General features: G+C 39.5%; 1 protein-coding gene, 1 long non-coding RNA gene and 1 pseudogene across 6 annotated transcripts; 1 reads left to right on the top strand and 2 right to left on the bottom strand.

The window, feature by feature from the left end:
* The first annotated feature begins 4,834 nt into the window (after positions 1–4,834).
* Positions 4,835–113,122, top strand: LOC129619908 (uncharacterized). 5 transcript variants are annotated; one of them, XR_008698282.1, is made up of 4 exons: positions 4,835–5,236; positions 5,332–5,877; positions 25,279–25,435; positions 26,341–33,847. It is a non-coding gene; the product is annotated as an uncharacterized LOC129619908 (long non-coding RNA). The 5 variants fall into 5 exon arrangements; XR_008698285.1 differs by lacking the exons at positions 25,279–25,435; positions 26,341–33,847 and adding an exon at positions 111,732–113,122 and having other exon boundaries at positions 4,840–5,236; XR_008698284.1 differs by lacking the exon at positions 25,279–25,435 and having other exon boundaries at positions 4,840–5,236.
* On the bottom strand, positions 6,938–9,787 carry LOC129619906 (AP-2 complex subunit beta-like; annotated as a pseudogene).
* LOC129619907 (small nuclear ribonucleoprotein G-like) lies at positions 65,429–65,772 on the bottom strand. The gene has a single exon (XM_055535400.1). It carries the CDS (start codon positions 65,734–65,736, stop codon positions 65,506–65,508), a length of 231 nt encoding a protein of 76 aa, XP_055391375.1. The 5' UTR covers positions 65,737–65,772; the 3' UTR covers positions 65,429–65,505.
* Positions 113,123–118,083: the final 4,961 nt, after the last annotated feature.

The following is a 118,083-nucleotide window of genomic DNA, read 5'->3' as shown; positions in this document are numbered from 1 at the left end:
CAGACCGCGCGCAGCTGCTTCCAGCTGCGGAGAGGTGGGGAGGAGAGGGAGGTTCTGGAACCCAGAGCATGGTCTAAAACAGGTAGGGAGCCCACCCCGTCTCCATTTCTAAAGGGAGTGTCAGGATCAAGAAGCGGGCCGGAGTCCCAGAGGACCGGCTCACACTTGCCACTTAAAGTTGGCTTCATCCAATCAGAGCATCTTTATTGAGCGCCTGCTGTGTGCTTGGCGCCCGTCTGGGAGCTTGGGAGGCTGTAGCGAATACAGTATTAAAACATCTCTGCTCTCGCGGAGCTTGTGTTGTTATCAGTCACTCTGATAGTCACACAAGTTCCTGTGAACATTTCTGGATGTTTTCAGCTAAAGTGTGAAGGAACAGAAATCCGAGATTGTTTTTATTTCTACAAATGTTTGCTGATGTCCCAAGGGATTAAAGAGCAGGAAGGAGGGAGGGGAGGAGGAAAGAAGAAATTTACAATGTCTCCAAGGAGTTAGTCCCTTTTTAGGAACTTTGGCTTAACCAGTTTAAATCTCCAAAAAAGAGCCAAACAAAAACACCAAACCACCACCACCAACAAAAACAAAAACCAACAACAAAGCAAACAAAACCAAACCACAAAAAGAACCCCTATTAACTCAACTCAGGAAAACTGCTTGAGCTTCATGTTTTCTCTTTGATCAAATCTACTGACCTCAGTTGCTACTTAGAAAAGAAGCTGGCTTTTATAAAGCTGAGGCTGGACCATTTCTTGCCCAAGAGAGCCTCATGGGGTTCTGAAGACAGGCAGCCCCAAATCCATTCCAGTGTTGTCATTTACTATTAGGCATATATCCTTGGGCAGGTTCCTTAATGTCTCTAATCCTCAACTGCTCCTTCTGTAAAATGAGGGTTCTGTCAATAATAGTTCCCTCCGCTGGATGCTGGAAGGCTTCATGGGGATGACATGTGCAAAAGCATTTAAACCAGACCTGGCTTGTAGTAAGTACTCCATAAGTGATATGATGGGAATTACAGCACCTTTTACAATCTTTCCTCCTTCTGTAATCTGAGTGGTCAGAATGATGTGATGAAATGTCATGTGTCTACACATTAAATTAGAAAAATCAGAAAAACTTGAAAGATTAAAGAAACTCAGAAATTCAACAGATCAGACTTTTAAAAAACACGTGTGGTGTCACTGATTATATTCCAGTTCTATTATTTTAGAACTGGAAGTGACCTTAGAGTTAGTGCTGTATGCAAAAAAAAAAAAAAAAAAAAGTTTTGCCTTTAAATGAGTACATGCCCTAAAATCTCTCACAGAAAACCAAAGGAATGAAAATGAGAAAAAGAATTTAAAGAGAACTTTAAGAGAATTTAAAGTGGGAGACATAATGGCCAAGATTTTAGAAGGATGTGAGGATTGTTAGTAAGTATGATAAACAAGATTTCATCACAACATCTTTGAGAAGAAAGAAAAGAAACCAACCACCTGATCTATCTCTTAGGTTGGTTCTTACCTGTTATCAAAATGTCTATGGCAATACCCTTGTTGACAAGCATATTCTATTTCTCTGATAATATAAAAATGTAGTCCACTATGAGTTTGTAAACCTTACATTTTCTCCAAGTTAAATTCTTGAAGTTTATTTCTCTGTTCAACTTTTCTATTCCTGACAAGATTTTGAGTCTTTTCCATGTAAACTCAAGGGTAGCTTGTCTTATAGTTCTTTCCTGGAAGCATCTCTCTTAAAAAAACAGGGGCCTCTGCAATAATATTTGCCACTCCAATTCTTTGTTTCCAGTGATTGATAATGATGATGACAATCAAATTCTCTGATTGTGTACTCTAAATGAGGGATGAAGAAATCTTTTTGTTGTTGCCATATTGTAAAAGTGAAGAAACCATAGCCCAATATGTTGCATTGTGTTTTACTTGGCATTGGTAGCTAAAAGGGCTGTGTGAGAGACCACTATTCAGGAAAACATCACCATATGATATTTAATCACACCTTTGTTTATGTTTGACAGTTCGGTAGATGTTGATGGTGGATATGTGACCTTATCTAACATTATGGTGGCACTTTTATATGTACTTTGAAAAGTGTCATTACATATATTATTTATTTTTGTAACAATGCTGGAAGGTGCACAGAATAAGTGTTACCCATTTTGCTAATAAAGTGAGCTTAAAGTTAAATAGACAATAAGCAGTGAAGTAGAATAGAATCCCATGGGGTTGTTACCCCAAACTGTGAGTTCTTTTGATGGTATTACTTCCTTTAAAGAGCAGGAGGGGAGCTGGGATTCAGAGTTAAAACCTGGCCCCTGGATATTACTGCCTTTTTTTTCTAAGCTGGAAACTGAACTGGTGTTTAGTGTAGGAGCTGCTGCTGACCTGATTTTGTGCCACTGTTTTTTGTCCCAGAAGGACACAGACTTCTGACTATGCTTATCATCTGGTTCAGAAATTTTTGGTGTGGTCTATTGATTCTGGTCTTGTAAAAATAATAAAAGAAATGAATAAGATGATAGACCGTACATGTTGATGCAAATGAGGTTCAATTTACTCCACACGTGTATGCATGGATTGCAAGGGCACACATGGGATCCTGGGGTCTCTTCCTCCACATTAAGGGACTATTCATAGACCTAGTGTGGTTTTCTTCTGAGGACCCTGGCCTGGGCTGGGATGTCTCTTCTCTCCTAGATCCACCTGCTGTTAACTTGGTCTTTGACTTTACACTTATTTGAGCACAGCTTCTGAGAAGTGAGTCGTAATCATCCACTTCTATAGAAGGATCTGCCTCCCGCCAAAGCCTTGACAGTGTTCTGGATGGTGCTATCGAGGAGTGCTGTCTCCCAGCTGAACGTATTGTGTTCGTGTTCACTCTTGGGGTTGAGTTCCTAGTGAGTTGTGACAGTAGGAGGGATTTTAAAGTCCCATTAGATGGAAGAATTCTTTCCTGTTAGGAATCTAACAGATGCCCATTTAGACTGTGAGATTCAAAAACATTTCTCAGATGGCTGCGTCTCAGGATGTTGCTGTTTTTGTTCCCACTAACAGGAACATTGCACAAACACCAATGAGATATCGCAGTGTTTCTGAAAGTGTGTTCTGTAGAACTCTACTGCCGTGAGATGATCTATAAACAAAGGATTCTATGATTACGAGAGGTTGGTTGGTTGGTTTCAGATCTTTTACTTCTCTTTAGAACCACTTCCTTGCAATGATGTCATCATGGACAGAGCATATTTTATCACCTCTTGATTTGGGGCTTGGTTGTGTGAACTTGCTTTGTCCCGTTGAATGTAGATTAGAGAGATACTGTGATGATCCTCAGACTGGGACTTAAGAGATACTTTATCACTATGTCATTTGAACCTCTGCTATTGCCTGAGGAGAAGGCTGCTGGGCTGAGGAGAGCAAGAGGAGTATGGAATACCAGCTCCATAGATCTGCAACTTGAATCAGAGCTGTTTCAGTCAAACTGCTGGTCTGTGAGCACAAACAATGGTTGTTTTAAGCCACTGAGTTTAGAAAGGCTCATCCAGAATTATTGTGGAAATAGATAACTGTTATATTGGTCAAAAGAGTTTGAGGCACATTGTATGTTATGTAATTCCCTCACTCCTTCTTTCAGAGTCATAATCCACAGTGATAGATTAAAGGCTCTGAGAAGGACTGCATTAACTCATGTCTTCCCAAACTCATTTTATTTTTGTATAAATAAATAAAATGGCTTCCCAGGGGGTGCAGTGGTAAAAAATTCACCTGCCAGTGCAGAAGACACAAAGGATGCGGGTTTGGTGCCTGGATTGGGACGATCCCATGGAGGAGGGCATGGCAACCCTCTCCAGGATTCTTGCCTGGGAAATTCCACAGACAGAGCAGCTTGTTGGGCTACAGTCATGGGGTTGCAAAGAGTTGGACATGACTGAGCACAAAGGAGAGTCCTAATTAATATCCTATACAACAGTTGTCCCCAACCTTTTTGGCACCAAGGGCTGGTTTTGTGGAAAACAAGTTTTCCATGGACCAGGGCAGGGGGATGGTTTCGGGATGATTCAAGTGCATTACATTTATTGTGTACTTTATTTCTGTCATAATTACATCAGCTCCACCTCAGATCATCAGGCATTAGATCCTGGAGGTTGGGGATCCCTGCTATAGTACGTACACTTTGGAATTCTTTTGTTATTCAGGGCAGTTTGTATAAATCCTAGACTTGCTATAAACCTGAAATGAACTCTTAGAACAGTTGACAATGACTTTTAAGCCCTACCAACCAATTGGACTCTTTCAAACTTTGCTTACTTATTTATTTTTATGTATTATTTTTGTGTGTGTGTAAATGAGAGTTGACTGACAAAGACAAAGCCAAGCTTCCCCTCCTCACCCCCCTCCCCCAGAACAGATCCTAACAACAAAAGAATGATAAGTATTTTTAGGGCAACACTTAGCCCCCTCCTCCTTCTCTCCAGTCCCAAGGTTCGCAACGCAGACACACGAAAAAGCTCGGGCGAGGACAGACACTCAGCGAATCTCTACCAGCAAGAGTTCTGGGTTGGGTGTGTGCGTTTCCCGTGCCCTTTGTGAAACACCGGCTGACATTACAGAGACAGGCTGCGGTGGCGAATAGAGGACTTCAGGGCAACTTTTACTCATCCCCCAGTTCGGCCAAGCTCGAAATGGGCCCCCAGGGACACTGCGGTGCAGGCAACAGGCTCTGTCTCTTCAGGAGAGAGGTCCTTTTGGTGGAGCAGAATCCCTCCCCAGCTGCTCAGAGGCAAACCGGGAGGGAGCCTCTCCAAAGAGCGAAGGGCTGGCAGACCAGCTCTGTCAGGTCAGCTGAATACTCCAGCTGTTGCCCATGACTGCCGGGGAGGCTGAGAGACGCTGGGTTTCAGAGGCGGAGGGACACGTCTTGGTACCACACTGTCTGCTTACCCTGCCACAAGCTCTGCTGCCTGGAACTGCGGTTTGCTTTGAGGCGAGAACACTGCGTTTGGAATGGGGACCTTCTTCGCTGCTTGTATCCCACTGACTCCACGAGCAATCTCCCAGCCATGGAGCTTCACCCACCTGCTTTTCTACCCTGCCTGTCACTAACCTACCCACCTCCCACCCACCATCCTGTGCCACTTCGTGTTCTCCACGTGCCTGAGGGGTTCCTGTCCTGCATCCCAGGAATTCTTCTCGTGGAGTCGCAAGGCTTAAGAGACTGCTTTGGGGGACCTGCTCCCCTTAGCTTTGTAAGTGGTATGAGGCAGGGTTATTTCACTTGCAACACGGTTGCGGGGTAGTTTCTGCTGTTTTCTAAGATTCCTCCTCTTGGACTCACTTTCAGGTCCGAGTCTTGCATGAGGCCTTGGACCCGGCCGCCTATGATGAGAGCAGGGGCATCTGAGAAGCAATCTCGGTCATGGACCCTGAATCCCCGGTGCCGGGCAGCAGCAGTAACCACAGGTGAAACTGCGAACACTGCTGAACAGACTGGTGTTCCAGGCACGAAGCGCTCTTCGACAGACCACACCCAATGTGCCTAGCGGGGGAAGGGGTTCTCACATTTCCTGATCTTTTGAGAGATGAAAAGGATGGCTTGGCCCTCTGAAGTGATCTCAACTGCCATGGAGCCTAAGCAACACAAGTATCTAGCGGATCAGAGAGCTGAAGAATGACTGTGTGGCCCCGGAAGCTCACTTCATCCCCGCATCCACCCTGCTGCACTCCAGCACTGAGGCTCCGGGAACAAATTTGCTACTCCTTCATTCTGGCATCAGGGTTTACCTTCAAGTCCCTGGACAGAGGCTCTGATGCCACCGGATGCCAGTGAATGGAGTGCCAGAGTCTGCGTGGAGTGTGAGGAGAGCCATAAGGAAGCAGGACCGGAAAGGTAAGAGAAAGGCATTGAGAAAAGAAAGTCAATGAGAGGGTCCTGCGGTGAGAACAACGTTGACTGGGATTTGGAGACCCAGCCCCCCACCTCTGCTACCGAATAGTCAACAGTCCTCAGGCAGTAACATCCTGTTTGTCTTTTATCTTTTTCTTTTTTAGAAAAATAAGGTAGGATGAGTTATTATGTGAAGTACGTCGGTTTCAACTCTAACACCAAGATTTTAGATGTGAATTGGACCTGAGATTAAACTAAATCCAGAGTGGGAGATGTAGGGAGGGCGTTTTGATTCCTGTTTCCCGTCTCTACTGAAATTCTTTCATCAGTGTTACTCACGGATTCGATCTGTGGAAAGGAATGTGGTTAAGTACTCATTCCTCGCAGCCTCCGGACTGTCAAGGCCCATTCCCTACACCCTCCAGCACCATTCAAGGAAGACCACTATTCCTAGCTGCAGAGCATCAAAGGAGATGAGAATACGGGGCAGGAGGGATCACAGGAAAAGGAGTTTAGAGAGGAAAAAAGTGATCAGGAACAAGGCTGCTACAGGCTGGCAAGAAACTGCATCTCTTCCCTCCAGACTGTGCGGTTGCTTTAACACTTCTCTCAATTACACACTATTCCCTCAATTTCTCACATGTACAAAAATATAAAACAATAAAGTGCAGTTTCATTTCAGTGACACTTTTCCTTGCTTTAGTATTTTTTTTTTGTCTTTTTCTGCTTTTGAAATGAACTCTTGATTACAGAATATCAAAGTACACTCAAAACTGCCAGCCACTGTAAGCACAGCATGGAGAAGCCCACAAGTAAGGACAGATAGCGGCAGGTGGCACGAGGTGGGAAATGATTGAAGCAGTGCTTACAGACGTTCACAGGAAGCTAAAACTATCCAACAGGCAGTGCTCTAACGTTAGCACAGGTTAAACTAGTCACTACCTTGGCGGGTGGCCTCAGTGTGTTCAGGTTCAGATTCTACATGGCAATAACAATTTATTCCAGTTAAGAGTTCTTGGCCTGCACCAATCATAGGGTAGCCGGAGGGCACCAGACCAGTCTATTAGTTTTTCAAAATGCTGTTGTAGACCTGATAGGTGTACTAGGAGACCTCGGGAGGTCTCCACTTCAGCAACACTGTGTAATTGGGTTTTCCTGGCTGGATACGTAGCTCGGCCAAAATCCAAATGCCATTAGTGAGCTTCAGGGATTGGTACAACATGTCCTGCCCTTCTACATTCCTCTTGGCAATAGTATAAACGTTGTTTCGCAACTTGCTGGGAACAGTGTCAATATTTAAATGACATTCCTTAATCTGAACCTGAAGTTTATTTTCAATGGAAATATCCTTCCATGTTGCAAGGAAGACCTGGAGCTCCATTTTGCCATCTTGTGCAAAAAGCACGTTGAGTGGGATGAGGCAGCTGAAGTAGATGACATCAGTATTGTTTTTCACAGCCACCTGCCGGTTGTTCAAAGGCTCCATCTTCATGACTGGGCCCAAGGTGTTGAGAGGCAGGGAGACATCAATGCTCTGGTTTGGTGTCAGTGGTGTATGGATGGCCAGAGGAATGCTGGGGATGACACCAAAGCTATTCTCGTTAAACTGAATTGCAGAGTCTGTCATGTGCTGCAGAGCTTTGTTGGTGAAGTTCATTTCCTTATAGATGTGTCCTTGGGGGTGAGTAAATGTTCCTGAAATCTCCAGGCCTTTAGCCTTTACCGCAGGCAGCCACACAGCCTTAGAAGCCACATATCCACCAAGTGCCATGCCTATCCCTGTGGAAAGTTCAAATAGGTCATTCAGACCACTGCTGACCACAGCAGGAATAGAGAAAGGAGCACAGGTTGCAGGCACTGATGATGGGATGAAGGACTGTCCCACCAGACTATCTAGTCCTCCCCCCAAGAGATCCACTGCTCCCATCTGCATAGAAGATACCTGCGGCACATTGACTGGGGGACCAAGGTCAAGGTTTAAAAGATCCCCCCGAGGGTCACCCTGGGAGGGGATAACCTGAGGCTGTCCCAGGTTGGTGGCAGTGGTGCCAACAGGGCTGTCACCTGCATCAGTGCTCCCGTGATGCATTGCCGTGTTTGAGATGGATTCCATGACTTCCTTCCACAAAAGCATTGGGTGGCTTATGGTACACTGAGGCCAAAGAACCAATGTGGCAGATTAGCTCATCCAATAGAGTTGGCTCAATAAGATCTGTCTCCTCAGAAATCAATGACTTTTCAGACAAGACTACTTCTTTAGCTGTGACAGGATCAGTTGAGAGAAGGCTCCAATAAATATAGCCCTGGTCTCGAAGGTCAGGATTATCAGAATCCTGTGTTGCCAAATTTAAGACCTGCTTACCAGCTCCTGTGTTTCTGATGGTTTTTTGAGAAACAGCTTCACTATGGCAGTGAGCAGACTGAGCTGCACTTGGGTGCTTTCATCATGAAAACCCTCCAGGAAGCTCTCTAGTAACTCATCTGCATTGTCAATTCTTTCAGCATATTCTCCCACAATCCAAATCATAGCTTCTCAAGCGTCTGGCTCATCCAGTGACTCTAAGTTCTCACACAGGGTGGCAGTGATACTTTCATATTTGTTGGGGTATTTGCAGAAGATGTCCCTGATGACGAGAGTCACCTCTTGGACCACATAATCTACTTTGGTTTGGATGAGATCAAGCAACGTGCTCACACAGTGCTCTGCAGATTGCTCCACCTTGAGGGGCACACCACCCAATGGCTCGCACAGTTTTGCACACAAAATCAACATCCACCTCTGTGGCATATTTTATCAGTTCAGCCAGAACCTGAGCAATGTTGGCTTGGGATGCCAAACGAATCACGATGTCCAATTTCTCTAGTTTCACATAGATGGGATCATTGTACTTCACAAAGAAAACTTTTATTTCCTGCTTCAAGATTTCAGGCCTTTTCTGGACAATTAGGTTGATGTTCCTCAGGCGTATTGCACCTCTGGCTCCCCAGACAGCCAAGTGACAAGTGGAGGGGCCAACTTCTTCAGCAGCGTATTGTAGTAGTCAGAGTCCTTGGGTAGAAACTCTAGAAATTTCATTAGGACTTTTACTGCTCAAGCACCACTGCTGAGTTGGCATGAGATAAACATGGAGTTACCCACTCACAGATGTTCTGAGCCTCCCAGTCATCTTTAGGATTGTAATTAAATAGGCAGTCCAGGGTGAAAATCTGGCCCCATTCAGTGCACTCATTCAGGGCTGTCAGTAGCTTATTAATGTTCTGTGGATATAGATCGAGTAAGTTGATGTTGGGGTGAGATTCACTGATTTCAGATAATGCTGCTACAGCATTTGCTACCATCATTGGATTTGAATCTGCTATGTGATCCCACAGAGAATCCAGAAATTCCTGATCTTCCATCATCTGGGCATTGATGTCATGGAGTTTTGCCACACAGACTGCTGCTGTCTTCTGGATGTAGGGATCATCATCCTTTAAGCACTTGCGGAGGGGCTCACAGAGATATTCTGTAATCTTGTCCACCCGGATGCACTGCATGGTTCTGACGGCCAAGGCTTGAGTCAGAGGATTGGGATCTTCACAGTCCTTCACAAAGCTGTTGACAGCCATGATGGCCATGTCTGGCTGACTCTTGGCATAGTTCATCACGTAGAGATACACAAGCTTCTTCAGTTCCAGGTTGTCTGTCTGCATATAGTTCACTACATCTGGAAAGAGAGCGCTAACATCTTTCCCCACAGTCATAGCAGCAATCACTTTCTTCACAGCCCCCTTCCTCTTTTCTTTCTTTTCATTGTTGAGTTCAGCCTTTAATTCAAAGATTTCTCCCTTTTTATTGGTTGTGAAGTACTTGGAGTCAGTCATGGTTTTGGATCTTTGATGTGTACCGTAGGCAAGGGCGGGGGTGGCAGCAGCGGCCAGAGAGCACAGCCCGAGCGGTGTTATAATGGTTTCCTGCACGTCACGACTCCTCCAGGTCTAAGCCCCTAAACTTTGCTTATTAATCCGTCCCCATTTGCCTTCTCATGGCTGCCGAATTTCACCTCAGTGACTTGTATTATATGGCTCCCAATTTCTAAATGATTAAAAATTATTCTCCACTGCTGATGCCAGCCCTATTTCAGAATGATTTTACAATCAGTATAAGAACATTTATTTTAAAATAAATGACCAATGAATTAAATTGATCAATTTTAATTACTTTCATGGGTTTCTCCCCCCAAACATCAGATATCTAATATTTGGTATTAAAATTACTATTAAGTTCATTCAGAAACCATGTTGGTGCCAAAACCAAAAATGAACAACCAGAAATACTCATTACTTTCTCCTCAGTTTTGAGAAAGGTGGATGGAACACACAGTAGAGCTGTTCCCCAAGCTTCGTCACAATGCCGAGCACCAAAGAAGACACAGTGGTTCCAGGAAACAACTCCCTTTATTTTGGGTGACTATGAGTTGTTGATATCTTTTATATTCTTTAAGGGGCCTTGGCATATACATTCATTTCAAACACTCACAGGTGCTTGTGTCAAAAACTAACCATTAGCAATGAGGTCAGTGTAACAATTTATATTTTTTTCCCCCAAGTTTTTGAAGAATAATCATAGATTATCATGTATGCTGTCTTAGCAACAGTGAATCATTATGCTCTAGAATGTCTTAACATGAAAAATCAGTTGATTTTCCTTTCCTTAGGTGAACTTCCTTACATTATATTTGCACATAGCTGGTTAGTCTATGATAAGTTTTTTATTTTTTTATTTTTTAAATTTACAATATTTTATTGGTTTTGCCATATATCAAATTGAATCCGCCACAGGTATACATGTGTTACCCATCCTGAAGCCTCCTCCCTCCTCCCTCTGCATACCATCCCTCTGGGTCGTCCCAGTGCATCAGCCCCAAGCATCCAGTATCCTGCTTCGAACCTGGACTGGTGACTCGTTTCATATATGATATTATACATGTTTCAATGCCATTCTCCCAAATCATCCCACCCTCTCTCTCTCCCACAGGGTCCAAAAGACTGTTCTATACATCAGTGTCTCTTTTGCTGTCTCATATACAGGGTTATTGTTACCATCTTTCTAAATTCCATATATATGCGTTAGTATACTGTATTGGTGTTTGTCTTTCTGGCTTACTTCACTCTGTATAATAGGCTCCAGTTTCATCCACCTCATTAGAACTGATTCAAATGTATTCTTTTTAATGGCTGAGTAATACTCCATTGTGTATATGTACCACCGCTTTCTTATCCATTCATCTGCTGATGGACATCTAGGTTGCTTCCATGTCCTGGCTATTATAAACAGTGGGGTACACGTGTCTTTTTCAATTCTGGTTTCCTTAGTGTGAATGCCCAGCATACACACTGGGTCATAAGGCAGTTCTATTTCCAGTTTTTTAAGGAATCTCCACACTGCTCTCCATAGTGGCTGTACTAGTTTCCATTCCCACCAACAGTGTAAGAGGGTTCCCTTTTCTCCACACCCTCTCCAGCATTTATTGCTTGTAGACTTTTGGTTTGCAGCCATTCTGACTGGCGTGAAGTGGTACCTCATTGAGGTTTTGATTTGCATTTCTCTGATAATGAGTGATGTTGAGCATCTTTTCATGTGTTTGTTAGCCATCTGTATGTCTTCTTTGGAGAAATGTCTATTTAGTTCTTTGGCCCATTTTTTGATTGGATCATTTATTTTTCTGGAATTGAGCTGTAGGAGTTGCTTGTATATTTTTGAGATTAGTTGTTTGTCAGTTGCTTCATTTGCTATTATTTTCTCCCATTCTGAAGGCTGTCTTTTCACCTTGCTTATAGTTTCCTTTGTTGTGCAGAAGCTCTTAAGTTTAATTAGGTCCCATTTGTTTATTTTTGCTTTTATTTCCAATATTATGGGAGGTGGGTCATAGAGGATCCTGCTGTGATGTATGTCGGAGAGTGTTTTGCCTATGTTCTCCTCTAGGAGTTTTATAGTTTCTGGTCTTACGTTTAGCTCTTTAATCCATTTTGAGTTTATTTTTGTGTATGGTGTTAGAAAGTGTTCTAGTTTCATTCTTTTACAAGTGGTTGACCAGATTTCCCAGCACCACTTGTTAAAGAGATTGTCGTTAATCCATTGTATATTCTTGCCTCCTTTGTCAAAGATAAGGTGTCCATATGTGCATGGATTTATCTCTGGGCTTTCTATTTTGTTCCATTGGTCTATATTTCTGTCTTTGTGCCAGTACCATACTGTCTTGATGACTGTGGCTTTGTAGTAGAGCCTGAAGTCAGGCAGGTTGATTCCTCCAGTTCCATTTTTCTTTCTCAAGATTGCTTTGGCTATTCGAGGTTTTTTGTATTTCCATAATAAATTTTTAGCTGTTAAAGTGTTAGTAAAGCTTTTTTTCAGTGGCATTTAAATGGTATTTTTAGGAGCATGTTTAAAGACATCCATTTATATTTGACAAAGTGCTCAGAGACTTGAAGAAAGTAATGAGGGTAGAAAGACAGGTGACAAACTTGACAGTATTGGCAATATTCTGCTCAATAATCTCTCAATCATGTTTTGAGTGCAGTTGCCAAGCCTTGACAAATACTTTTGAAGATAGCATATGGTAAAATTGTAACTTTTCACCTTGAAGAAGTTATAGTTTTGTGCTTAAAGAGGGTTGTAATGAGCTAATTAATTTTCTTTTCTTGGGAAACCAGTCAAACTAGCTAAACAACTAACCTGAAAATTAACCAAGCAGTCAGTCAACCAACCAAAAAGTGAACCCACCTGCTACACACCAGTAATTATTCCAGGCATTGGGGGAACAAAGATGGACAAGATGTCATCCTGTCAATGAGGTGAGATATTTGCAATATTGTGGAGAAAATAAATAAATAATTGCAATATAGCATGAAATGGAGGTACGATAAATGTATTTCCAGATAGAAATAAAACATGTAAGTTCAGTATTCTTGAAGGAAGTCTACTTCAGTGGATATGTTCCTTTGAAGGACCAGGATTTTGACAGGTTAGTAAGGCAGAGAACACTCAGCCTAACTTTCATTCTTTGAAAAACCAAAAGGTGCTTTTGTTTGGATTTTAAGAATGACAACCACAATGACTCACTGTGGACCACCACCTTTAATTTTCAGAATGAGAACTACATACTGTGTACTAACCAGTTATCCTGAGCATAATTGTACATAATAATCCATGTATAAGTTAGAAGAAGATAGATGTTAATATCCAACTCTATCCTCAAGAACTTGTGAAAAACTTTGATGTAGCAAATTTAAGTAAATTGACTGGTTTAATCCAGTTGATATTTCTCCTGTTGCCTCAGGTTCAGTAACCCTCTGATATGTCTTCAGTGCCTCTGAGATAGAAATGCTAGGACCTTGTTTTCAGTTTCAGCTAACTCACTTGCTGAAGTTTTACTGAATTCAGTGTTTGTAGGGATAAAAGCCTTCTAAAATGCTCTGAGAAGTACATGGTGCTTACAACTCAGGTGACTATATATCTTAGTTTGCCTGGGACAGTTTCATTGATGACTTTGTCTCAGTGTGATTATTAATAGTGTCTAATGCCAGCTTTGTGAGCCCCTGGGGCAGCCACCCATGTGTCCTACTTATTCTTTGGGGAAGGAATGGGAGTGTTTTGGTTGATTCCCTTTGTCTTCAAAATTAGGTATAAACTGGAAATAAAGCAGACATGTGGGTACCATGATACTTCCTATGGGGCACCATTACTACCTTCCTTGGGAGCAGTAGCTCAGAATTCTAAGGTTTTATCATTTATCATTTCATTTCCCCCTCAAATGAGCTTCATGAACACACACACACACACACACACTCTTTGAGAGCACAGAAGAAAGCATGGCAAACCTTGAGGGAGGACTCTGATTAGACTTGGCAGTGGTGGTTAGTGGATTTGGAGGGTGAGTGGAGAAGAGGGTAGGGAAAAACTATCTCATGTATGCAAGGCAATCATTTGGGTGTGTCTTCTTAACACAAGTCATAACGTAAATGTTACTGCTATGAATCATAAATGTGCAAACTTACAGCTAGTCAAATAAAAATATACTAGCAGACATGCGCTCAATGGTAGTTAGCAGTCTGCATACCCAAAAGAATTCTTTGCAAAGGGATCCAGGCCCAGTAAGTCCATCAGCAGCAGGAACAACTCTCTCCCTCCAGACTTTGGGAGACAACTGGAGCTATCATTTTGCATGTACTCCACTGAGTAGAACCTCCCCAATCTCAGGTTTTTCATGAATCTGTTCTTAGGAAAAACAGAATTCTCAATTTCATTGCAGTAAGCTATAATGAGTTCATTTTAAAGAGAATTTATGAAATATTTAAAGATCACATTTTTATATTTCCAACTTATTATTTTAGTAATTTATAAATGCCCTTCAATTTGGAATGTTTTTGTTGTTCAGTTGCTAAGTCGTGTCCTACTCATTGCGACCCCATGATACAGATACTCAAAAAGTGGTTTAATTTATTCCACTTTTAGTAAAGAGTCACTTGAAAGCCAAAGGAGAGACTGAAGAAAACTCACTGGTTTACCATCTTCTCAATCCTGGAAGATTTCATCTCTTCTTATTTCAAAGGTACACTGTATCCTTGTGTACTGAGCAAAAATAACTTTACTGTACAGTAAAAATGTCATAAGGCACTTGACAATTTCCAGATTACAAAACATGTTTATGGAAGAATTGATATTAAAGTTTAGAGGAGCATCTAAAACCAGTCTTAATAAATATAATCTTCAAAAAAAATTACAGGAGCAGCGTGATAAGGAAGGCAGTTCTAAACGTGAATCTAGGTATGAATTGGAATCAAGTCTAAGGATGTTTTTTTACAAGTTGTGTGCTTTGTGGAAAGTCATTTAATGTTTCTGAGTCTCAACCTCATTGTGGATAAAATGGGGACAATAAAACTTGCCCTGCCCACTCTACAAGGTAAACAAATATGATTAAATATAAGAAAGTGTTTTATCAAGTGGAAATACTTCACTTCTTTCAGTCTATTTCGAGGCATTATACTCCTGGTAGAAATAAAATACATCTACTTTCAAGGCTGAGCTTCTTAGTCTGTCTCTCTTTCCTTTAACAACTTCATTCCCTCTTTGCAGACTAAAGCCAAATAAGTTCAGGTCAACAAGAATTTATCAAGAATCTGTTGGAATATAGCAATGAAGGTGAGGTGGCCAGGGCTTCTAGTCAATGGACACTTCAAAAATGCTGGTCTTTGTCAATTCTACACCACTGGTTCTTGCTCTTACCAGTGGCTGGAGTTGTTGGACACAGATAAGTAAGACATTGCTCCTGCCATAAAGAGCTCACAACCCAGTGAAGGGGACAGACACACACCTAGACTAGTTTGAATATATTGCAGTAAAGAGACAGTCACGGAGGAAAATGGAGGCTCTGAGCTAAGTCTGACTCTCATTAGGTAAGTTTAAACAGATACTTTAAGTGCGAAGGATATCACATGTGTCAGAAAGCCTCTGTAACCATCATTATGGCAGATTTTGCAGGATTTACAGTTGGGACAGAAATTACAACTCCTTGTTTGTAGTGTAAAAATAACAAGAGCAAGTTTTGTTGTAGGACAGATTTGTGCCTAAAATGCGTGATGTCAATTACTTGTTATATTTCTGGGTTTCATTTTCTTTACCTATGATCCACGGGTAATAATATCTACTTCAGACCACTGGAATGTAATCTCTATGAGGGAAGGAATTTGAGCCTCTTTTGTTCATTACTGAATCTCCATCACTCAGAAAATGGTAAGCCCTTACCTGGCCCATAGTGAAGGCTCAATAAATAATTTTTGAAGTTGTTGAATAAATGAAGGAAGCTATTTGGCTTCCAGTGTTTACTTTTTAGCTAGTTTTATTTGAAAAGACACAATAAAGTCAAGATGTTGGAGAGGACCAGTGCTTTACTGTATGCTTTTCAATTCTAATTTCACCTGTCTTCCAAACGGGTATTTCAAAGGTACACAATATCCTTATGTGTGGAGTAAAAATAGCTTCATTGTATAGGAAAAAGGAGAAAGTTATGTGAGCAGACTATGCTCCTAATGTTTCACCCATGTATATCCGTGCCATCTGCCATGTTTCAATGTCCATAGTGAGAAGTTTGCAAGGATTTGAGCACTTAGGTCTGTGTATGAAGATGGTATTATCCAATATTCTTTTTCTGCTTTTCAGTGTTTTGGAGTTTCTTTTTTCATGGGTATACCATTATTCTGAAAACTACTTTTTCCATTTTAAATTGTCCAAGAGAAAAATGTGAATGTGCTTGAAAAGATCACCTATCAGGCTGCCCCTTTTATATAATTTCTCACTTGATGGATTGATGCATTGCACATTTCACTGGGAAGCTGTCACACAAATTTTATCTTAGAGAGTTGATGGACCTCCCCAGATAGAAGGTTATGTCTTGGAAAGGCAAATGCCTCGCTGACACTTGAGTCTAGAACCAGAGGCAGTTCTCAGCACTGGCCACTTGGTGGCAGCGGCAACTAAGTGCCAACTGAAGAAGTCAGGGTACACAGAAATGTGGGATCCCTAAATCTCTATGCGTCCAAACTTTAGGACCTGCAAGAGGTCAATCCCAAGGGTTAGAAGAAACTTTGCTAATTGAAAAAGAGGCTATAGTAAAATTTTAAACTTCTAACTCTAGTTTATGACATTGATATAGACCTATAGTTAGATGACACCCGGAAAGGTCAATAATGAATATTTCCACAGTGCCCTTCAATAAGCTTTACCTTCATTCCACATTGGTCACACGCTTTCTGGGCCTTATCCCAGAACTTGTTATCACCCTGAAGTCTGCACTTCTGAAATCTGAAACATGCTATTTTTCACTTTTCATTGTTAGTGCAAAGGCTGTATTCTCTCCAAGACCACAGACTCTTGAGTTCTTCTCTTTACTCCTTGATTCAGCCCAGGCTCCAGGGTCCATCCTGCAACCCCTTCCTACAGTAACCTCTTTGTCCTTCTTTGATCCCCTTGTGAGAATGCAGACCCACTCCCGCCCCTCGCCCCCAATCCCTCTCCTCTTCTATATTCTCTAGCATCCCATGGCAAAGGCGGCCAGAGGACTAAGTTCTCACCAGTGAATGTGAGTGAAGGGATGTCTGCAGATGTCACCTTTTTAAAAAGAAAATTCTTGCTCTAGACTTCCTCTCCTCCCTTTCCGATGAGTTAGAATACTGATGATCCAGGTAACTGACTTAGACTGCATAGATGAGGACAGGATGGGGGGAACCTATGCCCAAGCTAAACTCATGGGCCAGAGCCTCCTGGACCTGTGATTATGAGGTATGTCACACTAAAGGTTGACATTTGCCACCTACCTCTAGAAGAAGTAAGTCATAAGCTGCTGCCATTGCTGACCTTGAACACATCCTGAAAGGAATTCAGAGTGAGATCAGGAGTGAGGCATTCTGTGTTCTGGGAAAAACTGGCAGAACAGGCCTTCAGACTGTTAGATATTTTCAGGGGAAGATTTTATGAGTCCAATTTTTGCATCTCCTCCTATCTAGAAAAGCACAAAAATCTTTCATGTGATGTTTGCTCTTGGTGACTAGCAGCAACCTTCATGAGACTAGCAATTATCTTCTGAAAGAACGTGTTCTTGATTGCGTGTACTCCCCCTTCACCCCAATCTCATATTTACTGACCTTCCTCCCCTACCTCTTTGGTGCAGTTTCTCAGAGCTATCTGAAATGCTGCCTTCCGGGCTATAGTTCTCATTTTGCCCCCAATAAAACTTGGCTCACAACTCTCACATTGTGCATTTTTTTCAGTAGACAGCTGCAAAAGAAATAAATTCGTATTTTATGTGAGCCATTGTATGTTCGGGTCTTTTTGTCATAGCTGCTTAATCTTTACCTTGAACAATACAGGACCCACTTGAAGGAACCCCATGCTGAGATCAATCAAACTCTACTTTCCCCATTATTAGAGTCTGAGCACTTCCCTGGGATGAGCAGCCTACCCTGACTGTCTTCACTACGTACGAACACAGGCTTTCCCCAGCAAATGGGCCCTCCCACTGCCCAGTGGTCTTTTTTCAATTATTAGCTGACTCATATTCTCCCTGGTTGGAGAAGGCAATGGCACCCCACTCCAGTACTCTTGCCTGGAAAATCCCATGGACAGAGGAGCCTGGTAGGCTGCAGTCCATGGGGTCGCTAAGATTCGGACACAACTGAAGTGACTTAGCAGCAGTAGCAGCAGCATATTTGCCCTGGTAGCTTTTTCAATTCTTTCAATTCTTTCCTGCAAGCATCTCCTAGTTCACAGAGAAAATAGAAAAGATCAGGAATTGACTCTTTTGACTTCTTGCAGCCATGCTGACATTTGAACCTCTTGTCCTAATGGCATTGCTTCCCTTCTGTTCTCTGAGCCTCATTCTTCCACATACCCTGGGCCTCATGCCCTTCTGCCTCAATGGAGGCTTGAATCCATCAGTTTTCCTTTGTCTTCTTGGCAGCATCAAATGCTCCTTCTCTGTTTATTCTTTCTAATTGAAATTTATGTGTGCTTATTTTCCATTTCCTATTTTAAAACAGCAATTCAAACCTTTGCTTTGATCACATCAAGCTAATACCTATCTTCTTTCTTTCATAGTAATGCTCCTTAAAAGTCTTGTCTACACTATATATATATATTTTTCTATATTTATAAATATATTGATAGTTTGGAGAATGTTACTTAGAAACCAAAATCTGGGAGCTGGGTGCAGGCATTCTTTTGAATAATTGCAACTCAATACATGCTTTCACAGCTGATGTTTTTGTTACTACATGGACAAATAGATTGATTATAGGTTTACAGTTGATTTTGCATCCCCCCCACCACACACATATTTTTTTGTGTGTGAATGTTCAGTCATATCTAACTCTTTGTGACCTCATGGACTATAGCCTACCAAGCTCCAATGTCCATGGGATTTCCCAGAAAAGAATACTGGAGTGGTTTGCCATTTCCTTTTCTAGGGGATCTTCCTGCATCAGGGATCGAACTTGCATCTCCTCTGTCTCCTGTATTGGCAGGCAGATTCTTTACTGCTGAGCCATCGGGTTAACCCACATATTTTTAAAGAATAGACAGATTGGGGAAAGGGACACAATCTTCCTTACAGAGGACCAAATATTGTATGTAAATAACAGGATGCCTCCCTAGGAATTGGAGCTTTATTTTTTCCTCCTTGAGTATAGACTGGACTTAGTGACTTGCTTCCAAAGAATAAAATGTAAAAACAAACAAACAAAATAACTTTATAGTAGAGAAATCTAGCTAACACTACCTTAAGAAAGTGGTCAGAATTAACCTAATTAGTGGTGTCATGCTGATGTCATGTGCCCTCTGCTACTGTGTGATGGGAGAGGCACTTCACATCTGTGACATTCTTCCCTAGAACCCATAATCCCAGGGCTCTCATAAGAAAAACATCAAGCAAATGAAAATTGAGGGATATTTTATAAACTATCTTACCAGGACTTCAAGACTGTCAAGGTCATTAAAAACAAAGACAGACTGAGAAACTCATAGACTAGAGGTGGCTGGGAGACATGACAACTAAATGTAATGTAGTAATCTAATGTAATTCTCGTAACACCCTGGAGCAGAAAAAGGACATTAGGGAAAATGAATGAAATCTCAATAAATGATAGCATTTAGTAATTGTTATGATTAAATGCTTATGTCTCCCCCCTCTGATTCATATGTTGAAATACTAATCCCAATGTGATGGTATTTGTGGTGGGGGCTTTGGGAGGTGATTAGGTCAGGAGGATGGAGCCCTCATGAATGGGATTAGTGCCCTTATTAGAGGAGATCAGATAGCTAGCTAGCTTTCTTTCCACCACATGAGGGTATAAGACGTCAGCCCTCTGCAACCCAGAAGAGGGTTCTCACCAGAATGCAACCATGCTGGTCCCTGATCTCTGATTTCAGCTTTCAGAAATATGAGACATAGTGTTTGATGTTAAAGTCCCCAGTCAATGGTCATTTGTTATAGCAGCCTGAATGAAGATAGTAATGCAGTTACTAATATACCACAGTTATGTGAGATGTTAACAGTAGGGCAAACAAGGTAAAGAGTATACAGAAACTCTGTGGACTACCCTTGCGATTTCTGGTAAATCTAAAATTACTCTAAAAGAGACAGTTTATTTTAAAAATCCTGTAACATGGAAGACACTGAAATTCATTCCTACAAAACCAAAGAGAAATTGAAGACACTATGAAGAACTCAAATAGTATGTGCAGGTATATATTTCTGAAATTTATAGTTGAGGTTTTAAATATCTTGACTTGTGGAAAGAGTATTTTCCTGGAGCTCCTATTTTTTGGATAGATTTTAGATATATTGGATAAATTTATATTGTCAACTGTAACTGCAGATATTGAGAAAACTTAGGTTTCACAGTATTTAGATATTTGGCAAATGTTCAAAAGAATAATAGATGGAAGCTACTTTACATGTTTTTCTTTTTCCTTAAAAAATCATTTGTCAAAGAGCTGTACTCTGAATGGGAGCAAGAAACAGTGCTTGTGACAATATTTACATATTTCAAATACAAAGCATTGGAATTGAGAATATTTGCTATAATTGACTCTGTGTCTATTGGGTACCTCAGCATTTGTGGGGGTGTCGCAGGTGGTGCTACTGCTAAAACCCACCTGCCAATGCAGGAGACATAAGAGATGTGGGTTCGATCACTGGGTTGGGCAGATGCCCTGCAGGAGGGCATGCAACCCACTCCAGTATTCTTGCCTGGAGAATCCCATGGACAGAGGAGCCTGGTGGGCTGTAGTCTATAGGGTCGCAAAGCATTGGAGACAACTGAGAGACTGAGCACACACACATGGTAGTCCTATTTTTAATTTCTTGAGGAACACTCCCTCCCTCCTCCTTGGGTTCCTATCTCCACAAATTTTTATTTATAAGATTTTATTTTATTTTTTAATTTTTGGCTTCAAGAGATTGAAATACCAGACCACCTGACCTATCCTGAGAAATCTGAATGCAGGTCAAGAAGCAATAGTTAGAACTGGACAAGGAACAACAAACTGGTTCCAAATCAGGAAAGGAGTATGTCAAGGATGTATATTGTTACCCTGTTTATTTAACTTGTATGCAGAGTACATCATGTGAAATGCTGGGCTGGATCATGCACAAGCTGCAATCAAGAGTGCCGGGAGAGATATCAATAACCTCAGATATGCATATGACACCGCCCTTATGGCAGAAAGCGAAGAAGAACTAAAGAGTTTTCTGATGAAAATGAGAGGAGAGTGAAAAAGTTGGCTTAAAACTCAACATTCATAAAACTAGGATCATGGCATCTGGTCTCATCACTTCATAGCAAATAGATGCGGAAACAATGGAAACAGTGACAGACTATTTTTTTGGGCTTCAAAATCACTGCAGATGGTGACTGCAGCCATGAAATTAAAAGATGCTTGCTCCTTGGAAGAAAAGCTATGACCAACCTAGACAGCATATTAAAAAACAGAGACATTGCTTTGCCAACAAAGGTCTGTCTAGTCAAGACTAAGGTTTTTCCAATAGTCATGTATGGATGTGACAGTTGGACTATAAAGAAAGCTGAGCATCAAAAATTGATGCTTTTGAACTGTGGTGTTGGAGAAGACTCTTGAGAGTCCCTTTGACTGCAAGGAGATCCAACCAGTCCATCCTAAAGGAAATCAGTCCTGAATATTCATTGGAAGGACTGATGTTCAAGCTGAAACTCCAATACTTTGGCCACCTGATGCAAAGAACTGACTCCTTGGAAAAGACCCTGATGCTGGAAAGATTGAAGGTGGGTGGAGAAGGGGATGACAAAGGATGAGATGGTTGAATGGCATCACCGACTTGATGGACATCAGTTTGAGTAAGCACCAAGAGTCAGTGATGGACAGGGAAGCCTGGTGTGCTGCAGTTCTTGGGGTCACAAAGAGTTGGACATGACTGAGTAACTGAGCTGAACTGAATTTTTGGCTGCACCTCATGGCATGCGGAGAAGGCAATGGCACCCCACTCCAGTACTCTTGCCTGGAAAATCCCATGGACGGGGGAGCCTGGTGGGCTGCCATCTATAGGGTTGCACAGAGTCGGATACGACTGAAGCGACTTAGCAGCAGCAGCATGGCATGCAGGATCCTAGTTCACTGACCAGGGATCAAAGCTGTGTGCCCTGCACTGGGAGCAGGGAATTTTAACCACTGGACTGCCAGGGAAGTTTTTTGAAGTTTTGAAAGGTTCTTTTTTGAAGTTTTTTTTTTTTTTTTGAAGTTTTTAAACCTACAATAAAGTTGAAAGAACAATATAATAAATACTCATATTTCTTTCACCAAAAAATGGATAATAATTCCCTAGTGGAAAATGTAGTCTCAGTTTCCCAACTGTCCCCCAAACAATTTATTGTGTAGCCTTTTAAAAATTCCTGCATCTAATGAAACTTCACGCACAGCTTGTGTCTGTGTTGCTTTTACATCTTTTAATCTAGAACAGTCCATTGGCCTCTTTAGTTCATTTTTTACATTATTGACTTTTTTGAAGAGTCTGTAGAACAGAATGTTCTACATTCTAGAATTGTCTACTCTTCAGTTTTTAAAATGTTATAAAGTGAATTAAGAACATGTGGCCTAGGTCCCTTTTATTTGACCAGGATGTTTTAGAGAACAGGACTTTTAGGCATAAATGCCAGTCATGATGTGGAAAGGTTTCATTCAACATACACAACAGAGGCGCTCCTTTCCATACAGTAAAGGAAAAAAACAACAACAGATATTTTAATGAAGAAGTAATCATTCAGAATCTGTTGATAACTTCTTTTCAAAAAAATGTTAGGTAAAATTCCCACTAAGTAATTTTTGAAGCACAGGAACTAGATTTGAAAAGAAATATTTCATACACTTAAAGTACATCATTCTTACTTTATGTTTTCAACAAACATTACTCTTGTGCACATTTGGAATAACATGACCTGTTGCACATGCTAATTAGGATTTATGCTAATTAATAGCCCAATGTGGTGATAAAGAGGTTTTTTAAATTTTAGTCAATCTTCCTACACAATATCATTTGTTTTGGTCACTCTTGGCAGATAATTAATTGCAGGTTTTTTTGGGGGGGGGCAGAGAATAAAGCAGGCATAGGCATCAATCCAAATCAATTCTACTTTCATTTAAACAGACTGACTTATATTGAATCAGTGAATAGCATTTGTCTGGTTTTATTGCACTAGGTGCCGAGCCAAGATAAAGAGCACATAGCTGGTATGGTTCCTGCTTTGGGAGATATTATTTTCTAATGGTATAAATAAGGGAAACACATTGATATATGGTTTTCCACTTTCCATTGGTTTTTGCTATATATATGTGTGTGTACATATGTATATATACACAGAGGCATTACCTTTTGGGAATATAAAATTTTGTTTTAAATGCTTCATATCCATGGCCTTAAATCAAATGTCTTTTAACATCTTGTGCAGAAGATGTTAGGTACTGAAGAAATGCCTTTTGCCCAAATGAGCTGAAATTTCTTTCGCGCATATAACTGTTTTCAAACTGCTGTAACACATGGTCTGGGTGCATTTCATCTGCATTGAAATTTAGAGGGAGCTCTTGACAGATGACAGTGTGGGGCCCTGCAGGGTGAGAAGAGAAGTCCTGCCAGCCTGGAGGAGAATAACATGACCTTAGAGCTGACCTTGAAAGACAGCAGGAGTGTGTGGCTCCCTGGCACCTCCCTTCGGGGCAGACGAATCCCTGGACCTACTCGGGAGAGAACAATAGCTCCATTAGCATTCAGAGCCATCCGCCTCCAAGTGCTGCCTCCTCCAGTGTCCTCTGCAGATGGGAAACCTGGGGATCTTTAGAGGGATTTTATGATAATTAGGATGCCACTTAGATGCTCATCCTTCTCTACAGCATCATCACAAAGTAACTACCTCACCCCTTATGCTGTTGTTAGAGAGTGAAGAAAATTAAAATTACCCAATTTCTTTGTTTACTTGGAAGTCTCATCCAGTTGCATACATTTACATAGTTAGATAAAATGTATCCCTTCTGGCACCAAGTAGTGTTGGATCAGTCTCTTCATCTAAGCAGAGAGGGAATAAAAATATCCACAGTGTTCATTTCCCAGAGTTGCAGAATGAATGGGTATGAAAGTGCTACAACATGTATCATGGCTGTTCTTGACCCAGGGGTCACACTCCTGCGTCTCCTGTATCAGCAGGTGGATTCTTTACCACTAGCGCCACCTGCCACATCTCAGGCCAACTCCCTCTCCTCTCTTAACTCCACAGTGATGTCAAAAGTATTCTGTCTAGTTCTGCTCTCTTCTCTCTTCCTCCATGTAGTGGATAAGGTGGTTGTCTTGACCAATCCCAGTCACCTCTCTCTACTGTGACAGCTATGTGGTTTGTGTGGGACTGGCCCTACCCCCACCCCCAGTGCAAGTCCTGATGATTTAAAGCCTACCAGGAAAATGCAAGACGTGTTATGACAATGATTGGTTTGGACAACCCAGGACTCATCCAGTCAGCCCCCACACCTAATCTGGCCAAGGGACTGGTTCAAGATGGTCCAGTAAGCTTAAAGCTCAGGGCATTTGTCCTAAGGTTGGTAGGAGCCATCCTGCTATCTCCCCCTGTAGGAAGGAGGTAACATGGGGGTGTGTGGACTGGCAGTCATCCTAACCAGTCAGCCTAGGATGAAGCCGCCACACTGGAAGGCAGAGCTGTCAGAATCTCAGAGAAATGGAGTAACATACTCCATCAAACTCTGCCTAAAGCCCTTTCTTCCCCTGAACTTTTCAGTAAAGTTAACGAATCAATTCTCTTCAGGTCTTTTTTGGGTCTCTTACAAAGATTCCTGATGGCTGCATTCCACAGAGGCAGAATGATCCCTTCAAACTTGAATCAGACTGTATTATGGCCTACTGTGCTTGTCCAGTCCCTCAGTCTTTTCTTTTTCATTAGGTTCTACCCTGGTTTGGCTGGTTGCAAAGAATGAAATTTAAAAGATGCCCCTGGAGGTTTTTCAAGGCCCAGACCCAAGTCTCATCCTGCCTCCTATCTTCCTTGGGCTGGAAATGTCCTCTTTATTCCAGCTACTGGCTGGACTATGGACCCAAGCTGCCAATCACTGGACCATCATGAGCCATGTGGCTGCCACCAGCTTGTCCTGAGCACAGCTACAGCCTTGGGGGGTCTCAGTACAGCTGCTGCCGTGTCACTTTGCTCAACCCACTAGATAGATGGGCTCCCCTTGGACTCTGTCGTCTGCCTAGAAAAAGTCAGAATGTGCTGCCCATTTAGCCCACACACCCAGTGTACATGAAAGCTTCTTAAGCTCCCCCTCCTTCCATCCTGTTGTAGAGGCACTGATCCCACGTCCACTCAGGGGAGTTCTCGGCCATTCTCCTCTGGGAAGTGTTGTCGTCAAAGAGGACAGCAGGGTAAAGAACCAGGCAGCAGAAGAAAGTTGATTACGGAGAAAAGGAACACCGGTTATGAACAGAGGCAAATCCAAGAGGTAGGACAGTTACATTTCTGTTAACCACGGACATCAAAGAAAGACAAGTAACCCAAGTCCTCAGCTGTACTCCCCTTCCAGCCGCAGGCCTGCCTTTGTTTTTGTCGTCACTCACACATGGATGTGAGAGGGACCAGAGATTAATGGGAGCAGATGTGGTGGAGAAGCCCTCAGCTCAGAATGTCTTGTCTGTTCTACCACAGAGGATTTAGAATGTAACATGTAAGGGAGAAACTGGCGAGAAGGGGGCTTATAACTGTCAGATGAAATGTCATTTAGAGAAAGGAGTGACACTGTGAAAAAGAAGGGGAATATACAATTTCAAACACTCAGGTCTTTCCTTGGATCATGGAACTTAAGAAATGTCTTTAAGTCTGGATCTTCCTTTTAAATATTCCTACAATTTATTTTGATTTCTGAAATAACTGAAGTCCTCTACAAACAAGACTTCAGTACCACAAGTTAGATTGAACAAAGACTTGGTAACAAGCGAGTTAAAAGCACTGTGATCTTAAATCCCCTGACTCTCCTTGTGACTCTTACATGAGTGGGAAAGAGTATCGCCCCTTGTAGTGGGCTGGGACTCTCATCTCCCACTTCCTGGGCTACCTGGGCCCAGGGCTGTGTTTCTCTGATCCTAAGTTCACACATCTGTGAAACAAACAGATGGCTGGAAACACTTTCAACCATCTCTATGGTCCTAACTTTATTTGGGGCTCTATTTGGGAGTGAGTTCAGAAACAGGGTGGTAGTATCAATACTTACATTCTACCAAAAAGGCCAGATGCATATGGACATTTTGTCTGAAACTTGGTTTTTTTTGGAGTACATGCTAAGCCACTATTCATGTTTTAAAAGTCAGATGATTCCATAGAGTGCTGCTGATTGTATTTCTTTGATTGTAGGGTTTGATGATGGTTTGGTTACAATGCCTTCTCTTCAGTAAGGAATCTCCCAGACCTATGAACTTCTAATTTATGAGTTTCTACAGATATGAGGAAATTTGCTACCAGAGCAGAAGTGTGTCAGTTCTGCCCAACAGGTGGGGTGAGTGGATGCTTATAAAAACATTTTTAACAAAAAGGCTTAGGAATGAATTTTGAGACTTTAATCTGTTTATAAATATCTGGTTCCAGTTCAATCTTGCCTCAGACTTATGTTATACAGATATATTTAAATTGGACCTACGTGCTATAAAATGACATGGTGATGTCTAAGGGCTTCTCACTGGGATTCTTCTTACGATGATAATATCATTTTAACATTTTAATTAGTTTCTAGGAAGAGTAGACTCTCACCTTACTTCAATGTGGGTGGAAAAGTTAATAATATATTATTGAAAAGATGATTACAAATATCCTGGAACTTATTTTAACAACAGAAGAATATTCAACCAGGAGAATTTGTGAAATATTCACCCTTTTAATGAGGATTCTGAAATTTGGAAGAAATTTTAAAAATCTACAGTTGCTTTCCAGTCAAGCAAAGAGCTCCTATGGCTCTCCTACTAAGAACTGGGAATATCCTCATGGACCCCAAAAGGTCTTCCTCATCTCTTTACGTATTATTCTCTTAGGAGGCATGCTTGAGTAAAGAGTAGAAACCCTAGATGGAATTCAGCCCTGTGTAAAAAATCAAGAAATGGTCACATTGTTTTATATGATGGCAAAGAAATGCTTTGGTTGGAAATTTCCCATTGATGATGTCCTAACTCAGGTCTAGGGGACAATGGATAATGATTTCTCTGGGAAAACATAGGACAAGCAAGGAAGGAGGAAGAACAGGAGAGATCCAGGGTGAGGGAATCAGGGAGATGAATGAAGAAGGAAAAAGAAGGTTCTACTGGGATGCAGGGTGGGGCTCTCTTTTACTGAGATGAAATAAGTCAAACTGGGAAGAGAGTGTCCTCAAAAGAGCATCACTGTTCTAGATAACCTGAGTTGATTCTATTCAGTGTTTCTTGTGCATGCTCAGTTGCTTCAGTCGTGTCTGATGCTTTGCAACCCTGTGGACTGTAGCCCATCAGGCTTTTCTGTCCACGGGATTCTGTAGGCAAGAATACTGGAGTGGGTTGCCATGCCCTCCTCCTCCAGGGGATCCAACCTGGAACTTCATTGTCTCCTGCATTGCAGGTGGATTCTTCAGTGCTAAGCCACCAGGGAAGCCTAAGTGAAACCTATTTATATCTGAAACATGCAAGTTTACTCTAAAATGCCATATACTTAGGAAAGGCATCCTGGTAGTGTCAGGGACTGGACTGACTAAGAAAGAGATGCCATGGGAATAGGGAAGCTAAGGGACTGGACAGAAGTCAGAGGACAACTCCAGCAGAAGGATAGAACCCAGAGGAGGAGAAAGAAGCTTCAGATGTCAACTATGGAGATCACAGGGGTGTCCCCATGGCCACCAGCCACTCTGCTGGTCTTACTGCCTGCCTGCAGTCTGGTAGGGCTTTGCTGAAATTATAGGCCCCCCCTAGTCCTCTCTAGGTGGTATGGGAAGCTTTACCAATATAACCCTTAAAAGTCAGATCTGTGGTTTTAACTCTAATAACATAAATTAATTATTTATGGTAGAGATTATTAATATCAATCAGTGTCAACAAGTTATTTTTACTAATGACTTTTTGAGATCTGAAACATTTAATTTAAAGCATTTAACATAAAATCATTTAAGCAGAGCTAGATGTGTATGAAAATTAGCATATAAAGCCTTTGAGTAGAGTTGAGTACCTTTGAAAACACTTCATGTGTGCTAAGAGCATAAAATTTTGTATTCACAGAATAGTGCTTTTTTCACACACAGAATAGTGTGACACTGAAACTGAGTCACAGTTTCAGAGAAGCACCTGGTAGAAAGCTCCATACTGATAAACTTACCTGTTCATGTATTTTTTAGAAACTATCTTGAATTTAAACATCACCCTAATAGAAATTATGTTCTCAAGGTTACCCACTCCCTTTCCTTAAATTTTAAGACTGTATTTTCTATTATCCAAAAAAGCAAGCACATTACATATATTACACATTTTTACATATTGTTATTTCTGATAAATTTTTGTATATTGTCTAATCCTGCATACCTGTGTATGCAACCAGGGGAGAGGGCAGACGTGCCCAAAGGCCAGCTCCCCACAGCTGACAATCAGTGGAAAAGAGCTCTTATTTTATTTATTTATATTAATATTTTTATTGGAGTATAGTTGATTTATAATGTCTTGTTGTTCTTGTTCAGTCGCTGAGTCATGTCCGACTCTGTGATCCCATAGACTGCAGCACACCAGTCTTCCCTGTCCTTCACTATTGCCTGGAGTTTTAGTTTCAGGTAAAGGAGAGTTTCAGGGGTGTATAAGTGGGAGGATGGGGCTACATGCAGGAACAGCAGAGTTTGCTCTGAAATTGATCATGCAATGGTCTGATCACTCATCTTGATTGTTCTCAATACAGTTAATCTTCAGTTCCAGGGGTGGTTTGTTCCCATTTCTTTGAGGCCTTTTCTCAGAATTGTGGTACCTTATGTCATGGCTACGTTCTGGTCATCGTGTAGTTAACTTCTTCCACCTGGTGAAGGTTTCAGTATCCTCAAAACAGTTCAAAGGAGGTGGCTCAGGACATTATCGAGTGCCTTTGAGGAGAAACTGCAGGTCCTTTACTTAGCTTAATGACTAAATGATTATCGTTGGTCCTTTTGACTGCTTTCCTTTGCTTCTGCGTTTTCTCTCTTCTCTGATTAAATTTATTCTTTGGGCTACAGTTTTTCTACAGACAAAAGGCAGATGGGGTACATGGAGGGGAAGGACTATAGGGCCCTCCTCTGTTTCAGAATGATAGCTGGCACCGCTTCTTACTAATTATCTTACTATTGGCTTCATATTGGTTTACTGTTGGGAGAAAAAATGGATTTTCAATTAATAAAAGTTAATAAATCTTTATGTTGAAAATTCAAGATTTAGTATAGTCACTGAATATAAAATGTACTTTTTAAATACATACTTTAAAATATATATTTAGAATAGTCTTTCTTCTCCATATTTGTATTACCCCTAGCTGGATACTGTTAATCACACACAGTCTGCTGGCTGTTCTGAGTTTGCCCCTCCACATCCACTCACTTTCTCTTTAGAAGGAAAGGAATGACAGTGTATTGAAAAGCAGAGACATCACTTTGGTGACAAAGGTCTGCATATCAAAGCTATGGTTTTTCCAGTAGTCATGTATGGATGTGAGAGCTGGACCATAAAGAAGGCTGAGTGCTGAAAAATTGACGTTTTTGAACTGTGATGCTGGGGAAGACTCTTGAGAGTCCCCTGGACAGCAAGGATATCAAACCAGTCAATCCTAAACGAAATCAACTGTGAATATTCATTGGAAGGACTGGTGCTGGAGCTGAAGCTCCAATACTTTGGCTACCTGATATGAAGAGCCAACTCATTGGAAAAGACCCTGATGCTGGGAAAGATGAAGGGCAGGAGGAGAAGGGGGTGAGAGAGGATGAGATGGTTGGATGGCATCATTGACTCAATGGACATGAGTTTGAGCAAACTCTGGGGGAGATGATGAAGGACAGGGAAGCCTGGCATGCTGCAGTTCATGGGATCTCAAAGAGTCAGATATGACTGAGCGACTGACCACTCACCACTCTTCACCTTTTTCTTTGCTACAGGAGGCTCTAGGGCTGCATCTGTGGACACCCTTGTCCTCTTGCTTCCAATTAGATGCAGACAATTGGGTGACGGGAGGCCAGGAGGAAAGACTGGTGTATGTATTCCTCTAGGTCCCTCTCTACAAATTGACTTCTTGTTTCCAATGGGTTCTGGAAACCACTCTTTCTCCATTGCCCTTGCAGGTCTGGGAGTGGTGCGGGCTCACTGAATGGCACCATCTCTTTTTGGCTTCCTTAGTCCCTGCTTACAAATTTCTAGATATTCCTTCTATCAAATTCTATAAGATTAGGTGTGCTGTCTCTGTCCTGATGGACTCTAACATATGTGTTTCATGACCTGATTTAGGGATTTGTTTTCAAATTCCATCGATGTCTAAAACTCATTTTCTCTGGCTTTCATTATGTAAAACATTTTTCTATGTTTTTTTAGCTCTAGTTTATTGAGGTTTTTTTTAAACTTCTAAGGAAGGGCAGTAAAGACTAAAACTTAGTTTATATGATAAATTATAATAAATTACCAGTAAATATCTTAATATTATATATATGATTTGGCTTCAGAATTTCAAATAACTGCAGCTATTGACTTCAGCCAATATCAGGCTGAGTACTGAGAGTCTCAGCATTAACACCATAGCTCGTAGCCAATGGCTTGCCCAGTTTCAACAGAAGTAGTTTAGTGCCACTGCCTTCCTTCCCAAACTCAAGGTGCCATCGCCACCATACTTACAGCAAGAAAGAAGCCAATTTACAGTTTACTGTTTCTTGTAAGTATGTGTATGAAGAAACTAACTACTGGGTTGGCCAAAAAGTTGGTTTGGGCTTTTCCATAATATCTTACAGAAAAACCCAAATGAACTTTTTGGCCACCTCCAATAAATGAGGTGATAACCATCTTTTAAGTTTATTCCAGTGATGTTTTAGTTTCCTTAAAGGCTCATCCCTTAATTCAGTTCTGGCACAGTATCCTTCCTCTAGTTCAAAACAATTTGGGTTCACATTGGAAAGAAGGCAAAATTTGAGACTTTGTCTTTGGAAAGAGTTCAGGAAAACAGTAAAAAATGAATGATGGTAGCAAGTGGAGAAATGTCTTAATTATAAAATAGTCATAAGGTTTGCATTGGAGTTTTCTCATGTCACAGGAGGGAGACATTAGAATTTTGTTGGCTTTATTTTACCTTGAATATATTTGGCTATTGAACGAGATTAACAAGTTGAGAATTCTGGCACTGATTCTGCAGTGACCTTGATGTCTGATAAACATAAACGTGTTTTTCTGCTAGTTCGGGCATGGTGAACTCATTGGTAGATTTGATCTAGTAACTGTGGTGAGGTAAATGTGGCATGTTGTTAAGGTAGCTTCAATTAAAATTAAATATAAAATTTCATAGTTAAAAAATTGTCAGCCATCTTGTGAGAGATCTGGTTAATATTCAGACCTACTGAATATGCTGGGCTGGATGAAGCACAAGCTGGAATCAAGATTGCCGGGAGAAATATCAATAAGCTCAGATATGCAGATGACACCACCCTTATGGCAGAAAGTGAAGAATGAAAAAGCCTCTTGATGAAAGTGAAAGAGGAGAGTGAAAAAGTTGACTTAAAGCTCAACATTCAGAAAACGAAGATCATGGCATCTGGTCCCATCACTTCATGGCAAATAGATGAGGAAACAATGGGAACAGTGACAGACTTTATTTCTGGGGGCTCCAAAATCACTGCAGATGGTGACTGCAGACATGAAATTAAAAGATGCTTGCTCATTGGAAGAAAAGCTATGACTAACCTAGATAGCATATTAAAAAACAGAGACATTACTTTGCCAACAAAGATCTGTCTAGTCAAAGCTATGGTTTTTCTAGTCATCATGTGTGGATGTGAAAATTGGACTATAAAGAAAGCTGAGTGTCAAAGAATTGATGCTTTTGAACTGTGATGTTGGAGAAGACTCTTAAGAATACCTTGGACTGCAAGGAGATCCAACCAGTCCATCCTAAAGGAAATCAGTCCTGAATATTCATTGGAAGGACTGATGTTGAAGCTGAAACTCCAATACTTTGGCCACCTGATGCAAAGAACTGATTCACTGGAAAAGACCCTGATTCTGGGAAAGATTGAGGTGGGAGGAGAAGGGGATGACAGAGGATGAGATGGATGGATGGCATCACCGACTCAATGGACACAAGTTTGAGTAAACTCTGGGAGTTGGTGATGGATAGAGAGGCCTGGTGTGCTGCAGTCCATGGGGTCGTAAAGAGATGGACACAACTGATTGACTGAACTGAAATGAACTGAACTGAATAGATATTATTAAAAGTTATGTTGTTGCTGTTTAGTTTCTCAGTCATGTCTGACTGTTTTGTAACCCCATGGACTGTAACACTATCAGAGTCCTCTTTCTGTGGGATTTCCCAGGCAAGAATACTTGAGTGGGTTTCCATTTTCTTCTCTAGGAGATCTTCTTGAATCAGGGATTGAACTTGTGTCTTCTGCATTGCCAGCACATACTTTACTACTGAGCCACCAGGGAAGCCTTATTGAAAATTAATGTTGTTTAAAATACGAGACTAACAACTTCACACCCATTAGAATGGCTATGAAACACAAATCATAAAATGACAAGAGTTGTTAAGGATGTCAAGGAATGTTTTGAATTGTGGTGGATATATAAAATGGTTCAGCCACTGTGGAAAATGTTATGGTTATTCCTCAAAGAATAAACATAGAATAACCACATGATCCAGCAATTCTACTTCTGAGTTTATACCTGAAAGAAGTGAAAGAAGGAACTTGAATAGATATTTGTACCCCCATGTTCATAGCAGCATTATTCACAACAGCCGAAAGGTGGATGTTTTTCCACCAAGTTCCCATCAAAGGGTGAATGAATAAACAAACATAATATAGTCATACAATAGAATATTATTTAACCTTAAAAAGGAAAGAAATTCTGATACATGGTTCAACATGGATGAACCTTGAAGATACAAGGCTAAGTGAATCAGTCAGAAAAGGACAAATACTGTGTGATTCCATTTACATGAGGTACTTAGTATAGCCAACTTCACAGAGACAAGAAGAATTGTGGTTGCAAGGAGGAGGAATGGGGAGTTACTGTCTAGTGAAGGAAAATGAAAAAGTTCTGGAGATGGATGGTGGTGAAAGTTGCAGAACAATGTCAATGTACTAAACTGTACATTCAAAAATGGTTAAAATGGTATATTTTATATTATGCATATTTACTACAAAAAACTAACTAGAATTTACTGGGGAGGGCTATGCATTTTTATAGGCAATAATTCAGAGTTGGTCAATACCAGGAAAAGAAAGCCCAATAAATACAGCAAAAAGTCTGTGTGCATGTGTGCTAAGTTTCTTCAGTCCTGTCCGACTCTGCGACCCTATGGACTGTAGCCCACCAGGCTCCTCTGTCCATGGGATTCTCCTGGCAAGAGTACTGGAGTGGGTTGCCATGCCCTTCTCCAAGGTATCTTCCCTGCCTAGAGATGGAACCTGTGTCTCTTATGTCACCTGCCTTGACAGGCAGGTTCTTTATCACTAGCGCCACCTGGGAAGCCCAGCAACAAGTCGAAAGCACCTCAAAATGCAGGGAATTTCAATGTTTCTTAAAAAAAAAAAATCAGTTATCTCACTGGATAAAAAATTGTCACCACAAGTTAGATATTATATCCAGGAAGGTCTTTGATTTTAAAAAAACAATTAAAATGATAACAAATTTTATGATTAAATAAGAAACTAGAGGGTTTTTCACCAAGTTCTTCCTGCTGGTATTTTTTTTTTTTTTTTTTTTTCTGTAATACAAGTGAGCTTCCTTCTTTCCCACATAGAACACCTCTGGGGATTTTCCGAACTTGGCTGTGTCCTGTGTCCTTTGGCTCTAGAATTTCCTCCCTTGGTTGATTTTGGATCCCCATGCCTTGCCTCCTGCAGCTCATTTCTTCTGTCTGCTCCATACTCTTGTCTCTTCTGTCTCTCCATGTGGTGAACATAGAGCCCTGACTTCCAGTGTGGTTCATACAAGGTGGTCAAGTTCTTGAGGCAACAAGAGAAGCCCACACACTAGTGTGTGTAAAACAGGTAACTAATGAGAACTGACTGTATAGCACAGGGAACTCTACTCAAAGAAGAGAGGATATATGTATATGTGTGGTGGATTCACTTTGGTGTACAGCAGAAATGAACACAACATTTAAAGCAGCTATGTGGGTGCTAAGTTGCTTCAGCTGTGTTAGACTCTTTGTCACCCTATGGAAGCAACTATATTCCAAAAAAAAAAAAAAGTTAAAGAAAGACAAAAATCCCTACTATTTTTCTTTTTTTAAAAATTATATAGCAATCATTCAGAAAATGTGTAAATTATCAGTGTAAGGCTCAATGAACTTTCACAAACTGATCACAGTTGTGAATGGCGGTCAGATCAGGACACAGCACACGACCAGGATTCTGAAATTCCCTTACTGTGTTTCCTATAAGTCAAACCTCCCTCCCTCCAAGTCTAATCACTACCCTGACTTTTAACATCAACATTAGTTTAACTTATTTTAACCTTTACATAAAAGGAATCCTACAGTAAGCTTTCTTTTGCATCTGTCTTCTTTTGCTCACAACTATACTTGTGAGATTCATTCTCATTGCTTGAAATTATAGTTTACTCCTTATCATTTTCGTATTTGTACTTAAATGTTTGTAGTGTTCCTTGATGTGAATGTAACACATTTTTATTTATCTATTCTATTGCTGATGGGCAGATGGGTAGTTTCCAATTTGGAGTTATTATGGATATGGTACTATAAACATTTTTGATTATGTTTTTGACAAACATATGTACTCATTTTGGGGGAGTACAGAAACACCCCTATTCTTAACAATCCTTATGAATCTGTCACTAGCGGACTGTTTTTGACATCATGTTTCCCTGGACCCTCAGTTCTCTCTTCCGTTCATCACTCTTCTCACAGTTCCATAGTTTCTTTGCTTCTCCCACTCAAGATGCCCCATAAACTCAATTGCCATTAATGTAATTTTATAGCTGTTGCCATTGCTGAGTATGAACACACCTTTGCACAGACAAGACAATGGATTCCCATCCACGGGCAATGGACTTATTATGGGAATATGTCATTTTCAAAGAAAGCAGTCATTTGAAGATAAATTGACTTTCAGTTAAATTTGAAAGACAGAAATAAACATTTCATAACATCTTAAAAAAATAGAAAGTAAAAATTATGCAACTGGCTCAGTCTTTTCTGTATATTTGAAATATTTTATTTAGAAGTAAAGTAACATGTATCTAAGTATGGGCCCATTTGCAGTAATTTTTCGGGAACTAAAATGAATCACTTCAACTGACATTTAGAGAATTTTTTTCAGTTCAGGGATTCTTTCTTCAATCATATTTTTCATTGTTATATTTTTTTCAGACACTCTAAGCTCTTCCTTAAGAATATCTATCAACTAGGGACAGCATCTCTGTTGTCTGCTCTTTTTAGTGTTGTCCTCTTTCTCATTTCACACTTTAAAGTCCTTTCAGTCTTTCTTTACATCATTCAGATCCCTTTTCATTGCAACATATTGTCTTTTTATCTGCATATTATCTCTTCATGACTTTTTTCTCCCGTTTTAGAGAAGTCATAAAATCTTACACTTTATTGATAATTAATACTTTAAAAATATCTCCTGGTTACATAATTAATGATTTTAAAAAGTTTGCTTTTACTGCAGTCTTTCAGGCTGATTTTTCATTTTTTTCTGTGGCTCCACATCTTCATGATTCCATGTTATTTTCTTTCCATTCACCCACCCTGAAATGATGTGACATCACTCTAATTGCCTATAGGCAATGTATGTGGTTTCCACTTGTCCTGTTTCCCTGACCACTCAGGCTTTGGTAAAACCCCCTTCTCAGATCTTCAAGTGAAAGACAGGTTGATGTTTTAAAGCTTCTCTTCAAATCGCCACCCTCTACAAGGCTTCTCTTTGAGTAGTTCTTTGGATTTAAGGGTATTTTGTCCTGAATGGGGCACCATAACTCTCCATCTCAGTATTATGGCACCCCTTTCAGAACAATGGCATATACTTCCATCTCAGTATATGCCATTGCCGGGTCTTCCTGCTTCTGTAGCCTGTTGTTATAACTCTAACAAGCGAAATGCTGGAAGTCTCACATGGTAGTGTATTATTGCTAGTTCTCTTCACCTCTAATTTTCTATTATGTTGGTTTCCAGAAATTACAGTCTCGGAACAGAAGTAGAAAAATAGGCATGGGTGGCAGAAGGGGGTTGCTTCCAAAAATATAGTTTTGAATAATAGCTGCTGAGTTTCTTGTGGCAATGGACTCTGAGTCTCTGTGAGGAATTAAGAAAGTTACTAGGCTACAACCTTTATCTCTACTTGCTTTTAGCTGGATGGGTATGTTAGCAAAATACACATATGGCATCACATGGGATTCTGAAGTCAAATCCATTGATCATGCAATGAGTAGGAAAGCCTCTCACTTCCTGGAAATATGATGACTTTGAATCTCGATTTTATGTTATGACTTGTAATTCTTTTCTGCCTTTTTAATGGGTTTATTAGTAGGAACTTGAAAGTGAGCAAATCTGAAATGGAAAACTATGCCCTATACTTTTGAGAACTGAAATTTCCATGAAGATTTCAGTTGACTGACCTCAATAGAAGGAAAATCTGTGGCTTGGAAGTACTCAGTAACTTACTTGGTCACAAAGTCAGAAATAAGAAGAGTATAATATTCAACCTCAACTCACAGGGTCATTTGCAAGAGAAGTAGCTGAAATAAACTCAATTAGAAAGAAGAGTTGACTGTCCTATAGGTCAGGCAGGCCCTTATTTTTCTTTTCTTAATGTCCCATCAGCCCCTTGTCATATTCATTTTCATTAACACTTATATCAAAGGGCAGAAAGAGGTGACATTTCAATCTGTCAACTTCACTGCTCATTAGCAACTCATGTAAAGGGCGGTAGAGGGGAGATCAAAAGCTAAATTGAGGTTATAGGTTTTCTGTGGCTCTCACTTACCCTGATGTGCCATTAGCACAGATAATAGAGAGGACGCTGCATTAAGATATTAAGGTTCAATGGAAGGAATGCATAGTGAAAATCTGAAGAAGGGTTGAGAAGCTAGAGGTGGTAATTCTATCTCAGTGGGATGGGAGCTGCAGGCACGCATAGGAGTTAAGACTGCAGTGTTGGTACAGATGAGCATGATTAATAGTCTTTGTGTGACTGAGGGGAAAAAAGGACGTACTAGTAGATGACATTTGAAATCCACATCAAATGGCAAGGTGCTGAAAGAAGACAGAAAGGTCAGCTTAATTCACCTGTGAGAAGGAGTATGTGTAGATCCCTGTGTGGAAAATATTTGATGAAAGTAGGACTATTTCCCATAGAACTAACACTACTTTCAGGTCAGCAGAATGTGCTCTTAATTATTTTTTCCATTTTTCGCTAGTTCTTATAAATTAGAAATCCTAAAGTTACAGTGTACAGAATGTAAACTTAGCTTTGGATAGATTTTTCCCTTGATACATTATGCATCTGTCATCAGACATTATTTGATAATTTTGGTCTTTTCAAGAAAGCATCAATGTGAGAAAAATTGTGGGCATTACAATGATCAAATTAAATAATTTGAGTGAAAGGACTAGGTAAATGTTAGTATACTATATAAACATGAGAAATCTTACTTTCATAATAAATGCCTTAACTCAGTGTCACCTATTTTTGCTATCAAGATTTACATATATAGCACAGGCATGTTATCATCTTGTCTTTCTTCCATATCAGAATTTTGAAACAACTTTACATTTGTTTTGGTGGCTCAGATAGTAAAGAATCTGCCTGCAATACAGGAGACCTCGGTTCAATCCCTGGGTCAGGAAGATCCCCTGGACAAGGGAATGGCTACCCACTCCAGTATTCTTGCCCAGAGAACTCTAAGGACAGAAGAGTCTGGAGGGCTATAGTCAATGGGGTTGCGAAGAGTTGGACATGACTGAGCGATTAACACTTTCACTTTACATTTGCATTATTTGTAGAATACTTTCAAAATGAGATGCCAATGAAAATCAATCAATCAATATTTTAAAATATAAATACTTTTATTCTAGTCAGTGTTGGGGATACAGATATGGTCCTATTTCCCAAGTCACAAAGCAGTTGAATCATAAAAACCTACACAGAGATATGAGAGAAACCATGTGACATGAAATAGAATATAAGATTTCATGTAAGAGCCAGAGCAGCTCCTGGAACTTGATATGGGCTTTGGAGGATGTGAAGGACTTGAAATTTGGCTATAAAAACAATTTTCCCGTTAGCAATGTGAAGCCTCATCTCATGAAACATCTGCCATTTTCAAGGCTTCATTTCTACTGGTTTCATTAAGATACTTTGTGAGCTTAAAGAGGTTGTGTCAGTGAGAGGCAGGAGACAAAGTAGTTAAAGATCTCAGCTTCTAGGGGCAACCTGGAGACAAGTTGCTTCTGCTGTTTGAGGCTCCATTTCTTTATCCAGTAAAACCTCCTCTGCTCTTCAATGCATCTACACCATCACCTCTTCCTGGATTTTTCACTAAATTCCTCACTGATCTCCCTCCTTTTATCCTTGTTCCCATATGATCTATTGCCTGTGCTGCAGTTGGAGAGATCTTTTAAAATCCTAATACAGATCTTAGTTTTGTCCAAAACCTTTAAAGTTGCCTATTTCACTTAGAGTCAAAGTCAGAATCCTTACACTGGCCTGAAAAACACCCCTGACCCTTATGACCTCATCTGCTCTTTCCACATTTACACTTTTTACAACAGACTTCAGCTTCCTTGCTGTTCTAGGGCATGCTAGGCAAGCTGTCTTATTAGGAAAATTTTCTAGGCTATTCTTTCTTCCTTACATACTCTTCTTTCAGCTATCAATAGGGTTAACTTTCTCATCTCTTTGATGTTTGCTTAACTGTCACCTTTTCAAAGACAATTACCTTGATCACCATATTTTAAATTGCAAAGGCTTCTGTTCTACTTTTTTATGTCCCCATAACAGTTAAGTTCTAACATATTTTATGATTTGCTAGTTTAGTGTGAGGCTTCCCTGGTGGCTCAGTGGTAAAGAATCCACTCATAAGGCAGGAGTGTGTGCTAAATCATTTGTGTCCAATTCTTTGCAACTGTATGGACTGTAGCCCACCAGGCTCCTCCGCCCATGGAATTCTTCAGGCAAGAATCCTGGAGTGGGTTGCCATTTCCTTCTCCAGGGGATCCTGCGGAGCCAGGGATGGAACCTGCATCTCTTGCGTATCCTTCATTGGCAGGTGGGTTCTTTACCCCCAGCGCCACCTGGGAAGCCCAAGTGCAATGTAGGAGACACGCGTTCCATCCCTGGATGGGGAAGATCTCCTGGAGAAGGAAATGGCAACCCACTTCAGTATTCTTGCCTGGGAAATTCCAGGGACAGAGGAGCCTCGTGGGCTATAGTCCATGGGGTTGCAAAAAGTCAGACACGGCTGAGTGACTATCACTTAGTGGCTAAGTAACAACAACAGTTTAGAATGACTGGTCATTGTTTAGTGTCTCTCTCCCTCTAGTAGAATATGTTTTGTTTGCTGTTACATCTGAAGCACCTAGGATATTCTGGAATATTCTAGGCAATTGATAAGTTGTTTGTTGAATTGGAGGCAAAAGATTAGCCCAGTGCCTGACACATAAACATACACATTCCATAAATATTGAGTATTATTATTAATCCAGCCAGGAGAGTATCAGAACCCCATTTGAATGTGGCCCCAAGCAGGGGAGTGTTGTTTGTTTTATTGACTTATTTTTATACATACAATGAAAGAGCCAGAGCAGCTCTTGGAACTTGATACAGGCTTTGAAGGATGGGCAGGACTTGATATTTGGCTATAAAAGCAGTTTTTACTTTAGTAACGTGAAGCTTCATCTCATGAAACATCTGGAACAAAGGAGAGAGTGTGACCATGGCTTGTGAGTTATAGAGAGTGAGGGTCTTATAGTAGACCAAAAGGTCCCTATTGAGTAGCACAGAAAATCTGGTGGAAGGGCTATGCCTGACAGTAGAGGGTGAGTGATAGTCAAGGATGGAGCCATAGAATGCCAAGGATGTTCTGGAAGAGGATCAGCTTAGAGGACGGTGTCTAAATGCAAACGTTTTATGTATTTAGTAACATGAGAATAAAATTCAGGTACAATATCAAGGATGAAGAAAAGAATTGGAGGTTATTTTCTTAGGGAAAAACTTGAAGGCATAGGAAAGAGTGAGGAATGGAAAGAAGTGAGAAAATAAATGACTTAAAAATTTCTTGAAGATGACTGGTGACTCAATGATGAGATATCCCACTGTATATGTGGCAGGACATAAAACCTAATCAATTTTTATCCTTAGCACAGTGCCTTGCATGCAATAAGCTCATAAAATATATATTGAATGAATATGGATACCTGTAGGATATGAAAAGTATCATTATGAACTATTTAAGAGCAGAATGTTTTCAAGTAATAAATGTATATGTTAAAACTAAGATAATATTCAATGAAGTCAAATACATTTGTGATAATGTTATGAAAAATAACATACAAAAATATGAATCCAAATGAACATATTCTTTCAAAATTTTATTATATTGTATCTGATTTTTGAAAAAAAAAGAGAATGACTTAGATCTAAATTAAATACTTATACATTTTATGTTTTCATTTCTTTAATATTTATGATTTCTCATCAGCAAATTGTAGATCTCCTGAAGGCAAACAATACTTCTTTTGTTTAATTTGCATTTTCGCAGGGAGTCCAGAATTAGGACCAACTAGAATGATAACATTGGCAGGGAAAAAAAAGAAGAGATTGCCTAACAACTCTCTTCATGAGTATTAAAAAAGCATCATTTTTATACATTCAGCTGACTGACTTGACATTTATACATTAACATTTAGTGAACTGATATATTTAGCACAAAATACGTGATTTTAGTTATGCTTATCTTTACTTTTGGTTATAAAAATACTGATAGCTGCCTGTTATACAAAAGATAAACAGTTTCTGTGGCCACCTCATTCCTTTCTGATTTAATTCTGCTTCAGTAGGTGCCTTCCAAACCTATTTTGAGCATTATGCATAATTAATTCAAGAAGGTTATATTTAAAACTCTGTTCACAGGTGGCTAAATCTTTGAGATGTCAATCACCATCAGAACATGGTTAGAGGAAGGAGTGGTTGATAGGGAACTAAAAATCAAGGTTGAACTACAATTACTTAAAACCTTTAAAATAAGGGCAACCTCATCCTCATTTTACATTAAATGTATTAAGCACACACGTTTATATTGAGATTCTCAATATAAGTCAGAGCAGAAGTCTTCCAGGTTTTAACAGATCTAAATCAAAGAGCCTGGCTTTTTAAATACCATGATTAGTTATAGTAAATGTCTTTGTGTCAAATTTTGAATATAGATTATCCAATATTGTAAACAGCTTATTTATTTTCAAATGTCAATCAGTCACTTGGAATATACACATAAAATCATTAAACTAACAACTTTGCCAAGTCACGTCCCTACCCCAATTAGTCTCATACTCCCTTCCCAGTCCTTTCCAGCATGATAAATATCTGTACTATGTTTAACTCTTTCTCAAGAATGGCCTCTTACAGATTCTCTGAGAAATTCCATTTCAACATTTAATTACCATAATTGTCAGTACCTAGAAGGCAATGGCACCCCACTCCAGTACTCTTGCCTGGAAAATCCATGGACGGAGGAGCCTGGTAGGCTGCGGACCATGGGGTCGCTAAGAGTCGGACACGACTGAGCGACTTCACTTTCATTTTTTACTTTCATACATTGGAGAAGGAAATGGCAACCCACTCCAGTGTTCTTGCCTGGAGAATCCCAGGGATGGCGGAGCCTGGTGGGCTGCTGTCTCTGGGATTGCACAGAGTTGGACACAACTGAAGCGACTTAGCAGCAGCAGCAGCAGTATAAATTGAGATTACGTTCCATCATATACATAAATATGTGCATATATTCCCCAAACAAAATCTAAAGGGATATGTTTTTATTTAACAACCATCTTACAACATTGGAGATTTTAGGATTTGAAAGTTCAGGAGTTATCTAAGTTTGAGGGGGTCACATAAAGTATCCAGTTGATCTTAGATTTCTTATTGTCACAAGAAGGCCACCTTTACTGGGAGGTGAAATAAACTAGTCCCATTTTACAGGGACTGGTAGTTGTTTCCTATTATTAATTTCCCCCCTTTTCCTTTGTAACATAACATTGAAGAATATAGCCAGCTAAGGACATTTCCCAAACTCTCTTTAAGCCTCATGTGTCAATGTGATTAAATTCCAGTCACTGAAATATAAGCAGAAGCATGTAGGACTTCAAAGACCTTTGAAACTGGAGGTACAGGAATATAGACATAAAGGCTGGAGCTCTAGCAATTATCTTGGTCCTGGAGGTGTCCTTGAATATAGAAGCCATACACAGAGCGTGGCAGAACGTAAGGATCAGAGCCTAGGTTTGTGATGACTCAGTGAGCTGCTAGACCAACCCTAGAATTTCTATCTCTCAACATCATTAAGATGAAAATAAGATAAACTTCCCATTGTTTAAGCTACTGCTATTTTTTCTTTCCGTCTCATACACCTGAACTTATTTTTAACTGATGTATCATATCAGAGCTATGATTGACTGGTTGAAAAGGTAGACTAACCCCAAATTATCTGCTCAAACAACTTGCCTTTATGCTTAAAATTGTCAACGTTAAAATTTTGTTCTTCTGTAGATTAAAGCATTGTTCCTGTAAGTTTTATTAAGAAACATATGTTCCATAAGGGATGAAAGAAACAAGTTTTCCTTATGAAAAGCTAGGAGTAAAACTCAGAGCGAGGAGATGATGAGCAGGAACACAGATAGTCCCATAGGCACCTGAGACTGTGTCTGGAGCTAAAATAGGAAAGGACTGGGCGTTGCTGACGTGTTCACTGACTTCACACTATTGTCAATGAACAAACAAGACCTCATGGAAAATATTTTCCTTAAAGTAAGCTTTGCTTTAGTAATTACATGAAACTCAGTCATCTTCAAAGTTATTTTGTTAGGGAACTTTAAAAATAACTCAGTGTCTTACAGAGTGAAGTAACTCAGAAAGAAAAACAAATATTATGTATTAACGTGTATATTGGAGAAGGCAATGGCACCCTACTCCAGTAATCTTGCCTGGAAAATCCATGGACAGCGGAGCCTGGTGGGCTGCAGTCCATGGAGTTGCTAAGAGTCGGACACGACTGAGCGACTTCACTTTCACTTTTCACTTTCCTGCATTGGAGAAGGAAATGGCAACCCACTCCAGTATCCTTGCCTGGAGAATCCCAGGGACAGGGGAGCCTGGTGGGCTGCCATCTATGGGGTCTCACAGAGTCGGACACGACTGAAGCGACTTAGCAGCAGAGCAGCAGCAGCAGCAACATGTATATGTGAAATCTAGAAATGGTATAGATGATCTTATTTGCAAAGCAGGAATAGAGACACAAATATAAGAAACGTATGGGGCTAGGATGGGGTGAATTGGGAGATTGGGATTGACATATATACACTACTATGTATAAAAGAGATAACTAATGAGAACCTACTGTATTTCACAGGGAACTGTACTTGGTGCTCTGTGGTGACCTAAATGGGAAGGAAATTCAAAGAAGAGGGGATATATGTATATGTATGGCTGATTCATTCTGCTGTAGAGCAGAAACTGACAGAACAGTGTAAAGTAACTATACTTCAATAAAAATAAAACTCAGTCTTAATATTTATTTAAATAACTATATTTAAACTTGATATTTCTCCATATTTAAAACTCCAGTATAATATTTTTATTCTACTCATGTCACTGATATCTTCTGTCACCAGGATCCTCATACTTTTCTTACATCTCAGTTTCACTAATTGTAATTGAAAACCGTATTCTATGGCTTGTTTCAATGTACATTTTTTTTTTTTTACATTTTACATCTTAAGTTAACTAAAAAAGTCAGTTAACTCAAAATTTAGAAATGAGACAATGTTATTACAAGTGATGCTGCAGAATGATGGGTGGAGAAAAGAGGTCAGGTTCTTAGAGCGTGACTGCCTGGGTTTGAAGTCTGGCTTTACCATTTACTAGTTATGTGACGTGGGATAGTTACCTCCACTGGGTCTCCAGTTTCTCCTCTATATACAGGGAATAATAACAGAACCTATCCCATAGGTGTGTAAAGGGCTTCCCAGATCGTGCAGTGGTAAAGACTCTGCCTGGTAATGTGGGAGACACAGGTTTGATCCCTGAGTAGGGAAGTTCTCCTGGAGGAGGGCATGGCAACTCACTCTAATATTTTGCCAGGAAAATTCCTTGGACAGAGGATCTTGGTTGGCTACAGTCCATGGGGTTGAAAAGAATCGGACATGACTAAGCATGCATGCACGCACATATATGTGCAAAGGTTTGTAATGAGAACTAACTGAGCTGATTTTTAGAAAGCATGTAGAGCTCTGTCTGTATCTTTATCAAATATAAGAAATGTAATCTCAGTTAGTACACAAAGTGTAGGGTTGAAACTTGGGCTTTTGATTCAAATGTGGCTTCTACTACCTCCCAGCTGTGTGATCTTGATCAGCTTGCATTCTGAGACTTGATTTCTTCTTGTAACTGGGGCAGATGAAACCAATTTCATAGGGCTTTTAGGATGAGTAAATAAGATTGCTAAATAAAATACAGGATATCTAGTTGAATATGATTTTCAGATAATGGATAATTTCTAGTATAAGTATGTCCCATGGGATGTTTGGAATATACTTACACTAAACTATTTGATTGCAATTTAAATGTAACTGACTTCCCTGGTGGTACAGTGGTTAGGAAACCTCCTGCCAATCAAGGGACACGGATTTGATCCCTGGTCTGGGACGATCCCACATGCTGCAGAGCAACTAAGACCATGGCCACCACCACTGAGCCTGTGCTCTAAAGCCCATAAGCCACAACTACTGGGCCTGGATGCCGCAACTAGTGAAGCCTGTATGCCTAGAGTCTGTGCTCTGCAGCAAGAGAAGCCGCTGCAGTGAGAAGCCTGTGCCCTGTAACGAAGAGTAGCCCCCCTTGGTGTAACTAGAGAAAACTCACGTGCAGCAACGAAGACCCAGCGCAACCATAAATTCTTTCAAAAAAATGTAACAGGACATCCTTTTTTTCCCCACTAAATCTGGATCCTCTATAAATAAATGAGTGGCTAGTCTATTTTTTATAAGATGGTATTAATCCTTTATACATGTAGAATATTCTATTGAAATAATACACAATTTTTGTGCATATTAGAAAGTATTATTATAGATACCTGCATAACTCCCAATTTCCTGATATTTTCTTTTAAAATATAGGTGGGTATAATACCATCACCTGGATTCAGCCTATCAACATCCTTTGTAGTTTTTGTTATCTTTCTTTGCCATCTAGAAAATACCTGTGACTTTATGTATTGTATAGAACTCAAAGACACTATCTGAATCTAATTTTCATAATGGATAATTATACCTCTATCACTTACTTGGTGCTAAAAGCAAAAAAGACAGTTTAAGCAAGGTTACTTGTGTTTTGGAAGGACAATTTGCCCTGTACCTCCTACCTAGGGAAGGTAGAAGAAAAAAAATAAGGAAACTTTGTGAATCTGGACAGTTTTATCATCAACCAACAGTAAACTAGTCTTAAATTTTAATTCTTATATCACTGAATAACAATTTATTCTCCCTAAAACAACAACCTTTTTTTTTTTTTTTTTTTTTTTTGCTCTTAGTAGTTGCTGTTCTAAAGCATAACAATATGCAGGTGAGGATGGGAAAATTATACAGTGAGTACATTTTTAAATTTCTTTTTTCAAAAATTTTGAAAGTTGAAGAATATACGAGAAGGAAAAATATCTAACTAGAATTTTTTTTTTCTGTATTGTTTGGTTCTTTATTAAATCTTTTTTTTTTATTTTATTTTTAAACCTCAAACACTGTATTAGTTTTGCCAAACAATTTTTAAGCTTTGAAAATATGCTTTTCTTGTGGAAATTTTCTAGATATTTATAGAATTTATACAAACAAAAATATTAAGATTTAATCACAGTGTGTTTACTTGCAACTTGAAAATGGGCAAAATTGTAAAAATAATATACCAATTTTTATCTTTTACTTAGCTTAAAACATTTCTTAGTGATATGTGGTTTAGAAAAAAGTCCTGACAAAAATAGCTGAGCATTTTTAAAGAAATGCTCCTTATTAATGCTTTCAATAGCACAGAAGATGATATTCAGTGGAAAACAGCAGATCTTTGACTTTGTATAGAAAGGCATTCAGAGCAGTATGATCCCTGGGTCAGGAAGATTCCCTGGAGGAGGCAACCCACTCCAGTATTCTTGCCTGGAAAATTCCATGGACAAAGGAGCCTGGTGGGCTATAGTCCATAGGGTCGCAAATAATTAGACACTACTGAGTGACTTAACACTTTCACTTCACTTTTGGCTGGACAGGGTCATGTTAAAGGTCCTGTCAAATGCTGAACCTACTGAAACAAACATGTTTTATTTCTATTACATTTTGTGAAACATTTTGGGAAAGTCTGGCAACTGACTGAGCATTCAGGAATTGTGGCTGGTTCCCCAAACTTCCTAAGAAATGGGGAACCTACAAATGCTATTATTGAAAATCAAGATATAGTAATGAAATAACTATTCTCAAGAATATTTGGAATTCTGTATTTAGAAGTGTATTTGCACGTTTGATATCAGTGTCTGGGGTAGCTTGGTTTGTTACATGGATTAAATACATTTTTTATTCCCACATGATTTTAACAAAAAGAATTTTCAAATTAACTCAGATTTGGAGTACAAATTAGGGCTATAAATATATCCCAGATCAGAGAGTCAAATTAGTTCAAAATTACATATACATATATACATACCTACATCACACAAACTTATATATCCTTTAATGACTCTGATATATTAAAAAGTAATGTCCTAGTATCATAGCTGAATTCTTTGTTCTTTTATTATACAAGTACTATAGGAATTAATTCTCATTATAAAATATTTAAATAGTAATGAATACTTAGAAAAATGAGAATGCTCCCCTTCATTTACTTCCAAGTCTCTCTTCCTTCCCAAGAGGTGTGTGCTCAGTCATAAAGTTGTATCTGATTCTTTGTGACCCTATGGATGGCAGTCTGCCAGACTCCTCTGTCCATGGGATTTTCCAGGCAAGAATACTGGACTGGGTTGCCATTTCCCTCTCCAGGGGATCTTCTTGACCCAGGGATCAAAACCATGTCTCTTGCACTGGCAGGAAGATTCTTTACCCATGAGCCACCAGGGAAGCCCCTCCTAAGAGGGAACTAATGCTAATATTTGGTACTTCTTTTTTTGGTTCTATTTCTATGTATTTGCACACACATATGCTACCACTAGCATATTTATTTTAAATGAAATAACATCCTACTATATGTGTTATCCTTTGCCTTGCTTATTTTTACTTAATAATGTATCTTGGAGAGTTTTTTAATATTACTACAAAAAAAACAAAAAAACAACTGACCTTATTCTTTTTAATGGCTACAGAGTAATAGTAATTTACTTAATCACTTGTTTACTGATGGAGGTTTAGCTTTCCTTTGTCCTAGCTTTCAGTAGTACAAATAATGCTGCAATGAATGTCCCTGTACATATATCTTAATATATGTGGGTAAATATTACTGTGGGATAATTTCCTAGACATGGAACTGCTAGGTCAAAGGATATGCACATGTTCAAGATGGAAGGATTCTGAGAAACTGGCTTCGTTGAAATCTCCTGATTGAGTTCTTGCGTGCAGATTGTTGACATTTACTGCTTCTATCAGCGTGCCTTACTCTCCCTAATGGAGATGGATTATATGTGTCTGTGATGAAAGTTTAGCATGCTTAGTATCTTTAGAACTCAGGGATTTGTAACCTGAATCCACTACCACTGAACTCTTAGGACAGGTGGACAACCAAATGAAAAGAGTGGTAGTGTGAAGAGTATATGATAAATAGTACTGTTCACTGCCTCAAACTCGTACATATTTCTGAGATTTCCCATTAGTTGTTAATTTCAATTTTTAGTTATTTTAAAATATTTACTTGTCTCATAACACTCAAGTCTGTTATTATTATTATCTTACTTTTAAGACAATGTTGCAATTATAAACACATTTTGTTTATTTATGATTCTTATTCAATAATTATTTGAAGCTTTAAACTGTGGCTGAGGCTGAGTTTGGAAATACACTTGTATAAAAATTAAGTTATATATTGGCAGAAGATGTAATAACCTTTTCTAACTTCAGAAATTCTATGTGAAAATCTCTTTGGCTAGGGAGGCATTTATTATTTATATTGTTGCCACTTAATTTTCCTTTAAACACATACAGCATTGATCTTAATAAATATCTGTACAAGATCAACAAACTGTACAGTTTGTATAGACAGCTTAGTTCAATGATACATGGTCATAAATGCTTTAGATATTTAGGATATCTGTAGAAATCTGAGTTGACTGGAGATTACGATTTCATATCAAATTCACTCTGTCATTAGGGATGTCTTTGACAAGTTAGTCCATCTACTTAGCTCATGTTATAAATGAAGGAAAAGATTTTAAAATTCACACTGGGACCAAATGGCTGATCTTGATGTAAACCACTGCAAAGAACTGAACCTTGTACTAGATCACCCATTTCACAAGTGATGACATTGGAACAAGTGGATCCTCACCTGAGATAATATTATACGTAAAGATTAAGAACAGCATTGCAGGCGGACATCCCTAAGTTTAAATCCTAGGTAGCCACAAGCTGTGTGATCTTAGTTAAATTACTTAACCTCTCTGAACCTCAATTTTCATATTTATAAAACTGGAATAATGCTATGTGTCTCAGTATTATTGTAGGAATTATATAAGGTAAAATAGAGCACCTGATATGTACTCAACACATGGCAGTTTCAATAAATGATAACTGCTATTATCACCAAGTGTAACTTCATATTTAATTCAAAAATCAGAATATTATTGTGTTTTAGATTCAACCAGAGATCTTCTTCCTTCAAAATAATGAAATTTTTGATTGGCTGGCTAATTAGTTTAATTATTTAGGCTTTCTAAATGATGAATTCATATCCCTACATGACAGATATGATTAAATTATGGATTCTCTAAGTTTAGTGCAAGTGGAGAGTGAAAAAGTTGGCTTAAAGCTCAACATTCAGAAAACGAAGATCATGGCATCCGGTTCCATCACTTCTTGGGAAATAGATGGGGAAACAGTGGAAACAGTGTCAGACTTTATTTTGGGGGGCTCCAAAATCACTGCAGATGGTGACTGCAGCCATTAAATTAAAAGACGCTTACTCCTTGGAAGGAAAGTTATGACCAACCTAGATAGCATATTCAAAAGCAGAGACATTACTTTGCCAACAAAGGTTCGTCTAGTCAAGGCTATGGTTTTTCCTGTGGTCATGTATGGCTGTGAGAGTTGGACTGTGAAGAATGCTGAGTGCCGAAGAATTGATGCTTTTGAACTGTGGTGTTGGAGAAGACTCTTGAGAGTCCCTTGGACTGCAAGGAGATCCATCCAGTCCATTCTGAAGGAGATCAGCCCTGGGATTTCTTTGGAAGGAATGATGCTAAAGCTGAAACTCCAGTACTTTGGCCACCTGATGCGAAGAGTTGACTCATTGGAAAAGACTCTGATTCTGGGAGGGATTGGGGGCAGGAGGAGAAGGGGACGACAGAGGATGAGATGGCTGGATGGCATCACTGACTCGATGGACGTGAGTCTGGGTGAACTCCGGGATTTGGTGATGGACAGGGAGGCCTGGCGTGCTGCGATTCATGGGGTCGCAAAGAGTCGGACATGACTGAGCGGCTGAACTGAACTGAACTGAAGTTTAGTGCACAAAATATTCACTTGAGTGATGCCTAGAGTTATCAGAAAAGATACTAAACTTACTTTTCTACACTATTCCACTATCTTTTTGATTGATAACTAATAGAAATACCTACTAATAGAAATACCTAAATACATAAAGAGTAATTATGAATGTGAAAAATGTAATGGAAATTTTGTATAATATAGCATTCTGCAAGCAGTTTTTGTGTGAATGATGAGCAAAGAAAAGCATTAAAATTGAACACAAGTTATACCAAGTGAAGCTTACATTTTGTATTTTTAGATAAGTATTAGAACCTAATCAGTGAACACAAACGTTCATTGAAATCAAGTGGCTAAATTAATTCCCTCTGAAAAGTTGAACAATTTATGTCCAGAGAAGTTTATTTTGGGGGGCTCATTTGCATTTGTAAATAACATTTTGCTCAAGCATGATTTTTCATTACTGAAACCACTAAGTTGTGACAGACTGGGAGCTCCCATATGAAGAAGCCATATTTATGAAACTCCCATTAAATTGCTATCTGATATCACTTCAGTGAGAGCAGAGCTCTTTTAGTGTATGGGTACCAGTTTGGAATCTCATTATTTTAAAAATTAGCAAAACCTCATTAAACAGCTGCTTTTCTATTTTTTTGTTGACTTGCATGAGATGCTAAATGACTCTATTCTTTGCCTAGCAGATTAAAAATTTTTAATCTGGTTTATACTGCAGGCTCAATTTTAATGTATAATCATCCATGTAAATAGATCCTAGAGATTGGTGGTGTTAAAAATAATTTAAAATATACAGAAGGAAATATATTCTTACTTAGTACTAGCAATAAATTAGTAAGCCTAAGGCATTTTGTGTTTTTCTGCAACCTATGACAATTTTACTCTGTCTGTAGTCCATTTTTTGTGGCCTAGCTTTAAGCACTTGGCAGTAATAATCAAATATTTTTTGCATATGCAAATATTCAGGATAAATGTAAAAATAATGAAAATAGAATTCTCACACTTTCAAATGTATACCGAAATCTTAAATCAGAGTAGCTATAGCCTTTGTACTGAGCCTTTGTGAGTGAGATTGTTGGGAATTTAAAGAGGTTCAATAAATGGGTGGGGCTTCCCTGGTGGTGCAAGCAGTAAAGAACCCACCTGCCAATGCAGGAGACATAAAGAGGCACAGGTTCGATGGAGTCAGGAGTGTTATATTCCTGTAGAAGGAAGGAAATGTCCAGAAAAGGGATTATAAATGTGTTCTCCACCAGCCGCGTTCCCGGGAAGAGATCAACAGCTGGTTGGGGGTCCAGCTCCCTGTTAGTGGGTAGAACCTAATAGGTCCAACAAAGCACAGACTGTGCTCAGGGAAGGATGAATTTAATTAATAAACTCTCTGTGTGTGTTAGTCGCTCAGTCGTGTCTGACTCTTTGTGACCCTATGGACTGTAGGCTGCCAGGCTTCTCTGTCCGTGAGATTTTCCAGGCAAGGATACTGGAGCAGGTTGCCATTTCCTTCTCCAGGGGATCTTCCCAACCCTGGGACCAAACCCAGGTCTCCTGTACTGCAGACTGATTCTTTACCATCTGAGCTACCAGGGAAGCCCCAAAGTCAGCTTAACTAGCCAGCCAAGAATTTAAGCAGTATCCAAATTTAAATATAAGTTCATGAGAAGATTACAGTCCAAAGATTTAAAATAGCCACATACCTGTGATCAAAATGGTGTGGAAAGGGACAAATTAAGAGTATGGGATGAACAGATGCAAACATACATAAAATAGATAAGCAACAAAGATTTACTGTATAGGACAAGGAATTCTAGTCACTATCTTATAACATATAATGGAATATAATTTGAAAAAATATAACTGAATCACTTTGCTGTACATATGAAACTAAGAGAATATTGCACATCAAATAAACTTTAATTTAAAAGCATGGAGTGGAAAAGCCACTTTGAACTTCACTGACTACAATGGTTAAAAAAAGTCTCATCAAGGCCTGAAGCCATCTGCTCCAGGTACACCAGAAGCCTCAAAAACAGGGAGTACTGTGCCCCCAAGTCCATCTCTCATCTTTATCTTGAGATTCCTGGCCAACACGTAAGATGAGTGTTTGGGGATGTCATAAATGATACGTTTGTCTGAGTTCAGGAGACATTATTCAGGGAATTGCATGGGGCTTACGCAGATGAGATGCATCTGTGTCCATCCACTTGGCTCTCTCTGCTGTGCCATATGCCACATTCCCACCCAAGGACTCTTCTTCCATTTGAACACTGGTTTCTGCCATGTTCACCAACTCCAACCATTCTCCTTTTTCTCTTTTGCAATACCAATTGCCTACTCTCTGTTGGACATTACAATTATTTTTGTTACTTTAAAAAATTCAATCTTTCTTGGTCCTTCTAGCCACTGGCTCATTCCTTTCCCTTCCTTTATAACAAAGTTTCTTGAAATAGTTGTCTGTACTCTCTGTCACCAATTCCTTTTCTCCAAATCTCTCTTGAACACGTGAAGGATGTTGTCTTCTCTCCTCCACCAAGATTGTGCTTGTTGAGGTCCTCATGACTGATTAATTGTTATGTTTAACTGTCATATCTTAATTTCAATCTTTTTTGATCTTTTATCAGCATTTGACCCATTTGATAACTGCTTTTCCATAAAACACTTTTTTCAGTTTTCTTCTTGAACACCTGGTTTTTTCATTTCTCTCTTGCCTCTTCTTCTCAGCTTCTTTTTCTTGTTTCTTCTCTTCCTGACCTCTTCATGTTGAAGTAGCTCAAGGCACAGGCCTTGGATCTCTCCTTTTCCTTATATACATTTTCCTGTGTGGTTCCATCTAGTTTCAAGGCTTTAATTATCATCCATAAAGTGATTGTTTTTATTTCCAAGGCAGACCCCTCCTCTAGTCTCATACCCAACTTCTTTTAAGTTTTATTTATTTTTTTAATGTGAGTCATTTTTAAAGTATTCATTGAGAGTGAATTTTGTAGGATTGGTGAACAAGGCTAATGTCTTATTTTAAAGTTTCAGTCATATAGTTAAACTATTACCAGTCAGCCAGTTGTGGTAAATCATGGAGTAGGAGGACATATTTGGGTGAAACTTGAACCCGTGTGTTGCCAGTTGAGAAAGTGTAGAAAAAGAACAAGGAATGGAGCATGTTTGCAAAACAGCAATTCTGCTGAGGGACTATGGACTCTCAGCCAAGAAGGAGAGGTATGAGAACAGGAGAGGGAGGGATGGGCAGTATAAAGCTGTGAGATCAATGGACTCCGAATGCTGTCTGCCTCATAGAACTGCAAGTCTGCACTAGGGTGAGGAGGCTGGGTAAAGAGAAGAGAGTGACATAGTTGACATCTATAATGTCTGGGGTTCTTTGTATGAGAAAAATAGTTTATTTTGTTGGAAACAGTTTTGCCATTTCATCATAAACAGCAGGGCCATCTAAAGGAGGTAATTTTATGCAGTGAGTTTGCTCTTCAGGACACTAGGCTAATCCATTATTTGGCTTCTCACTGTTTCCATTTTTTCTAACTGGTTATTTTGAGTGACCCCTAGAACAAATGATTCTTTCCAATCCTTTGTACAGTTCCTAGTATTTTTGGCATTTACAGGTATCAGCTTACACACTTTGTTTCCTACACAAATAGATACAAGTGTGCCATATTGACTGAAGTATATGAAATTGCCATTTTTGTAAGTCAAAATGACCAGATGTTGGCAATTTCAGATTTTGAGAGTGCATTTCTTAGATAAGCATTTAACTTTAGAAAAAGGCTATATCCATGTATACAAAGGCCTAAAATTAAGAGAAAATTTTATTGAAGTAGAGTTGATTTACAATGCTGTATTAGTTTCAGGTGTACAGCAAAGTAATTCAGTTATATAAAGAGAATATATATATATTCTTTTCCAGATTCTTTTCCATTGTAGATTATTACAAGATATTGAATATGGTTCCGTGTGCTATACAGTAGGTCTTTGTTGTTTACCTATTTTATATATAGTAGTATGTATCTGTTAATTGCAAACTACCAATTTCCTCTTTGGTAACCATAAGCTTGTTTTATCTGTGAATCTGTTTCTATTTCCTTTTCATTTGTATTATATTTTAGAGTCCATATATCAGATCAGATCAGATCAGATCAGATCAGTCGCTCAGTCATGTACCACCTAGGAAGCCCAGGATGCATGTCAGATTGTTATAAATAAAAAACAGTATTAGGCAAAATACTCCTGTTATGAGGTCATTACTTAAGTTCTTAAACCCTTGCTTCTATAATCCCTAGGCATCTAATTAACCACTTTTTTAGTGACAGTGGAAGATGACATCAAGATTTCTGATGTGGCACAGTCCCCATAATATTACAGCATAAGGCATGAGCCTGGGAAACTGTAGCTTAGATAGGTGGAGGGTAAGATCCTTGAGAGTGAAGATTTCTATGAACAGAGAGTCCAGAGTGTTGAATAGATAACTTGTGAAACATCAAAAATGATGACAGATTAGTGGTAGATAGTTAGCCAGGAGACAAAATATTCAATGAGTTAAAAGGAGTGATTAGATTTCTATAGATTACTCTAAGAAGGTGGAGGTGTGAGGTGTATTGATTTTTATAATGTAAATCAAAAGATTGGGAATTATTGGGGAAGGAGGGAATAGAATGGAGTTGGGAAGAATACCTTGATGATGAAGAATACCAATGATGATGATTGGCACATCATCATTGCCAATACGATGGGTGAAAACTGATATTTAGTGGTTGCACTTGTACTCATTCCTTTGGTTAATAGCAAAACATAAAATATTACTTTGAATTTTTCATTCTTTTATGAATTGTTGGCATCTCATATTCTTGGCCCCCTATTTTTCTATTATTGAGTTTTAAGAGCACTTCTGTGTGTGTATATATATATATATATATATATATATATATATATATATTAGTGTTCAACTTTGCCATAATAAACTCAAATATTTTCCTGAATTCTCTGTGCAAGTGTATATAGGAATTTATTGTACAGATTTGACCTTATGGGATTATGGGAACTATTTAAACTGTCTCTGTACAGCAGTTGTCTTTGTGTCTGAGGCTGGAGCATGAATATGAGGTGGGACAGAGCAAGAACAAACTAGAACTCACAAACAAAGTCAGGAGCTGGCAGAGACTAACCAAAACCTGGGTCAGTTCTAGCTGCCTACTACAGTGCTAGAATGAGGGCAATAGAAGTGGGGCTCTGACTGTGCCAAGTGAAGCAGGCATGCATCCTCAGGTTTGTGCAATGATAAGGTGATTCTTGCACAAGTCTGAGAGTGAGTGACCCTTAAAACTGGAACCATAGGTGCCTTGCCTTCCTCACCCTAGTCCTGTTCATCTTAGACCTTGATGACCTGGTACCATGCAGAAGCTGGAGACCTTGGTCATGGCCCAAGAGTCATACACATTTGAACCATAAGTTAGAGGAGCTGATGGAGCAACCACGAGAAGTTGCAAAAGTTGCAGCTGCCTGAAACCAACAAAGTGAATCAGCAGAGTAGTTATAGAGTATGTGAGCTTCAAAATGGTGGCTGCTTCATTTCCGCCCTCCAAATCTCATCCAAGAAGCTCTCTTGTGACTTGCTCTTTTAGGAAACACACAGAAAAGGGAATTCTTGGACATGTAGTTTGACTTACCCAAGTCGACACATCACAAACTACCACAGAGTAACAGTTAATTCTACTTAAATTTATCTACTCATTCAATTAAAAGTCCAAAAACTTTTTTGAAACTTGACTAATTATTTCTATAGCTCATTTAGAAGAATATATGAGAAGAACTAGAAATGTTCTTTAAATATAATAAAGTGATCTTTCTCCACTAGATAGCAAAACATATAAAACTGCAGTAATTAAAGCTGATGTTCCTGCTGTAGGAAGAGACAGATCAGTTGAACTATATATAGAGAGACCACAGAAAGATAACCAGGTATATATGAGAATCTTGTATATAATAGAAGGTGTCGTAAATAATTGAGCAAGTGAATTTTTTTTTTCACTAAAGGATATTGTAGCCATTGTTTACCTATTTAAATTAAAAAAAATCTTAAGCTCTTTGTTCGGCGAACACGCGGAGAGTAGAAATGGTTCTCCGGCGGTTCCCCAGTAGTCTGCTGCGGAACCTTCGCCAAACCAGGGGGAGGCTGCCGCCTGCGCCGTCTTTGCACAGCTACCACGTGCAGGCTCCTGATTCTCGAAGGAGGGTCCGAGGCACCACGAGGGAGTTAAAACGTCCACCGGTGTGTTATTTTTAAAAGAAGGCCTGAGAGCTTTGGAAGCCCAGCCAGGGCAGTACCCCTTCACAGAGATTCCAGGCTAACCTGGTGACTGAAGGCCTAAGGTTTAGAATTCTCTTGGAGAAGCACTTTAGGGGTGGCTGGGATGTCCAGGTGGTGGTTCCTGCCACTTCAGCAACAGGCTGCGACAAGAAGTGGAGAGCAGCATGCCTTCTGCCTGGTACTGTGTTTTAGGATTTTGCTGATGCAGAGGATATCCTACCTGGTGTTGGTCAGATCCTTGGAACTTCACATGTTTCCTGCATGAACTTGTGTGAGCAGCTGTCAAACTCCGGTGCAGAGGGGATGGGCTGATTAGAAGTTTGGGGACCAAAATCAATTAGGTGATCTTTATTAGAAAGATTGCAATAAAATGTTTTAAAGCAAATAAAAATAGGTGGGTCTGAGTAAAAACAAGAGGGTACAGAAAGGTTTAGGGATGTGAAAGTGAATGAGCATCAGTTGACATCTAGCTGTATGTACCTCTTTCCAGCTACATTACAAAAAACTAAAATTAGGTTTGTCATATATTGACACCAGTGTTGAGGATTTCTAGATGGAGTACCATAATATTTTTAATATTTGAGGTTTTAATTATACTAGTAACACAATCATCCAGTTTTCTTTTTGATGAATTGGTGAAAACATAGGTTGTCTGGATATATTCTTAGAAGAAGAATAATCCTGCTGATTGTCAGGAGCTGGGAATGAGGAAGTGAAGAAGTATTTAATGGGTATTGTTTCACTTTTACAAGGTGAAAGAGTTGATGGGGATGGATGGTGGTGATAATTGGTCAATGTTATGAACATAGTTATTACCACTGAACTGTATGCCTAGAAGTGGGAAAGATTTGGGGAGGGATAAATTGGAAGATCGGAATTGATACATACACACCACTAAGTATAAAATAGATAACTAATAAAGACCTGTATAGCACAGGAAATTCAGTGCTCTGTAGTAGTCTATAAGAGAAGAGGATCCCAAAGTGTATGTATAACTGATTCAGTTTACTGTATACTTGAAACTAACACATTGTAAATCAACTATACCCCAGTAAAATTTTTTTAATGGTAACAAAAAAAAAAAAAAATCTTGATCCAAATCTTTACCTCATCATAGAATTCAATCCCTTTATAGGTTACAAAATTTAAATTTAAAAAGTGAAATCACATAAAATTATTAGGGAAGTATGTTTCCAAGTTATGTTATAACATGAAAACCAAAAATGTAGAACTGACTCTATAAAAATTTGAGTATATTGATTACAAATTTTGCATAATTAAAAATTACTGTCAGTTCAGTTCAGTCGCTCAGTCGTGTCCGACTCTTTGCGACCCCATGAATCGCAGCACGCCAGGCCTCCCTGTATACAAATTCAAATTCAATTACTGTATACAAAGTCAAAAGACAAACAACAATCCAGGAATATATTTGAATTAAACATGGCAGACAAAATTGATCATCCTTAATACACAGTTTCTTTTAAAGAATTTCTTTAAAAATCAATAATGAAAGATGACCAAAGACATAATAAACTTACAATTGACAAAAATTAAAATCAAATTAATATTTTAAGCTTCACTATTAATCAAATTAGCTTCCCAGGTGGCTCAGTGATAAAGAATCCACCTGCCAAGTAGGAGATGTGGGTTCTACCCCTGGGTTGGGAAGATGCCCTGGAGAAGGAAATGGCAACCCACTCCAGTATTCTTGCCTGGAGAATCCCATGGACAGAGGAGCCTGGTGGGCTGTGCTCCATAGGGTTGCAAAGACTTGGACAAGACTTAGTGGCTGGGCAACAACAATTAACAATGTAAGTAGCAATTAAGCATCATTTTCATCCATAAAATTGGCAATGATAAAAAGTTAATGGAACTTGCTGTTGTCAACAGTAAGCTTTGTCTTATAATAGTATTAATAAATTAACTAGATCATGCATTGTTTGGAGAGCAGTTAATAAAGATCTTCTGGAGGACAGGGAATATATATTAAAATTTTAAATGTACTATCTTCTTATACTAGAATATTCACTTCTAGTGTAAATTTTTCTTAAAGACTCAGTTGTGCTGGTGAGAAGTTGCTTTTTAACACAGGGAGCCCAGCCTTGTGCTCTGTAATGACCTAGAGGGGTAGGATGGGGAGAGGGGAGGGAGGCTCAAGAGAGAGGTGAAAGACGTAAAATTATGGCTGAATTGCCTTGTTGTATGGCAGAAACAAGCACAACATTATAAAGTAATTTTCCTACAATTAAATAATTTTTAAAAAAGAAAAAAGTCAGTTGCATAAATCTGCCAACACATATGCTTAAGGTTGCTTATTGAAGTCTTGTTTATGATAGCCAAAAATTGAAGATAAATATCCATTAACCCAAATGTGCATACATTCAGTAGAATTCTATGAAACCATTTAAAAATGTATTTAATGACATTAAAATACTTATGCTATATTATAGAATGAAAAAATATTGCACAATATGACCCCATATATGTACACTTGGACATATAATTTATACACATGATGTGTATGCTAAGGGATAGAAGGGCGCTTACAAACAAAAAGTAGTTGTCTGAATGAAAGGCTGTCAGTGATTTTTACTTTTTTGGGGGGCAATTTTCTTAATCTTTTTATTAAACAGTGAATATCTACAATTTTTATAATGAGCAAAACAACACATACTATTTTTATTTCTAGTGAAAATGCATCACTGAAGGACTATTATTATCACTGTTGTTGTTGTTATTTCACATACTTTGGCAGATTTTCAAAGCTGTGGATACCATTGGGGGACTGGTGATATCCCTATTGCATCATTTGTGCCAGTTCCTGGGTTGGTATATATTTAATTCCTATGGCTTTCAAAGAAAATATGACCTGTCATAAGCACCAAATGTACAAAGGCAGGATAGAGTCTCCAGTATCTTCCATGAAAGAGCCTCAAAAATAGATTCTGATTTGCCTGTCACTATCATGAAAAGTAAAATAGAAAGATTACTTGGTATTTAACTTCAGACATCTGATATCAATTGGGCACAATCCATCTCTCAGTTTAGAGTAGTTATCCCTAGCCTGCTTTCAGGCTTAATCCCTTAAAAAAAAATCTTAACAGTTTCCAGAGTTTGGTCTTTTTTCAATTTTCAGGGCATAAGCCTTTGGGAAAACTTTAGATCTAATCTTCCCTAGTGCCTTTCCTTTTCCAAAAAGAACAGAGAATTTCTTCACATGTGGGATTTTTGTGGTTATCATTTATCACTTTAGGCTTTCAACCACAAATTCATCCACTATTTTGTAAACTTCTCAGTCTTAATGTACAGGAACATTCATAAAATAGTTTTCTAGACTGGTGCAAACTAAAAAAGTTCTATGACTTTTAATATTAAAAACGATCCAGTCCAATGATGTAAATAAACACAAAGTATTAGATGTGAGAGTCATGGTTCTTCAGGCATGAGTCATGTTATAAAATATGGCATCCGTGCTGTGTGAGAGGTGAGCTGCATTTAGATCCAGCAGAAGTAATAGGCGTACCCAGACTGATTCTAATAAGGCTTTAGATTCCCCCTCATCACCACCACTTACTCACCTCTTGACAGTCTTGTCTACAAGCTAAAAAGATTAAGTCAAGACCAAACTACTGTTAGTGAGTACAATAATAAAATGAAAGATCAACCATTAGGAATGGCTCCTCAGGAGCCCCTCAAGGGCTAATTGTATTGGATAGCTCTGACATGGATGAAGAAATTGAGATTTCATCACGTTTGCTCATGACACTAAATTAGCTGGGGCAAATAACACCTCCTAGAGTTTCCTTGATATATTTGAGAATGGTTTTTAGACCTCATTGCAAAACAGTTCACTCAAGGACTAAAACAAAGTCAGAGAGCTCTGGGATGGAGAAAATCTATACAAATGCAGCCCAGTTCCAAGGGTCTTATCAATCACAGTGAGCACAAGGCAAGAATGTAGCTTTTATGAAAAAAAAAAAAGTAATATTTTAATGTATCCAGAAAGTCATTCATTGTGGAGTCTTGGCACTGGTTTCTATATTTTCTTTTCAGAGCTGGAATGAGAATGAATCTTGCAAGAGGGTTCAAGTTGATTTAAAGATGAGAAAAATAGATCCTTTGAGAAGAAACTAATAATTTTGCTTTACTTGGATTAAAGACAGAGAAGATAATATCTTTGGAAGATATTCATTGTGTCAGGAGAATCTGACTAGACTTGGAGAAAAATCACTGAACTAAATAAATACTAGAATAGGTCAAAAGGGATGATTGAAGTATTTCTGTTCTTTGAGATGGATTAAGTGTAGAAAAGTAGTTATTTATTTTAAGTAGCTTGCTGCTGCTGCTGCGTCGCTTCAGTCGTGTCTGACTCTGTGTGACCCCATAGACGGCAGCCCATCAGGCTTCCCGTCCCTGGGATTCTCCAGGCAAGAACACTGGAGTGGGTTGCCATTTCCTTCTCCAATGCATGAAAGTGAAAAATGAAAGTGAAGTCGCTCAGTCGTGTCTGACTCTAGCGACCCCATGGACTGTAGCCCACCAGGTTACTCCATCCATGGGATTTCCCAGGCAAGAATATGGGAGTGGCCGGAAGTCAGAGAGTAAATTGAATTTTTTTTCAAGTTCATTGCCTGCCCTGAGATTCTAGCAAAGAATTTACTTCTTATTGTATGTATGATGGAAAAAGACAGTGAATTTTGAGAATGTAATATATATTAAATTATGTTTTTCCCCCAAAGTTCATTTTGTCAAGCCCTGAAATCTTGGGGCTTAAAAATCAGAAGATCTTTATTTATTTATGGCTATGTTAGGTCTTCGTTGCTGCGCTTGGGCTTTCTCCAACTGCAGTAAGTGGGGCCTCGTCTACATTGCTGTGCACAGGCTTCTCATTGCAGTGGTTTCTCTGGTTATGGAGCTTGAGCTCTAGGTGCGTGAGCTTCAGTAGTTGTGGTGCAGGGGCTTAGTTGTCCCCTGGCATATGGAATCTTCCTGGATCAGGGATTGAACCTGTGTCCCCTGCATTGGCAGACAGATTCTTTACCACTGAGCCACTAGGGAAGCCCAGATTGTTTATGGGTAGCATTCTTTTGACAAAACACTGGTTTCAGTAGATATCTATTCTTTATTTACAGTGATCAAGGCACTATTATTGGTTTTGTGAGCTAAGATGTGTTAAATTCATAGTCACTTTCATATAGGAATTTAAAATTTAGAAGAAAGTCTAGGATTTATATACCAATACTAATGTATCAAGGCAATGCATAATGTGTTTTTTTTTGTCTTTTAATTTAATTTTATTTTTTAACTTTACAATATTGTATTGGTTTTGCCATGGTTTTATCACAAGACAATACCTAATGATATTAGAGTATAATGAAAAATGGGCCTCTCTCATGGTTCAGATGGTAAAGAATTTGTCTGCAATGCAGGAGACCCAGGTTCAATCCCTGAGTCAGGAAGATCTCCTGGAGAAGGGCATGGCAACCTATCCAGTGTTCTTGCCTGGATAATCCCATGGATGGAAAATCCCATAGACTCTAGAGGGCTACATACAGTCCATGGAGTTGCAAAGAGTTGGACATGTGTGTAGCACACACACACAAAATGAAAAATAATAACTTTTTAAATGATAATGATGATGGCAAATTTTTTGTAGTATGCACCAGTTTGTTTCTCTAGGGTCTCTGCATAGAATAACTCATACTCTTCATAACACTCCTACAAAGTACTTTGTTTCAGTTTTATAGATGATGAATCAGAGACACTTGCCCAACTTCATACAGCTGATAAATGGAAGAACCAAAATGAAAACTCAGACAGCAATGGGTCAACCTAAAAAAGCTGGCAAGGATTTTGAGAAATATGTTTAGAGTAATATAAAAAAGGAAAGAAGGCATTTCTGATCGAGGTCATCAAGAGATGAGGGTGGTGCTAAGAATAAAAATTGTTAGGAAATAGTGATGCGTGTTGTTTGGGAGTCGTGTTCATGGTAGGGAATAGTGGCAGGTAAGACTAGAAAGAGAGGCCAGGCCAGATGGTAGTGGGTCTTAGAAGGTGGAGCAAGGACTTTGGACTTAATTAAGTAGTCACTGGAAAGGCAATAAGGACTTTTAAACAAACGTGGTTGGTTGATCAGTCGTGTCCGATTCTTTGCAACCCCATGGATTGTAGTCCGCCAGGCTCCTCTGTCCATGGGATTTTTCATGCTAGAATACTGGATTGCTTTTTCCAGTTGGGTTGCTGTTTCCTCCTCCAGGGGATCTTCCTGACCCAGGGATAGATCACACAGGATCTATAGATAGATAGACACAGGATCTTCCCGACCCTGTGTCTCCTGCATTGCAGGCGGATTCTTTACCTGCTGAGCCATCAAGGAAGCCCCTGTAACAAATAGGTACCATAATACAAACAGGGCTTGGGAAAGATAGCACTTCAGTGGAATGAAAGGAGGGGAAAAATCTGAAGGCTAAATACTACTCACCTATGATTAGAAAATGTATTTGTTCCAGAGACACAGAAGTTTTTTTTTTTTTTTTTAATAATTTGTGTCATTGTTAAGAATTAGGAGGATGGAACATGACAGAACATTATTCCAGGGATGAAAAAAAAATAGTTTTTCTCTGACATTCCAAGTCCAATTAATTTACAGTGGATGAGTGGAGGGTTGTGTTGTGAAGGATTCTGAGGCCACATCCAGAAATAGCAGGAGAGAGTGCAATGTCAGAGTGGGGAGAGCCAGCATAAATGTCAGCTATTTGTCATTCATGCTATTTGCCTTAATGCCTAGAGTTGTGATGGGCATGGAAGATTTATGAATCATTTTACTCCAAGGCTGTACTCAGGTCAAAGCTAAACCAAAGAGAACATACGACGTGGAAAGATGACCAACTATACTGAAAATATCAACAGAGCCTCAAAAGTTCTTGATTTGAATTGAAACTCGCTGCCTGATATTTGTGTGTCTCAGGGTAGGTACTTAACCTTTCTGAGCTGCAAGAAGTTGTTTTGTGAATTGTCTCAGATGAGAACTACATAAAGGTTTTGTAAAAACATTATTTAAGTAAAAACTTTAGATAATAATTTACCGGATTAATTTAAACTTGAGTTTGGCTGTTTTGAGAATTTAGCTACTCAATAATAGCAAGTTAGGTTCAGCACACAAGAGTCTTCAGCTGTAGCTGTTTTTGCAGAATTAGATCATATGAAAGAAAAATCTACCCTTTCCTGATAGGCAAGCCCTCCATTTCCATAATTAAAGATTGTACCCGTCACAAACCCAGTGCCCTGCTTAAATTAGATGGCAGTCTCCAGCAAAATTGCACATAGGTGACATCATCATTTCTCCAATAGAAATGCTCTTTTTTAGGGTCAAAGGACCCTTTGTTAATAAAACACTTGAGACTGTCTATGTAATACCTATACCATTGGCAGTTCTGCTTGGGCTTAAAAAAATCAGCTTACTAGGGGAAAACACAAATTGATTTGCCAGTTGAATAAACATTTAGACTAGTAGCCCCAATTAGGCAACTCCTGAGCTTATCAAATTATCTCATTCCCAATGTAAACAAGGTTGTAGTTGCTTCACTTAGTTCCTTAGCACTTGGGTAGTGATGAAAGGGTCATTTAATATCAGCAGTGACCTAGGAGAGCAGAGGGAATTAGCTGTTCCCTGATGCCATATTTGGCTTGCCTAATGAGATATAAAGACATGGTCCAAGTTCTAGGGGCAAATAAGAGCTTTGACTTGCCAAGCATGAGTCAGCTTCTGGATCTTTAATGTCTATTTGAGACGTTGATAGCAATACTTTATTTTTAGAGTATTAATGCTAAATAATTGTGATTTGCCTTATTTTTCTAGAAGTTTGATACATACCCTCTAACCCCAGTATATTCTATCTGTTTGCACAGAAGAGTTGTGATAAAATTTAGTCAACAAACAGAGGCAGAATAGAGCAGGGGCAATGGGGTTCCAGCTTTTGCCTCTACGATCCCAATAGTTGAGTGGAATTTGACTTTTCTCCTGAACTGACTGGATTTATGCAGGTTAACCCACTCCAGGGTTCTTGCCTGGAGAATCCCAGGGTTGGGGCAGCCTGGTGGGCTGCTGTCTATAGGGTTACACAGAGTCGGACACGACTGAAGCGACTTAGCAGCAGCAGCGGCAGCAGTGTAGTATAGGTGCAACCTAAGACATATAGAAATTAAACGATATTTTTAAAACCTAGATATGCAAATTAAAAAAATCTTCTAATATTGCAACAGGATATAGAGCCAATGATTTTCATTAAAAATGAGTTCATTTCAAATATTTTTTCTCTGTAATCTCTTCTTCACCTAATGATATTCTTTACTTCCTAACAATTTTTCCCTTTGGTAAAGACCTTATCATCAGGTTTAATGAAGGAATAATGTTCCATTACATGTAAACTCCATTTTATTATATTCCTTATCGTTGGTTGCTGAGGTGGAACTTGTTTTGAGTCAGTTCCCACAGCTTTACATCAATTTCTGGGTTGTTTATGCTCCTACACACCAATCCCAAGACTACTTGTAATTATTCTTGTGAATCTTTTCTCTTCTGATAGATCAAAAGTAATATCTTATTCTTTAAATTTCATTTATTTCATTACTAATAAGAGTGTGAGCATATATTCCTAAGAATTCATTTCATTCTTGACCATTTGTGTACTTGTTCTTTTATATATTGGGCTGTTGCTTAGTTTTCCTTTAACAATTTGTAAGGCTATTAACCCTATTTTTAGAATGTAAATTCCATAATGGTAGAAGCCTATCTGTTCCCTCTTTAGATATTTAATACCTAAAACTGTGTCTCATACAGAGTAGGCATTTAATAAATACTTATTAAAAATGTTACAAAAATTTTTTTCTAATTTTAATGTTACATTGTTACATTGTTAATTGGTAACTGTTGAATGAAAGTTTTGTGGGTTTTTTTGGCTATTACAAAAGTTTATTTAACAAAAAAGTTCAGTAAGAAAATATACACAACCCAATTTTTCTGGTAGTAAAATGTGGAGAGGGGACACATGAAAGCAGTCGATTTCTCTGGTGAACACAGGCATTGTTCATACTCGTTCCAAGTCTTCTAACATGATAATACTATTTCCTCGTATTACCACCATTCCAATATTGTTCTGTTGCCCACTAGTTGCCATCTCCACACATTCATCTATCACAAGATTCATAAAGGGATCAAATCCCTGCAATATTCCTTGGACATGTCTGCCACCATTTAATTTCAATGATAACTTCTTGTCCATAAATTTCTTCAACTCGGGAGGGTGTGCTTTGCTCATGATGTCTACTCTGTGAGCTCAAAGAAGCCTTCTGAATAAATGTTTTAAATCACTGCTTCTCAATATTTTCAAACAAATATCTGCTTCTGAAAAAACATGAACATCTCATTTCTACTTTTAAGATTATTTGAGAATTTCAATAAAATTTAAATAATGTAACTAATATTTCTGACTTCTGGCTGGTGGGGGAAGGATGCGTGAAGGCAGACTGAGGTCAGCTTCAGGCTGCCTCTTACAAACAGGTCAAATTATTTAACCTCTATGAGCCTGAGATTTCCTACCTGAATATTAGCATAATAATAGTTCTTACCTCATAGAATAATTGTGAGAATTAAATGAAACTCCTTATAAGGTACTTAGAACAGTATTCAGAGTCTGATAGCTGCTAATCAAGTTACTTGGTACTGATAACCTCTCTAAATTTCATCTGTGAAATGAAAATATAGATGTACACTTCATATGATCATTGCCTAGCACATACTAAACACTCAGTGTATGACAGTTAAAAAAATTTACACAGATTCATTTTAGAATTCACACACACAAAGATTCTGATATGCATCCATGCAAGGGAAAGAGAGGTCTCACCTTTTGATCATTATGTCTTTTTCATTGAAGATGACAGATGACAGTTTTAAAGTTCATATGATGAAACCTACCAATTTCTTTTCTTTGAAGGAATCTGCCTTTGAAGTCAAACTTACAAGTCCATAGTCACACTAGATTAAAAGTACTGACCAATCCTTCACAACCTTTCATTCTAGCTTTATAATCTTACTTTTTGTATTCATCTTTAGTTCAGCTAAAATACACTTGGTGTAAATTATGAGGTAGAAATCTTAATGTTTCTAGTTGATTAGTAAGTCATCCCAAATGTCTTTTTTCCTCAGTACTACTTCAACTTTTCTTGAATGATTTTCAAAAGGTATTGTAGTATTTTCCCATTTATTTTCTGCATTTATTAAGTTCAATTTGAATATTTATTTTTGTGCTATTATTATGATTAAGCCTTTTACCCTTTATATTTTGGCTGATTATTATTGATATTTAAAATATTATTGTTTATTTTTTAAACTGTTCTCTTACCCATAGCTTTTTGATAAATCAGTTTTAAGCTAATTTAATAAATTTAAACTACATTAATAAAACGTTAATGTTTTCAACTGAATATTTGGTACTTTTCAGTTTTGTAATTATATTACTTGCAAACTACAATTATATTTACAACTTTTCGTCTAAAATGACTGACTTGAACTTGCAGCACTGTGGAAAATAATAATAATGTTAATAAATATTCCTGATTTTCTCCCTATTGTCTTATCATTAAGCATAACATTGGCTATTTGTTGCAAATGAGTTTCCACCCCTCCATTCCCCTGCATTAAGGAAATATATCATATTCCTATTTTATTGAAAATTATAATCTTAGATGATGTTAAATGTCATCAAACATCTTTTTTGAGCCCTATCAAGACCAATTTTTCTTTTTTATCTTATTTGTATAAAAAGATATATTTGCATTTTGCTAGCCAATGCTAATATTAAACAATGTTCAGTCAGTTCAGTTCCTCAGTCATGTCCAGCTCTTTGTGACCCCATGGACTGCAGCACACCAGGCCTCCCTGTCCATCCCCACCTCCCAGAGTTTACTCAAACTCATGTCCATTGAGTCGGTGATGCGATCCAACCATCTCATCCTCTGTTGTCCCCTTCTTCTCTTGCCTTCAATCTTTCCCAGCATTAGGGTCTTTTCCAATGAGTCAGTTCTTTGCATCAGGTGGCCAAAGTATTGGAGTTTCAGTTTCAGCATCAGTCCTTCCAATGAATATTCAGAAAAATGTTCACAGAAGTATAATATACTTCCTGTGGGAATGCAGTTTTATTCTTTTGTCATATTGTAGGATTCTTTGCTAATATTTTAGAATATTTACATCTACATTTAAAATATATTTTTGCCAATTTTTTATTGTACATCATATTCAAATGTGAGGCTGGTCTGTATCTGCATCTTCTCTTTGTCATGTTTTAAAATCAAGGTTCTAATAGCTTATTTAAAAAAAAAAAACACTTAACGTTTCCTTTTCCTTTCTGCTCTGTAAGTATATATACAGTATTAGAGTAATTGCTTCTTATGGCTTTTAATGGATTTGGACAAAACCTACCTGACCCTAATGCTATGTTTCTAATGTTTTTATTTCAAAACTATTATTTTATCCTGTTATTTGTTCATTCAAGTTATTTGCTTCTTTCTGTGAACAACTTTTTATAATTTATGTTTTTCTTGGAAATTTATCCCTCTCATTCAAATTTTCAAATGTTGTTGGAAAACAAAATGTTAGTAGTGTGTGTCTATAAATGGTTTCATTCAGCAAGGTTATACAAGAAAGAGACCACCACAGCATGAATTAGCAGGTTTGCAAGAGAAAGGGTAGGGAATAGAGTCAGTCAAGAATTTGGGCTATAGAAGGACTGGAAATGCCAACTGCCTATAGGCCCCTGAGAAGGATTGAATATTTGTGTTCTCGATCCCAAATTCATGTATTGAAATCTTATCCCCAGTATGACAGTATTTGAAAGTGGGGTCTTTGTGAGGTAATTAGGTCATGAGGGTGGAGCCCTCATGGACTGAATTAGTGTCCATATATGGACAGGAGAGAGCTTCCTTCCTGTTTCCTATAGAAGGAGAAGACAGTCATCTGCAAACCAGGAAGCATGTTCTCACCAGAACTTGGCCATGCTGGCACCCTGATACTGGACTTTCCAGCCTCCAGAACTATGAAAAATAAATTGCAGTTGTTGATAAGCCACCCAGACTATGGTACTTCATTATAGCAGTCTGAATTAAGACAGCTCAGAGGGAATAAGAAAAAAATTTAAAAAGTCTTTAGGCAACAAAAACCTATTAATACTGAGCCTTGTAGAAAATGACATATTAAGGATGTGGCCTTTTCCCCCAAGTCTGGTGGTCTCAGGAAGTTTAAGTTGAGGGGGGAAACATATGAACATGAAGAAGAAAGAAGAAAAACTGGGTCTGAGAATTATGTCTAACAATTATATGGGAATTATATGACATTTCTATTGTGTATAACAAGTTACCACAAACTTAGCAGCTTGAAACAACATTTATTATGTCACAGTTCCATGGTTGAGAAGTCTGGGCATGACATACCTGAATCCTCTGCCCAGGTTTCATGGCTGAATTAAGGTATTGGCTGGTGCTGTGCTCTTATCTGAGATTCAAAGTCCACTTCACCAAATCACTGGTTATTGGCAGAATAAAGTTTCTTAAGATTGAAGGGTTTACGTCTCCATTTCCTTACTGAATGTCAGCTGGAGGTTGCGTTAGCCCCTAGAATTTCCTCTCAGATTCTTTCCACACAGACCTCTCCATCTTCAAAGCCAGCCATGGAAACTCTTCCTCATGTGGAATTTCTCTGATATTAGGAAAGCCTCTGTTCCTTTAAAGAGCTCATTTGACTAGGTCAGCCCAAAGCAGATTGTCTCCCTTTTGATGAACTCAAAGTTAGTTGATTAGTAATCTACTCATGGAAATGATAAACCATCATAGTCACAGGTTTGCTTAAACTCAAGTTCGCATTTACACATTTATACAAGGCATTTACACATTATACACAATAGGGTGGGAATCTTGAGGACCATCTTCGAATTCTGCCTACCACAGGAACTGATGGGAATAAACAGGTTAGAAACCAGCTAAAGTTTAGAGGGAATTTTATTGTCAAAGGAACCACAAAACAAAATTTAAAAACCTAATTTTCAGTTCTTTTGACCTTTTTATATTATGAAAACAACATTTTAACCTTAGATAGTGAATATATTATAGGATTCTCAGCCAGAGTAGTAGTATTTGGGGAGTAAAGACAATCCTAGAGAAATTCTTGACAGAACAGCACCTAATTACTTTGAAAATATCTCTTCCTAGTCACTCAATACTCAAAGGCACTCAGTACTCAAAGGTAGATCTGACTCAGTCTCTGTGGGTCTCCTGGTTGCACACAAGGTTTTGTTTGAGACCTCTGAGTGTCTCTGGCGAGAATGAGGTTTGATTCTAAAGTGATTTCACCCCTCCTGCAAACTTGCTGGGGCTTCTCCTTTGCCCTTGGATGAGGCGTATCTTTTTTGGTGGGGTTCAACATTCTCTTGTTGATGGTTGAGTGTTTGAGTGTCTCCTGCAGAGGTATGTGTCAGAAGTGGTCTGCTGCAGGGGCAGGGGCTCTGGGTGCAGCAGACCTGGGTGTGGCATAAGCCCTCTTGGAGGAAGTTGCCATTAACCCCACTGGAGAGCCCCAGAACTTATATAGGACTGGGGAAACAGACTCTTGGAGGGCACAAACAAAACATTGTGCACACCAAGACCCAGGAGAAAGGAGCAGTGACACCACAAGAGACTGACCCAGGCTTGCCTGTGAGTGTCCAGGAGTCTCTGGTGGAGGTGTGGATCGGTGGTGGCCTACTCCAGGGTTGGGGGCACTGAGTGCAGTAGTGCATGCACCTGATCTTTTGAAGAAGATTGCCATTTTCTTCATTACCTCCACCACAGTTTGGTCTCAGGCCAAACAACTGGGAGGGAAGACAGCCCCGCCCATCAACAGAAAATTGGATTAAAGATTTAATCTCACACGCTAGTAAAGTAATGCTCAAAATTCTCCAAGCCAGGCTTCAGTAATAGGTGAACCGTGAACTTCCTGATGTTCAAGCTACTTTTAGAAAAGGCAGAGGAACCAGAGATCAAATTGCCAATATCTGCTGGATCATGGAAAAAGCAAGAGAGTTCTAGAAAAACATCTATTTCTGCTTTATTGACTATGCCAAAGCCTTTGACTGTGTGGATCACAATAAACTGTGGAAAATTCTGAAAGAGATGGGAATACCACACCACCTGACCTGCCTCTTGAGAAATCTGTATGCAGGTCAGGAAGCAACAGTTAGAACTGGACATGGAACAACAGACTGGTTCCAAATAGGAAAAGGAGTACGTCAAGGCTGTATATTATCACCCTGCTTATTTAACTTATATGCAGAGTACATCATGAGAAATGCTGGCCTGGAAGAAACACAAACTGGAATCAAGATTGCTGGGAGAAATATCAATAACCTCAGATATGCAGATGACACCACCCTTATGGCAGAAAGTGAAGAGGAACTCAAAAGTCTCTTGATGAAAGTGAAAGTAGAGAGTGAAAAAGTTGGCTTAAAGCTCAACATTCAGAAAATGAAGATCATGGCATGTGGTCCCATCACTTCATGGGAAACAGATGGGGAAACAGTGGAAACAGTGTCAGACTTTATTTTTTGGGGCTCCAAAATCACTGCAAATGGTGACTGCAGCCATGAAATTAAAAGATGCTTACTCCTTGGAAGGAAAGTTATGACCAACCTAGATAGCATATTCAAAAGCAGAGACATTACTTTGCCAACAAAGGTTCGTCTAGTCAAGGCTATGGTTTTTCCTGTAGTCATGTATAGATGTGAGAGTTGGACTGTGAAGAAGGCTGAGCGCCGAAGAATTGATGCCTTTGAACTGTGGTGTTGGAGAAGACTCTTGAGAGTCCCTTGGACTGCGAGGAGATCCAACCAGTCCATTCTGAAGGAGATCAGCCCTGGGATTTCTTTGGAAGGAATGATGCTAAAGCTGAAACTCCAGTACTTTGGCCACCTCATGGGAAGAGTTGACTCATTGGAAAAGACTCTGATGCTGGGAGGGATTGGGGGCAGGAGGAGAAGGGGACGACAGAGGATGAGATGGCTGGATGGCATCACTGACTCAAAGGACGTGAGTCTGGGTGAACTCCGGGAGTTGGTGATGGACAGGGAGGCCTGGCGTGCTGCGATTCATGGGGTCGCAAAGAGTCGGACACGACTGAGCGACTGAACTGAACTGAACTGAGCATGAAAGTGAGGTCACTCAGTCGTGTCCAACTCTTTGCGACCCCATGGACTGTAGCCTATCAGGCTCCTCGGTTCATGGAATTTTCCAGGCAATAATACTGGAGTGGGTTGCCATTTCCTTTTCCATGGGATCTTCCTGACCCAGGGATTGAACCCAGGTCTCCCACATTGCGGGCAGACACTGAGCCACCATAGCCCTGCCCATCAGAACAAGATCCAGTTACCCCCACCATCAGTCTCTCCTTCAGGAAGCTTCCATAAGCCTGTTATCCCTATCTGTCAGAGGGCAGGCAGAATGAAAACCACAATCACAGAAAACTTACCAAACTGATCACATGAACCACAGTCTTGTATAACTCAATGAAACTGTGAGCCATGCCATGTAGGGCTACCCAGGATGGACAGGTCATGATGGAGACTTCTGACAAAGTGTGGTCAACTGGAGAAGGGAATGGTGAGCCACTTTAGTATTCTTGCTTTGAGAATCCCATGAACAATATGAAAAGGCAAAAAGATATGACACTGAAAGATGAACTCCCCAGGTCGGTAGGTGCCCAATATGTTACTGGAGAAGAGTGGAGAAATAACTCCAGAAAGAATGAAGAGACAGAGCTAAAGCAAAAACAACACCCAGTTGTTGATGTGACTGGGGATGGAAGTAAAGTCCGATGCTGTAAAGAACAATATTGCATAGGAACCTGGAATGGTAGGTCCATGAATCAAGGTAAATTCAGTTTGGTTCAGTTCAGTAGCTCAGTCATGTCCAACTCTTTGTGACCCCATGGACTGCAGCATGCCAGGCTTCCCTGTCCATCACCAACTCCTAGAGCTTGCTCAAACTCATGTCCATCTATTGACGATGCCATCCAACCATCTCATCCTGTCATCTCCTTCTCCTCCTGCTTTCAATATTTCCCGACAACAGGGTCTTTTCCAATGAGTCAGTTCTTTGCATCAGGTGGCCTAAGTATTGAAGTTTCAGCATCAAGGTAAATTGGAAGTGGTCAAACAGGAGATGGCAAGAGTGAACATCGACATTTTAGGCATCAGTGAGCTAAAATGGACTGGAATGGGTGAATTTAACTCAGATGACCATTATATCTACTACTGTGGGCAGGAATCCCTTAGAAGAAATGAAATAGCCCTCATAGTCAGCAAGAGTCTGAAATGCAGTTCTTGGGTGTAGTCTCAAAAATGACAGAATGATCTCTGTTCAGTTTCAAGGTGAACCATTCAATATCACAGTAATCCAAGTCTATGTCCCAACCAGTAATGCTGAAGAAGCTGAAGTTGAATGGTTCTATGAAGACCTACAAGACTTTCTAGAACTAACACCCCCAAAAGATGTTCTTTTCGTTATAGGGGACTGGAATGCAAAGTAGGAAGTTAAGAGATACCTTGAGTAACAGGCAAATTTGGCCTTGGAGTACAAAATGAAACAGGGCAAAGGCTAACAGAGTTTTGCCAAGAGAATGCACTAGTCATAGCAAACACCCTCTTCCAACAACACAAGAGAAGACATGGACATCACTAGATGGTCAATACCGAAATCAGACTGATTATAGTCTTTGCAGCCAAAGATGGAGAAGCTAGATACAGTCACCAAAAACAAGACCAAGAGCTGACTGTGGCTCAGATCATGAACTCCTTATAGACAAAATTAAGACTTAAATTGAAGAAAGTAGGGAAAACCACTAGACCATTCAGGTATGACCTAAATCAAATCCCTTGTGATTATACAGTGGAAGTGACAGATAGATTCAAGGGATTAGATTTGATGGACAGAGTGCGTGAAGAACTATGGAGGGAGGTTCACGACATTGTATAGGTGGCAGTGATCAAGACCATCCCCAAGAAAAAGAAATGCAAAAAGGCAGAATGGTTGTCTGAGGAGGCCTTACAAATAGCTGAGGAAAGAAGCTAAAGGCAAAGGGGAAAAGAAAAGATAAACCCATTTGAATGCAGAGTTCCAAAGAATAGCAAAGAGAGATAAGAAAGCCATCCTCAGTGACCAGTGCAAAGAAATAGAGGAAAACAATAGAATGGGAAAGACTAGAGATCTCTTCAAGAAAATTAGAGATAGCAAAGGAACATTCCATGCAAAGATGGTACAATAAAAGACAGAAATGGTATGGCCCTAACAGAAGCAGAAGATATTAAGAAGAGGTAGCAAGAATACACAGAACTATACAAAAAAGATCTTCATGACCCAGATAGCCACAATGGTGTGATCACATGCCTAGAGCCAGACATCCTGGAATGCAAAGTCAAATGGGCCTTAGGAAGCATCACTGCTAAGAAAGCTAGTGGAGGTGATGGAATTCCAGTTGAGCTATTTCAAATTCTACAAGATGATGCTGTGAAAGTGCTGTACTCAATATGCCAGCAAATTTGGAAAACTCAGCAGTGGCCACAGGACTGGAAAAGGTCAGTTTTCATTCCAATCCCAAAGAAAGGCAATGCTAAAGAATGTTCAAACTATTGCCTAATTGCACTCATCTCACATGATAGTAAAGTAATGCTCAAAATTCTCCAAGCCAGGCTTCAGCAGTATGTGAACCGTGAACTTCCAGATGTTTAAGCTGGATTTAGAAAAGGCAGAGGAACCAGAGATCAAATTGCCATTATCTGTTGGATCACAGATAAAGCAAGAGAGTTCCAGAAAAATATCAGCTTTTGCTTTACTGACTATGCCAAAGCCTTTGACTGTGTGGATCACAACAAACTGTGGAAAATGCTTAAAGAGATGGGAATACCAGACCCCCTGACCTGCCTCCTGAGAAATCTGTATGCAGGTCAAGAAGCAACAGTTAGAACTAGACATTGAACAACAGAGTGATTCCAAATCGGGAAAGGAGTACATCAAGACTGTGTACTGTCACCCTGCTTATTTAAGTTATATGCAGAGTACATAATGCAAAATGCCAGGCTGGGTGAAGCACAAGCTGGAATCAAGATTGCTGGGAGAAATATCAATAACCTCAGATATGCAGATGATACCACCCTTATGGCAGAAAGTGAAGAGGAAGTAAAGAGCCTCTTGATGAAAGTGAAAGAGAAGAGTGAAAAATTTGGCATAAAACTCAATATTCAGAAAAGTATGATCATGGCATCTGGTCCCATCAATTTATAGCAAATAGATGGGGAAACAATGGAAACAGTGACAGACTTTATTTTGGGGGGCTCCAAAATCACTGCAGATGGTGACTGCTGCCATGAAATTGAAAAACACTTGTTCCTTGAAAGAAAAGCTATGACCAACCTAGAGAGCATATTAAAAAGCAGAGACATTATTTTGCCAACAAAAGTCCATCTAGTCAAAGCTATGGTTTTTCAGTAGTCATGTATGGATGTGAAAGTGAACGTGAAAATGAAATCCGCTCCGCTGTGTATAACTCTTTGCGACCCGTGGTCTATACAGTTCATGGAATTCTCCAGGCCAGAATACTGGAGTGGGTAGCTGTTCCCTTCTCCAGGGGATCTTCCCAACCCAGGGATGGTATCCAGGTCTCCCACATCACAGGCAGGTTCTTTACCAGCTGAGCCACAAGGGAAGCCTGTATGGATGTGAGAGTTGGACTATAAAGAAAGCTGAGCACTGAAGAATTGAAGCTTTTGAACTGTGGTGTTGAAGACTCTTGAGAGTCCCTTGGACTGCAAGGAGATCAAACAAGTCAATCCTAAAGGAAATCAGTCCTGAATATTCATTGGAAGGACTGATGCTGAAACTGAAACTCCAATACTTTGGCCACCTGATGCGAAGAACTGACTCATTGGAAAAGACCCTGATGCTGAAAAAGATTGAAGGCGGGAGGAGAAGGGGACAACAGAGGATGAGATGGTTGGATGGCATCCCTGACTTGATGGACATGAGTTTGAGCAAGCTCCGGGACTTGGTGAAGGATAGGGAAGCCTAGTGTGTTGCAGTCCATGAGGTCTCAAAGAGTCGGACATGACTGAGCGACTGAACTGAACGGAGTCACTCAACAGGACTCTATATAGTAAGAGAGGGTGGGGCCTGGCAGAGAATGTTTAGAGAGGATAACCTGACCATCAAAATAGCACTTTTTTTTTCTCTCAAATGAAAGAAAAGCAGGGTTAAATTATCCTATGAAGTCTTTGGTCATATGAGATCAAATATGTATATCAAGGTTTTTTTTAATTTATTTTTAATTGAAGGATCATTCCTTTGCAATGTTGTGTCAGTTTTTGCCATGCAGCAACATGAATCAGCCATAAGTTTTTAAAAATCAATCTTTTCTCAGTGTTAGGCTTTACTCTGTGGCTTTGGGAGGGAGTTGTCTAAGGCTACTGCTTGATATCATATGAGTAGGTAGCTCTGAAGGATAGAGGACATAAATTTGGGAGCCTAATTGAGAGCTCTCTGGATGGTTCTGGGTCCCCACCAAGGTGGAAATCAATGAATGACTCACTCAGAGTACCAGTGACCCCTGGTACTCTGCCAGCAATCTTAATTTGAAACTGGTTAACAAAGACCACACATGGTCAATAAAATGCTGCATTTTTATATGGGCAACTCCCTTCACGCAAAGATCCTGAATTTATAGGAGGTATAATTTACTGAGCTTATTGGATGTAAATTACTTATGTGCCAATGATATAAGTAGAAAAAAGCAATAAACCATATACAAAACTTATATAGCTTATTCTTTCATTAAGGGATACCAACAGATATTTTGTTTTTGTTTTTTGAAAAAAAAATTATTTGTTTATGAAATTTGGTGGACAAATTAAAACCTAAATTTAGGCTTTACCTGGAAGAATAAAAATGTTTTGAATAATTATCACTGACTTAATCAGTTGTTGCCTGCCAGGGAGTACTGGTCTTATTTCAACTGCGGGGGAGAACTTATCTTTTTGATGTATTAGGTTATGTAAGTAATTTAAAGTTAATTCATTAACTAAGTAAGTTTCACTCATTTTCCTTAGCAAGCACTAAAGACTTTAGTATTTAATATTTTCTTAAAAGTGAATTTATTATACTCTTTGGGTTTTCTGTTTTACCATGTCTCATAAATATCTTAGCTGCCTTTTATCTGAATGTTACTTCAAGCTACAGTGCCACCTAGTGTTTATATAATTTATCTGGACCTTCCTTTCTAAGAAATAAAGTCATTGTTATTTGGATGACTATTTTAAAGTAGAAAGACAATATCATATACTAAATTTCTCCTGCAAGTTAGTCTGTAAATAAACCAAACTTATGTCCTAAATTAAACTAAACTTATAACTTAAACTAAAGAAGCCAGCCATTTATTTTTAGTAAGTTTCACATAGGTCATGGCTGAGATGCTTAGTATTCTGCAGACTTCGCTGAAATGTTTGGAATTGACAGAGCCTCACACAGTGTCAAGTACAAAGCAGCTGATTAACAGATGCTTAAAATCATAGACTGTTACAGCTGGGATGTCCTAGCTGAGTGAATAGGCATAAAGGGCAATGGCGAATAACAGGGATCACTGTAAACATGCTATAGTTTGTTTTCTTTTCATGAGTTTCTTCATCATTAGTTCACATGATTTCAAACCCCAGAACATATACTCAACTATTCAAAAGTTTAGAAGGAAAGAATTATATAAAACATTTACCTGAAGATAGGATTCTATTTCACTGAGTTTGTGTGTGTGTGTGTGCGCGTGCTAAGTCACTTCAGTCATTCAGACTCTTTGCGACCCTGCCAGGCTCCTCTGTCCATGGGATTCTCCAAGCAAGAATACTGGAGTGGGTTGCCATGCCCTCTTCCAGGGGAACTTCCCAACCCAGGAATCAAATCTCCATCTCTTATGTCTCTTGCATTGGCAGGTGGGTTCTTTACCACCACTTGAGAAGCCATTTAAGAGAATAACTGATGCTAAAGTTAATTGCTCACAGATATCATCCCTTTAAAAAGAGATGCAGAATATTCGCTACTGCTATTTTTGAAGAAAAGTTGTCACTTAAAATTAATGACAACCTAAAATTCAGCTCAGTTTTAGATGTCATCTAAAGCCTTAACATTATTTTGGAAACATCTGACTATAGTTTTGGTAACTTCCCACCTTCCTTGAGGTGACTAGTTCTTGATATTGTTTCTGTTGGAGTATTTTTGTAGCAGGTGATAGAAAACCCATATAATCTGTTGCCCATATGATAAAAATCCACAGAGTTGGTTTGATCTTGGTTCTTGTGTTTCTCTAAATGTTCTCCACCCTGTTGCAGGTTTTGTCCTCCAGCTGGTTTCTTTCATGGTGGTTATACGGTCAGTCTATCAGACCTGCTGTCACTGCATACTCAGGAATTAACAAGCCTCTCTTTTCCTCTCCCTGAACAAAGCTTGTGGCAGGGCTTCACTCTGATTGGATCAAATTAGATCATGCCTTTTATTCTGGGACTAGGTCAAAAGAATGTGATTATGTGGAATGATTTGAGCCAATCAGGGGCTTCCCTTGCAGTAGAACTGGGATAATTACAACTGCAATTCATATGTGAGAGACTCAAGGGTCTGTTAGGAAGAGGACCATGTACTTCTGCTGCTAAGTCACTTCCGTCATGTCCGACTCTGTGCGACCCGAGAGACGGCAGCCTACCAGGCTCCCCCGTCCCTGGGATTCTCCAGGCAAGAACACTGGCGTGGGTTGCCATTTCCTTCTCCAATGCATGAAAATGGAAAGCGAAAGTGAAGTTGCTCAGTCGTGTCCGACCCTCAGCGACCCCATGGACTGCAGCCCACCAGGCTTCTCCGTCCATGGGATTTTCCAGGCAAGAATACTGGAGTGGGTTGCCATTGCCATGTACTCCACTTCTTTCTAAATCTCTGACAATCATATTAAACTGTAAATAGATAGCTCATTCGTTCAGTCATGGCTTGTTCACTTCGGTAATCCCAACACAGAAAGTCACATAAGGTAGGTATTCAATAAATATTTTAAGGTAGTGAATTTTAAGGTTAACTAAAGAAAAGTTAAGGAATGACTTCAATGATAGCTTATTTATATGATTTAAATAAAGAATAAGTATGTTGGTTTGAAAATACCTTCCTAAATTAATTGTTTGAGAAAGTGGACATGTTTAAAAATGGAACACTTTTTGGATATTTTTGCTATTGGTTGTGATAATAGCTACCACATGTTGTTATTACCCTTTACAACCAAACAGAAAGTTAGAAGGCTGATGCATGGAAGAAACTGTGCCCTCAATATGGAGATTAAAGTATAGGAAGTGGAAGACAGCATAAAATGTTCGTATCATTACTTTTCAAAATTTGTTTCAGATGTCATCACAAGAAGTCAAAACAATAAATCTGGATGTATTCATTGAAACTGTGGGACTAAAAATATGTTGTTGATATCATTTAGCTGAGTCAGTGTCAACAAGTAAGATGGGAACCTAGGACTTTTCAGGTTTTTGCTGTTAATTCATTGCCTTTTTGGCAAGCTGCAATGAATAAAACCAACCTCAACTTTTCATTCCAGTCCAATGACTGGGCCACATAAAAAAGGCTTTACGAAAAGCTCCCATCTAAGGTATCACACAGGCCATGTCCTCAGAAACAAGACATTCTTTTCATCAGTTGTTCTCATTCTAATCACCAACCAACACGTTCCCCTCTGAAGTGTCTTGCCTGTTGACTGCTTTAAGTATGAGGGAAGTACCCACTTGGGTAAAGAACAGAGTTTAGTTTTCTCCAGAAATGAGACAGCCATCTGTGTAGGTAGAGCCCTGAAGTGGTTTCCAAATTTGTTTTTCAGAGACCCAGGGTTTTGCATAGCCTCAGGGAGAGACATGATGAGGAAGTTACTAGTAAGATGTGTTTTCAATTCCTTACCCCTTTTATCTGTTACATAAGTTGGGATTTTATATGTTGAAAGACTGCATCCAGTTTTATTTGAAAAAAAGAAATTTGTGGATAAAAATGTGGACAGCCCTCGCCACTAATGATAGTGGGGTATCCATGCCTGGAGGGCATAGCCGCAAACACAGATGAGACCACAAGGTCTGAGTGACACATGGAGGCCACAGTTTGTCTGCAAGCCAGCGAAGCATTTGACTGAAAGAGCAATTTCGGCTCACTATCTAGATGGGTTATTTACTGCTCAAATTTATAACTGTTGTGATTGTTGTTTAGTTGCTAAGTTGTGTCTGACTTTTTGCAACCCCATAGACTATAACCCACCGGGCTCCTCTGTCCTTGAGATTTTCCAGGCAAGAATACTGGCGTGGTTTGCCATTTCTTTCTCCAGGAGATCTTCCTGTCCCAGGGATTGAACCTGTGTGTCCTGCAATGGCAGACAGATTCTGTACCCCTGAACCACCAGGGAAGCCCATGTATAACTGTATATCTCTAAATTCTCAAAGAAATGAATAGAATATTAAGTGATTTCTAATGTGCAAAGCCATATGGTGCAATCTATTATTACAGATCTGCCAGTGATTTCCATGGCACACAACAGAACTTCTCAAAAGGGCTGAATGTATGGGAAGGTGATTGTGGCATTGTGATTTAGATTTAAGGTCTCCCAGGGACTTGCAACTGTCACCAGAAATTCTGTTAAAAATTCACTTTTCTAGAGTAAGGCATTTTCTTCTGTTAAAATGCAAATAATTTCATGTAGAAGATATGATCTTATACAAAATACATACTCAAGTTTCAAACATATACTTTAAAATATCTGGCATTACATTCACTTTAGTGCGTGAGTTCCCCTGCTCTTTCCCTTCAACAGCAGAAAATTGAATTTTGCCAAATCAAGATAACTCAGTCACTTCTGGTTTTAAACTCAGTCTTTTGGGAAGCTCACTAGTTAGTCATTTAGGATTCTTCACCTCCTGATTCTCCCTTTCTCTTTAGAAGAATTTAAGTTTGTGGAGGCTTATTTAAGCAAATGGTAATCCATCCACCAGTTCTTGGATATTGACTTCTATCTCCTCTACATCTGCCACTGATGCTTGTTGTTCTGCTGTGTCCTTCACTTGTCTATTCTGGGCTCTCTGCATAGGCCTTGATTCAATCACAAGGGTTTGGTCTGTTGATCTTTCGAACATTTTTCTGCCATTTGAGAACCAGAAGCCCTGACTTAGTTTCCCCACCCCAAAGGAAGCTGAGTAGGACTCTGGATGGCTTACCTCAGGTTTACGGTTTGGACCAATCACTAAAAAGTATAGTATATGCACATGATACTATACATAAATTAATTAGTTGTGACTAGTTCTCAATGAGATAGGTACAACTTTTTGTAGCCATTTGAATTTAATAATTAACCTTGGGGATTTATTTTTTGGAGTTTTTTTCATTTCATATGCCTAGTGATTCATTTTTATCATTTTACTTTGTTATTTTATTTATAATATTTATTTTCATTACAAAAGTTATTGCTTCTTCACCACAGTTTGAAAAGCCTTGGCCTGGACCATTGCTTTTTCCTGCTCAGGCACCATGTTGAACTGGAGTTGGGGTTTCTCAGTGAGAATTGTGTCAGTCCACTCAACCCGGGGTAGAGAGTGTCATTGACTCACTAAGGAGAGGGCCACAGGCAGACCAAGAAAGTATCTTAAGATAGTACCTACCTCACCATGTGGATTTCCCATGACAGAAATTACAGGAGAGTAGAAAGAGCTATATAACCTTGAAGAGTTGTTTCACCTCTTGTTGTTGTTGTTCAGTCACTAAGTCGTGTCCAACTCTTTGCGACCCCATGGACTGCAGCATGCGAGTCTTCCCTGTCCTTCACTATCTCCTCAGAGTTGCTCAAACTCATGTCCACTGAGTCAGTGATGCCATCCAACCATCTCCTCCTCTGTCATCCCCTTCTCCTGCCTTCAATCTTTCCGAGCATCAGGGTCTTTTCAAATAAGTTGGCTCTTCATATCAGGTGGCCAGAGTATTGGAGCTTCAGCTTCAGGATCAGTCCTTCCAATGAATATTCAGGGTTGATTTTCTTTGGGATTGACTTGTTTGATCTCCTTGCTGTCTAAGGGACTCTCAAGAGTCTTCTCCAGAACCACAATTAGAAAGCATCAATTCTTTGGCTCTCAGCCTTCTTTATGGTCCAACTCTCACATCCATACATGACTGCTTGAAAAGCCGTAACTTTGACTATACGGCACTCTATTGGCAAAGTGATTTACCTCTGGGGAGCCTCCTTTTCCTCAATAGTAAAAAGAGAATGAGAAATTTCATCTCATTGATGGTAGTAAGGCTTCAGTGAGGAAGCATTAAATTCCTAACTCAGGGCTTGGCACAGAAAGCTTAACTCCTTATAAGTAGAATTTCTAAAACATATTGCAATTCAGTAAAGTTCTCTACCTACATATGAAACATACATATTCATTCTTATTAATCTTTATGCTATTGAGAATATTTGAAATTGATTAATTACATAGGGCTATAATTATAAAAATCATAATATTTACTAGAATTATAAGAACTAAATATGAGAACAAATGTACAGTAGTAGTTAAGCCAAGTTCCTTGTGTGTAGCAGATGTTTATTTAATGGGAATGTACTGATACACACACACACACACATTCACTCACTAAACACATTTATATACATACCTACACATTCATACATACCTAGTATACTCAGATGTAAGAGTCAGAAGCTATTTATATTCACTCAGTGAAATGAAAATGTAGCAGACCTAGGTACCTACTGTGGATATTTTATTGAAATATTTAATATATGAATTTATTAAGCTGAAACAAGGCAAAAAAAAAATGACTGCTGCTTCCTGATGATTTTGTTCTTCAGCTTTCAGATAATGACTCTATAACTGCATCTGTTTTAGTTTTTTCTTATTTTGTCACAGTGTGATTTTTGTGAAGCAATTATACTAACAAAGGATGGTTTGGACCTGAGAAGTGAAATATTTCTCTTAAATACTGCTGTTTTAATTAAATGTAACCCTAGGAGAACAGTGTTTAGTTGCAGGACTAAGCAACTAAAGGACTGAGCCTTGGGGCACTCCGAATCCAGTAGAGGAAATTGAACAGCATAGTCAACTGGGCACAAGCCATGAGAAGAGTGAAGCAATTTATCAGGCAGACTGGAAGTTAATTATTTAGCCCAAATATCATATGTCATAATATGCCAAGTACCAAGCCACATGGGGCAAATACATAAATATGATGGCTATTGATGACTGCAAAATTAAATGCTTGGGTTAATGAATCAGTTCTGTATTTGTCTTTAGCGCTTTAAAAATCAGTTAAAGGCCACTGCAATGAAAAAAAATGTTGAAACTAATATAGACCAGAGTCAAAAATTGAATTTCAAAATAAGAAATTAAATTTGGGTCAGAAAGTCCCAGAAAGCATGGTTTTACAATTGCTATTTGGCTTAAGTTTTATGGGAAAAGCTTCTCAATGGCATAAATAAGGTCCACAAACAAAGTAACAGAGTAATCATCTTCCCTTTATACATCTCTGAGCCTCAAATCCAAACATGGTTCTGGACCAAACATAGTTTCACATAATTCTGGGAATAAAGTGTACCAGGAAATGAAACTGATGGAGACGAGAGAGTCCTACATCATTATAAACCTGTTTTAAAATGTTCCCAGGAGTTGTTTTAATTTGTTTTATGGTGAGACATGTAGAGATAGAGATGGCTATCATGAAGGAACAAGTTTTATACTTTCCGATCCTTAGAAGCAAGAGGCCAGGTGTGCCATGCAGGCCCACAGGAGGAAGCACCAAGGTCAATCAGGAGGCAGAGGGAAAGCAAAGAGAAAGTATGGGCAAAAATAGATAACTCATGAGAACCTCCTGTAAAGTTCAGGGGGAAAAAAAGAAGGTACAATCTGTTTGTAGGACATATATGAAGTTAACCTTACAAATGCATTCCAATATACAGTAGGTTCAGACAAATATGATTTGATTCCACTTATACGAGATACCTAGAATAGTCAAATTCTCAGAGTCAGAGAGTACATTGGTAGATGCCAGGGGCTGCGGGTGGTGGTGGTGGAGTAATGGGGACTTAGTGTTTAATGCGGAGAAGGCAATGGCACCCCACTCCAGTACTCTTGCCTGGAAAATCCCATGGACGGAGGAGCCTGGTAGGCTGCAGTCCATGGGGTCGCTAAGAGTTGGACACGACTGAGCAATTTCACTTTCACTTTTCACTTTCATGGATTGGAGAAGGAAATGGCAACCCACTCCAGTGTTCTTGCCTTGAGAATCCCAGGGATGGGGGAGCCTGGTGGGCTGCTGTTTATGGGGTCGCACAGAGTCGGACACAACTGAAGCGACTTAGCAGTGTTTAATGAGGACAGAGTTTCAGTTTAAGGAAGTGAAAATTCAGGAGACAGATGATGGTGAGAGCTGCACATTCACATTCAACAATGTGAATGTACTCAGTGCCACTGAACTGTATAGTTAAATATGGTTAAAATAGTGTGTTTTGTATTATGTGACTTTTACCACAATAAAAAAAATTATTAAAAAAAACCCCTTTCTTGTGGTTTCTGTGGGAAGGAATGGGCAAAGAAGGGTAAGGAGGCGTAGGATTGGCTGGTTTGAATAATTTCAGGGGTGGTCTCAGGGGTGTATGGGCTGTGCTGAGCTGTCTGATACCTGGTCCTGGGGTGAGTAGGACACAGGAGTAGTAGTTTGAAATGTGAGTCTGAGAAAGGAGATAGTTGGGGAGCATGGGCTCTCGGTTGGTTGATTTGTATATGAAAGGCACATTTGCAGGTGAGTTCTTTACAGTCTCTAGGAATTGACTAGTGCTGGGAGGGCCAGTCTGTCCATGGCAAGTGAAGCCCTAGAGCTTTAAAAAAAAAAAGAGAAAATACAAAAATATGATTAATACAGGACCTTTCATTCTCTATGTTCTGGGGATATTCAGACTCTTAAAGTACTGAAAACACTAGGGCTGGCATCTCTCAGTACGTCACTCAACTGTGCTAAGGGCTGTCTTTATTTTTTATGCTCTGTTAACCATTCAGAGACTCTATCTGAGCTGTGCTGATCCTGACCATGCATTCTTCTAAACTAAAGATTATTTTGCAGCTCTGCTGCTAATCATGTTTTTTCCTAACAGCAAGAAGGCTTAAAAAGTTAAATAATGAGAAAATGACTCTTTAGACACCAGTGATTCTGCTGAAGTTCTCTTGAAAACTCTTCACTTATGGAGAAATGCCTAGGTAAGGCTGTCCACTGAGGGTGTCAGTAAAGGTATTAAGAGATCAAGCATTGTTGAGGAGAGATGAACATCCCATTGTGACACCAACAGAATACATTCTAGAAATTAAGGTCTTCACACTTCAAAGAACTGAAGAAGTAATATCTTTAGATTGAAATAGGTGGAAATGGTTTTCGGATCGCTGTTTTATACTTCACACATGGAATAAATTATGAGCCAAACTGTAACTCAATTTATAATACCAGAGGTGTATTTTACTTTCATATATTTAATGTGATCTCTATAATGCCTATGGTTACATTTGTGCTAAATTTTCTGTCATAAAATTTGATTTTCAGGAGATTAAATTTAGCAATAAAATGTTCTCTATACCAAAGAATAAAAGGAAAATCCTCAGGCAATAAGGCAATAGTGTTTTTCCATAAATTTTTTTTAAGTTTATTTAAAAAAAAAATTTCACCTATTTCTTCCACCCCTCACCTCCACCTCTGGCAACCACCAACCTGTTCTCTTTATCTATGAGCTGTTTAAAAAATGTTTTTAGAGTCCATGTAAAAGAGAGATAATACAGTATTTGTCATCTTTTTCTGACTTATTTCATTTAACATAATGCCCTCAAGCTCTACTCATGTTTCCACAAGTGACAAGATTTCATTATTTTTAAATGATGGATAGCATTCCATTGTATATCTATATCCCATCTTTGCCAGTCATTTATTGATGAATACTTAGGTTGCTTTCATGTCTTGCATTTTGTAAATAATGCAATGAACATAGGAGTGCATAAATCTTTTAAAACTAGTGTTTTCCTTTTTTTCTGATAAATACCCAGAATTGCTGAGTCATACAGTAGTTCTATTAATTTTTTGAGAAATCTCCATGCTGATTCTCACAGTGGCTGTGCCAGTTTACATTTCCACCAACAGTGCCCAACGGTTCCCTTTTCTCCACATCCTCACTAACGCTTGCTATTTCTTGTCTTTTTGATGATAGCCATTCTGACAGACATGAGGTGATATCTCATTGTGGTTTTGACTCGAGTTTCCATGATGGTTAATGATATGGAGCATCTTTTCATGTACCTGTTGGCCATCTGTGTGTCTTCTTTGGAAAAAATGTCTGTTCAGGTCCTCTGCCGATTTTTTAATCAGATTTTTTGTTGTTATTGATTTGTATGATATCCTTATATATTTTGGATATTAGCCCCTTATCAGATACATGATTTGCAAATATCTCCTATTTAGTAGGTTCCCTTTTCATTACATTGGTGGTTTCCTTTGCTGAGCAGAATATATTGGTTTTTTTTGAATTATTGTATTTTGAAATACATTTGGCTATGAGAAACTCAACTACATGTGGTAAAATATGACAAGTACATTTTCATTGTTAGCATTTTCATCTGTAAGTTTAACATTCAGTCAACAGTTGTTCTTATCAAGAGGCCAAGAAGTGAAAACATCATAAAAATGGTTTCTTTCTCACAGAAAATAACACCATATCAATCATGCCTAAACTTCTCTGGAAAAATAACAAAGAACCAATTTTCTGTTTTCCAAGGGAACAAATATTGGTACTTCCCTCAAATGGTAGCTATTCCCGGTTCCACCGCTGTGTGGTGCTGCTTAATTTTAAGTTTTGTGTGTGTGTGTGTCTTTACCTTTTTATATTTAAGAAGCCTGATATTAAGTGTATCCCATACATTCTCATTTGGAGCATCAAGTGCTGGGATTCTGTTTACTGAATCTGACCACTCTGACTATGGAGATTCAGTCTTGCCAAATGATGAATATTTATCTCATGTCTGAAACTGCTTATATTTCCTGCTCAGAAAATGCCCAGCATGATGATAGCAGAACTCAAACTAACCATATTGCCAATTCATCTGATTTCACAGACATAGATTTGTTGTAGAAACATGACAAAAAAAGACCTTTCAAAATCTGGATGCATTTACTTTGTTTCTTCCCAATTGAGACTCCTTATGTTTCACCATTTTACTGAAAGAACAATTAAACAAATAAGACTGTTCCCTATGGGTGACAATGTAGACTTGCAGGGTCCCCTGCTTTGCAGGAAGGCTCTTTACCAGCTAAGCTACCAAAAAGAAAGTGAAGTCGCTCAGTTGTGTCTGACTCTTTGTGACCCCATGGACTGCAGCCTACTAGGCTCCTCTGTCCATGGGATTTTCCAGGCATGTATGCTGCTGCTGCTGCTAAGTCGCTTCAGTCATGTCCGACTCTGTGCGACCCCACAGACGGCAGCCCACCAGGCTCCCCCGTCCCTGGAATTCTCCAGGCAAGAACACTGGAGTGGGTTGCCATTTCCTTCTCCAATGCATGAAAGTGAAAAGTGGAAGTAAAGTCGCTCAGTCGTGTCCAACTCTTTGCGACCCCATGGACTGCAGCCTACCAGGCTCCTCCATCCATGGGATTTTCCAAGCAAGAGTACTGGAGTGGGGTGCCATTGCCTTCTCCACCAGGCATGTATAGGGACCCATAAAATAAACAAACAAACATTTGTCTCTCACATAAGATGTGCTTTTGTCAAGCATCTGCTTTGAAAAACAGGAAAGAGAATCCAGGAAATTATATGCTATTTAATGGGGCCAAACCATGACATCACCCTTCTTCCTCTGCATACACACAATTCCAATCAAATTTTTGTACATCTAAATCCTATATTTAGAGGCAAGAGAGCAGAAAGACCTGGAGCCAGGTTGCCTAATTTCAAAGTTAAGCTCTGCTCTTTGCTACTATGTGACTGTGGGCAAATAACTTAACCTCTCTGAGCTACACTTTCCCACCTGTGAAATGGGGCTGTAATGGTACTTTCCTCAAACGGTAGTTTTGAGGAAGAATAAAAGCACTGAGGACAGTGCCCGGCACATAGTAAGTGCTCGTAAGTATTGCTTATAGTTATTATCTATAAGTATGGGTGAAGCGCAGGTTAAGAATCAGTGGGCTTTGATATGGTCTGAGAATGCTTTAAAATGAAGAAAAATAAATTACAGACAAGTTTTCTTCAGTTTCCTGGAGGCCTTTTTTTCTCCCATGGTGGCATGCCCTCAAATTTGTTCTTACCATCTAACTAATAGTCCTAAGTAGCCTCTTCTCTTCAGTAAGTCCCAAGAATCAAACATCTTTGTAGGTAATCCCAGTGACTGCCTATGCAAGTGGACCACTCAGGGTTTGTTGACCCCTTAGTTTAGCTTCTTATTTTATAGATGATTGCCTACCCACGTTGGAGAAAACGATAGGAAAATGTCTGAAGCAGCCCCTGCGTAGGGCAGAGCAGAGCAGTGTATCATGGAGAAAGCTGTCTCAGAGAATTCCCTGGGGGTCCAGAGGTTAAGAATCTGCCTTGCAATGCAAGGGACGTGGGTTCGACCTCTGGTTAGGGAACTAAGATCCCAATTTCTGTGAAGCAACTTAGCCGGTGAGCCACAACTACCAAAGCTGCAACTGCTGAGCTCATGTGCTACACTAGAGAGTCCTTGTACTGCAATGAAAGACCCCGCACACTCAGCTAAGACCCGACACAGCCAAATAAATAGACAAAAGAAACTCAGAGCCTGGGGAAGGAGAGAATAAGGAGATAGCTTCATCCATACAAACTGGGTCCAAGGAAGAGGCAGAGAAACAACAAAGTTATAAGAATTTTCCACAAATACCTCCCACAACAATGGTGCAGGTTGGGAGCTGAGAAATGTCTGTGGAGCTGGGGTCTGTTGTCTTCTCTGCATTCCCAGCAGCTCAGATGAACAGTGTCCTATAGACCCAGTGAACCCCACAACTCATAAGGGCCTCATGGAGCAGATGCCCAAGAAGGCAGAAGAAAGGTGTTGAGATGGGTTAACTTGTTAACAGGGAGGGAGATAAAAAAAGAATGCAGCCCCCAACTGCTGACTCACAGGTACTGTAATTTGTTCTGTTTTTTTCAGTGTCTGATAAAGTTGGTTACCCTTTTGTCCACATAGCTTTGGAGTTATTCTCAGACAACACTTTTTTGTTAAAATCCTGATGGAAGTGCTCTATTTAGTTCTTGAAAGAGAACCACCTGAATGTGGAGGGGTTTCTAATGACCCACAGCTGGTAGCTCTGCTGGGGCCTGGAGAGAAGGGCTGCCCCTAATTGGATTTACCTGCATGATTTTGTTATCAAAACAGAAGTAAAAGAGAAGAGCTGTTATTGAATAAATATGTGAAACAAGGCCAGGTACACGTGCACAAGAGACACAGTCAAATAGCAAAGTTTGTGCCATCAGTTGTATTTATAAAATTATGATATTAATACATAAGACTGGACAGAGTTTTAGTGGTCACCTAGCATTATGTCTTCACTTTTTATTTTTATTTTTAATTGCATTAAATTAGCATACAACCTTAGTTTCAGGTGTACAACATAGTGATTTGATATTTTTATACATTATGAAATGGTCATCTCAGTAAGGTTGTATATCACCAAAGTTAGTGGCTATATTCCCTATGTATGTGTTACATCCCTGTGACTTATTCTTTTTATAGCTGGAAGTTTGTACCTCTGAATTCCCTTCACCAATTTCATCTGTCCTCCTCCCTGCCCCCATGGCAACCACCAGTTTATTCTCTGTATCTATGAGCCTATTTCTGTTTTGTTTGTTCATTTGTTTTGTTTTTGGATTCCCCATATAAGTGATATCATACAGTATTTTCTCTGTCTGACTTATTTCACTTTGCATCATATTTCAATTAGCATAAAGCCCACTTACCCATGTTAGTGCAAATGGCAAGATTTTATTCTTTTTCATGGCTAAATAATAGTCATATATATATATGTATATGATATACACATATGTAGATATCTATCTATATATCTTCTTTATCCATTCATCTATCAATGGAAACCTAAGTTGCTTCCACAGAGGCCCAGAGTAATCCAGTACTTACTCAAGGGCACTGAGTCCATTAGGCTCTGTGTCCATCTCAGGGTCTCTTTCCACCTTAGCTCACTGCCTCTCCTGGGTGTCATTTAATCTGTGTCTTTGGTGGAAGGGGATTGTTCTCTTTATTTTTATTGTGTAGGATGGAAGACTTCATTTTAGTAAAATATAGTAATGAAAGTTACTGTTGGTTTTTTCCTAAGAAAACAATTCTCCTAGAGGATTTCAAAGATAATCTGCAGTTTGAAGTGCTTCTTATCATTATGTACTAGTCAGATGCTCACTTTGAACATCCCAGGAATCATTTCTGATGGAGAACAGAGGCTGAGGGTAAAAGGAAGCTGAAGCAAAGGTGATGGCATTTCATCAGAAAGGAAATACACTGAAGTGTGAGCCAGTGCAAACGTGAGAAAATGCACACAAAATCTAGAGAAGAGAAGGTGGATTTCCTTGTCTAAAAATGGCCCATATATGAATAGGCCAAGTTACTTATACTTGTCTGAGAGGAGAGGTGGCTTATCCACCTACCTTCCAGGGCAGCGGTGTCTTATTGCTCTGTGACACTTCAAGTTTGTTCAGCTTTCTAAAATGGGATTACCAAGGAGTCTGACAGCAATGGGAATAATGAGTGCCCAGAAAAAGCAGTGAGGTGGCTCATGTTTTGTATGCAGCATCATGGATAAGAGGTGATTTATCCCTTTCGTCAGGCTGGGCTTTTCACAAGCAAGGGACCTTATTCAAACTGTGGCCACATCCTAGACCATAAATGAAATTCCCAAGCAACAGAAAGCAACTTTGACCAAATAAACTTTGTATTCATCTGAAATGATTCAGGAACCTTTTATACATAGTCTATCAATAATATCATGATCTCTACAAGTTTGGTATTTACAATTCAGGTGACAAATGGTCATCAGATTCCCTCAGGGCTTCAGGGGAACTTGTAAACCACTTGAAGCCAAGGAAGCTTGAGAAAGCACAAGGGAGAGCTGATGTTTCTCCAGCTTCTGAAGGAAATGTAGGAATGGAATCACTGTGCAGTGGAAACAAAGAATTGTGTGTTTTTAATAAGAAAACAATGTGAGCATTCCTCATTATTTAAGTATCATTTTACTTTTGAACGGCATCAAGATCCTTTTATTTTTTCCTGATGCAAATCTGCATGTGTGTGGAGAGCCTTTGCAAACGTCTCTTTTGTTACCTATGGAGATGAGAGAGAAGCACTAAATGGATTGTTTTGAGGTGAATAAAAGCCTAATAAATTAGACTTTTATTATACTCTCAAAAATTCCTGAGGCTTTCTTTATTACTAATTTTAGTTATGGAAAAATAAAGATATTAGATATTATAAAATAAAGATAAAATAATAATATTTTATTATTCTAAAATAAAGATATTATATGCCTGTAGTTACCAAGGAAAGACCTTGAAAGTTCATTAAAATGACTTCCCAAATCCACTGTGCTTATTATTTTTTTAAAATAAAATTAAGGGAAAGGCTTTCATAGCCACCTCTGCCCTCTGCTGTAAATTGACCTTGCACACTCCTGTCTGGTATGTGAACCGTGAAAAATTGAAGGGAACTCTTTCAACCCTATCTCTTTACCTGCTGTGGTAATTAGCATTTCAAAGAATGATAACCCCTTAAAAGGCACACTGTAACACTGCTTATTCATGAGAACACCATGTTACAGCTTCGTAGGTAGATGGAGGTGATGAAGATCCATAGGGGTAAGTTGAGGACAGTGGATCTGTGTTGCTCCTTTTGTTCTTCACATGACAAAATAATAAGGGACATCCTGCCTCAGCCAATAAAACAATGCTCTGCTGCTGCTGCTGCTAAGTTGCTTCAGTTGTGTCCGACTCTGTGCGACCCTATAGACGGCAGCCTACCAGGCCCCGCCATCCCTGGGATTCTCCAGGCAAGAACACTGGAGTGGGTTGCCATTTCCTCCTCCAATGCATGAAAGTGAAAAGTGAAAGTGAAGTTGCTCAGTCGTGTCCGACTCTTAGCGACCCCATGGACTGCAGCCTACCAGGCTCCTCCATCCATGGGATTTTCCAGGTAAGAGTACTGGAGTGGGGTGCCATTGCCTTCTCCCAAACAATGCTCTAGGAATCTCTTTTCCTAGCTCAATGATTAGTTCTAAAGCCAGAAAGCTGTTTGCTGTTGCCAATATTATAAAACTACTAAAAGTTTACTAGTTTATTCTTTAAACTTTTTAAACTGTTTAAATTTTATGTTGGAGTAGATAACAATGTAGTGTTAGTTTCAGATGTATAGCAAAGTGATTCAGTTATAGATATTTCCATTCTTTTCCCATTACAGAATATTGAGCAGAGTTCCCTGTGCCATACAGTAGGTCTTTGTTCATCTATTTTATTATTTTAATTAAAAACAATTCTTTATACTTTTTTTTCTGCACCACATAGCACATGTCTCTAGTTCCCTGACAAGGGATGGAACCTGCACCCCCTGCATTGGAAGCATAGAGTCTTAGTCACTGGATTGCCAAGGAAGTGCTATTTTAAATAGAGCAGGTTAAGCTATTATTTTTGGTAAAATTTCTAATGGAGTGACAGAATAAATGCATTGTTCAACTGCCAGGTCTTTTGTTCTGTCTATTTTTATACCTAAATATTAGACTGCCTACTTATTTTATCTAAAATTGAATTCTTTTGACTTTTTAGAAACACTGTTATTTTTAAATGACTGTTCCCTTATTCACTATAACTTGGAAAAACACACAAACAAAACTGGGCAGGGTTTTTTTCTTTAGATCTTCCTTGAAATGAATTTAGGTGCTGTAGACACCCAAGTGAAGTTGCTCAGTCGTGTCTGACTCTGAGACCCCGTGGACTGTAGCCTACCAGGCTCCTCCGTCCATGGGATTTTCCAGGCAATTGTTCTGGAGTGGGCTGCCATTTCCTTCTCCAGGGGATCTTCCCAATCCAGGGATTGAACCCGGGTCTCCTGCATTGTAGACAGACGCTTTACTGTCTGAGCCACCAGGGAAGCTCGTTGACACCCAAAATCACCACCTAAAGGACAATATGAACCAAGGTTAATTGTCACTATAAATAAGAATCTTAAAATGGAAATAGAATAAATGACTGATGCTAACGGGTTGATCCTCACTGTGCAGCTACGCCTGGGTGCTCTCTGGAGTTGAACTCCAGGTACTTGAATTCTGATCTGTCATTTCCTATTGTATCACTTTGGGCCAATTGTCCCATTTCATTAAGTGTCAGAGTAAAATGGAAAAATAAAAGCAACTTCTTTGTAGGGCTGGGAGGACTAAATGAGATGACAGCTCTAAAGCTTCTAACCCAGTACCCAGTTTGTAGTTACCATTATTCTATTGTTATCGAAGATTGGCAATAGAAACTCATGTGATTAAGTCAGCTGCTTATCTTGAAATTCTCATTGTTCTAACTATCTGCATTGTACTTACCTTGTAAGTCACATTTTATTTCTGTTTTCTGATGAAGAAGAGAGATAGGACAAATAGCATGTAATTTTGTCATTGAGTTAAATATTTTTTCAAGTGCTTCTGCTATTGGGGCAGGATAACATGCTATGGAATATGAATCACAAAATCTATTATGTCTTATGACTTCACCTGTCTAGAACCGCAACAATTGCATTTTCCCCTTCCTTTATTTTTAGAATTGCAGAATAAGATGAACATTTTGCTTTTTAAATTTTATTTGAAGGAAGAATGTCGCCACTATGCTTTTGGCAAAGATTTGTCCTCTCTCTCTTATGGGGCAAAACCTATTCAATTCAGCCAAATACTGTATGGCCAAAAATGTTTCTCCGTACTGTCAGAATGAATGTTAAATCAGAGATGCATACTGATAATGATCGATAAGTTAAGTTACAAGTGCTAACAGCTAAGAGGAGCTAAGTTACAAGGGCTTGGTTCAGGGAGAAGAAACCTAGCCAAAAGAGGAGATAAAGAAATTCATGCCAGAATGAAATGGGGGCTTATTCCAGTAGATTTTGTATTCATTTCACCACTATTTTTGCATTTCACACATGTAGAAATGAAAATGGTTAATTCTGGGAAATATTAATGCCATCTGTGGAAGGGATAAAATGGACTGGACTCCTCGCCATCACCTAGGACTCTCTGAGCAAAGCCTCTGGTGACTGCTAGTAGCACTCGACCACCCTCCAGAAAGTACCTCTTTTTATTTTCTCTTTTTTCCCCTCTCATTCATGTAGGTCCTTAATCAATAAACAACTACTCTCTAAATAGGAAAGATCAGCTCTCGTCCTCAAAAATCTTCTTTTTGAACAGAAACAGATGTGTCCTGCAGTGAGCTCCATAGACTCCTCCATGTGGCGGTCAATGTTTAATCACAATAACTTGGGGGTCTTCAAATTAAACTACATTTTATGGGTCTAATCAGTACCCGGGGCTTTCCTGGTGGCTCAGTGGTAAAGAATCCACCTGCCAATTCAGGAGACAAGGGTTTGATCTCTGGGTCAGGAAGATCTCCTGGAGAAGGAAATGGCAAGCTGCTCCAGTATTCTTGCCTGGGAAATCCCATGGACTGAGGAGTCTGGTGGACTACAGTCCATGGGGTTTCAAAGAGTTGGATATGGCAACTTAGCAATAACAACAATAAGTACATACTGGGTACATCTTTGTAGTATGAGAATATGCAGAAAGAGAAAGCATGTTTGTCCCATGATTACATTTTCTAAGGAAAAAATAAAAAACATGCCATTTAATTTTCCTCTAGAGAAAGCAATGTTTCTGGTGCAAGTGGATTCAGCAATCCAAGAGGGTGTTTGTAAGTGTCAACAGAGTCCCAGGTTGCTTGGCAATGCACATGGAGACCAAAAAAAAAACCACATATGGCTGTCATTCCAGAGATGATCAGTTCAGAGCAGCCCAGAATAAAGCTTTTGAATGAGGGGTGAAGAATGTGAAGGCACCCCTGTGATTTATTTTTTAAACAAAATCTAAATAAACAAAAACCAAGCCGTAAATATATTATTTCCCCTCAAAGGGGGAAATACCAATAATGGGATTTAAGGTGGTGATGCCAAGTTCTTTCAAGTTATAAACTACACTGATGCAAAGCAGATGAAATTTCATCTGTGGCTTTTGCAAATGAAAGCTTTTTAATGGGGGAAATGGAACCATTTCTGCCCCCATAGCTGTGCTGAGGCCTCAGGTTCAGTAGAAGTTCAAGTCTTCCTTTCCTCAGCATGCCGGAAGCAGGCATCTTGGTAAACACAGTCCTGAAGAATTCACAAGGAAAGTACTAAAGGGTTAATGAGAAAGGGTCCTGAAAGCCAAGAAATAGAAAAAATCCCCCCAATTAACAGACTGTATCAGCTTATTTTAAAAAAATACATCAAACTGGTATACATAGAACTAAAGTTCATCAAATGAGGACTAGTCAATAAAGAATACCTTTGGTAATATATCCTTCTCTTTTCATTTGTAGATGATAATGGATTTGGCAACCATCCTGCCCCTTTTCGTAAATCTAGGAGTGAGATACCATCCATAACTCCTCTGTTTTCTGAGCAGGGGATTTTTTAGAGCACCATTGGCCTAGTTACAGCTTTAATGCTGAAAGAATTGATAGCATTTGGAAGAGTTGGAAAGGTTAGGGTTTTGTCATTCTATGTCTGTGACTATATCTGTACTTTGTTAGTTATTAGTGTCAATTGTTACCAAAAGGTGAGTGGGTCACATTGCTTGTTGCTCAAAAGCCAATAAACAGGCCAGCTTGGTGGAAAGGACAGTTTGCTTTATTTCAGATGCTGCATCTGGGGAGGGGGAGGGGTGGACATCTGTCCAAAGGCTGACTCCCACCACCCACTGGCAACCAGTGGGGCAAGAGACAGAAGAAAGGGGCTACAGGTAGAAACAGCACAGTCAGCTGTGACAGTCATCTTTAAATTGGTCATCAGTAGTCTGACCAGAGTCACCTTGGTTGTTTTAGGTACAGTTAGTTAATCTTAAGTTCCAGGGTCCATTCGTTCCCATTTCTTTGAGGCCAATTCTCAAAATTGTGACAGCTTCTATTGTGGGTAGATCATGCAGTTAACTTCTTCTACCTGGTGTTTTAGTATCTATAAAAGAACTCACGGGATGTGGCTCAGAATTTTATCTATGAAAGTGAAAGTCGCTCAGTTGTGTCTGACTCTTTGTAACCCCATGGACTGTAGCCCTTCAGGCTTCTCTTTCCATGGAGTTCTCCAGGCAAGAACATTGGAGTGGGTTGCCATGCTCTCCTCCTCCAGGGGATCTTCCTGACCCAAGGATTGAACCCAGGTCTCTTGCATTTCAGGCAGATTCTTTACCATCTGAGCCACCAGGAAAACCTCATTATCTGTAGCCCTTGAGAAGTGACTAACAGTCCTTGACTATACCTATTGATGACATTATTCTTATTTGGTCTCCCTTGACTGTTTTCCTTTGTCTCTGCATTTCCCTGATTAAAATTATTCTTTGACTTAAGTTTTCCACAGACAAAAGGCAGGCAGAGGACACGGGGGTGGGGAAAGGCAAGGATCATAGGGTCCATTTCAATTGGAATGATATAATACCCTATCTTCTTTCTCCAATGATTTTATCTTGTTTATAGAAAGTAAAGGTGAGAAATTGTATGATAAATTCATGTGAGTCCAAAAGTCACCAGTAAGGAAAATGTGAAAGATCACTTCACATCAATGCTTGTAGAACCTGATTCTGAAACATCCAGCTTAAGAGTATAAAGCGCCATTAGCCATCAAGATGTGTGTCTCCATGTTCTGCAATATCCCAAATGGGAGAACTATAGTTTACTTCAGTTTCTTTATAGAATGAAAGCGACCACAGCTTGGTGACTCTTGCTTGAACCGACGAATCTCCAAATGGACAGGAAGAATCCTCAAGGTGGCAGCACCTTCATAGCTTTCAAATCCTCCCCTGGAGAGGTTTTTAATTAGAACTAAAGATACAGTGACTACCTAAAAACAATGGATCCAGGAATAACCAACTAAATGGCACTACCAACATATAACGATGGAAGAAATATAAAAGTATTAGGGATCTCTAGTCTCAGATTAAATACTGCTTGTTTTGGCTTTTCTACAAAAAAATATTCCCTTGCAAAGAAGTGTTGCGAATTTATAAACTTGAAAATAAAACAGGGTGTAGAGTTTCAAGAACGAGGCGGTAGCCTGTGTCTTCTCCGCTAATGCAATGCTGTGCGTTGGCTTGTTTCTCATCACTGCCTGGTCTCTCCCGTCCTTCACACCAGCTAGGCTATTGCGACTGTTGCACTGATTTCCATGTCCCTGTGCTTAAGGAAGAAGCTATTATGGGAGCTTTCAGCCAAAGCGATAACAAAAAAGAAATGATTTAAGACCAGGAGCAGGACGAGAGAAGGACTGACAGCTATTCTGAAGGCTACGAAGGTGAGCAGAACTGCCCTGATGGGAACAGCTTATTATGTTCAGGCAAAATCGCATGCTGTTCAGTGTAAAGTGAACATGTTCACGTGCAAATGAGCCCATGCCAAATATTTACTCATCGAAAACATAGTCAGCTCAATCAACAGTCTTTTCTGTAAAAGAAGAATATGGAGGAAAGTTAGCCTATCTCTCAACCCCTAATATGGCTCCATCTTTCCAAAATCATGAACGTCAAAGCCAGCTAGGCAAGAAGGGAAGTATTTAAAAGCTATTATATTTAAAAGCTCTCTTATGTACCACTAAGCTAGTGTATTTGATTTCTGAAAAACTGAATTAAATGAACTGACCTTGAGCAATCATTTTGGGGTCATCTTAGAGATAGCTGAGCCACTTTGAGGGTGCTTATGACACTATTTGGAGACGGCAATGGCACCCCACTCCAGTACTCTTGCCTGGAAAATCCTATGGATGGAGGAGCCTGGTGGGCTGCAGTCCATGGAGTCGCTGAGTCGGACACGACTGAGCAATTTCACTTTGACTTTTCACTTTCATGCATTGGAGAAGGAAATGGCAACCCACTCCAGTATTCTTGCCTGGAGAATCCCAGGGATGGGGAAGCCTGGTGGGCTGTCGTCTATGGGGTTGCACAGAGTCGGACATGACTGAAGCGACTTAGCAGCAGCAGCAGCATGACACTACTATCCATCATTTCAGTTCAGTTCAGTTCAGTTCAGTTGCTCAGTCATGTCTGACCCCATGAATCGCTTACTGTCTATCAATGTCTTGATCACCCAGGATCAGAATCTGAGCTTTACTTATTAGCTACCCATTCAAATAACCATCCACTGAATAACCACTGTCCATCAGGGACTGTCCTAGGCCTGATCTTCAGAACCTTAGTTTCCCTTGAACCATTTCTTAACACAGTCCTTCCCTCGTGTTCTCAGTTTGGTTTTTTCTGTCTAGTCTCATGGACTCCACCATCAACTCTAATTCCTTCATGAATCCATTACAGCAAAAGCCCATCCTAAGTTTTCAGGTTGCATATGCAATGGCACCCGACTCCAGTACTCTTGCCTGGAAAATCCCATGGACGGAGGAGCCTGGTAGGCTGCAGTCCATGGAGTCGCTAAGAGTCAGGCACAACTGAGCGACTTCACTTTCCCTTTTCACTTTCATGCATTGGAGAAGGAAATGGCAACCCACTCCAGTGTTCTTGCCTGGAGAATCCCAGGGACAGGGGAGCCGGGTGGGCTGCCGTCTATGAGGTCGCACAGAGTCAGACACTACTGAAGCGACTTAGCAGCAGCAGCGTGGTTAATCTTTGAGTTAATTCTGTGTGCCTCTGCCATTTGCTTGCACAACTCATTTTCACTTCCATAATTTCATTGTTTGTGAGATCAGTTGAAAATTTCCTTTTCCTTGGATGAAACTTGCTTATCATCTAACCACTTCTCCTGGTAATAGCTTCATTTCCCAAGGTTCTTCACTGTGTCCTAAACCTGCCATGCTCTTTTGCCCAGTAGCATTTTGTTCATGTTGGTTTCCCTACCTTCTTGCCAAGCTCTGGGCCTCCCCTAACATTCCTTTTCATTGTAATCTCTCCTGTAGCATTTAATATTTCTACTTCATATTCTACCTTGTCTTACTTTCTATTTTTTAAAACCTTTTTGTTTTCTCAGAAAGATTATATCCTTCTGAAAGGCAGATTCTGGATCTTTTATTCATCTTGTCTCACCATGTTTAGCAGTAGGTGATCAGGAAGTGCTTAGCAAATGGAATGATTTCTCTATAACAACTGGTCAACTATATATGTTCATTATGGTCATTAGTTCCCAAGGGAGCACCTTTTAGAAAGGTGTCATTCTACTCATTTAGATGTCATTCTACTCATGAGAGAAAAGATTCAATTTAAGAATGGTCCTAATGTGGACTAAGGGCTTCCCTGGTGGCTAAGTGGTAAAGAATCTGCCTACAATGCAGTAGCCACAGGGGATGTGGGTTCCATCCTTGGGTGGGGAATACCCCCTGGAAGAGGGCATGACAGCCCACTCCAAATATTATCGCCTGGATAATCCCATGAACAGAGGAGCCTGGGCTACAGTCCATGGGGTTGGAAAGAGCCGAACACAAATGAAGCAACTTAGCACAGATGCACACAATATGGACTAAAAATGTTGAATCCTTCATGTCATAAAAGCCACCTTTAGAGGATTATATAATTGTTAATATAACAGTAAAAGCTTACACTGATTTTCATTTGTAACAGGAAGGTCAGGTTACTTAACTGCAACTTCTTCTGTGTTGTTACGGCATGTTAATACTGAACAGCCTGACCTCTTACTCCAGCTTAATAATTTTATTTTCTCTAATAACATGGTCTCTATAATGGTGAATTATGATATTTAGAAATGTTTTGAAGACTGCCTTGTATAAAGTGGGTAATTCTGACTACCAAGGACATTTCTCTGCACTAAAATAAGAGATGGATATAGTTGCCCTTTGCCATAATTTCAGCTGACTTTGGAGAGCATAGTGATGTGGCAAACAAGCTTTCCTTTGTGGAGCTTGTTAAATGTGTATCTTGCCCATATCTAAGTGTATCCATTACTGATATTGCCTCAGCCTCCCAGGAATCAGGAAAAAGGGGAGAGGGATGATATGGTTAGTGTTTCCAGCTTCACATACAACTGGTTGCTTTAGAGACACTTTTATTCCTAAAGTTGTCTCTAAAAAATATATAGTGTAATTCTATATCTTAGGGAAAATATGATATTTAGGAATAACCTTTTAAAGAGTGTTTGTTCTATTACTACTTGTTCATATTTATATGTTTCATACTTGGTATAAATACCTTTAATTATAAGCAGCCTTCAAATTTACAAAGATTGCCTTCCACAGATATAGAAATTAACATGTACAAGCACCTGGTACTACACAGGGATTTACAAAGATGTTTCCTGGAGAAAAGCAGGAAAACCTATGAGCAGAAAAGGTTGAAACTGCCCCCAGTTCAGTTTTTTTTTTTTAAACTAGATGGTCTGTTTTGCATAAACAGCATATTCTGTATCTTCTCTGCATTAGCAAGCAGGAAAAACTTTGCAAGCTGCGTTTTCTAGCTTTTGTGAGAACTATTCTCTGGTGAGCTTTAATGACGTGCTTGTGCTGGACTTGCAAGTGTGCACGAGATAGGAGCGGCTCTCCTCCCACTTTTGAACCCACTTCTTGGGAGCAGGGCAGAAGGGGGCTCTTCTCTCTCCCTGAGCACTACCCTTGCCAAACAAGAGCAATTAAAGTAGATATTTGACACAACAGAAAAAAGGAAACATAATAATGTCCTGGTGTTATGCTGAAAGAAGTGGTCATATTATAATAAATAGGGGTGTGTTTACCAGTAAATATTTTACTACAATGTATCTGAAGAACTTAAGGCCCTCCAACCTGTCCTCAACTTTCCCAGCTCTTTGAGAAAGAGGTGAGAAATCAAGATGGAGCAACATAACTGAAGTCCAATACCCTGGGGAAGGGTTGGAGGGGTGAAAAGTGTATCTGGTATTTTCGCTCTAAGCATTTTTGCTACAGTCATTTGTCTTGCACAAATTACTGGCCAAAAGACAATTTTGCCTTAAAACATATAATAACAAAAATAAACATACAAGAGAGACATTGAAAAGGATGTAACGGAAACATGAAAAATTAATAATGAAAATCAATTCATGGGGTCGCAGAGTCAGACACGACTGAGTGACTGAACTGAACTGAACAAGATTTTATCATGAAAAATGAAAATACAAAAATTATTTGAATACAGTTAAATGTGTGTTCATTCATGATTATAATTGTATTTGGGTATACCTTAGAGAAAGCAATGATACTTCTTTTATCAAAATTGATCATTAAGGATTTGAGATCTAATATCAGATGTAAGTTAAGATATAAAAAACAAGACTACCGTTAAGTCTCTTTAGATTTCCTTGGAAGTAAAATGAGCACAAGAGAGATGCTGCTATTTCTTATCCATATATAATGTGAATAATTGGTAGTGCATACCTGGACTACATTTAAATGTTCCATCACATGCCCAGTCCCTGTATTTTGCCAAATTGTCTAAGCCAGATTCTGTGTTGAATATCAAAATTCTATCTACACCATAGTCTCCACTATCAAAATAGCAAAAAGTCTTCACCATTTTCAAGAAACTTGTTTTCATCAGGAATCATGTAACCATTTCTTTTTTGGATCACAGGAGGAGACTGATTCTTCTTTTGCCTCCAACTTCTAATATTGTGTGATAAATTGGGTAAAGGTGGCATGAGAGGGCAAGCTGCTGTATTGAAATCAGCCAAAGAATCGATAATTAATGCTCTTGCAGACCATTGTGAATTACCAGCTGCCTCTTTTATATTTATCATAGCTTGGTAAATTTTTAATTTTAATGAGTGGGAGGGATTTACTCACTGAAGGATTTGCAAACAGATATGTTATTTTCTAGTCCAGTCTAATGTAATGTGCAGGCTGGCTTTAAACTATTATTTCACACTTCCAGTAAGTTTTCTTACCACTGTACTTTTATAAGTAGGTATATGTATAGATGGGGAAACACTGGAAACAGTGCAGTCAGACCTTAATTTTGGGGCTCCAAAATCACTGCAGGTGGTGACTGCAGCCATGAAATTAAAAGATGCTTACTCCTTGGAAGGAAAGTTATGACCAACCTAGATAGCATATTCAAAAGCAGAGACATTACTTTGCCAACAAAGGTCCGTCTAGTCAAGGCTATGGTTTTTCCTGTGGTCATGTACGGATGTGAGAGTTGGACTGTGAAGAAAGCTGAGTGCTAAAAAATTGATGCTTTTGAACTGTGGTGTTGGAGAAGACTCTTGAGAGTCCCTTGGACTGCAAGAAGATCCAACCAGTCCATTCTGAAGGAGATCAGCCCTGAGATTTCTTTGGAAGGAATGATGCTAAAGCTGAAACTCCAGTACTTTGGCCACCTCATGGGAAGAGTTGACTCATTGGAAAAGACTCTGATGCTGGGAGGGATTGGGGGCAGGAGGAGAAGGGGATGACAGAGGATGAGATGGCTGGATGGCATCACTGACTCGATGGACGTGAGTCTGAGTGAACTCCGGGAGTTGGTGATGGACAGGGAGGCCTGGCGTGCTGCGATTCATGGGGTAGCAAAGAGTCGGACACGACAGCGACTGAACTGAACTGAACTGATATGTAGTTTTTATCCACTATTTTAAGACTGCCATGTCTCCTTGTCACTGTCTAGACAATTATGAGTCCTAAGATTTATATAGTATAAAAATATAGGAGCTCTGTATTTATGGAGACATGAAACCAAACTGTCAATCAGTTGTAACTAGACTGTCAAACCAGACTATCAAACAGTTATCTTCTCTTTTACAGCAAAATTAACTTATGGCCAATTAGTTGTGTAGTGAAACTGCTGTGGCAAAGATTCTCACAACAGGGATACCTAGAACCAGGGATCAGGTGGTCTGGACTGTCAGGGGAGGTGAGCAAGAGGGAATAAGTCAGAAAAGGAGGAAATCCTTTACACTGAGATGAGATGGTGCCAATTTGGAGCAATGGGCAATTTTTAAAAGATTTTTTTGATGTGGACTATTTTTTAAGTTTTTATTGAATTTGTTACAATATGCTTCTGTTCTATGTTTTTTGGTTTTTTAACCATAAGGTATGTGGGATCTTAGGTCCCCAACCAGAGATCAAAACTACACCCTTTCATTGGAAAGCGAAGTCTAAACCACTGGGCTGTCAGTGAAGTCCCTGGAGCAATGAACAATTGAAGAGGAAAAATTAAAGTGCTGTTTGGCTCCATCTTCTGGCTAGATGTAATCTAATTATCTATTAGTTTCATCTCCTTCTGACAATATATTCCCCATCCCTTTCAAACGTTGTCGTTGTTCAGTCACTAAGTCATGTCGGACTCTTTGCAACCCCATGAAGGCTTCCCTGTCCGTCACTTTCTCCCAGAGTTTGCTCAGACTCATGTCCACTGAGTCCATGATGCTATCCAACCATCTCATCCTCAGTCGCCCCCTTCTCCTCCTGCATTCAATCTTTCCCAGCATCAGAGTCTTTTCTAATGAATCAGTTCTTTGCATCAGGTGACCAAATTATTGGAGCTTCAGCTTCAGCATAAGTCCTTCCAATGAATATTAAGGGTTAATTTCCTTTAGGATTGAGTGGTTTGATCTCCTTGCTGTCCAATAATTAGGGCATCAAAATATAAACAGAGAACAAGAAACAGAACTCCTAGAGGAGCAGGTCACTGGAAGAAACAGCCTCTGAATGAAATGCATATACTTTGCATAGATGCGCCCAGCTGCTATTTCACTCACAGCACTGCCTCCTCTTTTCTTCTGTGATGCCCTCACTCAGAACCTACGCCTCTGCATGACCCCTTTCCAGGAGTGCTATACTCTACTGTATGCACTTCCACAATGGCTCTAAGTTATACACTAAGGGGTCCCAGAGGAGTGGTGTGTGGATAGTCTACCCATTCTCTAATTATTTCTTTCTTGTTGTTCCACTGTACCCTCAAAGCCTACAGGTATTGCTGTCTTTAGGAACTAGAAAAGCCATGTATTCTTTGTTCTAAAAGAGTGTATGGAAATGTAAGTTTAAAACTCTCCTAGCTGTAGGCTGCTTGGGGAGATGGGCAAATAAAAAAAGTGGCAAACATCCCAGAGTAAGTCACAGACAAGTGCAACACCAGCAACAGCCTCGTTCTGCAGAAGCTGCTAGTTGTCAAGTTTTCTCGGCTCTCTCTCTGGCTGGGGGCCTGAATGGTTTTCTGATGTCTGTCTAAATTAACCCCTGTTTATTGCAAGTCAAGACCCATTTGTATGAGTCAAGAAAGAAGCTGTTCTCCTGAAATCATGGTGGCCTTCAGCCATGCAGGAGCAGCCCAGAGTTTCTGGTGAGGTGAGAACATTGATTTTCCTGCGACTTGCACAACTCACCTTTTCACACTCCAGAAAACCTGGCAGAAAACATGTTGGTGCTCAGGATCAAGTGACTGAATTAAGGTTGCCATGACTCCCTACCCACCCTTGATGCCATTTTCTATCACTGGTAGAAGTGGAGGAAAGGCTATGAGCAGAGATAGTTGTGTAACAAGGACAGTTTTCTAGCTTGACTCATATCATGTGAGGAATGACCAAGGATTGCATTTAACTGTGCTCTATAAATCCTAGTTTAATTTTTTTTTCTGTTTATATATTTTTTTAAATTTTATTTTATTTTTAAACTTTACATAATTGTATTAGTTTTGCCAAATATCAAAATGAATCCACCACAGGTATACATGTGTGCCCCACCCTGAACCCTCCTCCCTCCTCCCTCCCCATACCATCCCTCTGGGTCATCCCAGTGCACCAGCCCCAAGCATCCAGTATCGTGCATCGAACCTGGACTGGCAACTCGTTTCATACATGATATTTTACATGTTTCAATGCCATTCTCCCAAATCTTCCACCCTCTCCCTCTCCCACAGAGTCCATAAGACTGTTCTATACATCAGTGTCTCTTTTGCTGTCTCGTACACAGGGTTATTGTTACCATCTTTCTAAATTCCATATATATGCGTTAGTATACTGTATTGGTGTTTTTCTTTCTGGCTTACTTCACTCTGTATAATAGGCTCCGGTTTCATCCACCTCATTAAAACTGATTCAAATATATTCTTTTTAATGGCTGAGTAATACTCCATTGTGTATATGTACCACAGCTTTCTTATCCATTCATCTGCTGATGGGCATCTAGGTTGCTTCCATGTCCTGGCTATTATAAACAGTGCTGCGATGAACATTGGGGTACACGTGTCTCTTTCCCTTCTGGTTTCCTCAGTGTGTATGCCCAGCAGTGGGATTGCTGGATCATAATTTTTATTTTTAAAATTTTTTAAAGATTTTTTTATGTGGACCATTTTTAAAGTCTTTATTGAATTTGTTACAACATTGCTTCTGTTCTGTGTTTTGGTTTCTTGGCCACAAGCCATGTGGGATCTTAGCTTTCCAACAAGGGGTTGAACCAGCACCACCTGCACTCGGGGCTTCCCAGGTGGCACTAGTGGTAAAGAATCCAGCTGTCAATGCAGGAGACACAAGAGATGAGATTTGATCCCTGGGTTGGGAAGATCCCTGGACGAGGGCATGGCAACCCACTCCAGTATTCTTACCTGGAGAATCCCATGGACGGAGAAGCCTGGTGGGCTACAGTCCTTAGGGTCTCAGAGAGTCAGACATGACTGAAGTGATTTAGCATGCATGCATGCACCTGCATTGGAAGGCGAAGTCTCAAACACTGGACTGCCAGGGAAGTTCTCCATATTAATTTTTAAATGCATATTCTACCCTAGTGATAGTACTCGAAAAATAAAGCATGCCCTCTAAACCATCTTTGAAAGAAATTTCTTCCTGATGTTAAACATTTGAAGCCAGAGTAGCTGACACCCACCTCTGGACTGGTACCCACTTACCTCTGTGTGACCATGGCAAACTGTTCGAACTTTTTGTGCCTCTGTTTTACCATCTATAATATGACGATAATAAGAAATTCTACTTTAGAAAGATGGTGTGAGGATTAAAATAGTTAGAGACCCAAGTTCAATTCCTGGGTCAGGAAGATCCCCTGGAGCAGGAAATGGCAACCCACTCCAGTATCTTTGCCTGGGGAATCCCATAGACAGAGGAGCCTGGCAGACTATAGTCTATGAGGTCACAAGAGCTGGGCATGACTGAGCAACGTGCGTGCATGCACACACACACACACACAAGCTTCCCTGATGGCTCAGACCATAAAGAATCCTCCTGCAATGCAGGATTCGTGGGTTTGAACCTTGGGTTGGGAAGATCCCCTGGAGGAGGGCATGGCAACCCACTCCAGTATTCTTGCCTGGAGAATCCCCATGGACAGAGGAGCCTGGTGGGCTACAGTCCATGGGGTCACAAAGAGTTGGACATGACTGACCAACTAAGCACAGCACAATAGAGCACAGGACATATAAACACTCAAAAACTATTAATTTATTTAGAGAAAATCTAAGACCATTGAGCCAGAGGTGGCAACATGATTTTTGGATCTTTCTAGATGTCACGTTAAAAAGGTACAACTAGATAAGAAAATAAAAAAAAAGAAAAAACTCATGAACAACACAAAAATCTGACAGAGTATCCCCATTAACACCAAAATATAAGCAGTGTGTGTGCTTAGTCGCTCAGTCATTCTGACTCTTTGCCACCCCATGGACTGTAGCCCACCAGGCTCCTCTGTCCATGGGGTTTCTCCAGGCAAGGATATTAGGGTGGGTTGCCATGCCCTCTTCCAAATACAAGCAGATGGAAACAGATTACCAATAACCACAAAAACTAGATGTTTCAGTTTCCATGTGGGGAGAAACAGAGGGAAGAATAAGATGTCTGTCCCACCTGAGATTAAGAGAGTTCTCACGTCCTCACTTGTAGATAAGTGCAGAATGCTAGTTTGAGAAACTGGGAGAGACTTTACCCAACCCAATAGTAGTACTTACAGCCTGGGGATGAGGACAGGAGGGACTGAAGCAGGCTAGCACTTATGAACTCTCTACGTGTACTAGTCACAATGCTGTTCATAACAGAAACACACATTGAGGAGAAACAATTAGATATAAGAGTTGACTCATTGGAAAAGACTCTGATGCTGGGAGGGATTGGGGGCAGGAGAAGGGGATGACAGAGGATGAGATGGCTGGATGGCATTACTGACTCGATGGACGTGAGTCTGAGTGAACTCCGGGAGTTGGTGATGGACAGGGAGGCCTGGCGAGCTGCCATTCATGGGGTCACAAAGAGTCGGACACGACTGAGCGACTGAACTGAACTGAACTGAAAAATTGAGGACAGAGACAATAGTGTTGAAGGAAGGAGACAGTCCAGATAAAAACTGGGGAGGAAAAAGAGCTGGAAAATTTCAGGAAAAAAATCCACCCTTCTTTTTAACACTACACAAGAACTTGAAAGGAAATTGTGCAGTTATTAACTCTGTCTTGAAGCTTGCTTCTTTTTAAACACTAGGAAAAATAAATTCACATTAAAATGAACAATAGTAAGTTAAATACTACATTCACACTTAAAAATAAAATATATAATATACTATTTCAAAAATCTTTTAAAAATTGAGAATATAATACAAGAGATAAATGAACAATATAAGTCAGAATGGGAAAAATTTAGAAATAGTGACAGCACTCAAAAATGATTTAGAAATATAAGATAACTTTTTTCTTTTAAAATTTTTTTGGATTTGTTTAAAGTATAGATGTGTACAGTATTATTTGTTACTAGTGTACAACATAGTGATTTACAATTTTAAAAACTTCTACTCCCTTTGTAGTTACTATAAAATATTGGCTATATTCTCTGTGTTGTGCAATATGTCCTTGTAGCTTATTTATTTTATACATAATAGTTTGTACCCCGAATCCTCTACCACTGTTTTGCCTCTCCCAACCTTTCCTTTCCCTACTGGTAACCATTAGTCTATTGTCTCTAAATATAACTTTTTTGTTATATTCACTAGGCTGTTTTATTTTTCAGATTCCACATATAAGTGGAATCATACAGTATTCCACTTCATTCATTCATTCCATATCATACAGTATTTGTCTGTCTCTGTCTGACTTATTTAACTTAGCATATTACCTTCCAAGTACATGCATTTTGTTGCAAAAAGCAAATTTCATTCTTTTTTATGGCTGAGTAGTATTCCACTGTGTGTATGTGTATGTGTGTGTGTGTGCATTCCACACCTTCTTTATTCCTCAGAACAGACCCCACTTCTGAGCTCCAGCCCCATACTACCCACCTCCGTTGGCTCCCTAACCCCAGCACCCTCTTGTCTTTCCTGGGTCTTCAACTGACTCCTCACTGCCTACCTCCTCTTTAGCTGCCATCCTAGTCTAATACCCCCCATCCCCCTCCCTCCTACCTCTGATGACTTTTTGCACAGCCTCTTCCATCCAAATTGAAATAGAGGAAGTAAAACTGTCACTCTTTGCATAGAGCAAATAGAAAACCCTAAAGTCTTCACCAAAAAACTAATAGAATCAATAAATGAATCCAGTAAAATTGCAGGATACAAGATTAACATATAACAGAAATCTGTTGCTTTTCTATACACTAATAGTAAACTACTAGAAAGAGAATTCAAGAAAACAATACTATTTATAATTGCATCAAAAACAATAAAGTACCTTGGAATACACTTAACTAAGAATATGAAAGACCTATACTCTGAAAACTATGAGACATTGATGAAGGAAACTGAAGACAGTACAAATAGATGGGAAGATATCCCTTGTTCATGGATTAGAAGAATTAATGTTGTTAATATATCCATACTACCAAAAGTAATCTATGTATTTAGTGCAATTCTTATCAAAATACCCTTGACATTTTCCCCAGAATTGTATCAAATAATGCTAAATTTTACATGGGACCACAAAGGACCCCAAACAGCCAAGACAGTCTGTAGAGAAAAGAACAAAGCTGGAGGTATCATGCTCCTGATTTCAGATTCCCCATAAAAGCTACAGTAATTAAAACAACATGGTACTGGCACAAAAAGCAAACACATAATCAGATAAGCTTCTCTAAGACTGGTTGTTCACAAGCCTCTATTCTTCTTCCTGATGGTCACTAGGTTTGAACTTGAACCCAAACCAGCATTTCTCCTTAAGGATTCTACCTCTATTCCTCCACCCTGAAAACAAGAGCAAACACCCCTCAAATTTTTTTAGATAAATTTTCTAGGCTTAACACTATAACAACTCAGAATTAAACTCCCTGGACCCTTTGAGGGCTGCTCATAGCATCTATGTGTTTGAATCTTGTGAGACTTGGCCATGAATAATCTAAGTGGATTCTTCTGCTCAGTAGTTGCCCACCTCACCATTGAGCTGCAGCATCACATCCAGTCTAGCCACAGAGGCCCATCTGGCAGGCCCAGAGAAATGTGGGTAGTGCCTCATTCTCCAGCTGAGGGATTTGGACCCTGACGCACCATGTCTCTCTTGCTGGGCAATTTACACAGCAGCATGGAGTTCTGATATTTTTAAAAAGCCTTTAGAATATGCTCAGGAGCTGCTGTGGAAGTTTTGGCTGCACAAAAGATAAGACATCAGAAATAAAAACACAGGATGAGTGGGTTGAAAAATCCAGACTCTAGTTCTTTTTAAAAATGTATTTATTTTTAATTAGAGGATAGTTGCTTTACAATGTGTTAGTTTCTGCCATATATCAACATGAGTCAAACTTAGGTATACAATACATATGCCTCCTTCCTCCCACCTCCCACTCCACCCCACCCCTCTAGGTTGTCATAGAGCACTGACTTGAGCTCCCTGTGTCCCACAGCAAATTCCCACTGGTTATCTATTGTGCATATGGTGATGGATATGTTTCAGTGCTACTCTCTCAATTCATCCCACCCTCTCTTTTCCCTGCTGTGTCTGCAAGTCTGTTCTCTATGTTTGCATCTCTATTGCTGCCCTGCAGATAGATTCATCAATACCATTTTTCTATATTCCATATATATGCATTAATATACAATGCTTGTTTTTCTCTTTCTGACTTACTTCACTCTGTATGATAGGCTCTAGGTTCAGCCACCTCACTAGAACTGACTCAAATGTGTTCCTTTTCTTGGTCGAGTAATATTCCATTGTATATATGTACCACAACTTCTTTTGACCTGGTAACAGTGTAGAGCAAATTGGAGAAATGTTAAGCAGGGACTGTGATTCTGACAATAGAGGAAAGCTTTCTTCTTCATTTCCCATGGCCTCAACTAGAAACTGCAGTTAAGGAGCAACTTTGAAATGAATGCTTCCCCTGTCTGAGAACAAAAAATAGGGAATAAATGGTGAAAAGATATTGGACAGAATTTGGGGAACTTGATTCAATTTCTAGAGCAAAACAACCACCCTTTTCCTCCTCCTAGTCCCAGGTGTTATTTCCCTGAATTTTGGAGGCAGAAACTGAGCAACAAGGCTGATAGAAAGCTCTTTAAGATATTCTTTTCCTTATAAAACTAGGAATAAAACCACCATATGACCCAGAAATCCCACTCCTAGGCACTTACCCTGAAGAAACCAAAATTGAAAGAGACACATGTATCCCATTGTTCACTGCAGCACTATTTACAATAGCGAGAGCACAGAAGCAGCCTAGATGTCCATAGACAGGTAAATAGATAAAGAAGTTGTGGTACATATACACAATGGAATATTACTCAGCCATAATAAGGAACATATTTGAGTCAGTTCTAATGAAGTAGATGAAGCTAGGGCCTATCATACAGAGTGAAGTAAGTCAGAAAGAGAAAGATAATATCCTAATACATATATACAGAATCTAGAAAAATGGTACTGAAGAATTTATTGGCAGGGAAGCAAAGGATAAACAGGCATAGAGAATAGACCTATGGACATGGGGAGAGGGGAGGAGAGGGTGAGAAGTATGGAAAGAATAACATGGAAGCTTACATTACCATATGTGAAATAGATAGCCAATGGGAATTTGCTGTATGTCTCGGGAAACTCAAACAGGGGCTCGGTATCAACCTAGAGGTGGGGATGGGGAGGGAGATGGGAGAGAGGTTCAAGAAGGAGGGGATATATGTATACCTATGGCTGATTCATGTTGGGGTTTGACAGAAAACAGTAAAATTCTGTAAATCAATTATCCTTCAATTAAAAATTAGTTTTTTAAAAAAGAACAATAATAACAGCAAAAATGATACACCCTTTCCTCTTCGTATCTATAGGATTTGTGTAGCTCACATCGCTTGACACCTGCTCTGCCCAAGGCACAGAGTCATAGATGAAGGCTTTTAAATTAAAATGGAGACTGTTTTGTTTGTTTATCTGGAGAAGACTGTCAACTAAAACAGTTTAAAAAATCCAGTCAGTCTGATTTTATTCTACCCAGTCATGGCATACCCCTTGGGAACATTTAAGTTTGATTTTGATTGGAATGCCTTGCTAAGAGCATCTGTCCTTGCCTCTTGCAGGTACCCTGCCCCCACCTGCGTTCATTTTGTAATATATACTACCTAGGATCAGGGCTGATGGACATCTGTAACCAGCACGTTTCTCTTCACATACAGCATTTTTACTGGAACTTCAGTCTGTTTTGCAATAAAGCTTACTTTCTGGTATTTACTGACTTCTTTAGCTTGGACACCAATTCCAGTAATGAGGCTGAAACCATGGCATGATTGATTTACAGAGGCTGATGTTAGCTGCTTAGATTGGCACGTTCTAGGGGCCCTCCATGAAATGATTTTCCTATTGACTGCTATCACTTTATGGTAGGTGAAAAGTCAAGTCCACAAGAAGCCCTCTGACATACTTCTAGCTTTCAACTGTCCACGGTAATGAGGAGCAGGCAGGCTGCCCTATAGTTCTCAATGAAGCATCAAGTGAAGTTCTGATGGCCTAGAAATAATAGCAGTCTCTGGGTCCATGCACCCATGGATCGGTTATGCATTTGTCAGTGGTACTCTCTGCAATTTTCCAGGGTAGTGGGTGGGAGAGGAGTACCCACCTGCTGAACAACCCATCCATACCCACTGGGCTCCTGATGTCAAGATTCAAAAGAGGACTCCAAGAACCACCGAGAGCTCAAGTGTGGAGGCAACCCAGCTCGTCTGCTCTGCGGAGACACTGGCAGCCCTGGCATTGAATCCTGTGCAAGGACAGCCTTCCTCCAGCCTCTGCATAGAATTCTTCTCAGTGTAAGGCAGACCCACTGACAATGAAGCTCTGATGAGTGGAGGAACGGCTAGCAGTGGGGAGAACCTGCTGTGTACGGGGACTCTGAAGGTCAGGGATGCAGTGGGTAGGCCATCCCAAAGAAACAAGTCTGCTGGCTGGGTCCCTGTGGGAAGATGTGGAGAGAGTGCTTTCTCTTCACTTGCTTTCTTATTTTGTTGTGTCTCAAAGCACTGTCATGGCCCAGGACATGGAGCTAGCACACTTATTTAAGAACTCCTATTTTTGTTTTCTTTTGGAAAACTATTAAGAAGGTTTTGTGTGCCAGAGTGGGTTGGATGTTGGGACATATGTGTAAAAACCACTCAGTGGATTCAGAAAGACACTGAAGCTGGGAGTGATTAACATGACAAGAGGTAGTCTTAGAAGTCAAATAAAAATTGAGGAAAGCTACTATATCACACAGGGAACTCTGCTCAATGTTATGTGGCAGCCCAGATGGGAGGGGAGTTTGTGGGAGAATGGATATGTGTATATGTATGATTGAGTCTCTTCACTGTGCTCCTGAAAGTATCACAACATTATTCATCGGCTATGCTCCAGTACAAACTAAAAAGCTTAAAATAAACAAATAATTAAAAAAAAAACAAAATTGAGGAAAGAACTTTTTCAAGTGAAAGTTTGTGGGAAACATCCTGTTAATTAATGCAAATGAACAAATTGATTTGGATCATTGATGATGAAATAGCAATACCGTCTAAGCTTGCACAGGCATGTTTTCCATCGATCGTCTGATCCTAAAATGACCCTTGTTAAGTGCGATTGACAAGGTAATAGGTCAGGTGACTCTCCCAGGTAACACAGCTAGGGAGAGAGGCCTGGAGAGATGGTCCATAGGGTGAAAGGGCACTGGTTAAGAGTCAGATCTGCTTTCTGATTTGAATGAACTAATTAATTCAGCAACAGTAGGCAAGTAAGGGTTTCCCAGGTGGTGCTAGTGGTAAAGAATCCACCTGCCAATGCAGAAGACATAAAAGATGCAGGTTCGATGCCTGGATCCAGAAGATCCCCTGGAGGAGGGCATGGCAACCCACTCCAGTATTCTTGCCTGGAGAATCCCATGGACAGAGGAGCCTGGCGGGCTACAGTCTCTGGGGTCGCAAAGAGTCAGACACGACTGAAACGACTTAGCACGCACTCACGCAAGCGTGTAAATCACTTAATTGCTTAAAAGTTTCCTCACTCATAAAACGAGGAAGCTTGTGAGATTAATTGTCCTCAACCCTCTCTGCACTTGAGATCCTTCCTTCCCACAGGAGAGTTTTAAAAACTATTAAATCCCAGATGTTAGACCACCCCAGCTCGACTGAAAGTGAATCTTTGTGAGCTGGGCCCTTAAGCATCGTACCTTTGCTTGCTGGTTTGTTTGCTTCCAAGTTGCCCAGGAGAACCTCTGAATTGGATGATTTCTGAGGTGACTTCCAGCTCTTCCATTTGACATTATTCTATTTCCCAAGTCCTCTATTTAGGGCCAGATTTTTTTTGATAATTTTTATTTATTTGGGTGCACTGGATCTCAGTTGCAGGGCACACAGGATCTTTGGTTGAGGCATGTGAAATCTGGTTCCCTGACCAGGGATCAAACCCAACCCCTGGCACTGGGAGTCTTAGCCACTAGACCACCAGGGAAGTCCCAGAGCCAGGTATTTTAAGTCCGGCTACTTTTCGTTGTGTTGGTTCCTACAATGTGAAGACTTGGTGAGAGATTCAGTGGACTTGTTTGCTCACAAGAGCAAACAGGGGATAGGAATGCTTGAACACTGATGCCTGTCTCATGCTACTGATATTTCCACTAACATCCCAAAGGCTCCTGAAAATGTCAGTCTCATGTAAAGTAAGAACTCACCTGTGTAAGAGGAAAACAGTAAATTTGTGTTGAAACATAACATCAGTTTAAGGAAAAGTCAAAACAGAGCAAGGAACAACTGTCATTTTTTAAGTTATACGAATATATTGAAACTTTTCTGGCAAGAAGGAGGATCTTTAGGAAGAAATAGAACTTCAAATGTCACAGCTCATTGAAGGAGGAAGTATTAATCCTCACATCCCTAGGAATACTGGTCCTTTCAACAAGAAACTAATAGTCATTTTAAGCATATATCAATTTGATTTGTAACTTAATGAAAATGCTAAAAGCCTGGGGAATATTTCATTGTTGGATTTTTCCTCAGCACCCTAATTTTAACCATCTGGCATTATTTGCGAGGTATCATCAAGTCCATTTTCTGAATGGAAGAAAAGGCCACTTAATGGGGAATATACATTGTATTTTAAAGTTAGCGCATAATTTGCTGATCAGAGGCAGCTTTTTGTGCACTATGTTTGACATATAGCAATTACACAGATCTGGAGAAGGAAATGGCAATCCATTCCAGTATTCTTGTCTGGGAAATACCATGGACAGAAGAGCCTGGCGGGCTACAGTCCATGGGGTTGCAAAAGACTTAGACATGACTTAATCATTAAACAACAACAACAGTTACACAGATACTGGTAAAAGTTTTTTAAGCGTTAAAAAAAAAGCAGTGTTTCTTGAAATGTGTTTCTTGGAATACTATTTCCATCGGGGAGGAAAAGGTTTTCTGAATAACTGTGGGAAAAAGTCAAATAAAGTTATACAGGTTACTTTACAGCAAGTCTGGTCCATCTATAAAATACTTACACTCCTTGGGCATCTCCAATGATGGGAACGCAATGCACCAGTTTCTGACCTGAGAACCATTTTTCTATTGTGAAGCATCCCACAAACTTAGGACACTTACAACAGCTTTGGAAAACAATTAACCAGAAATAGAAAGATGTATCCCTCCTAATACTTACATGGAATTTTCCCACCATAAAGCATCCATGTTGAATTTTGATAGTAAATGTTTGCATAAGGTTACAAAGATCAGAGCAGAATAAGTCATTCTCTAGCTACTTCCAATGTATTGAGTGTTTTCCACAGAAACTCTCCCAGAGGTGATAACCCTAAACACCTATTTAACAACTGAGATGTTGTGAAGATAGTACAAATCAAGAAACAAAAAGAGCACGGTTTCAGAAGGAATAATGGATTCAATTAAAGTTATCGATAAGTCATTTACCCAGAAGCAGATAAGTCAGCCCCTTATCAGTTAAAGTCAGAAATAATGTGCCATCAGAAGATTGAAAGAATACTCAAATACTTGCTTAATTTGCTGCTGCTGTTGCTAAGTCACTTCAGTCATGTCTGACTCTGTGTGACCCCATAGACGGCAGCCCACCAGGCTCCCCCGTCCCTGGGATTCTCCAGGCAAGAACACTGGAGTGGGTTGCCATTTCTTTCTCCAATGCATGAAAGTGAAAAGTGAAAGTGAAGTCACTCAGTTGTGCCTGACTCTTAGCGACCCCATGGACTGCAGCCCACCAGGCCCTCCGTCCATGGGATTTTCCAGGCAAGAGTACTGGAGTGGGGTGCCATTGCCTTCTCCTTGGTAATGGTAATTATCTATTCAAAGAATGCTCCATATTTGTACTTAGGTGTACAACTGTTTTAGGTAGTGAAAAATATGCTTGCAAAACTAAATTGGAACTCAATTTTGTTTTGATACCATTACCAGTTTAGTTAACGACTACATAAGTGATGAAATTATGGGTAGCATATTTTAAATTAAGATTGCCAACCTAAATGTTTGAGAAATAAACACAATTTATGCTTGTTCAGAATTGGCAGGAAGCATTTGAAACTGGACTATGTTTTGCATGAAACTATCCCCCGGCTCACAGAGTTCCTCCCTGGGGTTAGGAATAACAAGGATGAGTGAAATCATCAGATAATTCAAAAGTTTAGTTTGAGTTCACAGTTCCAATTTCCTCCTCTAGCAAATCGTATCACTGCTGCTAAAAAGTAGGAAACAAGACCAATTTTAGTTTTGTTATTTTTTTTCTACTCCTGTTTATACATTAATTTTGTGAGCAATGCAAGTTCATAAAGCAGTGGCACAGTGGAGAGAAAGTTCTCTCTCTTTCTCACACACACACATAAGAACATCAGGGAAGAAAGTCTACTGGCTGGGAAATGGTACCCTGCATTAAGCAAAAGAGAGCTGGCAAAATTAGAAATCAAAGCAATGCTGACTGACTGAAATGCTCCTGTTGATATTATTAAAATGCCTACTGGAAGACTGCCCACTTTTTATTCACAGATCTGAACTCAGGAATACACATGCACGCTTTTACCAAAACTAAGGGAATCAACAAGTTTATATGTGTTAGTAACAATACTTTATGGTGGGGTCTCTGGATCATTCTTTACTTTAAATAAGAGGAGGTGGAAGATTCCAGAAGAGCACTCTGAACTCACAATCATAGTGCCAAGCACCAAGTAGGTCTACAGCAATTGTCACTTCATGGACGAAAGGATGACAAATTGAAGGCATGGCAGAAAGAGGGGTGTTGGTTTCAATGTTAGCCTAGTTCTTATTTTATGGTTGTTTCATTATGTCTTACTTCTTAATTTTGTGAACTTACAAATACCTCATTCCATCTAGGTCTAGAATCTTTCTTTGCTGCCCTCTATTTTTTCTTGTCCCTGCTCCCTACTGATAGAATGCCCTGAGGCCAATTGCTTTCCCAATTTTCCTGCTTTCCAAGTCCTACCTACTCTTGCATCCTCTGTTAGCTCATTCTCCTATCATCCTCTGACCACTGTGTGGAGAGACAATCAAAACCAGAGTCACCGATTTCCTGGACACTCACCTATTTTTTTTTAGTTAATTAATTTATTTTAATTGGAGGCTAATTACTTTACAATATTGTGGTGGTTTTTGCCATACATCAACATGAATCAGCCACGGGTGTCCATGGGGACACTCACCTGTTGTTCTTGACTTTCTCCCTGTTGGGTCTGGCCCCATAGTTCATTCCCATGGCTCTAGTTTCTCTGACCTTCTGCAACTCTGGAGTTCACTGAGCATGTGCAAGGGTCCTGTCCCAAGGTATGGTCGTGAATGTGAATCTGTGCATGATCAGTTGCTTCAGTCGTGTCTGACTCTTTGTGACCTCATGGACCATAGCCCGCCAGGCTCCTCTGTCCATGGGATTCTCCAAGCAAGAATACTGGAGTGAGTTGCCATGCCCTACTCCAGGGGATCTGCCAGACCCAAGGATCAAACTCACATCTCCTACGTCTCCTGCATTGCAGTCAGATTCTTTACCCACTGAAGCATCAGGGAAGCCCTGCATCTACTTAAACTGGAGGTATTTTAAAATAAATATGAACTGGTCTGTTCCTCTCCCCCAGCTCCAATGGCATAAGCACCATGACAAGTGCATGGACATACCCCTAGTTCATGAGAAGACTCCTCACACGCACCCAGGCCATATAGCCCTGGGAGGAGCTCTGTGTAACGGCAGGTTCCTAGAGGTTCTAAGAGGTGGGAGGATTCTGAGGCACAGCCAGGCTCAGGAACTCCAGGGCTACATATCATATTCTTCATATCGAGTTGGCTTCCAAACACCAACTGTGAGTCATCTGACTGAAGAGCTTGGATCTCAAGTTGTAGTTTCTGTTATATTTTGCTATTGGTATTTTGTTACATCTTAGACTTTTGGAAAAAATTTTAAAACATATCTCACTTTCAAATGTAATATGGTGCAAATAATGTATAAAACAGTAAGTCATTCCCTCAAAAAATTAAAAATCGAATCAGCATATGATGCAGCAATCCACTCCTGGGTATATACTCAAAATAATTGAAAGAAGGGTCTTGAAGAGATATTTGTTCACCCATGTTCATGATGACCAAAAGATGGAAACAACCCAAATGTCCATTGATGGAAAAATGGGTAAACAAAATGTGGCATAATACAAAAGTACATTATTCAGCCTTTAAAAGGAAGGAATTCTGATATATGCTGCAAGATGGATGAACCTTGGGGACAGGATACTAAATGAAATTAGCTAGTATGATTACTGCAGGAAATTACTGTATGATTCCATTTTATACGAGTTACCTAGAGTAATCAAGGTAGCCCTGCTTCATTTTGTACTCCAAGGCCAAATTTGCCTCTTACTTCAGGTATCTCTTGACTTCCTACTTTTGCATTCCAGTCCCCTATAATGAAAAGGACATCTC

Source organism: Bubalus kerabau, chromosome 9, assembly GCF_029407905.1.
Source record: "Bubalus kerabau isolate K-KA32 ecotype Philippines breed swamp buffalo chromosome 9, PCC_UOA_SB_1v2, whole genome shotgun sequence".
In the NCBI taxonomy this organism is placed as follows: domain Eukaryota; kingdom Metazoa; phylum Chordata; class Mammalia; order Artiodactyla; family Bovidae; genus Bubalus; species Bubalus kerabau.
The sequence above is the reverse complement of the archived record's forward strand: the minus strand, read 5'-3'. Positions and strand labels throughout refer to the sequence as shown.

What these genes read in the sequence shown, in the direction of transcription:
- LOC129619907 (XM_055535400.1), bottom strand. Translation starts at nt 65,736, where the DNA reads ATGAGCAAAGCACACCCTCCCGAGTTGAAGAAATTTATGGACAAGAAG.